Source organism: Babylonia areolata, chromosome 17 (assembly GCF_041734735.1).
Source record: "Babylonia areolata isolate BAREFJ2019XMU chromosome 17, ASM4173473v1, whole genome shotgun sequence".
NCBI lineage: Eukaryota > Metazoa > Mollusca > Gastropoda > Neogastropoda > Buccinidae > Babylonia > Babylonia areolata.
Window position 1 is genome coordinate 9,666,954 of NC_134892.1, and position 117,500 is coordinate 9,784,453.

The 117,500-nt window shown below is 40.9% G+C and overlaps 3 protein-coding genes, 2 long non-coding RNA genes and 1 pseudogene across 9 annotated transcripts in view; 3 read left to right on the plus strand and 3 right to left on the minus strand.

Annotated features, from left to right (window-relative positions):
• Positions 1–8,660, plus strand: part of LOC143291398 (uncharacterized) — an 18,919-nt gene extending 10,259 nt beyond the window's left edge. Inside the window, exons 5-10 of the mRNA XM_076601238.1 lie at positions 988–1,112; positions 6,121–6,261; positions 6,749–6,841; positions 7,641–7,733; positions 8,360–8,451; positions 8,640–8,660. Coding sequence (XP_076457353.1) covers positions 988–1,112; positions 6,121–6,261; positions 6,749–6,841; positions 7,641–7,733; positions 8,360–8,451; positions 8,640–8,660 — 565 coding nt within the window. The remainder of the gene's footprint in view (positions 1–987; positions 1,113–6,120; positions 6,262–6,748; positions 6,842–7,640; positions 7,734–8,359; positions 8,452–8,639) is intronic.
• An 829-nt stretch (positions 8,661–9,489) lies between these two features.
• On the plus strand, positions 9,490–10,242 carry LOC143291482 (uncharacterized). Its single transcript, XR_013056526.1, has 2 exons — positions 9,490–9,585; positions 9,931–10,242. It is a non-coding gene; the product is annotated as an uncharacterized LOC143291482 (long non-coding RNA).
• An 11,161-nt stretch (positions 10,243–21,403) lies between these two features.
• LOC143291641 (uncharacterized) lies at positions 21,404–64,910 on the minus strand. 5 transcript variants are annotated; one of them, XM_076601616.1, is made up of 13 exons: positions 64,656–64,910; positions 64,042–64,117; positions 63,580–63,726; positions 61,836–61,961; positions 56,164–56,307; positions 55,112–55,318; positions 49,696–49,839; positions 48,652–48,858; positions 44,547–44,573; positions 41,835–41,891; positions 37,786–37,839; positions 33,026–33,209; positions 21,404–28,829 (listed from the first exon to the last, which is right to left on the minus strand). In XM_076601616.1, exons 4-13 carry the CDS (start codon positions 61,915–61,917, stop codon positions 28,391–28,393), a joined length of 1,545 nt encoding a protein of 514 aa, XP_076457731.1. In that variant the 5' UTR covers positions 61,918–61,961; positions 63,580–63,726; positions 64,042–64,117; positions 64,656–64,910; the 3' UTR covers positions 21,404–28,390. The 5 variants fall into 5 exon arrangements, with proteins under 5 accessions (XP_076457731.1, XP_076457729.1, XP_076457734.1 ...); XM_076601614.1 differs by having other exon boundaries at positions 63,529–63,726; positions 64,656–64,909; XM_076601619.1 differs by having other exon boundaries at positions 21,404–28,826; positions 63,529–63,726; positions 64,656–64,905.
• Positions 64,911–68,878: 3,968 nt separating this feature from the next.
• On the plus strand, positions 68,879–79,687 carry LOC143291483 (uncharacterized). Its single transcript, XR_013056527.1, has 4 exons — positions 68,879–68,923; positions 74,739–74,912; positions 75,331–75,405; positions 79,551–79,687. It is a non-coding gene; the product is annotated as an uncharacterized LOC143291483 (long non-coding RNA).
• LOC143291793 (5S ribosomal RNA) lies at positions 74,428–74,546 on the minus strand (annotated as a pseudogene).
• A 26,673-nt stretch (positions 79,688–106,360) lies between the features above and the next one.
• The window catches only part of LOC143291642 (uncharacterized), a 363,649-nt gene continuing 352,509 nt past the window's right edge, over positions 106,361–117,500 (minus strand). Inside the window, 2 exon segments of the mRNA XM_076601620.1 lie at positions 106,361–108,122; positions 113,363–113,566. Of these exon segments, the coding sequence (XP_076457735.1) occupies positions 107,883–108,122; positions 113,363–113,566 (444 nt within the window). The 3' untranslated portion in view covers positions 106,361–107,882.

Consider the following 117,500-nt stretch of genomic DNA (forward strand, 5'->3'; position numbering starts at 1 on the left):
CTCTCTCTCACTCTCTCTCTCTCTCTCTCTCTCTCTTACTCTTTGTCTGTCTGTCTCTGTGTGTCTCTCTTTCTTTCTCTCTCTCTCTCTCTCTCTCTCTCGCTATCTCTCTCTCTGTCTGCCTGTCTCTCTCTCTCTCTCTTCTCTCTCTCTCTTTACCCCCCCCCTCTCTCTCTCTCTCTCTTACTCTGTGTGTGTGTGTGTGTCTCTTCTCTCTGTCTGTCTGTCTGTCTCTCTCTCTCTCTCTCTCTCTCTCTCTTCTCTCTTCTCTCTCTCTTACTCTCTCTTTACCTTTCTCTCTCTCTCTTCTCTCTCTTACTCTCTCTCTCTGTCTGTCTGTCTGTCTCTCTCTCACTCTGTGTGTGTGTGTCTCTGTCTTCTCTCTCTCTCTCTCTCTTTGTCTTTTCTCTCTCTCTCTCTCTCTCTCTCTCTTACTATCTCTCGCTCTCTCTGTCTCTATCTCTCTTCTTCTTATTCTCTCTCTCTCTCTTTCTCTCTCTGTTTGCGTGTGTGTCTCTCTCTTTCTTTTCTCTCTCTCTTACTCTCTCTCTTACTATCTTCTGTGTGTGTGTCTCTCTCTCTCTTTTCTCTCTCTCTCTCACTCTCTCTCACTTACTCTCTCTCTTTCCCTCTCTCTCTCTCTGTCTCTCCAACTACCTACCTACCAACTTGTCTTTTTTGTGAACCCATCCTGAGGTCGGTCCATCTGTCTGTCTGTCTGTACGACTGACTGTCTCTGTTTGTTTGTCTGTCTGTCTGCCGTCTATTTCTATGTCTGTCTACCTGTCTCTGTATGTCTGTTTCTGTTGCCTTGTCTGTGTCTGTCTCTGCCTGCCCGTCTCCGTCTCCTTCCGTCTGTCTGTCTGTCTGTCTGTCTGTCTGCCTGTCTATCTCTCTCTCTGTCTGTTTCTGTTTGAGATGTGCAGAATGCTGATGAACACACAGTTTGAATGCTTTAAGCATCGTCATTTGTATTTCTTTATGCAGACGATCTCCTCGGCAGCAACGACAGCAGCAACAGCAGCAACGACAGCAGCAACAGCAGCAGCAGCAACAGCAGCTGCAACTACAGCAACAGCAACAGCAGCTTTCGCATGATGACGACGATGATCGTGAGTGGTTTGAAGAAAGCTATATGTCTTTTTTTTTCTTTCTTTCTTTCTTTCTTTCTTTCTTTCTTTTCTGTTTTCTTTCTTTCTTTCTTTCTGTATGTCTTTCTTTCTTTCTTTCTTTCCTTCTTTCTTTCCTTCATTCATTCATTCTTTCCTTCGTTGTATTTTATACCTACTCGTCAGTTGTTCGTTTAGATTTGACTTTATTGCTTTTTTTGTTTGTTGATGTTTGGGTTATTTTTTTGCTGTTGTTTTTGTTATTGTTAAAGCTGTTTTTTTGTTTGGTTGGTTTTTTGTTGTTGTTGTTTTTTTTTTTTTTTTGGGGGGGGGGGGTTAATCTTGTGTTTTTTGTTGTTGTTGTTGTTGTTTTTTAATTAATCATCCTTTTTTTTTCTTCTTGTTGTTTTTGTTGTGACAACAAAAAGTAATGTACCACACTACACTAAACCACAGCAGAACAACACAGAACAGTACAGTACAGTACAACACAATACAACACAATATAATACAGTGCAGTACAACACAATATAGTACAGTACAGTACAACACAATATAGTACAGTACAGTACAACACAATATAATACAGTACAGTAGAACATAATATAGTACAGTACAGTACAACATAATATAATACAGCACAGTACAACATAATATAATACAGTACAGTACAACATAATATAGTATAATACAGTACAGTACAACACAATATAGTATAATACAGTACAGTACAACATAATATAGTATAATACAGTACAGTACAACACAATATAGTATAATACAGTACAGTACAACATAATATAGTATAATACAGTACAGTACAACACAATATAGTATTATACAGTACAGTACAACACAATATAGTACAGTACAGTACAACACAATATAATACAGTACAGTACAACACAATATAATACAGTACAGTACAACACAATATAGTACAGTACAGTACAACATAATACAGTACAGTACAACACAATATAGTACAGTACAACACAATATAGTACAGTACAACACAATATAGTATAATACAGTACAGTACAACACAATATAGTATAATACAGTACAGTACAACACAATATAGTATAATACAGTACAGTACAACACAATATAGTACAGTACAGTACAACACAATATAATACAGTACAGTACAACACAATATAGTACAGTACAGTACAACATAATACAGTACAGTACAACACAATATAGTACAGTACAACACAATATAGTACAGTACAGTACAACATAATACAGTACAGTACAACACAATATAGTATAATACAGTACAGTACAACACAATATAGTATAATACAGTACAGTACAACACAATATAATACAGTACAGTACAACACAATATAGTATAATACAGTACAGTACAACACAATATAGTACAGTACAGTACAACACAATATAATACAGTACAGTACAACACAATATAATACAGTACAGTACAACACAATATAGTACAGTACAGTACAACATAATGCAGTACAGTACAACACAATATAGTACAGTACAACACAATATAGTACAGTACAGTACAACATAATACAGTACAGTACAACACAATATAGTATAATACAGTACAGTACAACACAATATAGTATAATACAGTACAGTACAACATAATAAAGTACAGTACAACACAATATAGTACAGTACAGTGCAACATAATATAGTACAGTACAACACAATATAGTACAGTACAACACAATATAGTACAGTACAACACAATATAGTACAGTACAGTACAACACAATATAGTACAGTACAACACAATATAGTACAGTACAGTACAGTACAACACAATATAATACAGTACAGTACAACTCAATATAATACAGTACAGTACAACACAATATAATACAGTACAGTACAACTCAATATAATACAGTACAGTACAACTCAATACAATACAGTACAGTACAACACAATATAGTACAGTACAGTACAACATAATATAGTACAGTAAAACACAATATAGTACAGTACAACACAATATAGTACAGTAAAACACAATATAGTGCAGTACAACACAATATAGTACAGCACAGTACAACACAATATAGTACAGTACAACACAATATAGTACAGTACAACACAATATAGTACAGTACAGCACAGTACAACACAATATAGTACAGCACAGTACAACACAATATAGTATAGTACAGCACAGTACAACACAATATAGTACAGTACAGTACAACATAATATAATACAGTACAGTACAACATAATATAGTACAGTACAACACAATATAGTACAGTACAGTACAACACAATATAGTACAGTACAGTACAACATAATATAGTACAGTACAGTACAACATAATATAGTACAGTACAGTACAACATAATATAATACAGTACAGTACAACACAATATAGTACAGTACAGTACAACATAATATAATACAGTACAGTACAACATAATATAGTACAGTACAGTACAACACAATATAATACAGTACAGTACAACATAATATAGTACAGTACAGTACAACACAATATAGTACAGTACAGTACAACACAATATAATACAGTACAGTACAACATAATATAATACAGTACAGTACAACATAATATAGTACAGTAGAACACAATATAGTACAGTACAGTACAACACAATATAATACAGTACAGTACAACATAATATAGTACAGTACAACACAATATAGTATAGTACAGTACAGTACAAAACAATGTAATACAATACAACACAATACAGTACAGTACAACACAATATAGTACAGTACAGTACAGTACAACACAATATAGTACAGTACAGTACAGTACAACACAATATAATACAGTACAGTACAGTACAACACAATATAGTACAGTACAGTACAGTACAACACAATATAGTACAGTACAGTACAGTACAACACAATATAGTACAGTACAGTACAACACAATATAGTACAGTACAGTACAGTACAACACAATTCAGCACAGGTTAACGCAGCGCAAGACTACACAGCACAGCACAGCACAACACAACACAGCACAACACAACACAACACAGCACAACACAGCACAACACAACACAACACAACACAACACAACACAGCACAACACAGCACAACACAGCACAACACAACACAACACAACACAACACAACACAGCACAACACAGCACAACACAACACAACACAACACAGCACAACACAACACAGCACAACACAGCACAACACAACACAACACAGCACAACACAACACAACACAGCACAACACAGCACAACACAGCACAACACAACACAACACAACACAGCACAACACAGCACAACACAGCACAACACAACACAACACAACACAACACAGCACAACACAACACAGCACAACACAACACAACACAACACAGCACAACACAACACAGCACAACACAGCACTGCACAACACAACACAGCACAACACAACACAACACAGCACAACACAGCACAACACAGCACAACACAACACAACACAACACAGCACAACACAGCACAACACAGCACAACACAACACAACACAACACAGCACAGCACAACACAACACAGCACAACACAACACAACACAACACAGCACAACACAACACAACACAACACAACACAACACAACACAACACAGCACAACACAGCACAACACAACACAACACAACACAACACAACACAGCACAACACAGCACAACACAACACAACACAACACAGCACAGCACAGCACAACACAACACAACACAGCACAACACAACACAACACAACACAACACAACACAGCACAACACAGCACAACACAACACAACACAACACAACACAACACAACACAACACAGCACAGCACAACACAACACAACACAGCACAACACAACACAACACAACACAACACATCAACGGAGAAATGAAAAACTGAAATACATGTTTTGTTCGTTGGGTTTCTCTCTCTCTCCCCACCCCCCCTCTCTCTGTCTCTCTCTGTCTCTCTCCCCCATCCCTCTCTCTCTCTCTCTGGATGGTCGAGTCAGTCCCCATTCATTTTGTTATTATTATTATTATATTATTATTATTATTATTATTATTATTATTATTATTATTATATTTTTGTTTTTCCTTCGTTCCATTTCGTTGAGTTTTTGTCAGGATGAGACTTAAGTGTTTGCAATGACTGCATATTTTCTTGGTTTCAATTGACTGAATGGTTGTGAAAACAAAGAGAGTTTTTGTTATTTTGAAGCAAAAATATGTGAATTTATGTTGTTGCCCCCTTGTCAAAATACTTTTCTTGGCAATGACAATAAATAATTCCTCTCTCTCTCTCTCTCTCTCTCTCTCTCTCTCTCTCTCTCTCTCTCTCTCTCTCTCTCTCTCTCTCTCCGAGCTCTCTCTCTCTCTCCGAGCTCTCTCTCTCTCTCAATGAAGATATGATACTTTCACTTGCAAGATATGTATTCGAGGCAATAAATATACGGAAAACATCCATCTTCGGTCCAAATACTCATTAATCAATCAAAAAATTAGTATGGGTTCTATGAGGAAAAAAGCATATATAAAAAAAAAAGAATGATTACATTTGGATGGTCAGTCTCGACAATGTGATTATATGATGTGTTCGTATTGATATGAGGGGTTTTGACGTGCGAGCATAAATAATTATTTCATGATTTATATGTACTTAGTATGTGTTTGTAGTGATAAGATGTGTGTCGATGTTACATGCGTAAATTTTTATTATATGATTTATATGTACTTTGTTTTCTGTGTACTGTCCAAACCTTGGAGACGAACGACTGGAAAAAAAAAGACACATGTACTTTAAGCTAATTTCAAAGTGCCAAAGTGTCGCTAAATCTCTTATCAGTTTATTTTGTTTCAATTCTGTTTTTTCCCTTTCTGTACCATTTTATCTGTTTTGAAACCATTTTGTTCTGATTAGTAGCTGCAATGTCACGAGAGCTATACAGCTAATGACATTAAACATTTCACTGATTAGTCTCTCTCTATCTCTCTCTGTCTCCCCCCCTCTCTCTCTCTCTCTCAGACAACTGTCAGATGATCACCAACACATTGTACGAAGGCGCGGAGATCATGGGCGTGGCCGGGACTGGCGGCAGCGCCCTCTATGAAAACATGGATCAAGCAAGGGAAAGGAACTCTACTCCCGGTCCTTCTCGTTCTGCTGGTGTGTGTGGTGTGTATATGTGTGTGTGGGTGGGAGGGGATGCGGGGGATGGAAGAGGGGGGTGAATGGGGAGGTAGGGGGGGGGGGGCGAAAGAAACTCCATGGGGAACGTGCTTTCTCTTTCACTAGACCTGTTATCTGGAACAAACTCCCTAAATTCTGTCCGACACGCTCAGTCTTTGTCCCAATTCAAATCAGTTCTCAACACTCACCTTTTCCACAGTTGTTATGATTAGTTTTCCCAGTCTGTCTGCGATTGTTGATGGTTGAAGAGAGGAATGAAATTGTATCGGTATGAATGCCTGGTGTGTGGGTGGGTGTGTGTGTGTGTATGTGTGTGTGTGTGTGTGTGTGTGTCCTGCTTCTTTTTCTTGTTCTTCTTCTTTTTCCTCGTTCTTGTTTTCTTCTTCTTATTCTTGTTCTTGTTCTTCTTCATTTGTTACTACTAATACTTCTGCTGCTCGTTGCTTTCTTTGTTCTCTTCCAGAAGGGGGAGCCATGTATGTGGATGTGGAGGAGATCAAAAGGAACAAAGCCCGTGACAAAGGAAAGGCAGAGAAGGATGAGGACAAAGAAGCAGGTGTGTGTGTGTGTGTGTGTGTGGCTCTGTGTGTGTGTGTGTGTGTGTGTGGCTCTGTGTGTGTGTGTGTTGGCAATATTTACAAAAGCGAGGAGGAGGAGAAGACGACGACGACGACGACAAAAATGAACGATGATGAAGAAGAAGCAGAAAAAGAAGAGGAAGAAGAAGACAAAGAACTGTGTACTTTCAGTCTTGCTGCTGCTGCTACTACTACTGCTGCTGCTGCTGCTACTACTACTACTACTACTACTACTACTACTGCTGCTGCTGCTGCTGCTGCTGCTGCTGCTGCTACTGCTGCTGCTGCTGCTACTACTACTACTACTACTACTGCTGCTGCTGCTGCTGCTGCTGCTACTACTACTACTACTACTGTTGCTGCTACTGCTGCTGCTACTACTACTACTACTACTACTACTACTACTGCTGCTGCTGCTGCTGCTGTTACTACTACTACTACTACTACTACTACTGCTGCTGCTGCTGCTGCTGCTGCTGCTACTACTAAAACTGCTGCTGCTGCTGCTATTGCTACTACTACTATTGGTGCTGCTGCTAATGATGATGATGATGATGATGATGTTGAAAATGATGAGGAAGATAGCGACAATGATGTCAATGTTGATGATGATCATGGTGATAATGATGCTTTCTTCTTCTCCGTCTTCTTCTTCTGCTGCTGCTACTACTACTACTACTACTACTACTACTGCTGCTGCTGCTCCTCCTCCTCCTCCTACTACTACTACTACTACTACTACTACTACTACTCGTTGCTCTCTTTGTTCTCTTCCAGAAGGGGGAGCCATGTATGTGGATGTGGAGGAGATCAAAAGGAACAAAGCCCGTGACAAAGGAAAGGCAGAGAAGGATGAGGACAAAGAAGCAGGTGTGTGTGTGTGTGTGTGTGTGTGTGTGTGTGTGTGTGTGTGTGTGTTTCTGTGTTTCTGTGTGTGTGTGTGTGTGTGTGTGTGTTTCTCTGTGTGTGTGTGTGTGTGTGTGTGTGTGTGTGTGTGTGTGTGTGTTGGTAATTATTACGAAAGTGACGAGGATGAGGAGGAGAAGAAGGAGGAGGAGGAAGAGAAGGAGGAGGAGGAGGATGACGATGACGACGACAAAAACGAACGATCATGAAGAAGTAGTAGAAAGGGGTGATGAACATATTAGAGAGAGAACCGTGTCCTTTCAGTCATGCTGTTGTTTCTGCTGCTGCTGTTGATGATGATGATGATGACGACGATAATGATAATGATGTCAATGGTGATGAGGATGATAGTGACAATGATGCTTTCTTCTTCTCAGTCTTCTTCTTCTTCTACTACTACTGCTACTGCTACTACTGCTGCTCACCACTACTGCTGCTGCTACTGCTCACTACTACTGCTGCTGCTGCTGCTGCTGCTGCTCCTCCTCATCCTCCTCCTCCTCCTACTACTACTACTACTACTACTACTACTACTACTACTACTACTACTACTACTACTACTACTCGTTGCTTTCTTTGTTGTCTTCCAGAAGGGGGAGCCATGTATGTGGATGTGGAGGAGATCAAAAGGAACAAAGCCCGTGACAAAGGAAAGGCAAAGAAGGACGAGGACCAAGAAGCAGTGTGTGTGTGTGTGTGTGTGTGTGTGTGTGTGTGTGTTTCTGTGTGTGTGTGTGTGTTGGTAATTATTACAAAAGCGACGAGGAGGAGGAGGAGGAAGAGAAGGAGGAGGAGGAGGAGGATGGCGATAACGACGACAAAAACGAACGATCATGAAGAAGTAGTAGAAAGGGGAGATGAACATAGCAGACAGAGAACCGTGTCCTTTAAGTCATGCTGTTGTTTCTGCTGCTGCTGCTGCTGCTGATGATGATGATGATGATGATGGTGATGATGATGAAAATGATGACGATGACAACAACAATGATGATGATAGTGATAATGATGCTTTCTTCTTCTACGTCTTCTTATACTGCTACTACTACTACTACTGCTGCTGCTGCTTCTGCTACTACTACTGCTGCTACTGCTTCTACTACTACTACTGCTGCTGCTGCTACTACTACTACTACTGCTACTGCTGCTACTGCTACTACTGCTGCTGCTGCTGCTACTACTACTACTACTGCTACTACTAAAACTGCTGCTGCTGCAACTACTACTACTGCTGCTACTGCTACTACTACTGCTGCTGCTGCTGCTGCTACTACTACTGCTGCTGCTACTACTAAAACTGCTGCTACTACTACTACTGCTGCTGCTGCTGCTACTACTACTACTACTGCTACTACTAAAACTGCTGCCGCTGCAACAACTACTGCTGCTGCTACTACTACTACTGCTGCTACTGCTGCTACTACTAAAACTGCTGCTGCTGCTACTGCTACTACTACTGCTGCTGCTACTACTGCTGCTGCTGCTGCTGCTACTACTAAAACTGCTGCTGCTGCTACTGCTACTACTGCTGCTGCTGCTGCTGCTACTAAAACTGCTGCTACTACTACTACTACTACTGCTGCTGCTGCTGCTGCTGCTGCTGCTACTACTACTGCTACTACTAAAACTGCTGCTGCTGCAACTACTACTGCTGCTGCTACTGCTACTACTACTGCTGCTGCTACTACTTCTTCTTCTCCTCACTGCTTTCTTTGTTCTCCTCCAGAAGGGGGAGCCATGTATGTGGATGTGGAGGAGATCAAAAGGAACAAAGCCCGTGACAAAGGAAAGGCAGAGAAGGATGAGGACAAAGAAGCAGGTTTGTGTGTGTGTGTGTGTGTGTGTGTGTGTGTGTGTGTCGGTGCGTCTGTGTATGTGTGTGCTTGTATGTATGTTTATGCGTTTGTGAATGTGTGTGCGTGTGAATGTATGTCTGTGCGCCCGTTTATGTGCACCAGATACAAACGTGCACTTGTGAAAGTCCAAAGACTTTTTTTCTTTATCACACACACACACACACACACACACACACACACACACACACACACACACACACACACACACACACACACACACACACACACACACACACACACACACACACACACACACACACACACACTGGAACTGAACTGATATAATGAAGTTTCTGTGTGTCTTTCAGACGGGATGGATTGAACGATGCTGCTCACCTCTTCAGCATTGGACCTGACTGACTGACAGACAGACAGACAGATAGACGTGTGAACAGAAAGACAGAAAGACTTATGAACAAACACTGAGACAGACGAATGGACAGACAGACAGACATGCAGACAGACGTATGAACAGACAGACAGAGACGAATGGACAGACAGACGTATGAACAGACAGACAGCGAGACGATTGGACAGACAGACAGACAGACGTATGAACAGACAGACTCATGAACAGACAGTTAGACATACGTATGGACAGACAGACAGACATACAGACAGACGTATGAACAGACAGACAGCGAGACGATTGGACAGACAGACAGACAGACGTATGAACAGACAGACTTATGAACAAACAGTTAGACAGACGAATGGACAGACAGACAGACATACAGACAGACGTATGAACAGACAGACAGCGAGACGATTGGACAGACAGACAGACAGACGTATGAACAGACAGACTCATGAACAGACAGTTAGACATACGTATGGACAGACAGAATGACATACTGGCAGACAGACCTACGGAAGAAGAGACGAACGGATACACAAACGGATGGACGGACGGAGGGAAGAGACAGACAGACAGACAGACTGACTGACTGACTGACTGACTGACACAGAAACCGAATGGGATGGACAGAATGACACACTGGCAGACAGACAGAAGGACGGATAGACGGACAGACAGACAGGAAAACAGGCGCACAGACGGACGGACAAACAGAAGGACGGATAGACAGACAGACAGACAGACAGACAGAGGAACAGATGGTGGCTGCAGTGAAAAACGTCCCTCCTGAATGTGCGTCCCTCATCCCCCCCCTCTCCCTCCCTCCCCCTTCTTTCCCCACAACCCCTCCGCCACCACCACCCCCCACCCACCCACCCACCCCGCCCCCCATTCCCCGCTCCTTCCTTCACTGGCTGTCTCTTCACGGTGGTCACGATCCTCCATCACCATCACCATCACCACCACCACCATCACTACCACCACCACCACTATCATCACCCACACCACCATCACCACCACCACCACTATTATCATCACCACCACCACCATCACCACCACTATCATCACCCACACCACCATCACCACCACTATCATCACCTCCACCACCACCACCACCATCACTACCACTATCATCGCTTCCATCACTACCACCACCACCACCATCACCACCACCACCATCATCACCACCACCACCATCATCACCACCCACACCATCACCACCACCACCACCACCATCATCACCACCCACACCATCACCACCACCACCACCACCATCACCACCACCATCATCACCACTATCATCACCCACACCACCACCACCACCACCACCACCACTATCATCACCTCCACCACCACCACCACCATCATCACCACTATCATCACCCACACCACCACCACCACCACCACTATCATCACCTCCACCATCACCACCACCATCATCACCACTATCATCACCCACACCACCACCACCACCACCACTACCATCACCTCCACCACCACCACCACCATCACCACCACTATCATCACCTCCACCACCACCACCACCACCACCATCACCACCACTATCATCACCACCATCACCATCACCATCACTATCATTACCCACACCACCACCATCACCATCACCACCACTATCATCACCACCACCACCATCACCACCACTACCATCACCTCCACCACCACCACCACCATCACCACCACTATCATCACCTCCACCACCACCACCACCACCACCACCACCATCACCACCACCACCACCACCACCACTATCATCACCACCACCACCATCACCACCACTACCATCACCTCCACCATCACCACCACCATCACCAACACTATCATCACCCACACCACCATCACCACCACTACCTACCACCACCGCCACTACCACCACCACCACTACCACCACCGCCACCTCCACCACCATCACCACCACCATCACCACCACTATCACCATCACCACCACCATCACCACCACTATCATCACCCACACCACCATCACCACCACTACCACCACCGCCACTACCACCACCACCACTACCACCACCGCCACCTCCACCACCATCACCACCACCACCACCACTACCACCACCACCATCACTACCACCACCGCCACCAGCACTATCACTACCACCACCACCACTACCACCACCGCCACCAGCACCATCACTACCACCACCACCACCACCACTACCACCACCACCACTACCACCACCGCCACCACCACCATCACTACCACCACCATCACCACCACCTTGATGTGTAAGATCGTCATAAGGCATGGGTTACCTTCCCTTCTTTTTTATGAATCATATTCTTTTTCCCCACAAGTGATGCTTCTGTTACGCATTTTTCCTTTTGATTGCTGTTGTATGTGGAGATGTTTGGTACAGAGTTCATGAAATGATTTTGGTTGAACAAAGTTGATTAAGGATGTATATTTATAATGATAAGAGTGGGTTGAACCAAAGAAAGCAGTCTTTAGTTACAATATTTATCAATGTCATTCATGTTTGATAACTCTTAACTCTCTCCATACGAACGGCGAAAGAGACGACGTTAACAGCGTTTCACCCCAGTTACCATCATCAAAATATTGCAAGCGGAAGGCTCTTATACTGAAGAGGTGAATGTTGACAAAAAATGCCACAATTCTGACGACGGAAGCCAAAGATTGGGTCATTCAGACACCCACTGGACATCCGAAGGGTCTGTGTAGAGGAGAAGAGAGGACTGGCCGTACTGAGTGAGTTAAAGAAAATAATAATGAAAGAAATGACTTTTTTTTTTCATTGTAGATTGGCATTGACAGCTTTGGACTTGTTGTATGCTGGTTTCTCTGCATCCTGTTGGTCCTCTAGATCTCCTCCTGATCCACATAGCCCGCTGCTTGCGATCCTACACACACACACACACACACACACACAACACACAACACACAACACACACACAACACACCACACACACACACACACACACATATGGGGAGGGACAGAGAAAGAAAACAAGAGCTGTGTAACATTGATTGTGTTCAAGCCCTAATCACACAAAAAAAATTGTATTGTACTCAAATTATCGTAAGACATGGATTGCTTTCCCTTCTGTAAATGAAGAATGTTTTACCCATATGACAGTTCCTGTTTCATAACATTTTGTTGTTGTATTTCGAGATGTTTTGCACGGTAAAAAGTCCAGCTTACATCACAGATTGACATAAGCTTACAGCTAGGCCAACAGCAAAGTGAGAGCTGTATGGTCAATGGTTTCTCCATTGCAATGAGAAGTCATTTTCAGCTTAGTCATTTGTGAAGGACTACGACTCTCAAACTAGGAGGCAAGATTGCACTGCCTCTTACTGCCACAGCCTTGGGGGTTAGATGGCCTTTGGGGAACCATCCCTAACGCCGACTGTCCTAAAACCCTCTTGGTTGAGAGAGGGGGGGGGTGTAACTTGGGCAAGACACTCTCCACTATAATCAAATTCTAGCCCAGAGATTTGGTTCAGCAGTTGCCTCGTCTGCTGTTCTGATGGTCATAGTCGGACCCGACCGACTGCCATACATGTACAAAGGTAATTACATGATTTTGTTTGAAAAAAGTTCACGATTTGTTATACAGATATTGTTGAACTAAAGTAGGTAATCCCTTAATAGTATAGTTTATTTGTATTGCGCCTTTCATTAAAATACAGTAATGCTCAAGGCACATTATACGAGTGTAATCCATGGTTACCATGTTTTTGTTATGAAAGAAATGGCGCTCGTTTTTCCCTTTGTTGTAAATGGACATTGTAGTACAACAGTTTTGCTTGTGGTAAATTTCTTTTCTTTTTCTTTTTTTTCTTTTTTTTTATGCAATCGCTATCAAATCAAACATGCTTAAAAATATGTCGGTTTCATTTTTACTGACAGATGTGAATGGTGGCTAATGATGTTTTGTATAAAGTGTTACTGAAAACACAGTGTTTCGTTGAACAGCTTAGTTCACTAAACTATGTAATTATCTGATGGAGCGACAAGTGTGTTCTTGATTACTGTATGACAATTAATTTTCTTCTGTGCATGTGTTCTAGTGACTTTCTGCACATATCTATTTCATATATATATATATATATATATATATATATATATATATATATATATATATAATGTTCTGGAGTTTCATGGATCACTGGAAGTTAAATCTACTTTTACTTAACCCTTTGACCGCTGCTGACAAGTATGTTCGTCAGTGAAGGGCTGTCCCTGTCACTTCACTGAGATCGAATCGAGCTGACAGGTCAGAATGTCAGTAACCACTCTTCATTTAGTTTTCTTTCTCTGGGGATTATATCATCTTTGTTCAGTAAAGCCAGTTACATCACTGAACGGTGTACAGAATACCGGAAAGTTAAAAAAACAAAACAAAAAAAAACACACAATCATATTCAAAGCAAGGTTGGAACTGCAGATCAACCGAGTGTCTCACTGACCAGATGTCATTAAGATTCAGCCAGCTGTCAAGGGGTTAATCCAGATGGCCTGAATAATGCTAAGACTGGGGAAGTAGGGTTAAGGTATGTGTGACTTTCTTTCCCTCGTTGTGCAAGAAGAAACCACTGTGTGGATAAGGGAAACTAAAATGAAACACACACACACACACACACACACACACACACACATCATTTGAAAAATGAAAAGATTTGCATTTTTGTCGGAAATAATCCCACAACCAACTAAAGGTCTATATAAAGAAATGCTTTCTAAGTAAGAAGAAAAGGAAGTATTTCTTAATCCACGATTAATCAATCAAGATCCTAACTTCAACACTGGCCAGCGATTGAACTGATCAGATCATCCTTCGGGGAATGGTGTCATCACAAGGGCCAACAGTTGCTTAAGTTACACATGGCTCTCTTTGATACCGATGTGTGTTATGGATTCACAAATCCCTGTAAGTTTGGGGGAATAAAAAGGCTGAATCTGAGCACAGGTGAAAATTTCATGATCATGTGCATGTGCCATGTTGTTGTTGTTTTTTTTGTTTTTGTTTGCAGAAAACTTTGAAAATGAATTGACTCCTCTTTTGCTTTCTGATTGTCTCCCTTGCTATGTTGCTGGTTGTTCTCATTCAGTGAACGGCTTTATTTCATTATTCCCATTGTGGAAATCACTCTTTGGTGGGGTTTTTTGATAACTGATTATATCCATTATTATCATTATTATTATCATCGTTGTTGTTGTTGTTATTATTATTAATCTATATTATTATTATTGTTGTTGTTGTTAATCTATACTTATTATTATTATTATTATTATTACCATCATCATCATCGTTGTTGTTGTTGTTATTATTATTGTTAATCTATACGTTTTATTATTATTATTGTTGTTGTTGTTGTTGTTGTTAATCTATATTTATTTTTATTATTATTATTATTATGATTGTTGTTGTTATTGTTGTTGTTTTCCTCAGTGTGTGTGTGTGTGTTTGTGTGTGTGTGCCAATACAGTGAGTGAGAATTGATGAAAGACTAAATCCAACTGTATACAGATATCACCGTAGAGATAACCAGTGAGATTTTGTTTTGCGCTTTTCAAGTTTATAAGATTGGTTTGGGATTGTTCTTCCTTTTCCTCCAAAATCATGTTTTCACAATAGCAAATACATAGATATATGTTCATGTTTGAAAAGTACAAACACTCGCCTTTATACAAAAAAATAACTTATAAAACACTCGCATGTGCACACATTATATGCATGTATACCATACATACATGCGTGCCCGCAAACATACGTGCAAGCCCGCAAGCATACAGACCCCAACCATACAATCATGCATACATGCAGATATACGTATATTGAAACAGACGGGTAAACAGACGTACAGAAGGACAGAGAACACACAGACAATCAAACGAACAGTGATCCTCAAAGCTTGTGAACTAATTCAGACTTGGCAGTCTCAGAGTTTCAAGGTTAAAAAAAAAAAACAAAAAAAAAACAGTCAATAATGTAGGATAATTTGAAGATCACAGTGGAAAATTTGTTTAAAAAAAAAATCAACCCAACAAAGTAACGAACAAACAAACAAAATGAACACTTGAATTATTCTTTCACATCATGTGGCTGGAATTTCAGATTAGTATTCCAGATTCGTTCCATACTTTATCATTTGTGAGAGGTAGGAAAACCTGTTGGAATTTTTAATATGCGACCAAAAAAAATTTTTTTTAAAGTTCATCATTATTACATTGCAGTAGAACACAATCTTGATACTTGATAGAACGGATGATTTATCCCAAACTCCCATCCCCAACCGCTGCAGTACTGCTGGCCTTTCACATCATTTTGATGTTTTGCGTTTCTCTGATACCGGTGTATGGGAACTCATTTCCTTTGGATTTTTTTTTTTTTAATTAGATATTTCTTGTATCATCTAATATACCGCTTCAATTGCATTCCAGTTGTCATTATGTCCAATTCTTTTGCTACGATGGTGCTTCATTGAGTGCATGCAGTGTGTGTGAGACATGAAAGACGAACTTTTTGTAATGCTGATTTTGTACAGTCTTCAATTGCATTCCAGTTGTCATGTGTAAAATGCTTTTGCTACGATAGTGTTTCACTGAGTGCTCTGTGTGTGTGTCTGACGTGTAAAACGAACTTCTTGTTATACTGATTATGTATAGTCTTTTAAGAGAATTTATTCATATTTTCATTGCAAGGGAAACGTTTACTCAGAACGCTGTTTTTTTATTGTTTTCTTGTTTTTGTTTTTTGGGGTGTTTTTTGGGGGTGGTTTTTTTTTTCTTTCTTTCTTTCTTTCTTTCTTTCTTTCTTTCTTTTCCTTTCTTACAGCTTGATTTGCAAATAAACTGCATGATGAAAAAGGAAATGATGGATTTTCCTGTGATGACAGGCCTCTGGGTGTGTGCATGAACATGCGTGTGTGTGCGTGAAGGTGCGTGCGTGTGGTGTGTGCGTACGTGCGTGCGTGTATGTATGTATGTATGTGTGTGTGTGTGCGTGAAGGTGCGTGCGTGTGGTGTGTGCGTACGTGCGTGCGTGAATGTATGTATGTATGTGTGTGCGTGAAGGTGCGTGCGTGTGTGTGGGGGGGTCGGGGGGTGGGGGTTGGGGGGGGGTGTAGCTCCAGTATCCGTTTTCAATGTTTGCAAGTTTACGAAACGATAATAAAAATGTTCAGTTGAAATTCGGTAACTGTATCAAATAGGGAAAAGTTCATCGATTCTTCTTCTTCTTTGACGGGCGCAATAGCCGAGTGGTTAAAGCGTTGTACTTTCAATCTGAGGGTCCCGGGTTCGAATCTCGGTAACGGCGCCTGATGGGTAAAGGGTGGAGATTTTTTCGATCTCCCGGGTCAACATATTTGCAGAAGGTCAAGGTTCACTGGGACAACTTGGGTGGGGTCAGGGTTCACTGGGACAGCTTGGGTGGGGTCAGGGTTCACTGGGACAACTTGGGTGGGGTCAGGGTTCACTGGGACAGCTTGGGTGGGGTCAGGGTTCACTGGGACAACTTGGGTGGGGTCAGGGTTCACTGGGACAACTTGAGTGGGGTCAGGGTCAGGGTCGACGTTCACTGGGACAACTTGGGTGGGGTCAGGGTTCACTGAGACAACTTGGGTGGGGTCAGGGTTCACTGGGACAACTTGGGTGGGGTCAGGGTTCACTGGGACAACTTGGGTGGGGTCAGGGTCAGGGTCGAGGTTCACTGGGACATTTTGGTCAGGGACAGGGTTCACTGGGACAACTTGGGTGGGGTCAGGGTTCACTGGGACAACTTGGGTGGGGTCAGGGTCGAGGTTCACTGGGACAACTTGGTTGGGGTCAGGGTGCAGGGACAACTTGGGTGGGGTCAGGGCCAGGGTTCACTGGGACAACTTGGGTGGGGTCAGGGTCAGGGTTCACTGGGACAACTTGGGTGGGGTCAGGGTCTGGGTCAGGGTCCACTGGGACAACTTGGCTGGGGTCTGGGTCAGGGTCCACTGGGACAACTTGGGTGAGGGTGCACTGGGACAACTTGGTTGGGGTCAAGGTCCGCTGGGACAACTTGGGTGGGGCCCGACCCGTTTCCCTATGACCTCATTACCTTGGTCGTCTTCCCGACGGTCCAGAGCCCCCCTTCGCGATACGTGTCCAATGACGTATTGCTGCGGTCCAACCCGGGAGACACCGTGGGGTTCGGGACTGAAGTGTGTCAGGCTGCTGAGGAAGCGCAAACCCGGCCTCATGGTTGTGACCACTGCAGGGTGGAGTGCCAGGCACAGTGAGCCACACAAGTTTAGCCAAGAGCGCTGGCCCCAAGAGAAAGGAAAGAGAGATTGACACGAAGTAAGAAACAAAGAAAGTAGCGATTCCAAGAGGAGCAGAATCGAATCGAAAGTCAGAGACGACAAGAGAGGGTTAGAAAGACCCAACAAGCCGCAGGTAAGGAGCAGGCCAAATGAGCACGCTTAAAAGCCAAAAAAGACTCTATCTCTCTCTCTGTATACACACACACACACACACACACACACACACACACACACACACTTTGTTTTTTTAAGCGTCAAATGAAGCAGTGCAGAAAACCGGATGAGATAAGAGTCGAGAGCCTGGCCAGAAGGCACGAGTCATTGTGCTTGTAGCTGTGAACAGTGTTTGATTGGCTGGAGCAGGGTGGACTTGGCTGGGTGTCTTATAACTGAGTTAGCCGCGAAATTTGGACAAACAGAACAAACCAACAAGCCTAGTTTGCATCAGTTTGACATGGCACAGACCAAACAATGTTTTCAAATTCTGTGGGATTGAATCTTCTGGAAATATTCCTCTGAATGTACCTTGGAACACTTCTTGAATAAATCTGTCCGAAAGATCTGAGCAGCTTTTGACAGATGGAGCAAATCAGAATGATTATTGCAAGCAACCTTTACAGCCTCCCCAATGCCTCTTCAAACAAAGGAATCGCTTCTTTGTCATGATCTGTTGAGACAAGGCCAGGCACAGCAGCCAAGATTTTCTTACGCAGTCATGATGTGTGCACTGAAACACCTGCTAATCCAAGATCATTCAGGTAGGAGGGGGGTAGAGGAGGTGCAGGGTAATGTGTGTGGTGTGTGTGTGTGTGTGTTGGAGCTCATGTACGTTTATATGCATTTGACTGTGCTTTCATATCTGTGAAACTGCATGTTCGGTGCATATCTGTTATGCATGTGTGGGTGTATATGTGAATGTGTGTCTTCATGTTTTACATCTATTTGCTTATTTATCATCATTGTTATCTTTTTTTTTACATTATAGTTATTATTTATTTATTTATTTGTGTAAGCTTATCTATTATTTATTCACCTTTTTTTTTCCTCAAGGCCTGACTAAGCGCGTTGGGCCATGGGTTACGCTGCTGGTCAGGCATCTGCTTGGCAGATGTGGTGTAGCGTATATGGATTTGTCCGAACGCAGTGACGCCTCCTTGAGCTACTGAAACTGAAACTGAAACTCAGGTAGGAAGAATACAGCTGAGAAAGATAAGGCATGCTGAATACAGGATAAGCAAAATCAGTTTTATCTCTGAAATCCTCTCTGAACCCAATCGGGTCAGCAAAGGCAATGGCAAGAACTTTTTTTCATCTTCATCCTCTTTATCAAGTGCAATCTTGGGCTGGAGCCTAAAGAATGCTGAAAGACACTTTGTGTGATACCTTGCTTCTGTTGCGAGCGTATCACCATGCTGAAAGACACTGTGTGATACTTTGTTTCTGTTGCGAGCGTATCACCATGCTGAAAGACACTGTGTGATACTTTGTTTCTGTTGCGAGCGTGTCACCATGCTGAAAGACACTGTGTGATACTTTGTTTCTGTTGCGAGCATATCACCATGCTGAAAGACACTGTGTGTGATACTTTGCTTCTGTTGCGAGCGTATCACCATGCTGAAAGACACTGTGTGATACTTTGTTTCTGTTGCGAGCGTATCACCATGCTGAAAGACACTGTGTGTGATACTTTGTTTCTGTTGCGACCGTATCACCATGCTGAAAGACACTGTGTGATACTTTGTTTCTGTTGCGAAGGTGGCAGAATGGTTAAGACGCTCAGCTGCCAATACAGAGAGTCCGTGAGGGTGTGGGTTCGAATCCCGCTCTCGCCCTTTCTCCTAAGTTTGACTGGAAAATCAAACTGAGCGTCTAGTCTTTCGGATGAGACGATAAACCGAGGTCCCGTGTGCAGCACGCACTTGGCGCACTGAAAAAGAACCCATGGCAACGGGAGTGTTGTCCTCTGGCGAAATTACGTAAAATGAAATCCACTTTCATAGGTACACAAATATGTAAGCATGCACTCAAGGCCTGACTAAGCGCGTTGGGTTATGCTGCTGGTCAGGCATCTGCTCAACAGATGTGGTGTAGCGTGTATGGATTTGTCCGAACGCAGTGACGCCTCCTTGAGAAAGTGAAACTGAAACTGAAACTGTTGCGAGCGTGTCACCATGCTGAAAGACACTGTGTGATACTTTGCTTCTGTTGCGAGCGTATCACCATGCTGAAAGACACTGTGTGATACTTTGTTTCTGTTGCGAGCGTATCACCATGCTGAAAGACACTGTGTGATACTTTGCTTCTGTTGCGAGCGTATCACCATGCTGAAAGACACTGTGTGATACTTTGTTTCTGTTGCGAGCGTATCACCATGCTGAAAGACACTGTGTGATACTTTGCTTCTGTTGCGAGCGTATCACCATGCTGAAAGACACTGTGTGATACTTTGTTTCTGTTGCGAGCGTATCACCATGCTGAAAGACACTGTGTGATACTTTGCTTCTGTTGCGAGCGTATCACCATGCTGAAAGACACTTTGTGTGATACTTTGCTTCTGTTGCGACCGTATCACCCGATGAAGGTTTCCTAAGCAGATCCTGGGATTGAAGCTGTTCTGCATGTCCCTGAGCAGAATGGAGACATTGTGTTATCCCACTGTCTGCTGGTCCATCACAGAAAAAACAACAAAAAACAAACAGTAAAAAACGAAACGTGTCTTGGTACAAGTTGTTTGTACTTGCACTGCATACTATCTATGCCACCAAAACTGAACAGCTGCCTTGCATTTTCTGTTGTGGATATGGGTTTCCTGATCATTATTGATTTGTTAATAAGCAACATGTTTTAGCATCCGATACCAATCTTGGAAGATAACAGAAATAATTATGTGGTACACATTTCATTTCTAATTTCTCTCCTTCGTGTGTGAATGTGTGTGTGTGTGTGTGTGTGTGTGTGTGCACAAGTGTGTGTGCGTGTGTGTGTTGTTGTTGTTTTTAAAAGAAAAAGAAAAAAGGGAGCAAAAAAAGACTACAAAATGCTTCACACTCGCACACGCGCGCGCGCGCACACACACACACACACACTGGCCAAAAAGTCCTGAATCAACACCTGTGAACTGTAGTGTTTTATTTGCAAGGATATACAGGGAGGTACAGAGAGGGGAGACAGAGGGAGGGAAACAGAGTGGGGGAGGGATACAAAGGGAGGGAGATACAGAGAGGGAGACAGAGGGAGGGAGGGAGGGAGACAGAGGAAGGGAGATAAAGAGGGAGGGAAACAGAGGGAGGGAGGGATACAAGGAACAACTTCTTACATTGGTCTTTCACATATTTATCACCTGTCTTTAAATCGCTTTTCACGTCTGTTGTCATAACATCCACCAATGAGTTTGTAGATGGATCTGTGCAGAGTATTGTATTAATACAAAATAAATGTGTCATATATTGGGTTAAAAAATGGGCTCCTTACAGAAAGATGCATGAACTTACGCATCATTACAAAAATGAACACGATAAATATATACACTACCATACCATCCCTAATGGCACATCTGGAGTGATAGCCTAGAGGTAACACATCCACCTTGGAAGCGAGAGAATCTGAGCGAGCTGGTTTGAATCATGGCTCAGCCACCGATATTTTCTCCCCCTCCACTAGACCTTGGGTGGTGGACTGGACGCTAGTCATTCACGTGAGACGATAAACCAAGGTCTCGTGTGCAGCATGCACTTAGCGCACGTAAAAGAACCTACAGCAACAAGAGGGTTGTTCCTGGCAAAATTATGTAGAAAAAACCACTCTGATAGGGAAAACAAATAAAACTGCGCACAGGAAAAAATACAAAAAAAAAATGGGAGGCAACGTACTTTCCCTTGGGAGAGCAGCCCGAATTTCACACAGAGAAATCTGTTGTGATAAAAGAAATACAAATACAAATAATACAGGAAAGAAAATAACAACAACAAAGCATGTATAATAAATACAATGCCTTAAATATTTACATGCTGGTAATTATACAACAGTACCTGATCATGTCTGTGGCTGTCTGTGTCTGTGGGTGCAGGCTGCCACACCAGAAAGAGCCACTCATTTCTTACCAGATGCACTGTAAAGCAGAATGGATCATCATACCATTTTGTTTCAGATTTCTCTCATGTACTTGTACACAAGTAGAACAGCAACCTAAGAAACGGGTCTTGTTATCTCTGGCCACACCACACAAAAGCATGAAGTGGTCTTCACCTCTATACATTTATCTTATCTGATGACAAGAAACAATAATTGTCAGTGGTATGAAATCTGAAGTCAGTTAATAAGCACACAATCTGTTTCCTGGTAAATGGTTGATCCCTGCCCCCCTCCCCTTGCATCCCTGATCAAAATCATTGAAGAAAAATACTTTCTGATCTGTATCATTCAGGTTAAATACCTCCCCATCAGTATTACTTTAGAGAAATGCTTCATGTCTCATTGATTTTTTTCTGATTTTCCACTCACTATTATTATTATTACAGTTGCTGCTTCTAGTCCAGCCGATTGCACATGGCCATATCAGGACTGCCCAACTACACAAATATCCAACAACGTTAAACATAAAACTGTCAAATCCACAAAAAGAACATTAAGATAACCTACAAAACACAGTTTATGGCACATTATCCTAACCATTTAGATCACACACAAAAAATAAATAAATAAATTTTTACAAAGGTCAGAAATACATATACAGGGAAAAAAGGTTTCATCAATTCAAATCATAATCCTCAAAATTTGCACAAGAAACTAACTGCCTGCAACTAAAAAAAACATCATGACAGTTTCTTTTTTCTCAAATTATGAAGACAATGAGCCACCTAACAGCAAACCATTAGGAATTGGCTACATACAGCGGAAGAATCAAAATCCTCTGTTCGACTCTGTATTGTTACAGCTTCTGCCAAAGCAAGACACAAAGGCCATGATCAGAACCACGCCCAACACAGAACATTCAAGTCTTCCACAATGACACTGAAACAGTGCTCACAGTTGCTTGGACGTTTCTGTGAATCAAGTTTGTTGGCTACAAATGCGCTGAGCCAAAATCTCCTATCATCTAGTCAGTCCAGTAAAACAACACTAAAATAAGTCAGAGAGTAGCATAAATCAAGTCACTAATTTCCATCCACTGTATTCCTGTTTATGCAATTTTCAATGGGTAAATGGAACACTGCACAACTTCACACACATCAAACAAAATGGTTTTTCAATTCATACACACGGAAAATACAACAAAAAACAAATATACATGCATATGTATCCAGGTTGACTACAATCTTCATTGGGCCAGCTTAGCAGATGACTTTTGTGACTCAACGAAGGTTACTGAGGAAGTTGGTAAATCGGGCTTAAGTTATCTCCCTTCACAGAGAGCCGTATGATTTTTCATCAATTTGACAAATTATAAACACTTCCTAATAGATGAGATTATAGTTTTTAGGTTATTGGACTTTAGAAAGATCATAACTCTTAGTTGTAATGATATCATCAGGCCAGAAAGCCTATAACTCTTTCAAATTAATATTTATATGAATGAATTTTGGTGCGATCTTTGAAATCCACTGAGTTAAAACATACAAATACCTTGGTTTTCTATGAATCAACATTGTTACTTGGAATTTAGATTGTGCATTAAAATGTAAATGATTAATCTTGCTTCTCATGTATCGCTTTCCATGTGCGCCTAAGATATAGGCATGCGATGGTACAAAATGTCTGACAGTATTTCGGCCCCACAAAACTCAAATCTCTTCTTCAAGCCACTGGAATTTGTCAGTGCCGATTTGAGCAAAATATGTTTTCACAATACCTAGACATTTTTACAGCGTGTTTTGCAGATGTTTGCATTTCTGTTAATCAATCTGATTCATATCATACATGTATAATTGGAATGTAGCTGGTTTGAACTAAGTATTTCATTGCCGATCACTAGTGCCAAAAGCACCGCCAAGCGGTGCTGACATGGGAGCTGTCCGTTGAGTTATCTCTTAAATTTTGACATAAAAAATCTTTACTCTAGAAGCAGATTCTATAGATAAATTTTATATAGTTGGAAATTCACGATTTTCAGTTACTTAACAATTATATTACATATCACGATGTACCGATAGTTGTAATGTACAGACATGATAAATGAACTCATTAAAATCTGGTTCATTCAGTGATTCTTTTTGTTCAGTTTTTAATTATATTATTTGTGTAGAAAATGGTTTAGCTTAAGAAAAAGCTCATCTCTTGCAGTCTTGTGTGATCTGTAACATGTCTATGTTAGTTCCTCGAGCCAAAAGTTGGACGCCGCTAAATTTGGTCAATCACACACAAGCTTGGCGCCACAAGACTCGCGAAGGGCCGGTTTCGTGAGTTGCTTCACGGCGCTGGCTTTGCGGTTCGGCGGAACTGAGTATAATGAGTGAGTGAGTGACAGGGCAGAACTCTCCTAGTCTCCTTCTATCTGTGTTTACCTTCACAAATCAAATCAAATCAAATCAAAAACACTTTATTAATCCACATGGAAATTAAGTTGTGCAATCACAGGCTCATTGTAAACACTGGCATAAAATCATGCGCAACATAAGAAGAGATTAAAACTAGTCAAATAAGAATTCCCAATAGCTGACGATATACTAACCCCCCCACTCCCCACACACACATACTCATGTTAAGACAATAGGGTATTGCACAACAATATTAACAAATGAAAACATCCAACAAAAAAAAAGGGTATAAGATTACTAAAAATGACATGCGCGCACGCACGCACACACACCCACACACACATACACACACATGCACACACGTTAAGACCATAAGGTATTGTACAACAATACATAAATAAAAACATCAAGGGAATAAATCGTATATATAAGTAAAATGCACACACACACACACACGCACACACACACACACACTCACACACACACAAACAACGTATGCATGCACATAACATATGTCACGCCAATAAGATTAGAACATTAACATTAAGATACATGAAATCCAAGTAAAATAAGAAAATATTTAAAAATCACTTCCGATCACACACACACACAAATGCTTGCTTGCCCGTGCTCACCCGCTCAGTCCCACATGCACGCATAATGTCTGCTCCCATACACTCGTCTGCTGGTGAAGTTCAGGTGTTGCTGTGGCGAGGGGGCTTGGGGGGTGGGAGGGTTCACTTAGTGTATTGGATGTTTTGATTGTGTGCGCGAATGGCTGTAGGAATAAATGAATTAATGTATCGAGATGTTCTTGCGCGTGGAGCTCTAAACCTACCACTTATGTCTGACCTTCTGCTATTAATGTCATCATGTAGTGGGTGTCTTACGTCGGTCAAAATTGTTATTAGTCTGTCAGTCAGTTTTCTATTGTGCATGTCGCTAAAGGTGTCTTGTCTTATACCCACCACCCCACCCGCTTTCCTAATGACTTTTTCCAACCTGTCTTTGTCATGTTTGGTCAGGTTTCCCCCCCAGCACACGGCTCCGTATGTTAAAACACTACAGACAACAGATGTGTAAAACATTTGGAGCATCTGCTTGCATACATTAAAAGATTTCATTTTTCTAAGACAGTATACCACCCCATCACACATATACATACACACACACACACACACACACACATATATATATATATATATATATATATATATATATATATACAGAGAGAGAGAGAGAGATTTGTCCATATATTGCACAGACATTACTGACTGCTGTCAACAAGGTATAAATATGGAGGGTAAGCATGGTGCTGTGCTTCAGAAAGAAATGAAACCTGTGACAGAAAAAAAAAGTTACTTTACAGAACACAGTGTCTTTCTAAATCTTGATAAACAGGGTAGTGCACACACATAAAGTTCGGTCTATTGAGCACACTGGTATATAAGCCACACCCACTAAATTTTGGACAAAAATTGAACTTCATACATACATAAGCTGCACTGGCTTATAAGCCGCACTTATTTATGGTACTGGAACACATACTGATACTTCAGAAAAGCTGTCAATTCTGTAGGTTATGAAATAAACACAAGCGGGAACAACACGAAGAAAAGCAAGCGAAAATACTGCTAGTGCCACAAAAAAATAAATAAATAAATACAACAAAAATAAGATCCATAACGTCATCCTGCTCACTGAATCCACTGAAATCTTTGTCTTCAGTGTCCGAGTTGAAGAGAACCAGCACAGCTTCCTCCGCCATCTTGTCACTGACTTCAGCCTCGCTTTCACTTCATGAACATGAATGTAAAGTGGAGGTCGCTGCTGGTTCGCTGCTTGCACTGTCGTCTGCTAGGTCGATCGCCTTCAATTTGAAGGCTGTATCATAGGCATTGCATTGCGTTTTCAGCATGATGAGGGTGTATGCTTGAGCAGAGTAGAACTCAATGCTGATCTGAAGGCTTTAATGTGTGGGGATTTGATTTATAAAACGTGAACAGTTAGCACACTATCCTGAAGCTCATCCAAAAATTCATGGACAGAAATCATGATTTTGGTGAGTTGAAGGGCAGCTAAGAATAGATGAGAACGTGACACTCTTGGGATCGTTAAAATCCTCAAATAAGCCGCATCACTGTATAAGCCGCAGCTTCAGCTGGGGTAAAAAGTCGTGGCTTATAGACCGAACTTTATGGTACCTCATATATACAATCGTTAAACACAGCGAGAGAACAGAAAATTACCTATCTATATCTCTCTTTGCAAGGTGCCACTGTAGTATCACACACGTCATCATCATTCTGGTGAGGAAGAACATTTATTAAAAATAAATAAATAAAAGAAAGCAGAAAAGAAAAGAAACTGATAGGTTTTATTAAAACAAGTGAAAGAAACGAAACAAAACAAAACAAAACATGATCAGATTCTATTCAAACAGAAGAAGCAAAAATTTCGAAAACCAGGAAATCAAAATCAAATTATGGGTGCTTTGAGCCTCGCCGACCACTAAGGCCATCTCTCAAACCAAGAACAGAGACCCTCTCTGTATCAACCTGTTCTCACACACACAAACTGCCTGTTCACACCTGTTGCCCCTGTCTCTCTCACAGATTTCCACACGACATACAGAGCCAGGCAGACAACATGATGCCCCATCTCTTCCACTGTCACCCCTCCACCATCTCCATCTTCAGCAAAACATAAAGAAAGGAATATCAAAAAAAGCAACAGCAAAAACATCTGTTCAGATAGTTCACCAGTTAAAACTTTAGCACCACCTGAAACTGTCCCTTGAATAACAACAGTTTACACAGGCATACAAATATACATACTACATAAACCAAATGGATCCAATTTTCTACACCTTCTTGCTCAACAAATCATAGTATTTATAATAAATCTTCACACGCTCTTGTCAATCAACTGAACCTTCAAGCAGTAACTCAAACAAGAAGCAGGGATAAACACAATTAAAAAAAATAAATTAAAAAAAAAAATTTTTTAATTCTGCTGAACACTTTCTTTCCTTTAGCTCAAAGCCAATCACAATGTATCATCAATACAAAGGACAAAGGTCATTTTCCATGGAGTGAAGTAGGTCATCCATACTTCTTCATTGTGCAGACCAAGTTCAATAAACAGCACCAAGACATCATTATGTAACTACATGCAACTACAATGTACTTTCAAAAACACACTGTACCTTTTTATCATTTTTTTTCTTTTCTTTTGTTGTTATCTTTTTCATTTTTTGATGGTCTTTTTCTTAATAATTTTCCTCTTTTTTTGGTCTTTTTCTATCTCTTTTATTTTATTCTATTTATTTATTTTTATTTTTTTGCTTCAATGTTCACCCCCATGTCTGGCCTCAAGCCCATACCATACTCATCTCTGGGTAGGAGCCAACTGTGAGCCGAAAAACTCCACCTCCACTGGGATTCGAACCCGCGTACTCCCAGCTGTCGGTCTGCAATGCTCACCACTTTGCCACGGTGGCTGGTATTATTGTTCATTTGTTATCATCTTTGTTATCTGTAGTATGTATGTACCCCCACGTCATTAGGGCTGTAGAGCTAGTAACATCAAAGCGTTCAGAGTTCTCTCCCATAAGGGGGCTCCAAGGTTCCCCTTTTCTAACAATCCTGAACTGTTGTCAGGTGCAGATCCACATCCTTGTCCTCTCTACTGTCTCCCTTGTCCTGTGGCTCAATGCTGATGGCAGTGTACATGGGCTGCTCTGTGCCTGAAGCCAATGGCTGCACACTTTCATCCTTGTCTTTGTCCTCGTCTGTGTCCACACGGCTTTGACCCAATGAACCTTCAGCGTGTGTCAGCTGCTCTGTGCCTGAGGCCAATGGCTGCAGACTTTCATCCTTGCCTTTGTCCTCGTCTGTGTCCACACGGCTTTGACCCAATGAACCTTCAGCGTGTGTCAGCTGCTCTGTGCCTGAGGCCAATGGCTGCAGACTTTCATCCTTGTCTTCGTCCTCGTCTGTGTCCACACCACTCTTACCCGACAAACTTTCAGTGGTCACTCCTGTTCCATGACTTTCATCAATGCCAACTTGCCTGCACAAAAATGAACATGGAAGTGAGACAGACTGACAGAAAGTATGAGAGAGAAAAGCTAGAGAGAGAGAGAATGAGTGAGAGAGAGAGATAGAGAGCGAATGTGAAAGGTCCAAAAAGACCAGAAACCTATCAATCCAAATCATACTTTTGTTCACCATCTGAAATGAGTGTCTGTCAGACCAAAAGGTGTGTGCTGGAAACCAAACCATTTCATCTAGCTGAAGCAGCCCACACTGATCAGCATTTCTTTGTTTTAAAATCATAACACAGATCTATTAACCCTTTAACTTCTTTAACTATTTGTGATTTTTACAAAAAAAATCACCAACTTCTAAAAAATGTTTTTTTCAAATCACAAAAAATAAAATTGTGCACAAAAGTACGTAAAAGTATATGTTTTCTTGACGGAAAATGAATGGAGAATATAATTATCACAACTTCAATGTTGACATGAGATAACTCCCAATCAGGGGAAGATAACTTAGATTTTTAGGAAAAAAACAAAAAACCACAGAATATTTGGAAAAAATAAAGAAGAAAATTCAAGTTCCTTTATTTTACAGGTGGAAATAGTGCTAAAATATTAGCAAATGTATTATACACAACAACCAGCTGCAACTATGTTGTTTCCTGCATGTTGTTTTAAACATAAGCACAGTACATAACCACTCTTATACACCCACACCAACGCCCATAAACATTATCACACAATATTACAACGCAAAAACTCACTGTAAACAATATTTCGGCTTGAAGCTTTCATCTGAAGGGTTTCATAGTGGATGGAAACACCAAAATGAAGGTTTCAAGCTAAAATATTAATGGGTTTTTTCTATACCCACTTCTAACAAGACCCCACCCCCTTCCTGTTACTGTACCTTCTAGCAAGTAATCATCATCAGGATAGCCAGAAGCACTTCAGTTGATCAAAAACAACATTACTTTCATTTTCTATCAAGTTTCTGTAGTTGCTATTGTCAACGTTGTGCAGAAAATCAAACAAAATTCTAGCCACATCTTCTGCACTAAACATTTTGGTGGCCATCTTGACACGTTCAATAGTTTTTTGCTTTAAAAAACGCATCAAAATCAAGTCATAACTTGCCGAGAAATTGCTTCCAACATTGATCAAGGAAGTCGCCATTTGCAAAGGAGGTAAGCGTATGCAAATGAGTGGCTGGACACCTGATTATGCAGTTACCCCTAAACCACGGCTGTATATACAGTTGGAAGTGAAAGGCTTAAGTGGTCCCCCTCCACAGGTAATGCAGAGAGGACTTCTGCAGATGCCCCCCTGCAATGTTTGAAGCAGACACCACAGACCTCCTCTTCCCTGCAATGGTCATGCACACGCCCTGATTTTTGGCATTTGAAGCACTGAAATGTTGACGGCACACCCAGTGACACGATGACCTGCAGACAGCCTACTTTCATGTTATCTGGCAGCGATGTCAGGCAGAACGACAAATACCCATGGGCACATGGTCTTAGCCCTTGTGCTCAAGTACACAGCACAACTTGGTCACCCCTGGGAGGCCAGTTCTGTTCCGATTTCCATCTCCAATACCTCAAGTTCCATGCATCTTATCACCCCTTTCGAAGAGTTCAGTACCTTGTTAGCTGACACCCTGATCAGCCGGCCAACTGGCGACATCAATTTTAACAGCATCTCAGAATGTGTCTTTGTTGCACACTCTACCAGCACAGACACGTTTCCCAGTTTTTCAATGCTCTGGTGATCTCTGAAGACCCCTTTAAATACCTCTGGCAGTTGCAAAAGGATTCAATCCTGACAAAATCCGCATCAGTATCCTCGATGATCAACCAACTGGGCCAGCTACCACTGATTTATCTGTGTCCATGTCCCTGTTTGTTCTTTTCCTTTTCGATGGGAATGTTTTATGTTTATTCATTGTGTGTGTGTGTAAATGTATGTGAATGCGTGTGTGTGTGTGTGTGTATGAATATGAATGTGTGTGTGTGTGTGTGTGTATCATATGTGCGTGGTGTGGTGTGGTGTGGTTGAACAGAATAGAATATTTTATTGTCATAAAACTTAAAGGTTTATAAGACTCAATAAAACATAGACATGAGCATATTAAGAAAAGAAGCATTCATAATAATAATAGTGAGATTTACATAGTGCTGAATCTTGTGCAGAGACAAATCAAAGCGCTTTCACACCAGTCATTCACAAGCATGCATAACTCTAAAACTGAAGAAACTGAAGACAAGGAAGAGGCAGGGAACGGAGGCTATCTTGTGAAGAGGTGGGTTTTAAGGCCAGACTTGAAAGAGCTGAGTGCAGAGACCTGACGAAGCGGAAGAGGAAGATCATTCCAATCATAAACAAATATCGCCAGCTGTGGCTGTAATTCTTTTAGTTGGATTAATTTACTATGCTTGGCATCTGGACGACATGTATCCATTAGGAATCTGTTTCTATAAATATTGTATTTTACACAAGTGCCTAAAAGGTGTATCTTCTTCTAAACTATTATAGGTATCACACAGTCTTCGCTCTCTTGGTGTATTTCTATACCTTCCCTGTTCAATTTGTAAGTCATGGGCGCTGATTCGTAACATAGTGCTTTTCTGTGTTGTATATTTGCTGTAGTTTTTGAATATGGTTCAGTTTTATAATTTGTCACAGCATTCTAATTCTAATTTAGATGAAATGTTTTGTTTCTGTTTCCAAAATTTTGCATATATTCATTTTCCAGATTTTTCGATATAGCATACTTTAATCTTTAACACTAAAAGAGAACTGATTTTTCCAAACATGATCTAATTCAGTGCTAGTTATTATATTTCTTATGAAAAGTAGCCACTGAACATTTTTGTTTGTTTGACAATACATGCATTTATATTTGTTTGACGATACATGCATTTATATGTTGTGTATAAAAGTGAATGTTGAGGAAGCTCGAATATATGTATTCAGTAGCCAATAACATATTTTTAGACTAATAGGGAATCTTCCTAATTCTCCTAAAACTGGGAGAACCATTGCTTTTTTATGCACCCCAAGTAGTTGTTTACAGAACTTGACATAAAGTCTTTCATGTGGAAATTTGTTGAAAAGACAATTACTGAATAATTTGAATAAATTAAATGATACTCTCCTGTTACATCATATGGAAACCAAACTTCTGCTCCATATGTTGATACAGGTGTTATTTAAGTATCATATAACTGACTGTATGCAGACTGTGGTACGTGCGTGTGTGTCTGGTGTGGTGTGGTGTGGTGTGGTGTGATGTGGTGTGTGTGTGTGTTTTAAAACATACATGTTTTAAAGTGTTATGTGTTCATACACATGTATGCACCTCCCTGCACTCCTGTCAGAGAATGCAGACTGTGAGGAGTGCAGGTGCAGACATGCCTGTACAAGCACACTGCTCTGCATCATTCCCTGGCTCCAGAACCAACACCCTCCCACAGGGGGAGGTGACCCTGGCTCCAGAACCAACACCCTCCCACAGGGGGGAGGTGACCCTGGCTCCAGAACCAACACCACAGGGGGAGGTGACCTTGGCTCCAGAACCAACACCCTCCCACAGGGGGAGGTGACCCTAGCTCCAGAACCAACACCCTCCCACAGGGGGAGGTGACCCTAGCTCCAGAACCAACACCCTCCCACAGGGGGGAGGTGACCCTGGCTCCAGAACCAACACCCCACAGGGGGCAGGTGACCCTGGCTCCAGAACCAACACCCCACAGGGGGGGGTGACCCTGGCTCCAGAACCAACACCCCACAGGGGGAGGTGACCCTAGCTCCAGAACCAACACCCCACAGAGGGAGGTGACCCTGGCTCCAGAACCAACACCCTCCCACAGGGGGAGGTGACCTTGGCACCAGAACCAACACCCCACAGGGGGCAGGTGACCCTGGCTCCAGAACCAACACCCTCCCACAGGGGGAGGTGACCCTGGCACCAGAACCAACACCCCACAGGGGGGGGGGAGGTGACCCTGGCTCCAGAACCAACACCCCACAGGGGGAGGTGACCCTGGCTCCAGAACCAACACCCTCCCACAGGGGGAGGTGACCCTGGCTCCAGAACCAACACCCTCCCACAGGGGGAGGTGACCCTGGCTCCAGAACCAACACCCTCCCACAGGGGGAGGTGACCCTGACACCAGCAAGACGAACGATTCAAACCAAACACATATCATCTGCAACAACTACTTACTTTTTTTCAGGCCTCTTCATCCTCTTCCCAACCCTCTGAAGCCTCCTGCTGTTCCTGTACAAGTGGAACACCACCATGGTGATGGCCATAATCACACTGACAGCTGCCATCATCCCCAAAGCTACGTGCATTACAGTCTCCCCAGCGTCCTTGCTCCAGTCTTCCTGCTCAGGACCTGAAGGACCTACAGGAGAAACAAAACAAATACAAAAAAAAAAAAAAAAAAAAAAAAAAAAAAGAAGATGAAAGTTAGAACATGTGAACTTTTTTTTTCAACTTCATACTATCAGAGTTAACCCATTAGTCGCCCCAGCATCCGTCCTCCCGTCTTCCTGCTCAGAGTCTGATGCTGTCCCACAACTGGCATCCTTACACATGCCTGCAAATCAACATGCCACAGTACGGACTGACTCAATGAACCTCCTACAATGGTACAACCTGGGATGTTTATAAAGCCAAGAAAGCTGTTAGGAAATGGGAATATATATATATATATATCTCAACAGGACCCCAGAAAACAACAAATGCTCTTAGGCGCATTTTCCACATGAGGTGCTTACTGCGCACACACACACACACACACACACACACACACACACACACACAATCATGAAAAAGTTATGCGAAATGCTAGATTTTAGTTTGTTGTAGTTCATGAAAACTATATTCCTTCGTTGTACACACACTTTCATGATCCTAACCCTCTTGCATTCAGATTCTCCTGAGTGAACCTCATCCTACTTTTCCTATTCTTTATGCAGTTTTAGATATGCATGATTCTTAAAGAACCACAGACATAATCATATGAACCTCTAGGTTAATGAAATCTGCTGTTCATACAATGTATTGCAACCAGAACTATATTTTGTCTGTTTAAGTGTAAAAGGTCATGCGACTGTCACCTATCACCAAACGTGTCACATTTCATGGTGACATTCACACTACAACATGCAAACATGTAGTTACACCATGCACATGTACACTGTCAGTGTAAGATGGAAGCGGAAGCCTACCCATGACCCTTCCTTTACATGACTGTACAGATCCAGCAGGGTGTGCCCACAAACATTCACAGCTATTGTCAGTTGTCAAACAACTAAACTAAAAGTAGCTTCAAAACAGTTCCAACTGATGTTTTCAGATGATGACCAACCTCACACCTTGTACCTCCAGATGATGTCCAACCTCACACACCTGTACCTCCAGATGACCAACCTCACACACCTGTACCTCCAGATGACCAACCTCACACCCCTGTACCTCCAGATGATGTCCAACCTCACACACCTGTACCTCCAGATGACCAACCTCACACACCTCTGTACCTCCAGATGACCAACCTCACACCCTGTACCTCCAGATGATGACCAACCTCACACCCCTGTACCTCCAGATGACCAATCTCACACACCTCTGTACCTCCAGATGATGACCAACCTCACACCCCTGTACCTCCAGATGATGACCAACCTCACACCCCTGTACCTCCAGATGATGACCATCTCACACCCCCTCTGTACCTCCAGATGATGACCATCTCACACCCCCTCTGTACCTCCAGATGATGACCAACCTCACACCCCCTCTGTACCTCCAGATGATGACCAACCTCACACCCCCTCTGTACCTCCAGATGATGACCATCTCACACCCCCTCTGTACCTCCAGATGATGACCATCTCACACCCCCTCTGTACCTCCAGATGATGACCATCTCACACCCCCTCTGTACCTCCAGATGACGACCATCTCACACCCCATGTGTACCTCCAGATGATGACCACCTCACACCCCCTCTGTACCTCCAGATGATGACCATCTCACACCCTGTACCTCCAGATGATGACCATCTCACACCCCCTCTGTACCTCCAGATGATGACCAACCTCACACCCTGTACCTCCAGATGATGACCACCTCACACCCCTGTACCTCCAGATGACGACCATCTCACACCCCCTCTGTACCTCCAGATGATGACCATCTCACACACCCCTGTACCTCCAGATGATGACCAACCTCACACACCCCTCTACCTCCAGATGATGACCAACCTCACACCCCCTCTGTACCTCCAGATGATGACCATCTCACACACCCCTGTACCTCCAGATGATGACCACCTCACACCCCCTCTGTACCTCCAGATGATGACCACCTCACACCCCCTCTGTACCTCCAGATGATGACCACCTCACACCCCCTCTGTACCTCCAGATGATGACCACCTCACACCCCCTCTGTACCTCCAGATGATGACCATCTCACACACCCCTGTACCTCCAGATGATGACCACCTCACATCCCCTCTGTACCTCCAGATGATGACCAACCTCACACACCCCTCTAACTCCAGATGATGACTAACCTCACACACCCCTGTACCTCCAGATGATGACCATCTCACACCCTGTACCTCCAGATGATGACCAACCTCACACACCCCTGTACCTCCAGATGATGACCACCTCACATCCCCTCTGTACCTCCAGATGATGACCAACCTCACACACCCCTGTACCTCCAGATGATGACCAACCTCACACACCCTCTGTACCTCCAGATGATGACCAACCTCACACACCCCTGTACCTCCAGATGATGACCAACCTCACACACCCTCTGTACCTCCAGATGATGACCAACCTCACACACCCTCTGTACCTCCAGATGATGACCAACATCACACACCCTCTGTACCTCCAGATGATGACCAACCTCACCCCCTGTACCTCCAGATGATGACCACCTCACATCCCCTCTGTACCTCCAGATGATGACCATCTCACACCCCCTCTGTACCTCCAGATGATGACCATCTCACACCCCCTCTGTACCTCCAGATGATGACCAACCTCACACCCCCTCTGTACCTCCAGATGATGACCACCTCACACCCCCTCTGTACCTCCAGATGATGACCAACCTCACACACCCCTGTACCTCCAGATGATGACCAACCTCACACACCCCTGTACCTCCAGATGATGACCATGTCACACCCCCTCTGTACCTCCAGATGATGACCACCTCACACCCCCTCTGTACCTCCAGATGATGACCACCTCACACCCCCTCTGTACCTCCAGATGATGACCACCTCACACACCCCTGTACCTCCAGATGATGACCATGTCACACCCCCTCTGTACCTCCAGATGATGACCACCTCACACCCCCTCTGTACCTCCAGATGATGACCACCTCACACACCCCTGTACCTCCAGATGATGACCATGTCACACCCCCCCTGTACCTCCAGATGATGACCAACATCACACCCCCCTGTACCTCCAGATGATGACCATGTCACACCCCCTCTGTACCTCCAGATGATCAGAATGACACCCTCCCTGTCTCCACACTGAACTGTCAGTGCACTGACCAGTTCATACAAGTAGTTATCAGTGGGTGACACAGGAATGTAACATTTCGGGCGTTAAGTCACAGATGTGCATGATCATCATCATGACCCAATGGTACACGTCTGCAACTGAAGTATTTAGAACTGAAAGCGGGCAGCAGAGACCAGTGCGTGTGGCAACATGCAGAGGAATCCTGGGTTTCAATGTACCAGATTTTGAGAACGCTGCCCAAACCGTGATACGCTCTCGATTATGGAATTGTGTTCAGGTTTCAAAAAAATGTGTGCGTGTGGGAGGGGGAAGTGGGGGGAGGGGCAGGGGAAGGGGGGGGTTGTGGTTGTGGGTCAGGGGAGGGGGCGTTATGGGTGGGTGTGTCTCCACTGTCTTAAATTGTCTCCAGTGTCTCACATTGGGTCTCCACTGTCTTAAACTGTGTGTCAAAGTGCTGTTTTCAGTTCATGCAGTGCACAGAGTTCTGTTGAAGAAGGTAAGAGCTTTTTCCTCTTTTTCCTTTTGGTTTTCTGTTGTTGTTTTAAATACGGTGAGAGGTTTGATTATAGTGTCTTTTCAAAACTACTGGTATTCTATTTCACACCAAGATTGCCAAAACATTTTTTTTTTCAGACCACACCAACTCTTTTTGTGTCTTTTGGTTTCTGCATGCTGCTGTTAACAGAAAAATCTTAACTGGTGTAAATACAAATTAAAAGACAGGATAGTTATGACTAGCTTATTGTACATTTTATTTACATTTTAGATATTCATGCTAAGACATCCTTTCATCATGTATGCTATTAAACATGTAAAAGGTTAAATGAACATAAAAAAAATAACACCCACAAAAAGTTTGATGTAATTCTATCTCTATTTCTAAAAGGATCTGACAGACTACTTTATTTCTGTAAGCAAAAATACATAAAAACATGGTTTCACTGTGAGTGAAATTGGGTGAACAACATTTGGTTTCCATGTGATGTGATTAACATCATCCACATCCACTCTGATCCCAATGACCTCCAGCAATTATGCAATGCCTCCATTAAAAAAAAAAAATATATATATATATATATACACACACGCACACACACACATCTATGTATATATACATACAGAGAGAGAGAGAGAGAGAGAGAGAGAGAGAGAGGATTTTTTTTAAATAATTTTTTATATGAGCATGATCATGTGGGAAAGACCCATGCAAAAAATGTATACTTTCTTTGCATCTGTTTTAATTCTGTACTCTGTATGTCACACTCAGGTACCCAGTTTTGGAGAATGACCCATATACAGTCACACAGACACTGCACATGTGAACCAATAACAAGGGATGTCCCAACAATGCAAAGCGCCTACTGCCCCTAAAGTATACACCAAATGTCAGCAAAGTCTGCTTACCACCACATCCGGGATCGTCTTGTTCCTGTGCTGCAGCTTCTGAAGACAGTGCTTCTGTGAGAAATAATCAATCAAATGCTGTAAGAGACTACACATAACTGTTGACACTAATAATGTCAATGCAGGACCTACACAAATCTACGGGACTATTGGCAGCATCATGATCATGTAAAACAAACTGTACACAACACAAGCACACACACACACATTCGAAAGTTAGACGGAGCAGGAGTTCTGCCTTGAAGTTCAATAATTGCTCCGGTTTTATTCAATATACAAATCACAGATCTCCTGAAAGGATCATCAAAAGATACGGTTTTAATTCAGAGCACTAATGATATTTGCTTATGAATCAAGGTAACAAACAGAAAACCCAGGGGCTTGAATTATACAAAGAAAATATACCAACATGAGCTAGACAACATTAGCACATAATCTATGACTGAAATAGGTCTCATTTTCTCTCATGAAAAAACATGCATAATGCTCTTCAATTCAGGACGTGATCCTGAAAAACTGCCTGTATTTTACACAGTTGGTACCACCATAATATACACACAACTTACAAAGTTTTTAAGTGTTTTACACTCTTGGACTACCACACAGACCACAAACTCAATAAAGCGATGAAGAGTCTACATTTCTTAAAGACTGTTTGCAAACAATGTAGGGTGAAAGATACTAAGTACAAATATGTTTGTCAAACTGTGTGTGTTCTCAGCTGAGATGTGGTCAGGAGGTATTTTTCAGTGCTCTACAACATGTACTAAGAAAATTGCAAAGTGCAGATTGCAAAGCACATAAACCCTCGCTCAGAGTTCCATTCCATGCATTAACTTTCGGAACTTACAGTATGTGTATATGGGCACTGATATTGTGCATATAAGATGGCCAGTAAAGCAGAAACCAAGTACAGTGAAGACAGCAGAAACCAAGTACAGCGAAGACAGCAGAAACCAAGTACAGCGAAGACAGCAAAAACCAAGTACAGCGAAGACAGCAGAAACCAAGTACAGCAGGAAAACAGAAACCAAGTACAGTGAAGACAGCAGACCAAGTACAGTGAAGACAGCAGAAACCAAGTACAGCGAAGACAGCAGAAACCAAGTACAGCGAAGACAGCAGAAACCAAGTACAGCAGGAAAGCAGAAACCAAGTACAGCAGGAAAACAGAAACCAAGTACAGCGAAGACAGCAGAAACCAAGTACAGTGAAGACAGCAGAAACCAAGTACAGCGAAGACAGCAGAAACCAAGTACAGCGAAGACAGCAGAAACCAAGTACAGCAGTTAAGCAGAAACCAAGTACAGCAGGAAAACAGAAACCAAGCAGGAAAGCAGAAACCAAGTACAGCAGGAAAACAGAAACCAAGTACAGTGAAGACAGCAGAAACCAAGTACAGCGAAGACAGCAGTAACAAGTACAGTGAAGACAGCAGAAACCAAGTACAGTGAAGACAGCAGTAACAAGTACAGTGAAGACAGCAGAAACCAAGTACAGTGAAGACAGCAGAAACCAAGTACAGCAGAAACCAAGTACAGTGAAGACAGCAGAAACCAAGTACAGCAGAAACCAAGTACAGTGAAGACAGCAGTACAGTGAAGACAGCAGAAACTAAGTACAGCAGAAACCAAGTACAGCGAAGACAGCAGAAACCAAGTACAGTGAAGACAGCAGAAACCAAGTACAGCGAAGAAAGCAGAAACCAAGTACAGTGAAGACAGCAGAAACCAAGTACAGTGAAGACAGCAGAAACCAAGTACAGTGAAGATAGCAAAAACCAAGTACAGCAGGAAAGCAGAAACCAAGTACAGCGAAGACAGCAGAAACCAAAGTACAGCGAAGACAGCAGAAACAAAGTACAGTGAAGACAGCAGAAACCAAGTACAGTGAAGACAGCAGTAACAAGTACAGTGAAGACAGCAGTAACAAGTACAGTGAAGACAGCAGAAACCAAGTACAGTGAAGACAGCAGTAACAAGTACAGTGAAGACAGCAGAAACCAAGTACAGTGAAGACAGCAGAAACCAAGTACAGTGAAGACAGCAGAAACCAAGTACAGCAGGAAAGCAGAAACCAAGTACAGTGAAGACAGCAGAAACCAAGTACAGTGAAGACAGCAGAAACCAAGTACAGTGAAGACAGCAGAAACCAAGTACAGTGAAGACAGCAGTACAGTGAAGACAGCAGAAACCAAGTACAGCAGAAACCAAGTACAGTGAAGACAGCAGAAACCAAGTACAGCGAAGACAGCAGAAACCAAGTACAGCAGGAAAGCAGAAACCAAGTACAGTGAAGACAGCAGAAACCAAGTACAGTGAAGACAGCAGAAACCAAGTACAGTGAAGATAGCAGAAACCAAGTACAGCAGGAAAGCAGAAACCAAGTACAGCGAAGACAGCAGAAACCAAGTACAGCGAAGACAGCAGAAACCAAGTACAGCAGAAAAGCAGAAACCAAGTACAGTGAAGACAGCAAAAACCAAAGCCGGGACATAATTCCAATGAAGGATGGTGGTGCAAACAGCCGATAAATCTACATGGTGGTTGCAGGAAAATGGGGCTTTCCTCCTCACCTTTACCCAACCATTCACCAAAACTGGGCTTTGACCCCCTTCACCCTCACCCTATCACCTCTACCTCCATCCCTTCTGCCATTTCTGTTCTGTCCCAGTCAATGGAGGGGAGGAGTGAGAAGGAACAAGTATGGTAGTGACAATGGCACATGGAAAGGAAAGAGGAAGGAGGCGAGAAAGAGAGAACTAGATGGGGTGAAGGGATGGACAATGAAGGAGTGGCGGGGACTATTGTGGTCGTTCGGTTTGTTGTGATCTGAGTCATAGACGACTGTTTAAAATGGATCTGGGAACTTACCGTAAACTTTGGTCTATTGAGCGCACTGGTATATAAGCCGCACCCACTAAATTTTGAAAAAAATTGAACTTTATACATACATAAGCCGCACCGGTTTATAAGCCGCACTTATTTCCGGTACCGGAACACATACTGATACCAAGAAAAGCTGTCGATACTGTAGGTTATGAAATAATCACAACCGGGAACAACACAAAGAAAAGCAAGCGAAAATACTGCTAGTGCCACAATCCGCAAATAAGCCACATCACTGTATAAGCCGCAGAGGTTGAAGCTGGGGTAAAAAGTCGAGGATTATAGACCGAACTTTACGGCAACTGATGATGCCTGTACATTTCGATTTCATTAATGCACTGGGATTTCCAACTGAGACAACAAAGTGAAGACATAGAGGTGGGGGGAGAGAAAGAGAGAGGGTAAAACCTGGTTGTGTTCAAGTGAAATGGTAAGATATGCACATCTGTGACATTTTCATGCTTTGTGAGTGTGTGTGATTTCATAATTATTGTATCATCACATACCCCTCCACCCCCCACCCCCATGCCCCCTTCCATTCTTTCAAATCATGACTACACAACTGAGCCTCCCCAAGTGACAATACGTGGTCAGCGCACGATGGAAAGTACCAATGGCAGTAACATGCTCCCGGTTTGAAAACTAATGGCGCACAAAACAGCTCCCGCTATGAATGCAAGACGGTTAAAATACACATCTATTCTATATAACAAGAATGATATCACCACAGCTCTCTTTGGATCATGAAGAGTTTTCGCATCAAGAATTGCCCATATCCTGTTCTTCCAAATTTTGTCTCTTGGAACAAGTTTAAAAGGTTCACTTTTTTTTTTACATGTATTCTGCCACCGTTTACATGTCAGACTCTCCTGGATGAAGAAGACAATATGCTGGGAATGACTGGAAAAATACAAACACTGACCAGTTAATATTAAAAACACTGTTGTTCTGTAACCACACCAAGGCATTTTTCAGCTCCATCTTACACACATACACACACATATACATAAATACAATTACACACAGACAACCTAAATGCAGGTTATAACAACAGACTCACTTTGTTTACACGAAAGTAAGTAACCAGGGATGTCCCTAGAATTCAAAGCGTTCGCTGCCCCAAATATATACACCACATAGAATTCTGCAGAGTCTGCTTACCAGCTTTGGGACCGTCAACTTGTGCTGGTGGTGTTGATCCTACTGAACTTTGTCTGCCTGTGACCAAGAAGAGATGCCAAAACACCTGCTTAATCCAGTAATTATAGGAAATCAACTCCAAGAACAAAATACACACACACACACACACACACACACACACACACACACACACATACACATACTCAGGCCATAGTAACCCTGCAAAACGCACCCCAGCAGGACACTATTATTAATTTACACAAATTAATAAAATAGCATCAGAGACTAAATATGAATGTTGGCAGTCACAGTGTTAGGAAAGAATCGACGCAAGTGTATGGAAGTGTTACCAACATTAAGATGAAAAACAAACTGTACACAACACACACAAACACACATATACACTTTCAAAAGCTATGCTTTTTGCATTCAATCTAATAAGAGGAGTTTGAATTATACTCACTGTTTGGTGAGATATACTTAACATGTCAAACTGATGCAAACTAGGCCTACTGGTCTGCTCTGCTTGGACAAATTTTGCATGGCTGACAGTGAAAAGACGCCCAGCCATGTCCAAATCAAATGCCTCTACAGGCTATAAGCACTAACTCATTCCGTGCCCATCAAGAAAATGCCCCATGTGAACCAAGGCAGAGACGCAGGGACGGGCAGGTGGGCATTTGAGTTCGACATGATAAGTATATATCAACAAACTGGGAGTATACTTTTTGGTGCCATATACTGATGCAGAATTCAAAGCAAATGGAGGAGGGCAACGTGTGATGAGACCTATCCCAAAAATATCTGAAGCACCTGACTGGAAAGAGATGCCTATCTTCATCGTCTTGGGCTAAGATACCAGATAAGGGCAAGGGTGTGATCCTCAAAGAGTAAGAGGGAACCTCAGGGTCCAGAAGGAAGTGGAGTGTGATGGAACCATCTCAATGGAAGGCCAAGTCCTGTGGCATTCCACTGAGACCATGTATCTCTCTTCTATGCCAGCCCGTGGCCAGCAACAGAAGAAAAGTGGTCTTGACGGTGAGTAAGCTGAAAGGAATAATGGCCAAGGGCTTGAACATGTGGGGCGGCCGAGGCGCGAGTTCCCAACAGAGAGGCACTACTGACCGAGGAGGTCAGCCTGACCAACAAATAGATACAACTCGGGGCAGCCTGTGCCACACTGTGGGATGTGCTGGGCTAGATCCAGGGTGGAGAGGATGTGGGGTTGCGCCCCGGTCCTCCTGGCAACCAAGCACGCAACCAAGGTGCGCCCCAATATGGGAAGAATGGGGGAATCCACCCTGGGCGCCAGCTATCCTGTGACCCCATCCTCAAAGTAGAGGTCCCCCCTCTAATTCCCCCACCGTAGCCACGACTTTCTCCCCCATTGAGGTAGGTGGGGGAGGGGGCTCTGTGTTGGAGGGAGGAAGGGAAATAGCAACAGAACCCCTAAGGGCATTCTCAGCACTGAGACCTGGGTAAATGCCGGGCTCAGCCTCCACTTGAGAGTGAGTGCCCCACCCTGTGTCCCTGCATCGAAGAGAGGAGTTGCCACTCCCAAACAATCCCCCCTCCCACTGGGATGCTTTTGGAGGTGACAGTAGTACCGGTTTCCCCTCGGTCCCCTTCTGGCTTCACCACCGCTAAGAGGAACAAGTGTTCCCTCCATGATTGGTGCCCAAAGATGCGTCACTGCAGTCCCTATTGGGGAAAATCCATGGGCTCCGGGCCTGGAAAAGGCTCTTGACGAGGCTCGATCCCAGCCTCATGGTTCTTGCCATTGCAGGATGACTGACGAGGTATGGTGACAGCACTATGCACCCAGCAAAATATCCAAGGCCGGAGAGAGAAGGGACAGACAAGAGCGACTGACAAAAAGAAAAAAAGAGGCGATTCAAGAGAGCAGTCGAATCCAGTACAGAGAAGGTACAACGATAACAGCAAGCTGCATACAACAAAAAAGGCCCAATGAACTCAATGAAATGGCGTAAGACAAGGCAGAGTTGAAAAACCTGACAAGGTGGTGTTGACAGAAGGAATGAGTCATTGTTTGTAGCCTTTAGAGATGTTTGACTGGCTAAGATCTGACCGGGCAGGACTGGGCATCTTTTCACTGTCAGCCACGCAAAATTTCGCCAAGCAGAGCAAACTGATAGGCCTAGTTTGCATCAGTTTGACATGGTACAGTATATGACACCAAACAGATTTTTCTGAAAGAATCGTCAAGACACAGCTGTTGTTCAGTATGCTAATATTTACTTATGGAAAAAGGTAATAATGGAATTTTAACTTCAGTCAGGACTTTTATCATATAAAGAAAATACACCAACATATCCAGATAAAATTAGCTCATAATTCATGACTGCAAATGGTCCCACCTTCTCTCATGAAAAAACAAAAATTAAGCTTTTCAATTCAGTATGTGATCCTGAAACACTTCCTGTTAATTTTACACAGATGATACTGTCCTAAACTACGCAAAACGTTCTGGAACTACCACATAGACCACATACTAAAAAGAAGCAAGAAAGAGACTTCTTTTTATAAAAAATAGTTTGCAAACCATACAGGGGCCTGGTCACAAAAGAAACAGTGACACAGACACTAACAACTGAAACAGGGGTTATGCTTATAATTTGTTTACACATGTGAGCCAGTAACCCAGGATGTCCCTACAATTTACAGTACCTGTTCCCCAAAAATAGACACCAAATTTATGAAAAGTCTGCTTACCGGGACATTTGGCTGGTGACGGTGGTCCTGTGACAAATAAGTCATGCCATAACTGCTTAATCCATTTACTATAGGAAACCAAGTCTAGGAAAACACACAGACACACACCAGGGACACACACACACACACACACACACACACACACACACATACACACACATATATATATATATATATATATATATATATATATATATATATATATATTATAATCATCATTTTTTTGAATTTACGCCTAATCTTGAAAATAAGCCCAAGGCATTTACAAACAGAAAAAAAGCAAAAAAACAAAAAAAAACACCATGCAAGTATCAAAAAGGAACAATTGGACACAAGACAAAACATTATATTATTCATCCCCCTACCCCCACAGACACAAACCTAAACATACACACAAACACACACAAGCACATGTGCACGCACACACACACACGCACATCATAGAACACAATCATAAATGGAACACAATCAAAAACGTAACCTATGAATTCTGAAACTCTCAAACTCACTCACCCACTGATAAGTCTTTTTAGTTCATACTGGAAAGGGATAAGCTGTTGAGAATTAATCAGGAGGGGAAAAGGTGGGTCTTCAGACTGGATTTGAAAGACTGCAGTGAAGATGAGTGACGGAGAGGCTGAGGAAGTTGATTCCAAAGGATGGGGGCTTGGTATGAAAAACTACATTGGCCACACATTTTGATTCAAACAGGGGGGATCCTAAGCAGGCGGGAGTCAGAAGAAGAGCGGAGTTTGTATTAGGGTATGAAAGGATGAAAGAGATCGGAAAAATACTGTGGACCAATAACCACAATAGACTTCAAAGAGAGACGACTTTGTAAATAATTCTTTCTTGTACTGGGAGCCAGTGTAAAGCATGAAGGAGAGGAGAGACGTGATCAAATTTAGAAGATCAAAAGACAAGACGAGCAGCATGGTTCTGGACTTTCTGAAGTCCAGCAATGAGGTAACTGGGTGAACCGACAGGAAGGGAATTACAATAATTCAGGCACAAAGACACAGACGAGAGTTTTGGTTGCATCTTCAGTCAAGAGATGACAAATGGATGCAATTCTGCCAATTTCAAAGTAACACAATTTGCATACATTTGCAACATGCTGCTGATAGGAAAGAGACTGGTTGACACCAAGATTACAGACAGAAGAGGAAAGAGGAATGTCGGTGCCACTTAGGAAAACTGAGGAAGGAAGAGAGACTGAGTGACAAAGTCTTTGTAGGGTGATAATCATGATTTCAGTTTTATCATTCAATTTTTGCTTGTCTTTAGTCATCCATGCCTTCAGATTAGAGATGCAGGCCTGAGTAGTCACTGAGAGAGGGAAGGACAGACGAAGGTCCTGACAAGATACAGCTGGCTGCCATCAGTAAAGCTTTGGTGGGACAACGAATGATGGCTGACAATGGTGGCAATCAGTTGTGTATAGAGAACAAACAGAATAGGCCCAAGCCCAAGTATACACACACATATATATATATATATATATATATTATATATATATACATATGCTTTCATGGCATCATTTACACACAGTCAATGTGAACAGTTTGTGTTGCCCAACCTTATTCCTTTATTTCCCATGTGTGATGTTATTTTCATCTGTTCTATTATCATGTGTGGCTGTGTGGGGTTTTTTTGTTTTTTTTTTTTGTTTTTTTTCAAGCTGTACAAATAACATAAAACGAATCAATAAAATAAAAATAAAAACTTGAAAAGAAAAAAGGTGCAAGTCCCAAGACAGAGTTGTCGCTTGCCTTGCTACAACCTGACCTACCTTTCGGAGAAACAACTGGATGACATTGTATTCACTAAGAACTATTTACATTCACCAGTGTGGTTGGGTTATTTGGTTATTTTGTTTGTTTTTGATGGGTTTTTTTGTTTGTTTTGGAACAGACAGTCAGGCCATAATGTCTTTTGCAGGGTTCTCTCATTCTGACAATGACCACAACTGCAGTTTCAAACTCCTGAAAAATCTTTATCATTGCTCTTCTTCTTCTGTAGTTCCAAACTGCAGTAGCTTTGCCACACTTACATGAACACTTAATGGCTGCATTACATTTAAGCACATACGAAAATCTTGGACTCTGGTACCATCTGAATCAGTGAAAAATAAGCTTTATATCACCATGAGGTAGCAATGTATTTTATACTTCTGCGTCAGGGGGCGCAGGGGGGGGGGGAGTGGGGCGAATGTCTTCAAATGTGTCCCAAAAACAGATCTATATGCTGGCTGTTCGACATGAAACAAAATAAAAAAATAACTGATGGTGGACCTTGTTCAGGTTTTGACCTTGCAGACTGACCTCATTTGAATACTGGGAATGGAAAATTCCACATCCCATAAAAAGATCAAAACAACCACCCACCCTCAAACTACTTCTTGAATGTCTGCCACGCCGGAAGCACAACACAGGATAAGTTTCACTGATTATGGTAGGCAGTTCTCGGAAAGAATACATCCTCACACAATGAAAGAAACAAACAATGGGGAATTATCCACATTTCTTCCCCTGTACTTGTCTATAAGATGGGAAAAGTTGTCAATTCGTCAATAACATTCATCTCTGGCTAATAACACTGTAATATATCCTCAACATTTCTTCCTCTCCACTCTCTGACTGGCATTCTTTATGTCTCTTTGACAGAGGAAGAAATGTGGAGTATATATTACAATGTTATTTATACAATTTCATAATTTTTCCATCTTTGGAACAAAACCGAATGGTAAGAACACAGGGGAATTGCCAACACTGGATTGAAACATTAATGACTTACCTTATTTTTCATTATGCTTTTAACAGATTACTTAGCAATTTCACATAGAAAACCCCAAGTGAAAAATGACATTTTGTCCAGCTGCCAGCTTTCCTGCAGCCAGTGTTAGTGGGTGCCAGTACCTGACAATACACACAATTAACACTCTAGCCAAGTCCATTTCTTTCAAAAAAACATTATGAACAGAGGATCAGATGCATTCCTACTTTTATGGACATGTATATATATAGAAAGTGGTAAGATTAACACTGAAGAATCACAGTCAGTATCATAAAGTCAGCCTCTTTACATAGCTGATTGTTCCTGAACATGATGCACCAGGTGGTGAGGCCTTTGCACAAAGCATGCTGCCAATAAATTCAGTGACCTACTTTCAATATGTTCTTTGACACTCTCCATGCCATCAACATCATTTCCTTTCCAAGAAACTGCACTACCAGAGTTGGTTTAGGCATTGATGATTACAAGTTACTGGTTGGCATCATCATAACAATTTACCTTGACACGTCTTGCTATTTGCTGTGGGTGATAGAAGATAAATAAGTTGGATGTTTGTGTTTTGTTGAGTTGTAATTAAAATTTCATTTATCATACAGCATTTGGGCAAAAGAAATGCACAAACGAATAAGAAACTTCCACCATATTTAAACCTACAAAACAAACTCTCAGGCTGATGTAAATAGTTCTAAGTCCATCATAATGAATGCAATATATTCTTGCAGCCATTTTATGCACTGAGTCATATTTTTTTTGATTATCTTTCGGATGAGCAAGATCAATTTTCAAGAAATCATTTCCCCTAGTATATTCAGATTCATGTCCCATTACACGGCAGAATTTTGCTGCTCCAGACAGACTTATGCATCAATGTGACTTAAATACCAAGCAGAAGAAGAAACTATTTCAACTAAAAATAAGAAAAAGACTGCTAACAATCAATGCTGAAATATGCAAATTCAAGTGCTAAACATTTGTGAGAAAGAAAGACAATGAAACCTTAACAAGATCATAAAAACACATATTGCTTCGTCCCAATCTATTGACTCCTCCTACAAAAGCTGTTATCATGACTGGAATGTTTGGATTTTTTTTCTTTCCTTTCTATCTTTAAACCATATTTGGTGTTGACTGGCAAAGCTTTTCCAGAAAAAAATTAGGTAAAGTTTACTATGAGGACAACATTATGTACACACCCATAACCCATATTCACACAAACTGAATCAGGATTATCCAATAAACTCACTCTCTTTACACATATGAGCCTAAAAGATAGATAATTTCCCAAAGAGAGGGAAGAAGTAACACTCACTCTTCAGAGCAAAGTTGCATGTCTTTAACACCGGCCAGTCAGGATCAGCAACTTGGCAGATGTAGTCCCCTTCATCCTCCTGGCTGGCCGAGGACAGACCGACCGTCAGGTACCGAGTGATGTTGGAGAAGTCCAACCGTGTCAGGCCTGACAGCGGCTTACACTTGTAATCAGGGTATCCATTCCGAATGCAATATGCAATATATTCTGTGCAAAACAATTTGAAATTCAAGTTTTCTTTTTGTTTTTGTTTTTTAATACATCTTTACATTATATACACAAACATCTCTACTAAAGCAGGCATACAAAGACATTATGTGTGTGTGTGCGCGCGCGCATGCACACATATATATCTAGTTATATACATACATACATATATATATATAATATATATATACACACACATATATATATACCCACTAGCATACAAAAACATATAATAATGCATACATACATGTAGAAAGACAGACACACACACACACACACACACACACACACACACGGTACTTCCTAAACCATGGCAAATGGCAATGGAAAATTGGCAATGTCAGGGTTTCACATGTCAAGAACCATAGGCAACAAAGAATTGTTTTTGTTGTTGCTTTTATAACAGACTTTTTTTCTGTGTGAAATTTGGGCTGCTCTCCCTGTGGACAGTGTGTAACTGCAGTGAGGCACCACCTATATTGTTGTTGTTTTTCCTCCTACTGCATGTCTGCGCATGTTTTTGCTTTCTAACAATGTGGATCTTTCAAAACAATTTTGCCAGTGACTACCCTTTTGTGGTCATGGGTTCTTTTATGTGCTCTTAGTGCATACATCACACAGGACCTCGGTTTAATGTCTTTAACGATGGACTTGTGTGTCCAGACCACCACTCAAGGTCTGGTGGAGGAGAAGAAAATTCTGGAGAGTGTGGGATCCAATCCTCTGCTCTCAGATTCCCTCCTTTACAAGGCAGATGTGTTTCCACTATGTCACACTGAATATCAACCAGTGTCAAACCTTTGTCTTCTCAAGCACTAACCACCACCCTCAACACACCTGTCTCTCCACTGGAAGTCCGACGCTCGATGTAAATTTCCTGCCGCTGACCCTCATCCTGCATGTTGACCCCAAAGTCACAGGTCAACTCTGCTTTCTGACCTTTCACCACTGAGGGCATATTGCACGTCACTACCTGTGGATCTGAAATGCAGAAGTGTATGCACATACACACACACACACACACACACGTATGGTCGGTTTCCAGACATCGTTGTAAATGGAAGTCTCTCAGTCTGATTCAACACAAGCATGTGTTTACAATGATTATTCAAATGTTTTGCATTTTACCAGGATTGCAACTGAATAAAGAGTTATCTGCAACAGTTTTGTATACATGTTTTGTTTTTTGTGTCTTAAATGTGATGAAAGTCACAAAAAATGTAGAAAAAAATTGACGTCATTTTGTGACAAGGCAACGTGTTTGAAAACAAAGTGGCCTGAAACAAAAAAGAACAAACACTATCAAAGCGCAGTCCCTATAGATCTGATCAATGTTTGTTTCTTGTTCTAATAAAACATCTATCATCAATAAGGATGGCATAATAAGTTTGAAAAATTAAGCAAAAGACTGCTTGACATGTCCCGTTTCACTCCTTAAAATGCAAGCACACGAATATACTCCTACACATTCTTCACTTGCAACAAGTGGTCATCACATCTCATCTCTGATGGCACATGCACTCACTTCCCAACAAAACTGTCTGTGCAATGATAAGAACGCAATAGAAGTCACATATTAATTTTGAGGTCCTCTTTCCTGTGTTACATTTGCAATTGTAAACTTCCCAATAAAAATATACAAGTAAACAAAATCAAAACTATTTTCATGCCAACTGTGCAGATGCATTGTGGGGAAAGCTTAAATCGATTTGAAAAACATCCTTCAATGCTGTGTGTTTGAACATAGCGTCAGAGGTGGTGGTGTGTCCAACAGCCTGTGAAATGCATGTCTCAGTCTTTTACACTGAAATCTCTGATGAGTTGACTCGCACCCAATGGTTGATACATTGTTTGAAAATAAACTTGTGTACCTTATTTTGTTGTTGTAATGTTTTATTTATCCATGTTTCTCTCACACAAGTAAATTAGGACACAATCACGGTTTCTGACACACCACAAAAAGCGATGATATTCCTATTCAGATACCAGCGTAAGATTCTGAAACGAGTCAATTCATGTTGCACGATAAGATTGCACTGAGTTGAAGACCCGTTGCATCAAAAGTTCAAGTGACGATGTTTAACTCACTCGATACTAACAACGGCTATTTCCGTCGTCCGTTTCCAACTGGTTTTATACGAACAAGTATTGCCGTTCCGACCTTAAAAAATTTCCACAAGTGACGTCGTGACCCAGTGTCACAGACACAGCCATCTATGTTACAGCCTAATTAGCATAGGTCAACCTTTGACCCCTGGAGTGGCTGGCAAGTGGCTTGTTGCTGTGCTGCTGAGCTATTTTTATCGTCACCCAGGCCTTTGTGTTCAGACAAACAACAATGGCATCACAACCCAGCATGAGTGGTTCACAGAGCAGACAAGGAAGGCGTGTTTACACCCTACGAGAAGCCGTGGAACTGGTCCAAACTTAAGGATCAGATGTAGAGTATGGTGAAGAAGACGAGGAGAGTGATTTTTTACCATCCAAGGAGAGTGAACATGAAAGTTTGTCGGACATCAAACCTGATGTGGAAGAGGAAAGAGGCGTGGCAAGTGATGCGGGCAGTGACAGTGAAAGAGAGGCAGGCGCACACGGCCTACTGGCTGACCAGAGCATGGACACTTTTCTCAAGTTATGAGCAAAGACTGGCATGAAGATTTCAGTTTTTTCCCTGCCATACCACCATACACGGACCAAGAACTGCACGGATTGCAATTACAAGGGATGACTGGCCACGCCCCCATAGACTTTTATGACGCGATATTTGACAACGCGATCATGGCGCATATCGTTGAAGAAACGAACCAGTATGCCGCTCAGTCTCCTCAACAAAAAGGTGATCGGCCACCCCACAGTCTCTTTCGGAAGTGGAAGAACACTACAGTGAACGAAATGACTGGTTTCTTGGCAATTCTCATACACATGGGTCTCGCCCACAAACCACAAGTTGCTGACCACTGGTCAACCAACCCTATCCTGGTGTCACCTTTTGCTGCCAACATCATGTCCAGGGATAGATTCACTTTACTTCTGGCCATGCTTCATGTCTCAAACAACGAAAATTATATTCCCTGGGAAGAAGAAAACCACAATCCTCTCCACAAAATCCAGCCTGTCTACACCCATCTGCGAGACAGATTCAAGGCCCTCTACATCCCAGAGGAAAACATCTGCCTTGATGAGGCAATGTGCCCATGGAGGGGGAAGCTGAGCTTCAGGGTGTATATGAAGGACAAGCCTGTGAAGTGGGGGATCAAACTATATGAGCTGTGTGAGTCATCATCAGCTTATGTGTTTGACTTTGAAATTTTTGGAAACGTCCCCAACATCAGCAACAAACCGGTCGATGTGGTGATGAGAATTCCAGAGCCCCTCCTGAAGAAAGGCCCGACAGTCTACGTAGACAATTACTACTGCTGCCCTGAGCTGGCAGAGAAGCTGGTGATGCAAGACACTCACTGTGTTGGGACTGTGCGGCCGAACAGGAAGGGTATGCCCAGACATCTGGTTTCTGCAGCCCCACCATGCGGCCATGTATACGCTTTACGCCAAGGTATGTTGTCATTTTATTTATCATGAGTTTGTTTCCCTATGATAATATGTTCACACAATAATTTATAAATCATACATCCTCCAGGATATACTGTTTTCCACATATGGTTGTGTTACAACTGATATTATGAATATGATCTGTTCATTTGTACTTCATCTACATCACAAATATACAAATACTGTATACACATCTGTGGTGTGTGTAAAGGTACACAGGCATTGTTGAGTTTGTGGATGTAGATGTGGATATGTGTGTGTGTGTGTGTGTGTAAGTGTGCATTAGTTAGTGGTTGTGGTGGTGATAGTGGTGTGTGTGTGTTTTCTTTTCCACTGCAACTGTTTCCCTAATTCTCTGTGTACATGTGTTATAGGTGCAGTAGGTGTCCTGAAGTGGATGGACAAGAAGGCAGTGCACCTCATCACCACCAAGATGGACCCAGCTGAGATGGAGGAGGTCACCACAAGGACAGGCAGGAAACTGAAGTTAAAGCTGTCCAAAACTACATTGTCAACATGGCTGGAGTTGACTGCAGTGACCAGTTCATGGCCTACATGCCACTCAACCGGAAGATGATCAAGTGGTGGAAAAAAATATTTTTTTCACCTCTTCACTCTCTCACTTATCCAGGCATCCATCCTCCATGACAAGTACCAGAGGAGTCAAGGAGGATCTAGGATGTCCCTGAAAAAGTTCATTGTTATAATTTGCAATGAACTCAATGCCAGGTATCAAGCTGGTGTTGCTGCTGGCCAAGCCGCTGCCCAGACTGTTGCCCAGGCCGTTGCCCAGCCCATCACCCAGCCCATTGCCCAGCCCCATCCTCCAGGACTTGTGCCCACACCACAGACTTGCCTTCAAGGTGGACATTTTTCCACCGTTTTTCCTCCACGACCCAGTGGAAAGAAGAACTTCAGGAAATGCCATGTTTGTACTGCATGGCGCAAACGCTATCCCGAGGTGAAATTTCGGGAAAGCCCAAACTGGTGCGCAAAATGTGGTGTAACTTTGTGTGATAAGCTGTGCCAGGGAAGAGACATCACTTGTTTTCAAGTGTATCACACCATTGCAGATTATGCAAATTGTTAGAAGAGAGTGATGTGCTTTTTCTTTTTTTCTTTTTTTGCTTTTTTTTTCCATGTGTAGACTGCGGCTGTTTTGGATATCAAATAGTGAGTTAGTTTTTGGCCCTATGATTAATGTTAGTGTATTCTTACAGTGCAGAAACTTTCAAATGATTACCAGTGTGATGTGTGTGAAAAACAGCTTTTTCTTCAAGAACAGTGTGGATTAGCTAAACAAAAAAGATCATCGTAAAGGATACCCCAACTCCATCCAACTACAGACAGAGTACCATAGACTGAAGAGCTGCTTACTGTGCTTATTCACTACATCAATAATCATGTCTCCAAATTTCAAGACTGTGGGACATTTCTTTTTTTCAAACCATACTTATACCCACTGTACTGAAAAATGCCACATGACAAATTAGCAACTTGTGCCAGGGTGCCAGTACCTGACAATACACACAATTAACACTCTAGCCAAGTCCATTTCTTTCAAAAAACATTATGAACAGAGGATCAGATGCATTCCTACTTTTATGGACATGTATATATATATATATATAGCAAGTGGTAAGATTAACACTGAAGAATCACAGTCAGTATCATAAAGTCAGCCTGTTTACATAGCTGATTGTTCCTGAACATGATGCACCAGGTGGTGAGGCCTTTGCACAAAGCATGCTGCCAATAAATTCAGTGACCTTTCAATATGTTCTTTGACACTCTCCATGCCATCAACATCATTTCCTTTCCAAGAAACTGCACTACCAGAGTTGGTTTAGGCATTGATGATTACAAGTTACTGGTTGGCATCATCATAACAATTTACCTTGACACGTCTTGCTATTTGTTGTGGGTTTATAGAAGATAAATAAGTTGGATGTTTGTGTTTTGTTGAGTTGTAATTAAAATTTCATTTATCATACAGCATTTGGGCAAAAGAAATGCACAAACGAATAAGAAACTTCCACCATATTTAAACCTACAAAACAAACTCTCAGGCTGATGTAAATAGTTCTAAGTCCATCATAATGAATGCAATATATTCTTGCAGCCATTTTATGCACTGAATCATTTTTTTTTTTGATTATCTTTCGGATGAGCAAGATCAATTTTCAAGAAATTATTTCCCCTAGTATATTCAGATTCATGTCCCATTACATGGCAGAATTTTGCTGCTCCAGACAGACTTATGCATCAATGTGACTTAAATACCAAGCAGAAGAAGAAACTATTTCAACTAAAAAGAAGAAAAAGACTGCTAACAATCAATGCTGAAATATGCAAATTCAAGTGCTAAACATTTGTGAGAAAGAAAGACAACGAAACCTTAACAAGATCATAAAAACACATATTGCTTCGTCCCAATCTATTGACTCCTCCTACAAAAGCTGTTATCATGACTGGAATGTTTGGATTTTTTTTCTTTCCTTTCTATCTTTAAACCATATTTGGTGTTGACTGGCAAAGCTTTTCCAGAAAAAAAATTAGGCAAAGTTTACTATGAGGACAACATTATGTACATACCCATATTCACACAAACTGAATCAGGGTTATCCAATAAACTCACTCTCTTTACACACATGAGCCTAAAAGATAGATAATTTCCCAAAGAGAGGGAAGAAGAGACACTCACTCTTCAGAGCAAAGTCGCATGTCTTTGGCGCCGGCCAGTCAGGATCAGCAACTTGGCAGATGTAGTCCCCTTCATCCTCCTGGCTGACCGAGGACAGACCGACCGTCAGGTACCGAGTGATGTTGGAGAAGTCCAACCGTGTCAGGCCTGATAGCGGCTTACACTTGTAATCAGGGTATCCATTCCGAATGCAATATGCAATATATTCTGTGCAAAACAATTTGAAATTCAAGTTTTCTTTTTGTTTTTGTTTTTTTAATACATCTTTACATTATATACACAAACATCTCTACTAAAGCAGGCATACAAAGACATTGTGTGTGTGTGTGTGCGCGCGCGCGTGCACACATATATATCTAGTTATATACATACATACATATATATATAATATATATATATATACACACACACATATATATATACCCACTAGCATACAAAAAACATATAATAATGCATAAATACATGTAGAAACACACACACACACACACACACACACACACACACACACACACGGTACTTCCTAAACCATGGCAAATGGCAATGGAAAATTGGCAATGTCAGGGTTTCACATGTCAAGAACCATAGGCAATAAAGAACTGTTGTTGTTGCTTTTATAACAGACTTTTTTTCTGTGTGAAATTTGGGCTGCTCTCCCTGTGGACAGTGTGTAACTGCAGTGAGGCACCACCTATATTGTTGTTGTTTTTCCTCCTACTGCATGTCTGCGAGTGTTTTTGCTTTTCAACAATGTGAATCTTTCAAAACAATTTTGCCAGTGACTACCCTTTTGTGGTCATGGGTTCTTTTATGTGCTCTTAGTGCATGCAGCACACAGGACCTCGGTTTAATGTCTCAAACGATGGACTTGTGTGTCCAGACCACCACTCAAGGTCTGGTGGAGGAGAACAAAATTCTGGTGAGTGTGGGATCCAATCCATCTGCTCTCAGATTCCCTCCTTTACAAGGCAGATGTGTTTCCACTATGTCACACTGAATACCAACCAGTGTCAAACCTTTATCTTCTCAAGCACTAACCACCACTCTCTACGCACCTGCAGATCTATTGGAAGTCTGACGCTCGATGTAAATTTCCTGCCGCTGACCCTCATCCTGCATGTTGACCCCAAAGTCACAGGTCAACTCTCCCTTGTGGCCTTTCACCACTGAGAGCATATTGCAGGTCACTAACTGTGGATCTGAAATACAGAAATGTACACATATGTAATATCTATTGATCATTCTATCTTTCTATGCACACACATATATGTGCACATCTACAGTACTGGAAATGACCAGTAAAATAATGAGATCCTCAGTTGCAGCTTTAGTAGTATCTTTTACATGTGATTTTTTTAATAATATTTTTTAGTTCAGCGAGTTTAACCATATACTTTTTCATCTAAACAATGCACTGCTCATCACCAGTTGTATCTACCTGATTTTCAAACATTTTATTGTCTGCAGTTGTAACAAAAATGGCACCAAAAAGTGGGACATGGCTTGGCTAGAAACCTGTACAATTTAACAATCAAAAAAGCAATACAATAATGAACAAGAGTATTCTGCAAGTGAATAAAATATAAATCCCACTCACAGCAAGGCACTGCAAAACTTTATGCAACAGGATGATTCTGACACATCCAAAAATACAGTTGTCATGCATTTCAATCGTTTCCACTGATTAAATGTAACATGTTATCACCCACATTGCGTTCTTCCCTTACAACATGTGACTGCTTCAACTAAATTAAAAATACTCCAAAATGCATCTTTGGGGATTAATCTTCCTGCACGCGATTCACTTTGTGGAAACTAGGAGCTGAAAACAAGTTCTGTTTTTGTTAACACAGTACGTTCCACACACAACATCTTCCCAGCCCAGCAATAAAGCCACCAGTTCTGTGTTCTGCACTCTGAACCGACAGTGTGAGGAAACACCGATAATGTGCACATGACAAAAAACTGAAAAAGCACATGGCCCTTGCAGGCTAAAATACAAGCTACAAATTGGCTTGATTGTTTCCATCCAGTGCAATGAACTGCACACCTAATCTGCTCAAGGTTTCCACATGTGTCTGCCTCTGGTGTTTGGTGAAAACATACATGTTGTAGGCAAACGAAGGGAATGATTTAATTCTTGTTTTTACTGTTTATCAGAATAGCGACTATTTTCTGAACAAAAACCCAATTCTCTCAAAATGTGATTCCTTCCAAAGTAACACACAAATGGTTCTACACAAAATCTACAGTGCACAAAGTTATGGAAAACTTTCACATTGCTAAAATGTATGTGTCAGTTCTGTAAGTCTGTTATTTGCAAAACCTGACATACATTCACTATTTTTTGTGTAAAGCGAACCATATTTGTGCAATTACGCAAAAACAAAGACAAAAAATTTCTTGTTTTAAATGAAGCGCACAGAATGAAGACACATGATAATGAACTTTTCTGTTGCAACTTTTTACTTCTGCAAGTTTCATTCCATAGGTCATTAGGTGTCGGATATCAAAAATATTCTCAACATTACTGTTTATGTCTCTGGAAGGAATGTTGCCAGTGAAAACAGAAAAATCGCCTTACATTATCACAGAACACCACATAATGATGTGTGTGTGTGTGTGTGTGTGTGTGTGTGTGTGGTGTGTGTGTGGTGTGTGTGTGTGTGTGTGTGTGTGTGTGTGTGAGTGAGTGTGTGTGAGTGTGTGTGTGTGTAGCAACAGTTTTATGTTGGAGGAGGAAAAGAAAACGATTCATTTTTCAATCACATGGTCCAACTGAAGATATGTGACTGTTAAGCCTCCAAAGAGTTCTTAATATTCAGCTAGTTGTAAGCGTCAGTTACTGAAGAGAAGAACTATTATTTTGATGTAGTGCGTGTTATGATCCTAACATATGGCATTTCTTTGTTGGTGGGCAACATGACTGTATTCATTTCTTGAAGATGAATATGTGCCAAATGTTAATTTATGAGAAAAAAGACAGATCTACCTATTTCACCAAGAGAAGAGTTTGTTGGCTACAATGGAAGCAAATCAGATCTATTCCAATGACAATTATCACTTCCCCATATTGCAGATTTCTGGTGGCGTTACTCTGAAACTGGCTCAGCACATACTTCAAACTTCCCAAGTTTTTTGCTTTTCACTTCTTCTGGAAGAAAACCCTCACATTTAACTCTCCTCTCACGTGCAATGTTTGCAAGGATGCATCTAGTTAATGTCATGCCATCAACATCCATCAGAAGTGGAGACTGTTTACTAAATTCTATGTCAACACTGATCTGAAATTGGAGACTATCCAGAAATTTGCAGCATCACACAGGAAGTGTGGACTCACATTTCTCAACAAGTATGACCTCTCACATTTAACACTTTGCCCAAACGCTGATAGCAATTAGTCAAGAGGTGTGTGTGCGTCTGTGTGTATTTTGCAGATTCGCAGTCAGAAGCTTGTGTGATGCTGGTTACGTTTTCGCAAAAACATGGGTGGATACTTTTACATTCCACTAATACCAGACTGATGACACCAGCCATTGTTTAAAAGCACAAGGGGTGAAAATGCTGCCATGGATGGAACCCACCAATCTCGACAGCTGTTTGTGATAAAATGTTAATCCACAATGTTGCGTGCATCACAGTCTCCACCAGTACATAAGCTTATGTATTCAAAACATAAGGTTTTCTTCTCAGGTCTAATATAGGACACCTCACACTTAATGTCTATTGATGGCAACCTCCTCTGCATGAGGCCAAGTTATTCTAAGTTAAAAACAGTGCCAGGTGGAAACCATGTAAGACATGACATGCTAGCCAACTACCTTGGTCTACATTTTGCTGATTTTTAGCGATGCCTGTTTAAATATGTTTATCTTGTGCATTTCTTATTGGAGGTATGTCAAAACTCTTCAAAAATGTTGCTTTGCTTGTTTTTTCTATACATTTGATTTTTCACCTTCATGTCCCCGGTCTTAGTATTCTTTCTCAAGTGTTGTGGACATGCACATACATACATACATTTATTCATTTATTTATCTGTTGAAATATTCATTTGTATGCTGAGAACTGACTGACAACAGAGAGAAGGATTATACATGTATTCATTTATTTATCTGTTGAAATATTCATTTGTATGCTGAGAACTGACTGACAACAGAGAGAAGGATTATACATGTATTCATTTATTTATCTGTTGAAATATTCATTTGTATGCTGAGAACTGACTGACAACAGAGAGAAGGATTACTGAAACCAAGGAAATTGAATGCCAAATTTTTCGATTAAACTCAAACATACAAACTACAAAGAGAGGGGGGGAATCATGCTGCTTACATGCTAACTGACTACAAAGAGGCCATTTCAGGACTGAAGGAAGAGAGGCAAAGCCTTCTCTTGAGTCGTGTGGTTCCTACTAAAATTACCAAACAAAATACTGCTTTGATTTCGTTCTGTTTTTATTTTGCATTCCCATATGCATTAAAGTGAATGTGAAATTACTGAAAACAAAACCGATGTGATCTTTATTTTATCACTTACTTTGCCTTGAAGTTAAGCTTCTTTTTCTTCTTCTTCTTTTTTTTTTTTTTTTTTTTGTCCTGGACTTTCTTGGGCTGACCACCATTTTATTTTGTATATAAAATCATTTTAACAATTCAGAATAGATGGAAAATAAATAAATAAATCTTTTTTTTTTAAATCTGAATACAGTGAACATTAACAATAACAGATTAAGTCATCATACTTATGTATATAGTCCATTACACAATCAACTCAAAATGAGACAATTATCAAGACCAATACCTGGCACTCCATAACTATGTCACTGTAATCCACAGCAATTATGGAATAAACCACCAGACAAAGTGAAATCATAAATGTCTTTCTTTTTTTTTTGGAGGGGAGGGGGGGGGGGGGGCTGGAAGGGGGGGGGGGCACGGGGGGAGTAGATTTGCTATTCATTGCACACACATATAGGACTTATACAGAAAGGATACTTTACATAATGAGTTCTCAATAAGTTTCTGTTGAAAATACATCTCCAGTGAACACATTTCTTAAGAGATCACTCACAAGCAGACATTGATAGTATTTTCCAATGACAAAAATAATATTTGCTTCTTTTTTTTTTCTTTCTTTTTTTTTCTTTTTTTTTTCTCATCTCATCGGTTTTTGCTTTTGTTGTTGTTGTTGTTGTTGCTTAGTTGTTTTTTCCCCCCCTTCAGTATTCTACACAGGATTTGTTGCTCAAAAATTAAGTAAATAGATGTCTTAACTTTTGTTTTCTTCTGTATACTAACACACATTTTCCCAATCAGGATAATATAGCTGATTATATTTTTCATGTGACTGTCTCTCCTGATCTATTCTCTTCATTCCGAAAAGAATGTCACAAAGATTTAAGTTGAACCAGGAACCAGTCTGACCATGTATAAACCATTACCCTGAAGTTTAGTTTACATCTATTTATCTATCTATCTATGTTTGCTGTGAAACCGCTTATCTGTCAACCCATGAAAGTAACTGCTGAGAAAAGGATTATGTAGCTAACAATTCATAATAATATTTTGCGCTAAACATACAACAAAATTAGTATGAGTTGTAAATTTAGCCATCACCAAGTCCCAGCAACAACTAAACACCCTGTACCAATCTTTTCTTTGCAGAAAAGCACACCAAATTCTTAATGATTCCACTCACCACTTGACTCTTGATCTTCCAGAAACTTACTTCTAGCAGACAATGTAAAATTCCACTTGCAAAGAAGAATGTGTACAAAAACATAATTTGACCCCTCTAGTATAGTTGTAATAAATAATATGCTCTAATAATGTTTTTATTCAAACTCTCATGATTTGCTTATTGCTGTGATGACAGGTGGGTTTTTTTGTTTATTGCTGTTTTTTTGTTTTTTTTAATGTATTCATTTAAATACCTGAGTAAAGAATGAAGTGAGGGGTGGGGGGTCAAAGCAGAGGGCAAGACAGATACTTCTGTGTATATGTGTGTATGCACACCTGTAAGTTATGCATCAAATGATCAATGCTTAGTTTTGTTTTGCTACAGATGTTGTGGAAGGTGATTATTGCATGCTTGTAACCTTAGTGGCAGTATTAGACCTTTCAACTGTGATATCATATTCTAAAGAACTACGTCTGTCTATATTCTTTTGTATGATGATCGGTAATATAGTCAAAATGGAAAGGGCCGGGTGTACGGGTTATTGTATTTCTGTCTTAAAATGTTATGATTATCTTTCTGAGTATTTTCCTTGTATCTGATCAACGGAATGTAATAATAATCAAGGAAGCGTGTACATGTTTTTCATTCATTCCACTTGTATCTTTATATAAAAAAGTAATCTTTTCTTACCTGAATCTTTCTTTTTACATGACATCTGGGTGTTTGTATTGATCATGGAAGGGTGTGCCAGTTAATGAGTTATGCATTTGTTTTTCATTTCGCTATGAATTGATATTTGCTGGCAAGCATTGAAATGAGCCAAAAGAAAATTTTCTGTTTTAATTCCTAGAACTTTGAAGCAGACAAAGTTTTAATTGAAAATATTACTGTGTATAAGCACCATCCTCCCTTCACCCCACAAAAAACACATAACACAAAAAAATGAAATCTTCAAATATACAAAAGCACAACTGATTCAAATTTTCATAATCAACATGAAGAAAATTCACTGACCAGAAAATAGCAAATCACATAAAATTTCACTGACCAGAACAGTGTACACACTCTGCAAAGATCACCATGATGCTAGGAATCAGTAGCAGACGTCGTGAAACTTTAGTCAGTGTCATTCTGTCAGCATTCACTCTTCAAGGGTTGGTGTATCTCAAACTGGCTGTCAACATCAACATATGCAGTGAGGAGCATGCTATAATACATGAAATATATATATATATATATATATATATATATATATATATATATATATATATATATATATATATATCAGGGTTCGTCACTAACGGGAGCGCTGAGCGGAACGCTCTGAAAAAACAAATTGCGCTCTGGAAAATTCCTTGACTCAGAGCGCTTGCGCTCTTGATTTTGAAAAGACATAAGCATACACTACTGTATCTAAATTGTTATTCCATTGTCCATCACAAACAAGAGTCAAAAGCGCGATCGTTTTGCATTTACCGAAGTTTGAAAGCCGTCTGTTTACGTTTTGTTAGTTCAACCGGAAGTAGGCCTAGTGAATCAGGGGAGGCTATGCAAAAGAGCGCTCTTCAGACTTGAAGAGTAGAAAAGTGGAGCACACGATCGATTTCGCGGCCGTGCAAAATGAAAATGCTGAAATATTTGATCCCAAAAAGGAAGGCTAACGGTTTTTAGTGTGCGCTCTTAGTTTTCAGTTTGCGCTCATCAAAATTCTGAAACTAGAGCGCAGGCGCTCATGTGAAAAAATGTTAATGACGAACCCTGTATATATATATATATATATATATATATATATATATATATATATATATATATATATATATATATATATATATCAGAAAACAAATGCTTTTCGAACACATACCACAGCAGAAATGACAATCTGATACACAGTTATTATCTATGAGTATGTCTCCATCATTCATTGTGGATTTTTTTTCATGTCACAGAAAAAGATATTAATCTGTTATAAAAATATTGATACAGGAAAGTAAAGAAGTTTCAGTGACATAGTGTATCAACTATATATAATGCTGTAACAGCCAAATAAATTTGCATTATCTTTAGAAGATGTAATGAGTTAAAAAACAAATTTTAAAAACACACACAAAAAAACCGGCAAACAATCTTTGAACCTTCAAGTTCAACGAATGATACTGAGGCATCAAATATGTTTGAACTGAATTTTGCCTCTGACCAGTCTTAACATTTGGCGTTTAGCTTTCAATGTTTAGAGCATGGGTTTCACATGGGAAAACTGAAAATGAAAGGAGTTTGTATTATACTCCATGTTTGGTGACACATATACTTACCATGTCAAACTGATGCAAACTAGGCCTATCGGTTTGCTCTGCTTGGCCAAATTTCGCGCGGCTAACAGTGAAAAGACCCGTCTTGCCCAGATGCGACATTAAAAAATACAATAAGTTTAGTCTCGCCCATGGAAATAACAACTACACGTCCAAAAGCACATTAATGGACATTATTACGAGGGCAAAAGGCTTCTAGCCTATAGCCGAATATTTCTGTGATTCTGTGAAGGAAATACCCCACCCATCTATTTTTAGATTTTTTCAGGAAACAAAACATCCCTTCATTTCTCAGAAAAGCTGGCGCGGTTGAGTCAGATGAATTATCACCAAATACACGAACGTAAAATATTTCTGACCAGTTATAATGGTTTAAACAGAAGGACTGGGTTATCATGGTTGACTATTAAAATGCAAATATAGCTGAAAACTTACCGCTTCTGCTGTCTGTAAACAAACAATAACAAACGATGGTCGACAACTTACAGCCTCTCACTCCATACTTCCGCAAGTCAGTGATCACGGGGTTCCGCGGGACGTGACGTAATGCGCGGTTGCGTTCTGGGATTGCAATCTCCTCATTGTCTTTCAGTTCCTTGCTCTTTGAATGTTGTTGTTTTGTTGTTTTCTTCTCTTTAAAAAAAAACAAAAAACTTTTAATATAGATATTAACATTAATTATTTTTCTTTATGTCATTTCAGTTATATTATTTTTGGTTTACTTATTATCATAGAGTATTTGACGCAGTACGCGAAAACCAGAGAAAGACATATATATATATATATATATATATATATATATATATATATATATATATATATATATATTCCCCCCCCCCCCCCAACGGTTTTACAAGAAAAAAAAATCATAGATCATCATACTAAAGATAGGTTGATCTGTATATCATAGTTGTTAATCCTTGCAACGCTTTTTCAAAGTTGGTTTACCCGAAAGGAACAGATGGAGAAATCGGCCAGTGCCGGAAAAACAGATCAGAGTTGCCTGCTCCGCAGTTGTACTGGACTTAAAGCCTGAACCGGACTATAAATGGCGGGCGATTTGAATCAAGCCAGTTTCTCACCAGAGTCTGACACTGTGACGTCGGTGAAGGTTTATTCAAAATAAAAGCCTAATAAAGCTACGGTTTGGCTTCATTTATGGCAGAGAGCGAGATTTGCCTAGCAGCTTCCAATCTAGACCTGAATTGACTTTGGAAAGTACAAAATGTGTCAGCTACACGTAATACAAAATTTGAATGCAGAGAAAAGGGGCGGAGCTAGAGCCGTTTGTGTTTGCGCTAGACGTGTCTGTCAGATAAAAATAGCACCAGCACGTGGTACTGTCCAGTGAGAATTGGAAAACATGCAGACAGCCCCTCGACGTTGGCAACCGTAAACGACCACATTGTTTGTAAAACATGCAAACGGAGAGAAATATGACGATCTACTAACCTACCGGACACGTGCTCGCGCTTTTTATAGATAAACTCCGCCCCTTTCCCTTTTATGGATAGGCTCTAGTGCGCATGCGCAACCGAAACCTTGCTCTCGGGAGTTAAGACTTTAAGAACAAGAATCATCCTGAGCACTGGAAAATTACTATTTTCTCTCTGTACTGACTCAAACGAAGTCAAAAATGGTGAGTGGAGGAGTAAGTAGTCATGCCAGGATTGAGAGAAGAGTCAACAGCAACAGTACACGTGATCATTCAAAATACAAGACTGAGACAAAGGCCGCCGCGTTATCCGACTGAGTTCTGTGTTTGAACAACTTGAAACTGAAAATATTTCGATAGTCATGTCCGTCAGTACAGTAATACTGATGAATCCGGCTTTCGGCAGTTGAACTTCGGCTTTAGATCCCAGATCAAAATAACGTTTACTACAAGCAGTCATGAAGTGTACTGCCACATCATTGGCTGACATAAGCCGTTTCCGAAAAAAGCCAGCATGAGTCCAATGTCACGTACACTTAACCCTTTCACCACCAGTCAATTTAGAGTTAAAAAAAATCTGTTGTTGTATAAACACAGAAAAGACAGTGGCGACTTCTTGCTGGCTTTCTTAATCCGCATCTCGTGCTCAGTTCTTTGTACTGTACAGACAGTCTTGCTTGCTTTCGCTAACTTGATCATTAGCAATGTGTGACTGTTGAGCCTTTTGACTCAATGTTGATCTCAGGTGACCGTGCTGAAGTGTTGATTTTGTTTTGGGTCTACAGTGATTGTCGGGTTTCACTGTTTGCCTGGTATTTGATTTCTGCAACGATTTTTTTTCATATTGTTTTTCTCGATTTTAGTATCGTAAATTTTGGGGCTTGTCAAATATAATAATTATTTTCTTGATGTTAGAAATGACATTTAGCGTGAAATCCACTCGTCCAATCAAGAGTCAGGTTTGAAAAGGACGCCAAATGCCCCACATCATGAACACGAACCGAGACTTTACTCAGGCAAGCTGCCATGTGATTTTTCCACCTGTGGCTTTGCATGGCTGGAGAAACAGAGAGAGCGGCTCTCTGACTGGCACAGACTGAATGAACACGTCATTGCAGACAGTATTGTGACCTGGAATGATGGCCGAACATCCGTGTAGTGACTGAATCTATAGCAAAGTTAAGTACACTTACCATTATAACAACAGTCGAAAAGGACAGAAAATGGGAACCGACATCAGGATAATGGTAACATCGCTTCAGCTATGCACGAATAAAATAGGTCCCAGAATTTAGTTTACCAAAATTGGAAATTACTTTCTTTTTCTCTCTCTCTCTCTCTCTCTCTCTCTCTCTCTCTCTCTCTTTTCTTTCTCAGCCACCACTGTGAAGGAAGGATCGACGGCTTCAAACAATGTAGATTCGAACACCAGCACTCAGACTGCATCAAGTGAGTGTTATCGTTTAGATTGACCTAATCTCCTGTGCACAGTGATAATGAAGAAGAACGCTGTTGTCTTTATTTTACTGCTGGAGCCGGCTATCTTGATTAAGGCACTTTTCTTTTTTCTTTTCTTTTCTTTTCTAAAGAAATTAACCATATATATATATATATTCCATGGGACATTACTGATTTGCATTTAAAAAAATGAACAAACAGAGCCTGGAAACAAAAACAACACATTTTAGTGTATTCCGCTTCTCTCTCTCTCTCTCTCTCTCTCTCTCTCTCTCTCTCTCTCTCTCTCTCTCTCTCTCCTTCTTCTTTTTCTTCATACACTTCAAGGCATGTCTTTCTGTCAGTCAGTCTGTCCGTCTGTCTCAGTGTCTGTGTCCCTGTTTGTGTCTGTGTCTGTGTCTGTTTCTGTCTCTCTCTCTCTCTTTGTCAGTGTCTCTGTCTCAGTTTCTCTCTGTCTCTCTCTTTCCCCCTCTCTCGATCTCTATCTCTCCTCTCCCCCCCCCACCCCCCGCCCCCTCCCACTCTTTCCCGGCTGACTCTTTTCACCCCCTCTCCCACTCCAGTCTTCTCCCTCCCTCCCTGTCTCCTGTCCCTCCGGCTTTTATCATCTTGTTCCTCACGAGTCAGTCTCTTTCTCTGTGTCTCTGTATCTGTGTCTCTCTCTCCCTCTCTCTCTGTGTCTCTCTCCGTCCCTGTCTCTCTCACCCCCACCCTCTCTCTCTACTGCCCCCCACCCCCACCCCCACCCCAACTATTTGTGTCTTCAAGTTTCTTCCCCTCCCTCCAGCCTTTCCCATTCTTCTCTATCCCTTCCCCTCAGTCTCCTGTCCCTCTTTTATCCTGTCCCCCCCCCCCCCCTCTCTCTCTCTGTGGCCCTTCTCCCCCCTAGTCTCTCTCGCTCTTCCCCCACCCCCTTTCCCATTGTTCTGTCTCCCTTCCCCTTCAGTCTCCTGTCCCTCTTTTATCCTACCCCCCTACCCCCTCTCTCCCTGTGGCCCTTCTCCCTCCTAGTCTCTCTCGCTCTTCCCCCACCCCCTTTCCCATTCTTCTGTATCACTTCCCCCTCAGTCTCCTGTCCCTCTTTTATCCTGTCCCGCTCCCCCCCCCCCTCTCTCTCTCTGGCCCTTCTCCCCCCCTAGCCTCTCTCGCTCTTCCCCCACCCCCTTTCCCATTGTTCTATCTCCCTTCCCCTTCAGTCTCCTGTCCCTCTTTTATCCTACCCCCCTACCCCCTCTCTCTCTCTGTGACCCTTCTCCCTCCTAGTCTCTCTCTCTTCCCCCACCCCCTTTCCCATTCTTCTGTCTCCCTTCCCCCTCAGTTTCCTGTCCCTCTTTTATCCTACCCCCTCCTCTCTCCCTCTCTTTTCCCCCACCCCCTTTCCCACTCTTCTGTCTCCCTTTCAGTTTGAATTATGTCGCGAAGTTGCATATTTTTTGTGTTGTGGGCATTTAAAGTACATGGGAATATGCCCCCGAGTCAGCCAAAATGGAAGCTGTTAAGAAAACAAACATCAGTTTTTGTTTTGGTATCATGTCCGAACGCAGTGACGCCACCTTTAGGAACTGGGCTGAACTGAACTGAACTAAACAACAAGAGCAACAAAGCTGGTCTATAGCATAAAAGATTATTCATGTCAAGAAAGATTAAAGTACTTACAAATACCATCACTTAAAGCAAGAATAGTAAGAGGGGACTTGATACAGATGTACAAAATATTGAATGGGTTTGATGATGTAAACAAAGCATGCTTTTTTTGTACTCCAAAGGTAGACACTACAAGAAACAGTACAGATAAAATATCTAAACAGTATTCCAGAACAAATCTCAGAAAGTTTACATTTAGTAACAGAGTAACAAATTACTGGAACAAATTAACAAACAATATCAAACGTGCACCTAGTATAAATACTTTTTTTAAGAACCTCATAGATAAACACGAGTTATTGACAAAAACGAAATATGACTGTGGTGGATAAAATGACTGAGCTAGTCAACGACCTGACCAACAATATAAAGGAGTAAATCTGAAGGGGTATAAAAAGCCAAAAATGGCTAAGTTGTATACAACAATGCCCCAAATCCTGATCCTGATCCTGATCAAGTAAAAAGATTACCCCTCCCGCCATGTTTGGACTGAGAACGATAATTCTGATTCATTGCAAATAGTTACGTCCATGTGCGGTTGACTTGAGAAAGTTGTTTTGACTGTTTTCTTTCCTGTGTCGACAAGGGAGAAACGTTCAACTCATCAGCATGCCTTGTGTCAAGAAAATGAGAGGTAAAAGGCCTAAGAAGCGGAGATTCTGTGGAAATAAGTTCACCAAAAAGTCGAAGATAGACTTGGATGTGAACTCAGCTGCTGTGAAGAAGAAGCCAGTGATGAAAGTGAAACTGTGCAAGGCTGTGCGGTTCCTTCAACAAGTTCACATCTCGCAAGTGCCACGCCCACAGGTTCTCGGGTAAAAATTCAGAACTTGTCCTACATCATGAAAGATTCAAGTAGTTAAAGTCATTCAAGTTCTGATTATTTCAGACATTACACACCAGGATCCAGTTGGAAAAAGTGACCATGATGTATAGTCATTTGAACTATATGTATTAACAAACCACAATATAAAAACAAAGGCAAGATAGATGTGGTAGTGTGGACTGAAGTTCCGATTACCTCCCGTTTTGTTGTGTTGTAGATTATTGAGGTAAAAAGATTTGGAAGTTAATTTTTTATTATTAATGCTTTTCTTTTTAATTTATGAACCAAGAATATTTGTAATATTGAAGGGTATTTTGATTTTATTTTTTGGATTATTTTTGTTATATGAATAATTTTATGAATTATACTTTAAATTTGATGTGAATAGTCCGAGTTTAGTTTTTACAAAGACGCCAAGAAGCCGCCATGTTCTGCACCCTGTAGTAGTTTAGCCTGTTGTGTTAAAGGTAAATTTTCTATATAAAATGATTAAAAATGCATAAATGATAGTTGCTAGAAATAGATGAAAGATACTATTTTGTTTGTCTGTAGAATTATAAAAGGATGACGCCAAATTGAGTAGATTTTGTTAAGATTTTCTCTAGATCTCTAGTTTTTATAAAAAAAAAAAAAAATGCGGGAGTGGAACGTGGATTTGAGAAAGAAAAGAATTGATCTGAGTTCAGATATCGCAGGAGCCACTGTTGGCTATTGGTGCGACAAACAATATTGCTAGTGTTAGTGCTGGGGTGTTACTGTGGTTGACACTGACGTTTGATTTGCCATTTTGGGCATTCACGTTTGGATCTTATTTTTGAAATGTGCCAAGAGATCTCTGGGACTGGTTATTGCAGTCTTATATTTTTAGTTTTATAAATTATAAGATGTTACCAAAGAAAAGAATAAGGGTTTGTTTTTTTTTGTGTGTGTGTGTTCCACAGTGTTTTGAAGGGTGTGTTTTGTCATTACCTTAAAGATAGTTTATGCTGTAAATGGCATGATTTAATTGTCGCTACCTAGGAGTGACAGCTGATTGTCTCTTTTATATAATGAGTATTGAGATAAGCTGCTGTGGCTCTAATGTAGTGTTAGATTGTTGTGTTGAAAATTGCCGTTTGCTGATATGTAAAGGTCTGTTTAGTGTGCAGAGGCGCGGCAGCAGCAGGGTTTTTTTTTTTTTTTTTTTAAGTATTATTTTTTAGAGGGATTTTGATTAGGAGTAGGAACAGCTAAATTTGGGTTTAGTAGGGGTTAAGATTAGGATTTGCCAAATTTTGGGACCGAGTTTTGTTAATAGGACAGAAAAATTTGTAGGTTTATTTTTGGTTGTAGTTATTGTTTGTGAAATAATTGTGGGAGAAGTTAGAGGTGCATGGTTGTGTGTTCTTGTTTTGTTTTTTTTTTGTGTTGTTGTTTTTTTGACCCATTGTCCACCCCATAAGCCCCTCCTAAAAAAACTCCTTTATTAATAAATGGTTGTTTGAATTGATAAAGCAGTCTCTGTTATAATTTGTGTATTGTTAGTGAGGCTGTATATTTGTTTTGTAAATTTTTGTATGGTGTCCTGATTAGACTGTATGACTGGGTGTTGATATTGTTGTTTGTTGTATCTGTGTGTTGTTCTGTATTACTTGCAGTCAAATGAGTGAGTTGTGGGTGCGGTGGGATCCTGCAAATTATAAATTTAATGTGAGCAGATAAGCCTTCATTTATTTTCTAAGGGAAATAACCCCTGGATTTTTTTTATTTATAGTTGAAATACTTATTTTATTTTCTTCTTATTTTTTTAATTCGCAATTTAATTTTTTTAAATTTTTGATATTTACTGACTTATTTTATTTCATTTTATTTATTTATTTATTTTTATTGTTTTTTGTTTTTGGCTTTCACTGCCACATATATTTTCAATCTAAACAAAAGAAATTATAACCAACAGAGAAGTATTATAAGTTACCATGATTGGACAGCTATGGACCAAATGAATGTAGATACATTGAAATAAGGAATTTGAGCAACAGACTAATTCAGACAAGCAATAAGAATTATGAAAGGGAAATAGATAAAGAAAGAAGAAAAAACCCCAAAAGTTCTGGAAATATGTCAAAGAAAAGATGAAAATAAACACCGGTATAGACACATTAAAAATGATGTCATTAAATGGGCAGAATTGTAAAAAGGCCTTTACTGCGCCTAATTCTTCACCCATTAAAGATTCAATCAATCAGTCAATCAATCTTCTTCTTCTTCTGCTGCTGCTGCTCCTCCTCCTCCTCCTTCCTTCTCCTCCTCCTTTCTTTCTCTCCACAGAACTACCTATCAACAGATATGTGAATACAGTCTAAGGTCTCTCCACCTGTCTGTCTGACTGTTTGTCTCTCTGTCTGTCTGTCTCTTTGTCTCATTATTTGTCTCTCTGTCTCTGTCTGTCTTGTTCTATGTCTGTATCTGTGTCTCTGAGTTGTGGCGATTGCTGTTTTCTTCCCAGCATGGTTCGAATGCATTGTAAATCATCTCTTTTTTTAATATATATATTTTTTTATGCAGACTATCTCCTAGTCAGCAGCAGCAGCAACAGCAGGGGTCGTCATGATGATGATGATAGTCGTAAGTGCTTTGAATGAAATTATATTTCTTTCCATTTCTTTTTTTTTCTTTTAGGTTTTTTATTTATTTATTTTTTTTATAATTTTTTTAAAAATCTCTTTCTGAACGTCAGTTTTTTTTGTGCTTTCTTTCTTTGTATTTTGTTCGTTCATATTTGTGTTCTTGTTTTTCTTTTTGATTTTGATTTGTTGTTGTTGTTTTATTGTTCTTTTTAAAAAAAAAGAGAAGTTATTATTGTTGTTTTTGTTGTTGATGCTCATATTGTTGTTGGATTTGTTTTTGTTGTTGTTCTTATTGTTTGCTGTATATTCTCTTCTTAAAATAAAAAACAAAAGTAGCATGTATTTTACCTGATTTGGTGGCAGTATTTTTAATTTTTAATTTTTTAGCTCGGATATGTTCACAATGTGAGTCTGTGTGATAACCCTGAGTGAGTGAGTGTGTGTGTGTGTGTGTGTGTGTGTGTGTGTGTGTGTGTTCATCATAATTAGGACGTCCGTGCCTGAATTGTAAAGTACTGTTAGTTTCAATTGTTAAGGCGTCTACAATGTTTGTTTCAGAAAGGAAGTACATTACTTATTAAGGTCCGTGTTCTCTATTACAACCGCGTGGTTTTGTTCCTGACAATGTGAGTGGGCAGTGGAGATATGAACGACTCTGTCTCATACTGTCTCTTTCTGTCTCTGCCTCATACTGTCTCTTTCTATCTCTGTCTGTCTGTCTGTCTTTCTCTCTCTGTGAAATGTGTGTGGGTGTGTGTGTTTGAGTAAAGTGTGTGTCTGTTCATGTGAACTGTGTGTGTGTGTGTTTGTGTATATTATAGATAGATATATATGCATATATATATATGTGTGTGTGTGTGTACGTGTATACATGTGTGTGTGTGAGAGAGAGAGAGAGATGATGATGAATAAGCAGTTGTGTACTTTAATCAACCAGGTCCCACCATGTATAAGGTCTATAGTAGTTGATACATAATAATACAACTTACAAGACAAAACTTGAAGCATGCAAATTTATGGAAAACACCCTCCACCCTCCCATATTCACCAAAGGTATGGAATTCATGAAACATATCAGACTTAATGATGGATAATGAGGTATGACAGCACCATTTTGCCTGAAAACCTGACAAATTTAGAACGAGCACCTGCCAACAAGAGTCACATAGTCAATAACCATTTACATTTCTGTGGAATTAAATTTGGTTTTGTTGGCAGTTGTTTTTTGTTTTTTTTTCTTTTTTCCATGCGATTCAGTTTTGTGTTTATTATTCATTCATGAAAGGCATTTGCTTATTCACTGGTGATATCACTGGGCTGGAAAGGAAGGGTGAGGTGGGGATTTTTTCATGCCATTTCAGTGGGGTTTTTAACATTTTTTTTCCCAATATGGACCTGTAACTGTCAGTTCAGGAAATCAGTCATTTACAGACATTACCAGATGTGACTGATTCATGCAGTTGTGGGTTTTTTTTTTTAATTTTATTTTTTTAATAAAAAAAAAAATATACCAGAGCACATCCAGTCATTTCCCTGCAATGACTGCACATTAGTAACATGTAGTTTACTTCCCATTGTACTTGATTTTCAGTCAGTGTGGGAAATGTTGGAATGGGCAAAAGATTGAGGGAACATTATACATGTATACATGTATGTCACTTTCAGGCCAGTGTGATCTGCATAACTCTGAACAACTCACAGCTGTTTTGTCATGTTGGGGGAGCAATTATCAGTGGGCAGAGTTTCTTCTAGAAAGGTGCGTGGGTGGCGAGAAAAAAAAAGAAGAAAAGATATCCTGTATTTATTTATAACTGTTATTTTTAAAGCGAACTGTGAAATGCGTATTTTCAAAGAAGGGGTTTTACTAATATCATGAGCAAACTGAAGGAAGTGCAACCTGGAACGGGGGGAAAAAACAACAATTGTCAACTCCATGTATCAGTTTCTCTCTCTCTCTCTCTCTCTCTGTCTCTCTCTGTGTCTCTCTCTGTCTGTCTGTCTCTCTCTCTGTCTCCCTCTCTCCACTTATCTGTCTCTCTCTCTCAGTAGTGTGTGTGTACTGTGTGTGCATATAATATATATATCTGCTACTACTACTCAAATGATCAGGAACGAACTGATACAGTTTGAAAACAAAAACTGGTCCACACCGACTATGTGACTGGTTTGGGGATTTTCTAAAACAGGGGATTATGCAGTCTGAAACTTGAGGGCGGAAGTCTGGAATGGACATGATAAGCTGTGTGTTTGGTCACAGGGGCGGGTGGTATAAGAGTGTTGCTTGTGTTTCCCCTTATGGTAACAGCAACTGTCATAGATATATCCCCTTCACTTGACTGACTGGAGATGGCATTGTGTATACATCAGCTTCCTCCTCCTCCACCCTCCCCTCTCCTGCACCCCCCCCCCCCCCACTCTCCGCTCCCTGTCTGTCTCTCTCTTCCCCTCCACCTCACTCCCATCCCCACCACCACACATACACACACTCATTCTGTATCTGTCTGTCTGTCTCTCTCTCTCTGTCTGTTACCCCCCGCCCGCCCGCTCCTGTCTCTCTCTCCTTCTCTCTCAAGGGATATATATATATATGTTAAGTCCACTGTGTAAACAAAAAAACAAACAAAACAACAACAACAACAACAACAACCCCCCCCCCCCCCCCCCGCCGCCCAAAAAAACAAACAAACAGGGGATTACGCAGTCTGAAAACGCAGTAAAAACAGGCCCAAAAATGAAGCTTGTTTGTTTTGTATTTCAGTGTCCTGTCTGACTTACATCATAGACAAGTTCATTCCCATGAAACTTTAGCAAACATAAAAGTCTGTATTCAGACTGGTTTTACTCTTGGCTTCATCCCAGAAGGATGTTTTTAGGCAGTTTGTATTATATTTCAATGTGGCCTTCTTTAATATCCTCACACTATTTGCTATGACTTTATTATACACACACACACACACACACACACACACACACACACACACACATTTCTGATCATTATACCCTTTCAGAAATGGTTTGTCTTTTCTAGAATAAATTTTCCGTATCCATATATCTCTGTTTGTCTGCTTGTCTGTCTCTTACTCTTGTCTCTCTCTGTCTCTGTCTCTCTATCACACAGAGAGAGACGGAGACAGAGAGAAAGAAAAAGAACAAGAACAAAAAGAAGAGAGAGAAGAAAGGAGAAGTCTGTTCTGGCAAAACGTCGCACAACACGAATGCAATGCTTTGCAATGCAGTTTCAGTTTCAGTAGCTCAAGGAGGCGTCACTGTGTTCGGACAAATCCATATACGCTACACCCCATCTGCCAAGCAGATGCCTGACCAGCAGCGCAACCCAACGTGCTTAGTCAGGCCTTGGAAAAGGTTGCCAACAGTGCCTGGTGTTCCCAGGTGGTCCCCCATCCAAGCTCTAACCAGGCCCGACGTTGCTTAACTTTGGTGATTGGACGAGAACCGGCGTTTTCAAGGTGGTATGGCCGTTGGCAAATGCAGTGCAATACAAATTACAATACAATACAAAAAATAGTACAGGACAGCACAGGGTGACGCAACACGACACATGGACTGAAAAACTGAAACATATTTTCTTGTGGGCTTTTTGTTTGTTTGTTTGTTTGTTTCTTTTCTTTCCTTTCTTTCCTTTCCTTCCTTCACTTTCTTTCTTTCTCTCTTTCAGAAATGATCATCAACGACCTGTACGAGACATCAGACAACTGTCAGATGATCACCAACACATTATATGAAGGCGCGGGGAGCATGGGGGTGGCTGGCACTGGCGGCAGCTCCCGCCATGAAGACGTGGATCAAGCAAGGGGAAGGAACTTGCCTCCCCGCCCCTATCGTTCTCCTGGTGTGTGTGTGCCGGTGTGTGTTTGAATGTGCGTGTGTGTCTGTGTGTGTTGAATTTGTGTGTGTGTGTGTGTTTGCCTGCTGTGTGTGTATTTTTGTTTGTGTGTAGGGGGGTGGTGTATATATGTGGATGGATATAAGTCTGCCAAAAAAAAATGTATGTATGTTTGCCTGTCTGTCTGTCTTTGTGTATGTATATATATATATATAAATATAAATGTATCTCTCCCTTTATCTCTGACTGTCAACATTTGTGTGTGTGCATGCATGCGTGAGTGTGTGTGTCTGTGTGTGTGTGTGTTTGTGAGTGTATAATGTGTGTGTGAGAGAGGGTTTTTTGTTTGTGTGTGTGTGTGTGTGTGCGAGAGTGTATGTATGTGTGTGTGCATGTGTGTGTGTGTGTGTGTGTGTGTGTGCAGGGATGGATGTTGGGGACTATGTGGATCAGGAGGAGATCCGGAGGACTGAGAGAAAGCAGAGAAACCAGCAGCCAGGTAGGCAGCAAGATGCAGAATGAATGAATGAGAGGAATAACTATAAGCGTACATAAATAAATAAATGAATAGATAATTTAATTAAAAAAAAAAAAAACGAACAAAAAAACCCAACAACAACAAAAAAAACAACCCCCAGACATGTTGTATTGCGAACATAGTCATGGTGACAGTCGTTACCAGTCTTTATTTTACAGTGTGTAAAACCGATCTTGAAGGGAAATATGCGTTGGTATCGAAAAGGATTTGCTGTTACCCCATTGTCAAAAGACCGTTTCAGGCAGAGACAATCATTTTTGAAAAATTCAGTCAGCTGATCTTGCAAATTACTCGATAGGTCAGGAAGCAACGCATAACAAATCGCGTCATTGAGAGCTGAAGCACTCATTTCCGGAGAGCTTCTGTAGAAAGAGGAAACTCCTCACATCCAAAATTTGGCAACTCCCATGGACCGGAATATGAATATTATATGCTTACATACAAAAGCTGTGTGAGGAGATAACGTGTGTGTATCGCAGTGCTTGGAGAGGGCGCAGAGGTGCAGGCCATAGTTTATCCTGGCCCCTTGCCAGAATCACAGGAAAGAGAATGGCAAACAGCTGTGATGTCAGCAGGCAAACACACACACACTCACACACACGCACGCATGCACGCACGCTCTCTGTGTGCCTCACTTGGGCCCTGTCTTTTTCAGTCTCTTTTTCTTTCTCTCTCTCTCTCTCTCTCTCTCTCTCTCTCTCTCATATCACTCTCTTCCTCCCATTCATTCTGTATCAACGTTCTGCCTCTCTCTCACACTCTCTCTCATCACTCTCTTCCTCCCTCTCATTCTGTATCAGTGTTCTGCCTCTCTCTCTCTCTCTCTCATCACTCTCTTCTCCCTCTCATTCTGCTCTCTCTCATCACTCTCTTCTCCCTCTCATTCTGTATCAATGTTCTGCCTCTCTGTCTGCCTCACTTGGGCCCTGTCTTTTTCAATCCTTCTCTCTCTCTCTCTCTCTCTCTCATCACTCTCTTCCTCTCATTCTGTATCAACGTTCTCTCTCTCCCTCTCTCTCTCTGTTTCTCTTTTTGTTATTCTGTCAGTCTCTCTCTCTGTCTCTCTCTCTCTCTCTCTCTCAATCTCTCTCTCTTACCCCTCCTTCTCAGGAACATACTAATAATCTATTACTTGAATCTTTTTTTGACTCACTTCAGTACCATTGGTTGGGTGAATCAGTTTGGTTTCTTAATTACTAATGACTGTGTGTTTGGAGAGAGAGAGAGTCAGTCATTGTGTGTGTGATAGTTTGTATATGTATGATAGTGTGTGAGTGTGCATGTGTGCATGCATGTGTGTGATTGCGCATGTGTGCATGCGTGCATGTGTGTGTGTGTGAGCGTGTTGTATGAGTCTCTCTCTCTCTCTCTCTCATATCACTCTCTTCCTCTCATTCTGTATCAACGTTCTCTCTCTCCCTCTCTCTCTCTGTTTCTCTTTTTGTTATTCTGTCAGTCTCTCTCTCTGTCTCTCTCTCTCTCTCTCTCAATCTCTCTCTCTTACCCCTCCTTCTCAGAAACATACTAATAATCTATTACTTGAATCTTTTTTTGACTCACTTCAGTACCATTGGTTGGGTGAATCAGTTTGGTTTCTTAATTACTAATGACTGTGTGTTTGGAGAGAGAGAGAGTCAGTCATTGTGTGTGTGATAGTTTGTATATGTATGATAGTGTGTGAGTGTGCATGTGTGCATGCATGTGTGTGATTGCGCATGTGTGCATGCGTGCATGTGTGTGTGTGTGAGCGTGTTGTATGAGTCTCTCTCTCTCTCTCTCTCATATCACTCTCTTCCTCTCATTCTGTATCAACGTTCTCTCTCTCCCTCTCTCTCTCTGTCTGTTTCTCTTTTTGTTATTCTGTTAGTCTCTCTCTCTGTCTCTCTCTCTCTCTCTCTCTCTCAATCTCTCTCTCTTACCCCTCCTTCTCAGGAACATACTAATAATCTATTACTTGAATCTTTTTTTGACTCACTTCAGTACCATTGGTTGGGTGAATCAGTTTGGTTTCTTAATTACTAATGACTGTGTGTTTGGAGAGAGAGAGAGTCAGTCATTGTGTGTGTGATAGTTTGTATATGTATGATAGTGTGTGAGTGTGCATGTGTGCATGCATGTGTGTGATTGCGCATGTGTGCATGCGTGCATGTGTGTGTGTGTGAGCGTGTTGTATGAGTCTCTCTCTCTCTCTCTCTCTCTCTCTCTCTCTCTCTCTGTCTGTGTGACACTCACTCACTCACTGTCACACAGGCCACACACACACACACACACACACACACACACACACACACACACACAATGAGAGGGGGGAGAGAGAGAGACGGACGATGAGGATGCTGTAAATACAGTGCTGTAATGAAGTGGGGAAGTTTTCTCAGAAATTTGTGTTTCCGCCTCTCTGACTGTCTGTCTCTGCCTCACTTGGGCCATGTCTTTTTCAGTCTGTCTGTCTCTCTCTCTCCCTCTCCCTCTCATTCTGTATTAACCCTCTCTCTCTTCTCTGTGTGTGTGTGTGTGTATATATATATATATATATGTGTGTGTGTGTGTGTGTGTGTAACTCTTTTTCTCTCTCTTACCCCTCTTAAGTGTATCATGATTTGAGAAAGGAAAGTAAACTGTTTCAGATGTATGTTGTGAAGCAAAAAAACAGTAACAACTTTTCTATTGTGCTATTACCTGAAGACGAGCTAGTTATTAAATCTCTTGTGAAATTTGTTGCTGATGCCACTAAAGTCAGGAAACAAAAGTTGTATGATGGTAACTTCTTCGTTCGTGGGCTGCAACTCCCACGTTCACTTGTATGTATACGAGTGGACTTTAACGTGTAAGACCGTTTTTATCCCGCCATGTAGGCAACCATCCTCTGTTTTGGGGGGAGTGCATGCTGGGTATGTTCTTGTTTCCATAACCCACCGAACGCTGACATGGATTACAGGATCTTTAACGTGCGTATTTGATCTTCTGCTTGCGTGTACACATGAAGGGGGTTCAGGCACTAGCAGGTCTGCACATATGTTGACCTGGGAGATCGGAAAAATCTCCACCCTTTACCCACCAGGTGTCTTTACTGAGATTTGAACCCGGGACCCTCAGATTGAAAGTCCAACACTTTAACCACCCGACTATTGTGCCCGTCTTGATGGTTACTGAATGTCCCCAAGATAATATTTATGAGAGTCAATGTTGTCAACTTGGTTTAAACTGCTGGATGGATATTGTTATTTGATATAGTCTAAATCTATGATTTGAACTGTGTACATTTGAGCGCGTGTTAGATATTTGCCCAGGTGCGTGCGCCGACAGGATTAAGAATGTGTTGCGTGAGTGAATAGACAAAAAGGCCAGCGTGCAGTGTGAGGGCATCTATGTGCTAATGCTTTTGGCTGTGTAAAATGATCACTGAGACTGTTTATCCTGTGGCTTGCACGGTGCGCGAGATGGGATAAAGTCTGCGCAGAATTTCTTACTTTGGTGCGTATGCGCTTCACAGGCGGTGAAAACTCTCACACTAGATTGCGTGTGTGCCCATTTGTTGAATGTTTCAGGTCACTCTTCAAGCATTTATTTCTTTACTTTTGTGTTGTTATATCTCTGATTGGACAATTTGGTATGAAAAACATACACCCCCTTCACATGAGAACTTTACAGTTAATGTCAGTAAAATGTCAGTGTCAGAAGCTCTCTCTCTCTCTCTCTCTCTGGTTTATATCCGTCTCTCTCTCTTTCCACTGCCTTTAACTGTCTGTCTGTCTGTCTCTCTATCTTTGAAAACTCTCTCTGTCTCTTACTGTCTCTCTCTGTCCCTCTGTCTTTTTTTTACCCTTTCTCTCACTCTCTTTCTGTCTCTATCTCTGCCTGTCTCTCTCACTCCATGTATCTGTATCAGTGTCTGTCTCTGTCTCTCACTCTGTCTCGATCAGTCTGTCTTTGTTGTGTCTGCTTGACTCTCTCTCTCTTTCCTCTGTCTCTCACGCTCTCTCTCTCTTTCCATCTCTGTCTCTGCCTGTCTCTTTTTGTCTCTGTAAACACACACACACACACACACACACACACACACACACTGGAACTGAATTGATATAATGAAGTTTCTGTGTGTCTTTCAGACAGGGTGGACTGAAGGATGCTGGTCACTTTTCGGCTCTGGACCTGACTGACAGACAGGCAGACAGACAGACAAATGGACAGACAGACGGATGGACAGATAGACAGACGGACAGACAGACAAATGCACAGACAGGTTGACACACACAGACAGACGGACAGAGACAGAATGACGCACAGGCAGACGCACAGACATGCGAACGGATGGACATACGGATGGAAAGAAAGACAGACAGGCAGAGGAACAGATGGTTGCTGCAGGGCAGATCGTCCCTCCGGCTGAGCATCCCTCACTCCCCTCCCCCACCCCCCTTTCTTCACCGGCTGTCTCTTCAGGGTGGTCACCATCCACCACCACCACTACCATGATGACCATCACCACCACCACCAATGCCAACACCATCACCATGACGACGATCACCACCTATGCCAACACCACCACCATGACAACGATCACCACCACCACCAATGCCAACACTGCCATCACTATCACTACCACCATGACAACGATCACCACCACCACCAATGCCAACACCACCATCACCATGACAATGATCGCCACAACCACCAATGCCAAAACCACCACCACCATGACAATTACCACCACCACCAATGCCAACACCATCACCATGACAACGATCACCACCACCACCAATGCCAACACCGCCATCACTATCACCACCACCGTGACAACGATCACCACCAATGCCAACTCCACCATCACCATGACAACGATCGCCACCACCACCAATGCCAACACCATCAGCATGACAGCGATCACCACCAATGCCACTACCACTACCACCGTCACCATGACAACAATCACCACCAATGCCAGCACCACCACCACCAATGCCAACACCATCACCATGACAGCAGTCACCACCACCACCAGTGCCAACACCACCACCATGACAACAATCACCACCAGTGCCAACACCATCACCATGACAACGATCACTGCCACCACCAATGCTAACACCACCATCACTATCACCACCACCATCACCATGACAGCGATCACCACCACCACCAGTGCCAACACCACCATCACCATGATGACAACCACCACCACCGCCAATGCCAACTCCACCACCAACACCCCCACCACCACATGTCTCCTAGTTATCAAGGCCAGTCGAGCCAAAAATTTTGGACAACCTTGAACTTGTTTGTTGGACTCTTTATCAATTTTATTCTGTGTGTGTGTGTGTGTGTTCTGCGCATTGTAAAACACAGCAACAACCTGTAACTTGTTTGTTGGACTCTTTATCAGTTTTATTCTGTGTGTGTGTGTGTTCTGCGCATTGTAAAACACAGCAACAACCTGTAACTTGTTTGTTGGACTCTTTATCAATTTTATTCTGTGTGTGTGTGTGTTCTGCGCATTGTAAAACACAGCAACAACCTGTAACTTGTTTGTTGGACTCTTTATCAATTTTATTCTCTGTGTGTGTGTGTTCTGCGCATTGTAAAACACAGCAACAACCTGTAACTTGTTTGTTGGACTCTTTATCAATTTTATTCTGTGTGTGTGTGTGTTCTGCGAATTGTAAAACACAGCAACAACCTGTAACTTGTTTGTTGGACTCTTTATCAGTTCCTCTTTGTAGCTGTTTTGTGGGGGTGTGGGGTTGCACTGTTTAATTTTTTTAATTTAAATTTTTTTTATTTTTTATTGGACCCTGTTGACATTTCAGAGAGATAAAAAGGGTGATAAAGCAAACGGAAAGCTTTGTAATTTCGATTGTGTTCAAGCCCATTGTTCAGATGATTTAAAAAAAAAAAAAAAATTATTGGTATTGTAAAATCATGACAAGGCATGGGTTGCTTCCCCTTCCGTTTATGAATCATTTATTTTCCCCAAATTATCTTCCTGTTACATTGTTGTTGGGGTTTTTTCCCTTTCCATTTTGAGATGTTTTGTACAAAGTGAATTAAGTTATCCTGTGTGAACGAAGTTAAATGATTTGTAATAATATAGAGTTGGTTACAAATTTGGTAATCTCTTGTTAACATGTTTATAAATGTCATTCAGATTTAAGGCCTTTGAAACAATTTTTTATTTTTAAAGAAAGAAAGAAAAAAACCCATTTTATTTCTGTCTGTGTCTCTGTGTGTTACTGCAAAGTGGACTTTGTATTATGTAAGTTTTGGTTTTGTTGTTTTTCTTTTTATCTAGGTAATCGTTATTAGATCACACACACACACACACACACACACACAAGGGGTGGGAAGAGACAGGAAGAAAGGCTTTGTAATTTTGATTGTGTTCAGATCATCTTTTTTTATGTATAGTTTTTTTGTTTTTGTTTGTTTTGTCTTTGCATTTCGAGATGTTTTATACAAAGTGAGTTAAGTTATCTTGTTAGCACAAAGTTCAATAATTTGTAATATGGAGTTGTTGAAGAAAAGTAGGTCATCTCTAGTTAACACATATACAAATGTTATTCAGATTTAATGCCTTTGAAAGAAATATGAAAAAAATACACAGATTTGTGTGTGTGCTATTGTAAAAGGACACTGTTTTGATCAATTAAGTTTTGGTTTTGTTGATTTTTTCTTTTTATCCAATCTTCATTAAAACACACACACACACACACACACACACACACACAGGGGAGAGAAAGAAAGGCTTTGTAATTTTGATTGTGTGCATGCCTTATTCAGAGGATTTTTTTATTGGAATTGTAAAATCATGACAAGCCATGGGTTGCTTCCCCTTCTGTTTAGGAATTACACTCGGGCCCACTTACAAGGAGCGCTCGGGGACCAAATTTTTTACTCCTTATAACCGAGGTTCCTTATAACAGAGTTCTCGGATATAAGGAGTAACCCAAGCCCAACTACCTTATAAACGGGCTTCTGCATTTTTTCGGTGTCAGTATCAGCAATTCTTCTTCTTCTCTCTATCTCTGACTCTCTCTGTAGAAAATCATTAGATTCCCGTCAGTTAATCAGTTTTGTATTCTTATGGCAACTTCATCGCCTAACCTGATTAGCAGACTATGTTCTTTTTTAGACCCCCGCCTCTCCGAAGGGGAGGGGGGGGGGGTCTACTGGAATCGCTCTGTCTGTGTGTGTGTGTGAAGGCATTTTCTCGGAACTGACTGAACGAAATCACATAATTTTTGGTGTGTCAGTTCACAACCTTAAAAGCTAGGCACACGAACATTTTCAAGCCCGAAAGGTCAAGGTCACAGCAACTAGGGTCAAAAAAGGTCAAAACGCATAAATTGCAATTTCTCTAAAAGTAGTTGACCGATTTAAATGCAGTTGACAATAATTACCATAAATGGCCTGGTGTTAAAAGCCAAAAAAGACTCTGTACACACACACACACACACACACATATATATATATATATCTTTTTTTTTCTGTTTTTTTTTAAGTGTCAGATGAAGCAGTGCAGAAAACCGGATGAGAGAAGAGATGAGAGCCTGGCCAGAAGGCACGAGTCATTTTGCTTGTAGCTGTGAACAGTGTTTGATTGGCTGGAGCAGGGCGGACTTGGCTGGATTGTGTCTTTTGCTTGCCCCATCCATGAACTTCCTCGTCCTAGACGGCTGCCTTTTGGTTCTTTGACTGCGTCATTCAGTGGGTTTTGAGGGTTTTCTAATTCTTTGAAGTAGGTCTTGACCTGTTTTAACTTTCTGGCCTGCACTGAAGGAAGGTCAAGCAGGTATCGCATGGTTTCTGTGGGCATGTCTTTTGTTGTTCCAAGGTGTAACAAATTTTTTTTTTTACTTAAATTCGTAGACCTGTGTTATTTTCAACTGGCACTCCATCCGAACCAAAAAAGCAAAACACGAATGCGAATCAAGTTGTTTTTTTTTCAGTTTTAGAACACAAACTCACATTTTCTTTTACTTTTTAATCATCAGTAACTTAATGATATTAATAAATATATAACCAAAGAAAGAAAAATAAGTGTTCATTTCCCAACTCTCTCAAAAAAATTAATTCGTTTTTTCCCAGCGCACTGAGAAATTAATAAACAAAAAGTAACTGAAAGTAGTTTTTGGCATGGCCGCTCTCCCTCAGCAGGTAGTCTCTCCCCCGGGACGTTAGTGGAACAGCGTCTACCTCAAAACGAAATGGAAGTACTGTATCCCCATAAGTCTCCCGCCTCAACCAGCTATACCCAAATGTCTGCCCCCAATGAATACAGATCAACCATTACATTCACATAAAGAAGTGTTAACGCTTACAGTCGGGCCCGCTTATAAGGAGCTCGGTTATAAGGAACCTCTTTTATAAAGAGCAAATAAAAAATCCCTGATTTACATTGTTCTTTGTTATGACTTACAAAAACTCGCTTAGAAGGAGCTCGGTTATACAATACCTCGCTTATTAGGAGTGAAAAATTAGGCTCCAAATCGGCCCTGACTCCGGTTACAAGGAGTGCCGATAGCATCAGCTTCAAACCGAAAGTAGGCGAGTTATTTCATCAATCCTGTTCGGGGAAAATTACCTACCTTTGCTTCCGCAGAAACTTCCGTTCATTGCTACATGCGCTTGATCTGGATGCAGAAGTGAAAATGTCTAAACGCGAGAAAAAGAGAAAATCTCTTTCACTCAGTCAAAAGCTCGACATAATAAGAAAAATAGAAGCCAACCCTCAACAAAGAAAAGCAGTGATAGCTGAGGAGTTGGGCATTCCCTTTTCCACCCTCTGCAACATCTGGAGAGATCGACAGAAATACGTAAACAATGTTGCCAGAGGAACCGAGGATCTGTTGCGGAAACGGTCACGCACTGCTAAACTGGAAACTGTGGATGAAAATCTGCTTAAATGGTTTTCAGATTCAAGGTAAGGCTCGATTCTATAATTTTTTAGTATTTACTGTAATCATCATTTTGCTGTTGCCTCTTTTGAAGTGCATAGAAAATAAACATGGACAACTTTCAGACATTTACTACAGTCCCAAATATTTTCGTCTAATGTCTACATATGTATGGCTTGGAGCCAAAATTTACTATCTCTAGATAGTCGATTGGTCTTTAAATGATCTGACTGTAAAAACCAAGGGCTTGTCGTGAACAAGTTTGTAATGGATATGTAGTGGAGGTTATGCTCTTTGTAATTCTGTAATATGTTTTTTTCAGGTAGTGTTTTATAGTTTTTGTCATATAATCAACTAATAGTAAGTCAATTGCCTATGTAGAGATAGACCATTTTGGCTCCAAGCCATCGAATTATAATGGGCATTTATAAATAAAATGTTCTTCGCCTTCAGCAGTATTACAAATATCACAGAGAATATTTCCATTTTCAGCAAAAGACCGTCTAAACAAGGAACCATTAATGTAGGTAGAACACCAAGACGCAATTTTACCAAGCAGTCACGAAGGGAGGGAGGGAAAGAGAGAGAGAGGGGGGGGAGGTGGGGGGGGCTGAGAGTCAGAGATTGATTGATTGATTGGGGGCATGAACTAGCATGCCATTTATTGTATAAGGCCACTGGCCCCGTTACAAAGGAGACATGTCGCACCGACATCGGCTTCAAATCAAATAAGTATCAAACAGTTGTAAATCAAACATTCATGTATAAACTGTTGATTATAAGCTGCAATTACACAATTCAAATGCTTTACACAACAAGCATTGACCCCAGGGGGGTCATTAGACCCCCGCCCTGTAGGGTTTCGTCAAGAAAGCAGTTAAAACAAAGTGTTTAAATCGGTCAACTACGTTTAGAGAAATCGTAATTTATCCTTTTTGACCCTAATGGGTGTGACCTTGACCTTTCGTGCTTGAAAAGGTTCGTGTGTCTATCTCTTAAGGTTGTGATCTCATACACCAAAAATGAAGAGATTTCGTTCTGTCAGTTCTGAGAAAATGCCCGAACAGGTAAATTGCCATCATCGGGTTTGAACCACGAATTGCCCGTTCGCTGTTGGTCCTACGTGGAAATGGTTAGGATACTTCAGGTAGCGCTTTCGTCAAGGAACCCATTAAAACAAACTGCATTTAAATCGGTCAACTACTTTTAGAGAAATTTCAATTTATGCGTTTTGACCTTTTTTGACCCTGGTGGCTGTGACCTTGACCTTTCGTGCTTGAACATGTTCGTGTGCCTAGCTTCTAAGGTTGTGGACTCACAGACCGAAAATTATGTGATTTCATTCATTCAGTTCCGAGAAAATGCCTGGACAAACACACACACACATACAGACAGACACACACACACATACATACATACACACACAGACAGAGCGATTCCAGTAGACCCTCCTCCCCTTCGGAGAAGCAGAGGTCTAAATAAGAACATAGTCTGCTAATCAGGTTAGGCGATGAAGTTGCCATAAGAATACAAAACCGATTAACTGACGGGAATCTAATGATTTTCTACAGAGAGAGAGAAGAAGAAGAAGAATTGCTGATACTTGTGTTATGTGTGATACGGGAGTAAGAGAGCAAACATCACTTACAAGAACAGGACAAAGACGTTCAGGTGTCCATGATTTAATTCCGTAGCCCCGGATGTTACCAAGCTCTATATCAGGTTGTTTCCCTTGGTGTCTTATTGCAGAACAATAACATATATACAACAATACTGACACCGAAAAAATGCAGAAGCCCGTTTATAAGGTAGTTGGGCTTGGGTTACTCCTTATATCCGAGAACTCTGTTATAAGGAACCTCGGTTATAAGGAGTAAAAAATTTGGTCCCTGAGCGCTCCTTATAAGCGGGCCCGAGTGTACATCATACAAAGCAGCTCCCAAAATTATTCGACTTGGAGCATCCCAACATGAAAAATCAATATTCAACTCACATATTTTTTTTAAGTAAAATCTTTTTCCACATTAAACACAAACCAGTCTTAGCCGAATATTGGAAAAATTATCAAGAACAAAAATATTTAGTTTCTTCGGCAAAATAAAACAAATCAATAAATACCTAATATCCAGTATGCCTCGATGTTGTTCACAACGGGAATGCTTCTGGCCCATAAGTCAAACAGCAATGACTGGCATCAGCAAAAATAAACCAGTTCTGGGAAACGGAACTGGCCTAATGTTAACAATTAACAGTTTAAAAAAAAAACCGGCAATCACGTGCTTCACAATATATCGCACAACAGAACATCCGATGGGAACCGGCTTATGTTCCTGCGTGAAAAAGTGTCCACATTTTCAAGTAGACATAAAAATCAACACACCCACAAAACTTTGTTGTATAAACACAGAAAAGACAGTGGTAAGAATGGCTGGGGATTCCCCCTGCGATGTATAGAAAATATGGCCTATCAGTCCTACCACCGAACATTAAGAGCAGTAGGTTCATGGATAACAGACCAATGAATGGTCACCTTTCAGTGATATGGGTCGTCTACCACGCCTGTGCATAAATGTTAGCTTGGCGGTGAAAGCGTTAACGTTGTAAGTGACGAATGAGTGTAGCAGGACCAACAGCCCAGGGCGCGTATGCACGTCGGTCCGTTTAGTGGACTAACCGCGTTTATCCCCTATACGGGCGGATAGGCGGGAAAAATCGGTATGCACGTCAATCTGGTTAGCCTATCCTATACGGATTTTCGCGTTTAAAGTTATCGCACCTCTGGGGGTCCGATAGCGGGGCTAAACGCGTGTAAATATGGCGGCACTTTTGTTTTTCCAAGCACGACAGCGGCGTCTTCTACGAAGAAACCGGATTTTCCGGGACCGTACTAATCCCTTCGACACGTACGACGACAGAGAAGTGTTTCGTAAGTTCCGATTTCGTCGGCAGCACATCCTGGAACTGACACGTGAGGTGTCAGCTGACATCACTCTCGCGAATCGCGGATTCACCCTCACTCCCCTGCAGCAAGTGCTCGTCACTTTGCGCTACTTGGCCACGTCAACATTTCAAGACGTCTGTGGAGAATTGGTCGGCGTGGACCAGTCGACAGTGAGCCGTACTGTCAGCAGAGTGACTGACGCTATGTTCAGACAAGCCCGGCAACATATCTTCTTTCCTGATCAATCCAGTGCGAACAGAACCAAACGAGCGCTTTACCAGTCTTACGGATTCCCCAACGCGGTGGGGTGCATCGATGGAACACAGGTGCGCATCCAGCGGCCACACGAGCAGGAACATGAATTCGTCAACAGAAAAGGCTACCATTCAATCAACGTTCAGGTAGGACTCTTTGCCCCCCCCCCCCCCCCCAAACACACTCTGTGTGCGTGTGTGTGTGCGTGTGTGTGTGTGTCCACCCGTGTGTGTGTGCGTGTGTGTGTGTCCACCCGTGTGTGTGCGTGTGTGTGTGTGTGCATGTGTGTGTGTATGTGTGTGTGTGTGTGAGAGAGAGAGAGAGAGAGATTTATACTGACCCGAATGCAGGGTGTCTGGTAACACTGACACATTGCTTGGTTCTCTGAAAATGTCGAAGCCGGCAGTGCTGTTGTCATCTTCCCCTGCAATTAGCCATTCAATAACATTCTCTGTAATAATGTGAACAAAAATGAAAGTCTGAATAAAACAAACCCAGGCTATTCCTTAAAAAGAAGAAACTATTACTTAAAAGGAAGAAACTATTCCTTAAAAAGAAGAAACCCGCGTTTTCGAAAACTATTCCTTGCCGGCTCTGGCTCCGGCTAGACTATAATGACAAGACAAGCGTTTGTGAAATGTGAAAGTTTACAGAATGGAGCAGTGAAATGCATATTTGCATCATTTACGTCAGTGTAATTCTATTGGCATGTGAAATGAGAATGATAAAAAAACAGTAACTCACCGGTCACTCCAGAGAACAAGTTTGACTTGTCCCCTATGATAGACAATATCACTTCTTCGTAGGGCACTGGCGCTGGTGCTGGCCCTCCTCCCGTTTTCGCCTCGTCTCTCTTTTTGTTTAGAACCGACGCTTTCAGTGCTCTCCATTTCTCCTTCAAATCCGTTAGAGTTCGCACTGCCACGCCGCAGGCGTTCACCTTGGATGTTATTCTCTGCCATATCTCCTTCTTCATCTCACTGGTTATGGTGGCGCTGTGGCTGCTGAAAAGGGTCACATGTTCTACTTGCAGCTCTTCAAGTAGTATTCTAACTTCCTCAGCACTGAAGTTAGCTTTTCTGGCCCTTTTTCCGACTTTCTCCGTCATGCTGCAAATTTCAGAAACTTCCACGTGTAGTTGGATTAAACCGAAAGCACACAGCGGAGCCGGTTTGCCCAGTAATCTATAAATATCTCACCTTGCACTTGGCGTTTAGCTATACGTTTCCGTTTAGCGCGTCGTGCATACCAAATCCGGTTAGGGTTTATACGCGGTTAGGGCCCGTATAGCTAACCGCGTTTAAGCTCTAAACGCGTTTAACCTTCACCGTACTTTGTGGGTCTGACAGACCCATTTTTGCCTTAAAAAATGCCTTTAAAATATATTTGGTGTCCGATTAATTTGAAATTTCATGACTTTTGTTGTCACAACATATGCATCATTTTAGTAAATTAATGTACACTTTAACTGATTAGTTAATCAGTTACGTAATTGTGAAAATTTTTACCTGCATTCCTACGTTGTGGGTCTTACAGACCCATACTCCCCAAAGAAGAGAAAACACTAAGTACCCTTATTCGTAATTCGTGGGTCTCTCAGACCCATACTCGCAAAAGAAGGGAACAAACCAATAATCCCTTTGTACTACGTGGAACGAAGTGATTGTGCGTACATGACTGATGACACATAGGCTACCTCACTGCTTCTGTAGTTGGCTGGCACATCGCATCCGGCTCTCACGGAGAACACAACAGTACAGCAGGCTACCGGTGTCATTGCCTCAGGCAAGTTATATTTTGATGATTATCAAGTTTATTAATTGCCATCAAGTTAGCTTGCCATCTGTTCGATACTTTAGGTCGATTCCAACATCGCCATCTCTGAAGGCATCAGTAAGCATTGCAGAGAACACGAGGCTTAACAGCGTTGGAGCCAGGACGCAGCCTTGCTTGACACCATTTGTGACAGCAAAAGGAGCAGATGTTTCGCCATTGTCCTGGACTTGAGCCTGCATGCCTTCATGGAATTGGCTGACCAAGGAAATAAATTTCCGAGGGCATCCGTACTTTTTTTTTTGTTTTTGTTTTTTTGTTTTGCTGCCCCATCATCTGCGCCGTTTCAGTGGCATTACTCCCACGCCGCTCATTTAGATTCCCCCATACACGGCCACACCCGGGTTCGGCCGTCGCAGTCCCAGCGTCGGCAGTCCACAGGGAACCATCGATGTTAGGTCGCCTGGAGGCCACACACCAGAGGAGACCCTGCACTGCTGCTGAGTCACTTCAGTGGTGTTCAGTGGTGCCTGTTCTGTTTTAACGTACTTAGGACACCACCTACTAAGCCCCCTACTAACGACAATAATGGCTTAGTCACGGAGCCATACTGAGCGAGCGTCTCTCCCAGAGTGGAGACCGCCACCACGTCCCTCAAACAACAGCCCCCCCATGAATCTGCCGACACTGACGACATTGACAGGACTCACCCAAAGCACGGAAGTGGAGGGGTATCGAAACTGAGGTCACCATGAGAGCAGGGCATGAAAGGTCACAGACTTTGAGACTATTTTGTTTATATTGATGACGATGAAGGGGGAGGAGGATGACGATGATGATGACGATGTTGCTATGGAGGTCCATTTTGGTTTGGGACTGCGTGACAAGGCCGTACTCTACGCTTCCTGTCATAATGATATCCCGGCGTTAACCAGGCCCGAGAGATACAGACACTTGCAGTGTTGGTCAGGTAATTAGAGCAACACACCCAAAGACGCATCCTTGAAGTGGATGACACTCGACTGTGTGGTCCCAGTCTCCCCATTTAAGCCCACAGCACACTCAACTCTGGGTAGGAGCCGGCCACGGGCCGAAAAACCCACCTCCGCTGGGATTCGAACCCGCGTCCTCCCAGCCGTCAGTCCGCGACGCTAACCACTTCGCCACGGCGGCTGGTAGGGCATCCGTACTTGGCCATGATCTTCCACAGTCCCTCTCTACTCACGGTGTCGAAGGCCTTGGTGAGGTTGACATAGGTGGAGAACAGAGCAGCATTTTGCTCCTGACATTTCTCTTGCAGCTGCCTTGCAGCAAACACCATGTCGGTGGTTCCGCGCTCTTTCCGGAATCCACATTGGCTCTCAGGCAAATGACCTTGGTCAAGGTGTGCTGTGAGGCGGTTTAGTAGGATCCTGGCAAGTATCTTGCCTGCGATGGAGAGCAAGGAAATGCCCCGATGGTTATCACAGGCTTGCCGGTTCCCCTTTCACTTGTACAAGTGAATGATAGATGCATCTTTGAAATCCTGGGGGATCATCTCTTCTTTCCACATGAGTGAGTACAGCTGATGGAGCTTCTCAGTCAGCACAGTGCCTCCATCGTTGTAGACCTCTGCTGGTATGGAGTCTGAGCCAGGTGCTTTGCCACTGGATAGCAGATGGATTGCTTTCTGGGTCTCAAGAGGTGTTGGCGGATCGTCCAGTGTTTCGTTGATGGGGACTTGTGGGAGACGGTCTATGGCTTCATCATTTATGAAGGAAGGGCGATTTAAGACACTGTTGAAGTGCTCAGCCCAGCGTTCGATAATTTTCTCCTTCTCGGTGATCAAGGTATTCCCATCTGCACTGAGGAGGGGGGATGATCCTGAGGATGTGGGGCCGTAGACTTCTTTTAAGGCATCATAGAACCTCTTCATATCGTGCCTGTCAGCATATCCCTGGATCTCATCAGCTTTGTCACTCAGCCACTTATCCTGCATCTGGCGTAACTTTTGCTGAACAGTCCTGCGGATGGCATCGTACGCATCCTTTTTTGATGTGGACTTTGGGTTGCTGAGGTAGGCTTGATGCAGACGGCGTTTCTCATCCAGAAGCTGCTTGATTTCATCACAGTTTTCATCAAACCAGTCTTTGTGCTTTCTGGTCATGGGTCCCAGGGTCTCTGAAGCTGTACTATAGATCAGCTCACGCAGGGTCCTCCAGTCAGACTCCACATTCTGGTTGTCCAGAGAGGCGGATTCCAGACGATCTTCCAGCAGCTCCACAAAGGACTGTTTGATGGTGATGTTTTTCAGCTTAGCGATGTTAAGCCGTTTTGGAGCCTTGGGGGCGTCTCTTGGGCTGGATTCGAATATTCAGCTTCGAGACTACAAGGCGATGGTCTGTCCAACACTCGGCGCCGCACATGGTCTTTGTTACACGTACATCTTGCCTATCCCTTTTCCTGACGATGACATATATATATATATGTGTGTGTGTGTGTGTGTGTGTGTGTGTGTGCGTGCGTGCGTGCGTGTGTGTGTGTGTGTGTGTGTGTGTGTACACCCGCACATTCCAATATTCCGTTGCTCCTACAGTACACATGCAAACACACACATACCTCATCCTCTACACACACACGAACACACACACACATGCGCGCGCGCACAGAGCTCTCCTGACGTGTATACTTACACGCTCGCGCACGCACACAAATACACACACACACACACACACACACACAAATATATATATATATATATATATATGTATATATATATATATACAGAGGCTGCCACACATACACACACACACACATACAGAGGCTGCCACACACAGACACACAGATACAGACACAGACATACAGAGGCTGCTATTGATTGGCCGGAAGAGGGGTGGGAAAAGATCTGATGACAGGAACGTGTTGCTCAGTCTATTGAAGTTGGAAAAGCCCACATTAATTTGTATGGGTCTGTCAGACCCACGATGTATGAATAGGGGGTAAGCTCTGGATTCCTTCTTTAGCGAGTGTGGGTCTGTGAGACCCACAAAATATGGATAAGTGGGAAAATAACCAAGTACGGTGAAGGTTAAGCTAACCGGTTCTGACGTGCATACGCGCCCAGGCCGGGTTTCAGTTGACACAGCGGGATGATGAGCAGCCGTGAAATTTTGATCAAGTTGTTGGTTCAGTTGGTAAGTGTTTTCCTTCTTCAATCTATTCTACCTTTCTTTTTCTTCTTGTTTCTTTTTTTTTTTCTACTACGTTTGTTTTTCATGATTAAAAAAAGAAAGAAAAAAAAAGAAGAGAAGAAATGACGGCATACGGTAAAAAGAAGCGTGTATTTTCCTTCTTCTTCTTCCTGTTAGGAGTCCACGGTCATCACATTCAGCAGTTGACCATTCTGACACCATAATGGGGAGGAGCGCAGCAGCATGACCCACCTTCCTAGGTGATGGAGTGGAGGGGGTAGAATGGTGGGCCCAGTGGTGGGTGGGTTGGTGGGGGGGGGGGGGGGGGGAGTCATCAACTGTTTCGGTCATCAGGACCAGGCCTTTCCGGCTACCGAAGCGGCCCCCGGGATCAAGCCCCGACCGGCAGAGCCGCCTAGTCCTAGACCTTCACTTGACTTACTTTGGATGATGGCGGGGCAGGGCTTTTATAAAGACATTCGGGACATTCTTGAGGCAAAAGACTCGAGGGAAGGGGCAGTGACAGTAGCTTCTGGTAGTGAGTTCCACTCTCTGATGGTACGTGGCAGGAATGAAAATTTCCGGTAGTCAGTGCGGGACGATGGTATTCTGTACGTATGGGTGTGGCCTCTCCCTCTTCTGTTCTTTGGTATGAGGTTGTTTGTTTCGACTTTGGCCAGGTTGTGACCGATTTTATAGAGCATGGCGAGTCTAGCTGATTTCCTTCGCTGTTGTAGTTTGGGCCACTTTAGTTGTTCCATCATATTTCCGACACTTGAGGTGTTTCTGTGTCGGTTTAGGACAAACCTCGCCGCTCTGTGTTGTACTGCTTCGAGCTTGTTGATATCGTCTTTATGGTGGGGGTCCCATACAGTAGAGGCGTACTCGAGGATAGGCCTGACGAGGGACTTGTAGGCTCTTTCTTTGATGGTGGTTGAGCCAATCTTCAGGTTCCTACGAAGGAAACCCAGTGTGTGGTTGGCCTTTGCAGCTACGGCATCGATGTGTGCATTCCAGCTGCTGTTGCTCTGTACTGTCACACCGAGGTACTTCGTGGAGCTGACTGTTTCCAGTGTATGGCCGTGCAGGGTGTAGGAGCTCTCCCTTACTGTTCTACATCGCGTCATGTTGAGGACGTTGCACTTCTTCGGGTGGAACGACATGTCCCACTGGCTCTCCCAGTCTTCCAGTCGGTGCAAGTCCTCCTGTAGGATGCCCTGATCCTCGGTTGATGCGATGTTTCTGTGGAGAAGAGTGTCATCTGCACACTCAATAAAACACTTAAGTCAGTTGTCTCTCTCTCTCTCTCTCTCTCTCTCTCACACACACACACACACACTTATCAACTGAGAGATAACGATGATGTACTTCCAGCATCCACAGCCACACACGTCGATACGGCCGGTTGTAGCTTGAAATCGGTTTTGTGTTGAACCTTCCGTAGTAAGGGAGTTAATTTTGAATGCGATTTTGTAATACCAATTGTTTTCTTTTCTATTTTTCTTTTCCCCACGAATATATGGATATGGATGACACTGATTTTGCATCATGATATTTAACTGAATCAAGACAACTAAAACTTTAAGAAACAAAAATGTAAATGCATCATTCTTGTCAAAAAAGCAAAAACAGGTTGAGATGGGTAACCGTTCTTGGTAGCATAATACATTTAGAAAATAACGAACAAAAACACGTATTGCATCATAAAAACTGCACTTTTTATAACAGCAAAATAATACGTAACACTTTCTACGAACATTTTGATTAACAGCAATTTTAAAATTAAAAACTGAATATTGTAAATTACACTAAATAGCATAATCAACAGAACACCTGAAGAAAAAGAAAAAAAGCAATATATATATTAAATACTGTCATACACCTCTCTCGAATTATGGAATAGAAATTTGAGAAAATGCATTTATTTGGCGCCTAATCTTGATAGTTGGGCAAATCAAAGTGTAATATCAGTTCGAAACTATGGGAGCATGTGGCAGATGTATTTTGAAATTAAATTGCAACATATATTGTTCAGCTTATTTAGTCTATTGCAGTGTGCACACACCTTTTCTTTTTCTGACAAAAAGTATAAACGGAATCAGCAACGAAGTATTAAGTTGTAGAACACCATATGTAATTGTGTTTCCGTGAGTGTATGTGCAATGCATTGTATGAATGTGCTATTGATTATGTTGAACTGAGTCATGTTTGATATGGTATCAAACTGTCTTCTATTGTGCTGATGTCATCTCTTTTTATGAGATGAACATTATACTGGGACCAACTATGTAGGAAGGTGATACCTCAAGTAGACATGGTCCGGCTCAGAAAATGATACATAGCTCAGATTTAACTTATCAAAACCATGTATGTGCTTGAGTGAGTAATGCAAGCTGTATCATGATCATTTTTTTTTTTTTTTCAAAAAATTTGGAAAGAGACAAGGACTGCTTGCTTGATCCCATGTCCTATTTCAGAACATTTCAAGAGGAAAATTAGTAATTGTTTCTAGCTTATTGCTTAAAAATAAATAAATAAATAAATAAATAAATAAAAAGCTGAGAGAGAAAGAAAAAAAAGGAACATTTATCTTTGATGACTTCCACTTTGTGTGTGTGTGTGTGTGTGTGTGTTTTCTTCAGTTTTTAACGTCTATTCACTATAAGTGTTTTTAGACAGAAAGGAGTAAAGTAGTGAATAAAGGAAAGGGAATGCATGTGAATATTCATGTAAAAAAAAAAGTGTTCATATTATGTATCAGAGGAAAAGTATATTATAAGAAATCAAAGTCTAAAGAAATTGTGGTGTGTATTGAATGAGGTGTCATGGGAAGGAGAATAATGTATATGCATATCAACAAGTATTAACTTACAACAATGTAAATATAAATGACATTAATTATAACACATCAAAGGAGGATACCAACTGGACTGGAGTTTAAAATTCCCGAAAACATTCTAAGCAATGAATAATCATTCAAAATCTTTTCAGTGGCTAATGAAATATTGGAAGAAAAGTCATCAGCTACATCTTTTGGAATTAACTGTCTTGTGCTTGGACAGTGAATGAGCAGATGGCTTACAGTTATTTGCTTACCACATATACATTTTATATTTTTAGAAACTTTTGTATGAAAGGCATTTAAATGCATTCAATACATTAGACTTCATGGTAAGTGTTTTCCTTCTTCAATCTATTCTACCTTTCTTTTTCTTCTTGTTTCTTTTTTTTTCTACTACGTTTGTTTTCCATGATTAAAAAAAAAAAAAAATAAAAAAAAGAAGAAGAAGAAAAAGAAGAAATCACGGCATACGGTAAAAAGAAGCGTGTATTTTGCTTTTCCTTTTCACACTCAATAAAACATTCAAGTTCTCTCTCTCTCTCTCTCTCTCTCTCTCTCTCTCTCTCTCTCTCTCTCTCACACACACACACACACACACACACACACACACACACACTTATCAACTGAGAGATAACACTGATGTACTTCCAGCATCCACAGCCACACACGTCGATACGGCCGGTTGTAGCTTGAAATCGGTTTTGTGTTGAACCTTCCGGAGTAAGGGAGTTAATTTTGAATGCGATTTTGTAACACCAATTGTTTTCTTTTCTTTTTTTCTTTTCCCCACGAATATATGGATATGGATGACACTGATTTTGCATCATGATATTTAATTGAATCAAGACAACTAAAACTTTAAGAAGCAAAAATGTAAATGCATCATTCTTGTCATAAAAGCAAAAACAGAGATTAAAATGGGTAACCGTTCTTGGTAGCATAATACATTTAGAAAATAACGAACAAAAACATATATTGTATCATAAAAACTGCACTTTTTATAACAGCAAAATAATACGTAACACTTTATACGAACATTTTGGTTAACAGCACTTTTAAAATTAAAACCTGAACATTGCATATTAGCTTAAATAGTATACTCAACAGAACACCTGAAGAAAAAGAAAGAAAGAAATATATATATTAAAAAACTGTCACACCACCTTCAATTATGAAATCGAAATTTGAGAAAATGCATTTATTTGGAGCCCAATCTTGATGATTGGGCAAATCAAAGAGTAATGTCAGTTCGAAACTGGGGGTATGTGGCAGATGTATTTCGTAATTTATCTGCCACATATGTTGTTCAGCTTATTTTGTTTATTGCAGTGTGCACACACTGGTTTTTTTTTTCTTCTCCCATAAACTATAAACGGTATCAGCAACGATGTATTTAAGTTGAAGAACACCATATATAATTATCAATTCTTGTAATTGTGTTTCAGTGTATGTGCAATGCATTGTATGAATGTGTTACTGATTATGTTGAACTGAGTCATGTTTGATATGGTATCAAACTGTCTTCTATTGTGCTGATGTCATCTCTTTTTATGAGATGAAAATTATACTGGGACCAACTATGTAGGAAGGTGATACCTCAAGTAGACATGGTCCGGCTCAGAAAATGATACATAGCTCAGATTTAACGTATTGAAACTATGTATGTGCTTGAGTGAGTAATGCAAGCTGTATCATGATCATTTTATTTTTTTTTTTCAAAAAAATTGGAAAGAGACAAGGACTGCTTGCATGATCCCATGTCCTATTTCAGAACATTTCAAGAGGAAAATTAGTAATTGTTTCTAGCTTATTGCTTTAAAAAATAAATAAATGAAAAGCTGAGAGAGAAAGAAAAAAAAAGAGGAACATTTATCTTTGATAACTTCCACTTTGTGTGTGTGTGTGTGTGTGTGTTTGTTTGTTTTCTTCAGTTTAACGTCTGTTCACTATAAGTGTTTTTAGACGGAAAGGAGTAAAGTAGTGAATAAAGGAAAGGGAATGCGTGTAAATATTAGTGTAAAAAAAAGTGTTCATGTTATGTATCAGAGGATAAGTATATTATAAGAAATCAAAGTCTAAAGAAATTGTGGTGTGTATTGAATGAGGTGTCATGGGAATGAGAATAATGTATATGCATATCAACAAGTATTAACTTACAACAATGTAAATATAAATGACATTAATTATAACACATCAAAGGAGGATACCAACCGGAGTGGAGTTTAAAATTTCTGAAAACATTCTAAACAATGAATCATCATTCAAAATCTTTTCAGTGGCTAATGAAATATTGGAAGAAAAGTCATCAGCTACATCTTTTGGAATTAACTGTCTTATGCTTGGACAATGAATGAGTAGATGGCTTACAGTTATTTGCTTACCGCATATACATTTTATATTTTTAGAAACTTTTGTATGAAAGGCATTTAAACGCATTCAATACATTAGACTTGTAATTTGTCTTGAATGTCCTGTTGGTCAAATTTAGAAAATGTGTGGGATTAGGTGCATTCTTTGTGTAATACTGATTATTTGAATCTATAAGTAATTTCTTAAATTGATTTCTATATACATTTTCTATACTACTAATGCATTCGTGTAGATCTAACTGGATGTCAGGTTGTATTGCCCCTTCAACATTACGTGCTGCTCTTCTAGCTGCTTGGTCTACCCACCCATTTGAAGATATTCCACAGTGCGAAGGTACCCAACAGAAAGTTATATCAATGCCCTGTTTTGTCAGCTGGTGAATAATATGTTTTATTTCCAGTGTAATCTCAATTCGCTTCTTTAGAGATTATATAGCTTGTAATACTGACTTGAGTCTACACATAATAAAATCTGACATACATTTTTCGGAATGTATGAAATATAATTTAAGGCCATAAGTATGGCAATAAGTTCAGCTGTGAAAATTGAATATTGTCTACCAATATAGTATAATTTTTCAATTGTAAATGAAGGAATTACAAAAGCCGCTCCTGAATTACCATTTTCTAGAACAGATCTGTCTGTGTATATTTTTAGATAATTTGAATATTGATTTTCTATATCGGAGAGCACTTCAGGTTTTAACAGAAATGGTGACTGGTTCTTGGATAAATCTGTATAATCTGTATGTTAAAGGTTGCTTTACACTGCTCCTATTCAGAGACTGGTGAAAAAGTAGGTATTTTTGCAATTTGCTTGTCTTTTGATTCCTGTAGCACAAATGATATCTGATGCAAATGTCTTAATGGATGTCATAAACTGTATCGTCTTAGCTCTTTTAGCAAAATCTTTTTGTGAACTCAAATCAGCTTCTTCTTTTGAAAAGGTTTCATATGTGAAAGATTTTATAACGAATTTCGTGGCTGAAGCTTTCCTTTGTTCATCAAGAGATAAAACACCTGCTTGTGTGTGTGTGTGTGTGTGTGTGTGTTCCTTAAAAAAGATCTCATGGAACACACATGGACAGGTCATACGCATGGTAGATAACAAGACAGACAGACACAATTAGAGACTGAGAAAGTGAGAGACAGAAAGAAAGCTGATAACAGAGAGAGAGAGAGAGAGAGAGAGAGAGAGTATAAACACGCCCATCCATGTCCATACAAGCATTTTTTTTTGGTTTTTTTTTTGCTTTCTTTATTTCAGTTCAGATGTACATACAATAGCCGTTCTCTTTAACACAATTTGTAGAAAAAAAAAGAAAAAAAAAAAAGAGAGAAGAAAATCAGCACATGTGACAATGAGCATGCAGCGCACCCTCCACTCAATCTTCCCTGACCACAATCTTTCTTTCTCTCCATACCGATACTTTTTATTAAAAAATCTATTAAAACAAAAAGAAAAAAAGAAGTCAATTATAGCTTCAACAGCAGACATCTGCAGTACACAGCATACACAAAGAGCAAGAACAAAAATAATTGAAATAAAAAACAAAAATGACCTCAGAATCTGAAGAATGAAATGTAAACAAAAAGGAAAAAAAAAACCTCCCTCTTTTTCTTATTGTTAAAAAATCAATTTAAACTTTTGGATAAAAATCTAATGATTGTTTGTTCAAGAGTTTCAAGATATTCCTGGTGATCCCAGTACACTTGGAAGGGAGAATCATTCTATCAATGATGCAGTTAAAACAATGAATAAAAAGATGCATTAGCAGCATGGCTACCTTGGCTGAGAAGTCTCAATCATTCAGTCAGATGAATGATCAGCCTTCCTTGCTCTTTTCTTATGAAGAAAAATAATAAACCTGCATCCCCTGGGAAAAAACAACAGCATAGTACTTTTCTACATCACACTTGTCACTGACACATTTTCCATCAAATTGTTGTTGTTTTTTTCCTTTTCGGAATTTGTTTTGTTTTAGTTATATTGTTTTAATAACTGCATCAGCATCATGGGTGTAAAGTAAAAGGATTCACTTCTCTATTTTATATGTATACAGGTAATGTATATTGGTATATATTCATACTAATTTTAACCCTTCCCAGCCCTCATATCAGCCATACATACATACATATACACTGACAATGCCAGCCACAATTAACACATCATTTACCACATACAATCTTCCTTCTTTCTCCATGTATCAAATGGCTTAGAAAAAAAAGGAGAAAAAAAAAAGAAGAGTAAATGGTAATAATCCGTTTCCTTCACAAAATGTACAGAATGCGATCAGTACTATATCACATCAGCTGCATAATTTATTTGCCTTGATTATAATATGTCACGTTTTTCCATCATGACTGTAGTGCACACAGACACAAATAAAATACCCAAAAGGAAATAATATATCATTTTATTGGCAGAAATCTTTACGTTTAGGTCCACACATCATTTATATATATATATATATATATATATATATATATATATATATTAAGAAAGAGACAGAGAGAGAGAACAATTTTTTTTTCAACCGAATGAACTTGCTGAAACTGGGATCTACTACAGCCATCAAGAGCGTATATAAAACCATAAATTGGACATGTCGCAGTATAGAATGGAATTGGAGCATGCATACTATTATTTCACTCTACATGAGCACGGATATACATTCTTTTTTTTCTCTTGGAGATAATGTAAACACAAATACAACTGAAAACCATTTCAAACACAAGTACACACCACAGATGAAAATTTCTTTAAAACAAAAAAAAAAAAGATATAAAATCTTTCATATAATTTTCCATTACAATAAACCATGCACAGGAATCAAACACAGTGATTACATATATCAAAAACAGAGGGGGGTGGAAAAGGTATAAAAACAAATCTTCCAATGCAGCTTAAGTGTGTGTGTGTGTGTGTGTGTGTGTTTAATCAATGTTTCTGAGACTATTACAAAAGTAGGTGTAATTACAACTGAACAATTTCACATACAAATGGAAAAAAAGAAGACAAAATGCATACATAAACATTTTTTTTTTTCATAAGAAAGAGACACAAAAATATGTTACATATGGGTATAATCATAAGATTATGTTACGTACCTGGGTATCTAGCAGTATCAGGATATATATGATGACCTATATGTATGTATGTATGTATGTATGTGTCTATCTATCTATATAATCTATTCATTGTTTGCAAAGTACCTATAACCACAAGGTTATGCATTCTAAAATGTCCTGATTACTAAGTAGTGTATTGCATTCTATTGCATTGCATACCATTGCATTGTGTTGCATTGGGTTGTATTGTATCGCATTGTATTGTACTTTAATACATTGTATTGTATTACATTTTGTCACATCAGACTCACTGTGTGAAATACTAACGAGTGTGTGTTCCGAACCTGTGCGCTCTGATTATCTTGCTTCCTACAGGCGGATGCATTTCTACCAGCCTACTGGGCCACCATTCCACTGTGACGACTGCACTTAAAAAGAAAAAAGAAAAAAAAGGGAGATCAGTAATCAGTAATGCATGCACCATGTGTGTACATGCTGGTGCATGCATGGGTGTGGTGAGTGATTCAATAAAAAGAATAAATGATACTTTACACTTGCCAACAGAAAGAGTACAGTTGCAAACAGAAATAATGACATTCACCTATTTGCAAATTTCTCTTAATCTACATGATCACATTTAAATGTAATATTTCCGGAATCACAACAGTAAATCAGCTTGTCGTAACTCCTTTTGTAATACTCATAAAAAAAAAGTGGAATGAATTTTTAAATGCAAATAACCATCTCTGAAAAAAAGAGAGAAGTGTTTAGCCATCCATTGAAAATTGTGTATAAATTTGTTTATATCAGTGTACATGGAGAAGAAATCCACATTCGTCCACAAACGTATGAGTCATGGTTTTCAGAAGATGCTATCAACAGATGTTTGGTATCATTTATTTATTTACTTACTATTATTTCAACAACAAAAAACAGAAACAAACAAAACCTGCGCTTAAAACCATGTCTGAATGCATGTATTAACTCTATGCATGTGTGTGTGTGTGTGTGTGTGTGTGTGTGTGCTGCAGCTAAAGCAGCAGTATAATGCATATTTTTAGATGAAATTTCAAGTTAAAAAACAAAATCAAATAATGCTGACATACAATACCAAAGTCAAATATAGGCACAGCCTTCAAGAGGAAAACCACCAAAAAACAAACCTATGTGTTTGTCTGAGTTTGTGTGCATTCCTATGTGTATATAAGTGTGTGTGTTTGAGTATGTGCATGTATGTATGTGCATGCATGTGTACATTTGTGTGGATTGCAGCAACAACAATAGTGGCAGTATTTGTTTGGCTTTTAAATAAATCATGTAAGCTGTGGAAAAACAATAACAACTTCAAAGACACAGACATAAATACCTTTGTGTGTGTGTGTGTGTGTGTGCGTGTGTGTGTGTGTGTGAAGCTAACAATACATATAATGGCACACACCCCTCACCTACCATTTTCAGCAGAGAAGAATTAGTTTTCACCAAAATAGAGACTTTCCCAATCCATGTCTCTCCACTCTTTCTGTGTTGAGTCTATTGATCATCATCATCATCCTCCTCCTCCTCCTCATCTCTCTCTCTCTCTCACTCTCTTCCTCTTTCAGCTGCGCTCTCTCTCTCTCTCCTGATCTGATTATCAATCTCAAACCTCACTCCCAAAGACAGATCAAAACTCAGACAGGACTAGATTAGTACTTTGTTTTGATACTTTCAGTGATTTTACTGACACTTGATTTTTACAATAACTTTCTTTTTCCTGTTTTATCTTTATTATTATTTTTTTTCCAATTCAGATTCTCTCTTTTTCAGCTGCACAATTACTATGCAGTTAAGTGAATAAGAACTAACTAGTAACTATGACACAGGACTCGCTATTCATACCAATTCTCAATACATGTACTACACACCGGAAAAAAACAACAACAAAGGCACGATCTACAATCCTGAAAAATAATTCTGAGAAGCAAGACACACCTTTGAAAGCAAAAAACTTGACACAAAACAAAAAACAACAAAAAAAACAACAAACAAATGCCCACATTTATTACTCATCAAGCAACAAGATGAACAATATACAGTTAGGCAACAAAAACCCCGAACAAACAAGAAAACAAAACAAAGAAAAAAGTAGCAGTATGAACACATTTCGTTTTATTTTTACAGTATGTGTGCATAAAACATAAAAAAACAAAGAAACACACAAACAAAAAAATAACAAAACAACCCCCCCCCAAAAAAAACCAGCCCAAAATAACCCCACTAAAACATAATCTAACCAAACTCAACATGGAAACTACTTCACAGCACAGGACCCCACAGCCAGGAGGAGGACTAGACATTGACTGAACCACACGGAAATAAAACCAGGGGCGAAGGGGGTGGGCGTGGAGAATGAGAGGGTGGGGAACATGACTGGACTGGGTGTGGGTGTGAGGGAGGGGGTGAGGGTTAGGATCAGGATCGAGGTGGTGGGGGAGGGGTGGGGGTGTGGATAAAAAAAAAAAAGAAAAAAAGCAAGCAATCTTTTCATCAACACTGAAGCTGCTAAAAGAAATATTTACATCAACCACCTCTTCCTCTCTCACCCCAACCCCTTCATTTTTTTTCTTTTTTTGGAGGGTGGGGGGGGTGGGGGTTAGAGGGGCAGGGGGGTTGGTGAGCATTATTTATCAACTTGGTCACTTCATTCATGTATTCATTTATTCACTGTGTGTGTGTGTGTGTGTGTACAATTAATGTTTGTGTAGCCATACAGCCAGGTATTTATTTCATCTAATTATTTCTGCCCTGATGTCACACCAATTACTTAAGTGATGGCTATCAAGTGATAAGTCCAGCTTTCTTAGTTACTGAAAAACCAAACCAGACAATAACAAAGAAAAACAAAACAAATACTGACAACACACACACACACATGCTGGGGGCAAAAAGAACATGGGATGTTGGTTGAACTCTTCATGACAAGTTCTCTTCAGAGTTATTTCCCTTACACCGCATTATTCATCTTCTCCTGTTGGTGTGGAAGTCAGCTTTTTTTTTCCCTTTACTTACACTCAACCCTCCTCCTACAAAACTCTCTCTTTCTCAAGGATTTAATTCCAATCCCCCCCTTGTTCCCCCCCCCCTTTTCTTTTTTTATCTGATAAATCATCTACCTTCAATTCTGGGGTGGGGTGGGAACCAAGATGTCCATGAATGATTTTTTTTCCAACAAAATGTCCTCTCACTGATGCGCAGAGAGGTCAAAACTTCAGTATGAGAGAAATGAAAAACAGCAGTGAAGGAATTCACCATGGTCTTTCTTCCCCGCCCCCTCCCCCCCCCCCCCACCCCCCACCCCCACAAACCTCTCGTCTATATGATTTTAACAAAGATAAAAAAATATTTTTAAAAAGTCCAAATGTTGAAACATCAAAGCACAGTGAGGTAAAGTTACTACAATATTCATGGAACACACTTTTATTATATTCATAAACACACTTTTTAAAATAATATTTTATTTCTAGTTGTTGATCATTTCATATGGGCTATGTAGTTGATTACAAACAACCCCACAAACACCAAACACACAGCAACACACAGGCACAAACTGATTTCACCAATGCTGATTCCATTGTCCTGTGTGTCAAGTCTACAAACTGATCCTTTTTTCGTTTTTGTTTCAGTGCCACTAACGATAATGCACTGGGATAGTTCTAATCTGGAGACCTAGGTTATAATTCATGTGTTTCTATCTCACACTTTGGTTTCCTGAATGAATGGATGCCCCGTCACTCTTTGTAAACCACCCCATCATAGTGCTGTGGAAATGTCAGACATGAAATAATCATACATCATTATCACGGAGATGAAAGAAACAGTTTTCCATCACCTCAATTTTAAAGCTATGTTTTAAAAAAATTGGTGGCTTATGTAAGAAACTGTTCAGAGAAAATTTGGTCATACTCTTTTGAGTTCATAAGTGACACCATTACAAGTCTCCAAAGTGAAATTTATTTATGAAAAGCATGAATAACATTAACAAGAGTGATATGATTTCTGACTGCTATTACTATACTGTAAAATCAGGACTGAAATCACTATTGAAAGCGTTTAAAATACTTTGAAAATGATGTGAGATCTGTCACTGCTGTGAAATCATGACAGACGGTGTTAAAAATATTACAATTGAGACATGATTCATCTCACGTCTAGGAAAACAGGACTGAAAGTGGTAAAAACATTGCAAGTGACATGATTACCGTCACTGCTGGGGAAATAAAAACTGAAAGCGTTGAGAGTGTCAAGAGTTCTGAACTTTCAATACTGTGAAGTCAGGGCAGATTGTGTCTAAAACATGACAGTAGTGACCGATTTTTGTCACTGCTGGGAAATCAAGACTGAAAGCGTTAAAAAAAATCTACAGGAGTGACACAATTACTGACTTCCTGCCGTTGCTTTGGTCCAAAACATTTATCATCCTTTATGCACATGCTTGCACAGCAGTCCAATTGGTTCTGTATTTCTTAAAAGAAATAATAAAATACAAGCCTAGGAATCTAATAATCATGGACAAGCGTAAGAACCTAATGATAGAAAAAAGGTGCAAAATATGCAGTGATGGAAACTTTGACAATATATTTGGTTCAACCAAGTTTTGATAAATGACAAAACATGCATTCTTTGAAAAAAACACACACAAAAAAACATCAAGAAACACAACACAACAAACCAACAACATATGCTGACTATTATTAAATATGAAAACTCATTTTACATCTTCAAAAAACCAGCGGACGATCAAAACCAATCAATGAGATTAAAAAAAATCACCAATGCAACACCTTTACAGCAGCTATGACACAGTAAAAACATCCACCCCAACCACCCACTCCATCCCCACCCTCCAACCACACCTGGCGTTGTTGTTTGTGCCAATAACCATCACCGTCAACGTCGCGTCAACTCTTGTCACCTTACAGTGTACCCGACACTTAATTAAAGGAGGCATGTGATTTTCATTCGTTGACACCCTTTTTACAGGGCTTACCCCTTTCACAGGGCTAGTTACCCTCCAACCTGTTCACACATCTTTGGGGTATGCAACTCGCAGGACTCCCACATACATATAAAACAAAAAACAACGACCCAGTTTCGTGTCCACTGATGCCGTGCTGGTCCATTCACTTCTGTCTTCACAGCGCACCACGCTGATCACCCAACCTGCGTTGCATCCTGACACTCTGGTACAGAACCACCACTGACTGTCTTTCCTGCACCCTTGTTTGTATGTCCTTGACAGCATCATGACCCACACCAGGTGTCACAGGTGTCATCATAATCTGAACGTCCTCATCTTCGTTTCAAGTGTCTGAAACACCAACACGTCATCTTGTTTTGTCTAAAAACTAATTCTACAAGAGATTTCTCACCCCCTCCCACTCCCCTCAAAAATCAACAACAACACCATGCTCTATTTTATAGGGTGTTGAGGAACTGCCAAAATCCTTGCACCAGGCTGTTAGAAACGGTTTTACGTAGCAGGTCATTATCTTTGTACCAAACTAGTAATAAAGAAGATCTGTCTAGCACGTCATGATCAGTTTTTTTTTCTCTGTGTGTTTTTTATTTTTTATTCTTAACAAATTAGCATAATGAAAGAACAAAGAGGCCAGGAGAGTAAATGATTAAACAACAATGAAAGAGTGGTGACTCTCTCCATTTACCTGGTGTGCAACTTCCAAGTCAATGCTGCTGCTTATGCTTGCAAATCAGCTAGAACATTGGCAAATGAAAGGTACATTGGAACAAACCAAGACACTTCCTCTCCTCTTGAAACTGTGTAACCTTGTAAATGGAGAAAACTACCATTGGTTTTTTTTTTTCTCCTTGATGAAAACAGTCAACTATTTACAAAGAAAAAAACGAACAACAAAAAAGACATTTTGAACTGCAGATGAACCTCACAGATCCTTATTTTCCACTAAAAAAAAAAGGAAAAGAAAAAGAAGAAGAAAGATATCAATTTAAAAAAAAAGAAAAAAGAAAACCCAAACTTTCCAGCCATATTATTTCAGCATTCCTTAACATTACTGCCATGAAACATATTTGCTCCCCGTTGAAAAGATGTCATGTTTCCGTCCAAAGTTATGTGTGCCTGTCCCCCAAGCAAAATGCAGCAGAATGGACAATAACATCCTTTTCCACAAAGAAACAGGACTGCAAGGCATCCTACCAAATCATGACTGTAACTTCTGCGGGACTGATTACACATAAATCTGATAAGTTCTGTCACTCCAAATCCCATCTTTTCCAGCGTACAGCCATGCACCTCTCTACGCAAGGTAGCAATGGACACGAACCCCAGCTTTTCCAGCATACAACCATGCAGTTCTTTGAGTGTGGTATGAACGGATACAAATCCCATCTTTTCCAACGTACAGCCATGCACCTCTCTATGCAAGGTAGCAATGGACACGAACCCCAGCTTTTCCAGCATACAACCATGCAGTTCTTTGAGTGTGGTATGAACGGATACAAATCCCATCTTTTCCAGCGTACAGCCATGCACCTCTCTATGCAAGGTAGCAATGGACACGAACCCCAGCTTTTCCAGCATACAACCATGCAGTTCTTTGAGTGTGGTATGAACGGATACAAATCCCATCTTTTCCAGCGTACAGCCATGCACTTCTTTCAGTGTGGTATGAATCGATGCAAACTGTGAGTACAGATCACTGGCAGTTCCACTCATAACCCCTTGCCCACAAAAAACATGGTCGCCTTATATCCCAAGCAAAAAAATATAAAACCCCCAAAAACATGGTCTTGGTAAGCATTGAAATAATTACATTTCCAGTGAGAGAAAAAAAAAAAAAATCAATAACCGTCCATTCAACAAAGACGGTCCCCTCCAACAAAGCTCCACTTCTTAAACCTTCAGCATCAATTAGAAAAAAAAAAAAAGAAAAAAAATGGACGTGTTATGTGATGCAGTACGATCAGCGTGTAAGTGTTGCAGGATTCCCAGCGATTCCTGGCGGGGGTTCATCGGAAAGGCCATCTGTACTGTACTGCACTGTACCATCCGTCCATGCAACGACAACGACGATGATGACGACGAAGAAGAGTCCCGTGAACTAGCAGTCGTCATGTGTAGTACTGCTGGTAGCCCTCTGCTCCAGTGAAGAGGACGTCTATCCAGATGGTCATGGTTTCCGGTGTGGGTGCCACGAGGAAGTAGGTGCGCTCGAAAGTCTTGAGGCAGAAGGTGAGCTTGGGGTTGGGGCTCTTGACTGTGCGCAGGTGGTCGACGTACACCTCCTCCATGGCCTGGAAGCACAGCATGCCCTTCAGCTTGCTCTCCGTCTTGTCCGTGAAGTACATCACCTGCAACGCAAAGAGTGGAGTGGAGTGAGTTGGAGTGTGTTGGGTTGGGTTGGGTTGGGTTGTGTTGTGCTGGGTTGGGTTGTGTTGCTTTGAGTTGTGCTGTCTTGTCTTGAGTTGTGTTGTCTTGTCTTGAGTTGAATTGTGTTGTGCTGCACTGTCCTGTATTGCATTTGTACTGTACTTGTACTGTACTATATTGCCCTTGATTGCACTGCACTGCATTGTACTGTACTGTATTGTATTGCATTGCATTGTATTGTACATCACCTGCAAGCAAACACAGTATAGTATAGTATGGTATAGCAGGGTATGGTATAGTATAGTATTGAATTACACTATAGTATAGTATTGCACTGCACTACATTGCATTGTATCATATTGGATTATAGCGTACTGCATTGCATTGTATCATATTGTATTGAAGCATATTGCATCATATTGTATTGCATATTATTGCATTGTATGGTATATTATTGCACTGTCTTGTAGTGTATTGCAAACTATTGTATTACTCTCTTGTCTCTGATACCTGACTGAATCCTTCTTCCTTCATAAGCCAGCCAAGAAACTGTTTTGCCAATTTACATACAGTCTAGCTTTGTACTGTATTATATATAGTATTGTATTCTATTGTCACAACCGATTTCTCTCTGGGAAATACAAGTCGCTCTCCCCAGAGCAGTGCCACAAAATATTTGTTGTTTTTTCCCCTGCCTGCAAGTTCATTTGTGTTCCTCCTATCAAAGTGTTGTTGTTCCCCCCCCCCCTCCCCAGCCACCCCCAGACTTTTGCCAGGGACAACCCTTTTGGTGCTTGTGGGTTCTTTTACATGTGCTAAGTTCATCCAAATGACTGGCGTCTTGACCGCCACTGAAGATCCAAGAAAATACTGTTGAGTGTGGCGAAAGGTTAAAGGTCCCATAGTCTTTTACGGTCACGAGGGCAGGAAGTTGATATGCACTATGTGAGTTGATATGCACTATGGGAGTTGATATGTACTATGGGAGTTGATATGCACTATGGGAGTTGATATGTACTATGTGAGTTGATATGCACTATGGGAGTTGATATGGACTATGGGAGTTGATATGCACTATGGGAGTTGATATGTACTATGGGAGTTGATATGCACTATGGGAGTTGATATGCACTATGGGAGTTGATATGTACTATGTGAGTTGATATGCACTATGTGAGTTGATATGCACTATGTGAGTTGATATGCACTATGGGAGTTGATATGCACTATGGGAGTTGATATGCACTATGGGAGTTGATATGCACTATGGGAGTTGATATGCACTATGGGAGTTGACATGCACTATGTCTAGGGCTTGGCACAGGAAGGCGGGGCAAAGTATTCTCCTTCTGCAGTCAGGTACCCGTTCACACCTGGTTGAAATGATGAAGATCAGAGTAAACTGGACACACAACACCATCATGAAAATTAATGAGGCCTCGAACCTTGATCCCTGGATCAGAAGTCTAATGCCCAACTGACAGACATGGGGTGCAACTTTAATCATCACTGTAATGTATTTTTTCTTTAGTATGTATACAATCATTCATATATATATATATATATATATATATATATCTATATGTGTGTGTGTGTGTGTGTGTGTGTGTGTGTGTGTGTGTGTGTGTGTGCGTGTGTGTGCGTGTGTGTGTGTGTGTGTTATCAACGTGATGTCTTCCCTTTTATCTTATTTTTTTCTCTTTCATTTTCTTTGCTCCATTTCTCAGTGCATCTTCTGTAATGCTGTTGTTTGCTCTGCTGTTTCGAGTTCATTGACTGGTTGTGTATGCACTCACACACACACACACACACGCACACACACACACACACACACTTAATTTTTCTGTTCCTGTTTCTGTAATTCAAAACTTTCTCCTTTTTTTTCTTCCAAAAATCATTGCAAGCTGATGCTAGCTATGTGTTCTACACTGCACGACCTTGGAATGATTGGGAAACTGAATGACACACCTGCAAATGAAAACTTAAAAAAAAAAAAAAAAAAAAAAAAATCTCACAGAAGCTTCTTAATTTGAAAACAGCGGCCGGAAGGAGGGAGGGAGGGAGGGAGGGAGAGAGAGAGAGAGAGCGGCAGAGGGATGGGATTGGGGTGCGTGATGTGAAAATGCACAGGGAATGTCAGTCATCTGTTCGGTTCAAAAAGGAAAGTCACATCAGTTGATGATGGAGGATGAAAAAAACAAACCCCAGTCCTCTTTCATCTCCCTGAACAGAGAGAGAGAGAGTGAGAGAGAGAGTGAGTGTGTGTGTGTGTGTGTGTGTGTGTGTGTGTGTGTGTGTGTGTGTGTGTGTGTGTGTGTGTGTGTGTGTGCGTGTGCCCCTGTGTGCGTGTGCATGTGCGTGTGTGTGTGTGCCTCTGTTCTGTGTGTGTGTGTGCGCGCGCGCGCACCTTTGTGTGTGTGTGCCTGTGTGTGTGTGTGTGTGTCCCTGTGTGTGTGCCTGTGTGTGTGTGTGTGTGTCCCTGTGTGTGTCCCTGTGTGTGTGTGCATGTGCGTGTGTGCGTCTACCCACAGTAAGTGATATTAGACATGGAAAAAAAGGAGGGGGTGGTGGGGGGGGGGGGGGGGGAGGGAAAGGGCAAGAACGAAAAAAAAAAAAAAAATCACATTTACAATCTAGCTAAAATAATAACTTCCCAACTCTAAAACATTTAGGCGTAAAAAAAAATTGAATAAAAAAAAAGAAGAAAAAAAAAAGAGATAGATGGTTTTAACAACAACCCAACTGGATTATCAAACAAACATTTGAAAAAGTCCAACATTAACAGTGACAAGTCCAAGATGTGTATATGAATCTTGGGGAAAAAAAAGGGGGGGGGGGGAAGGAAAAAGAAAAAAAGAAGAAGTTATAACACCAACCCAATGGACTATTTAACAATGATTTAAAGAAATTGAGCAATAAAAGTGAAGAGTCCAATATTTCTTGCATTGGAATAGATGCTGGTAGAGGTACATGACATTTTAACATGTCACAAGTAAATACATGATCACTTGATATAGGATTACCACACATACAGGAAACACTTTTTATGTATTTTGTCTTGAAACAGTTCAGTTTCCATCTGCAAATCAATGATGCAATCTGCCTTTTACTATAAATGCGTTGGTCATGTTTACCAACAATTCCATAAATATTACTTATTTCTTCCTCTAAGTTTGAACAGCCCACATTCCTTTCTTCTGACTGAAAGTATGATCGCTGGATCTGTTCTATTATACTATAACATTCCTGCAATGAAAATGGAAGAGATAAACATGATGACTCAGCTGATTCCTTTGCTCCTTTCTTCGCCAAGAGATTAACCTTCTCATTATAAAGAAGGCCACAACAAGAGATCAGGCTTCTCATCATAAAGAAGGCCACAGTGCGAAGGAATCCAGATAAATGTAGTACTAGTACCCCTCAATGAGAGTAAAGGAATTAGATGTTTAATGTCAATAATAATTTCAGATCTAACTTTCGAGTGTAAAGATTTGATAACATTAATGACTGACTTGGAGTCAACACAAAAAGCAATCTGGAATATATTTTTTTGTGGAAAATCCAGTAAAAAGTACAATGCCATAAGTACTGCAACTAACTCTGCAGTAAAGATTGACTTATTTTTCCCCACGTTATAAAACTTTTCTGCGTTTAGGTCAGGTATGATATATGCGGCACCTGCATTATTGTTTAATACAGAACACACACACACACCCGTACAGACTCTGCACTGGCAGGTGAGCGCTTAACAATTTTACCACCTTCGTCCTGAACAACAATGTCAACAGCCACAAACACCACCACCCACAACAGCAGCAACAACAGCCACAACAGCAACAACAGCCACCACCACAACATCAACAACAACCCCAACATCATCAACAACAACAGCGACAACAACGATAACAACATCACCAACAACAACAGCCACCACCACAACAACATCAACAACAACAACCCCAACATCATCAACAACAACAGCGACAACAACAATAACGACATCACCAACAACAACAGCCACCACCACAACAACATCAACAACAACAACCCCAACAACAACAGCGACAACAACAGTAACGACATCACCAACAACAACAGCCACCACCACAACAACCACAACATCAACAACAACAACCCCAACATCATCAACAACAACAGCGACAACAACAATAACAACATCACCAACAACAACAGCCACCACCACAACAACCACAACATCAACAACAACAACCCCAACATCATCAACAACAACAGCGACAACAACAATAACGACATCACCAACAACAACAGCCACCACCACAACAACATCAACAACAACAACCCCAACAACAACAGCGACAACAACAGTAACGACATCACCAACAACAACAGCCACCACCACAACAACCACAACATCAACAACAACAACCCCAACATCATCAACAACAACAGCGACAACAACAATAACAACATCACCAACAACAACAGCCACCACCACAACAACCACAACATCAACAACAACCACCACAACATCATCAACAACAACAACCACAACAACAATAACAACATCACCAACCACAACAGCCACAACAACAACAACAGCACACACACCCTTACGGACACTGCATTGGCAGATGAGTGCCTTGACCATTCCACCACCTTCCTCCTCCTCAACAACAACAACAGCCACAACCACCACCACCACCACCGCAACAACAACTATAACAGCCACCACCACCACCACCACCACCACATGTGGAGTGATGGCTTAGAGGTAATCAGAGAGAATCTGAGCGCGCTGGTTCGAATCACGGCTCAGCTGCCGATATTTTCTCCCCCTCCACTAAACCTTGAGTGGTGGTCTGGACGCTACTGATTCGGATGAGACGATAAACCGAGGTTCCGTGTGCAGCATGCACTTAGCGCACGTAAAAGAACCCACAACAACAAAAGGGTTGTTCCTGGCAGAATTCTGTAGAAAAATCCACTTCGGTAGGAAAAACAAATAAAACTGCACGCAGGAAAAAAGAAAAAAAAGGGTGGCATTGTAGTGTAGTGACGCGCTCTCCCTGGGGGAGAGCAGCCCGAATTTCACATAGAGAAATTTGTTGTGATAAAAAGAAAAAAACAAAAACAAACAAATACAACAACAGCCACCACCACCACCACCACAACAAAAGCAGCCACCACCATGTACCACCACCACCACAACAACAAACACCAACAACATCCTCCTCCCTACCTTGCGCTTGTTGCGGTCGAAAACGAACCAGCGCTTCTTCCACGTCTTGATGCGGCCCCCCATCTTGTGTAGGAAGCCCCGGCAGGAGTGGGTGGTGACGATGACGTGCGGGCACATGTCCAGGTGGTGCCCGCTGCGCTCGATGTGCTGCCGAAGGTCAAAGTCCTGGCTCGTGTTGGGCAGGAAGCGCGTCAGTGGGCGAGCCTATTTGTGTATGTGTGTGTGTGTGTGTGTGTGTGTGTGTGTGTGTGTGATGGGGTTTCAGGTTGCCAAACAGAACAGACAAGGAAGGACAACTGGAGTCAGTTCAGGTTTTACTCAATTTTTATAGGCAACTAACAAGTCAGTATATGTGTATTTCATTTCACCCAACAGAACAATGAAAACTGGAGTCAGTTCAGGTTTTACTCAATTTTTATAAGCAACTAACAAGTCAGTATAGGTGTATTTCATTTCACCCAACAGAACAACGAAAACTGGAGTCAGTACAGGTCTAATTCAGTCTTTGATAAAGGAAATTAACCGTCAGTATAGGTGTATTTCATTTCACCCAATAGAACAGACAAGGAAAACTGGATTCAGTACAGGTTTAATTCAACCTTTTTTTTACAAAAAAAAGAAAGAAAGAAAATAAATTAACCGTCAGTATTAGGTGTATGTCATTTCCAAAAAGGAAACTGGAATCAGTACACATTTTCAGTCAGAACAAAAGGTGTATTTCATTTCCGAAAAGGAAACTGAAATCAATACACATTTTAAGTCAGAACAAATTAATGCTAAGTCGGTATAATTAATGTAAGTCGGTACAGTTTAATTCAATGTCAAAAGGAAACTGGAGTCAGAACAAATCGAACCGAATCCAAAAAAGGAAACCTGAATCAGTACAAGTTTCAGTCAGAACAGAGCCAGAATCAGTACAAGTTTCAGTCAGAACAGAACCAGAATCAGTACACAAGTTTTCAGTCAGAACAGATTTAAGTCAGTATAGTCGCGAAAGGACGAGTCGGTACAGGTTTCGTTGTGTCTCAAAATAAAACTACCGCAATCTCTACTAACAAAGCAACCCCCAAACAAAACCGTAACATAAAAACAACAATAACAAAAGCCAAATCCAAAACCACACACACACACGCGCACACACACACACACACGTGAAAACCATCACCAAGAAAATAAACAAACATAAAAGAAAACACACACTCACAAAATCTGATCAGCTCCCCCACTCCCCCCACATCCCCAACAAACGAAAGAAACGAAAACGAAAAGAAAAGAAAAGAAAAGAAAAGAAAACATCAAGACTGGTTTCAAAGACAAGTCAGATTACCATGTAATAAATACAGGATATGCTTCTGGCATTTGCCATTTGGCTGCAAACATTTCTCACCAGAAAGGATAAGGATAAGAGAGAGAGAGAGAGAGAGAGAGAGAGAGAGAGAGAGAGAGAGAGAGAGAGAGAGGAAAAAAAAGTGAGAACAGAATTGTGCAACAGAAAGAGAGTGGTGTGTGTGTGTGGGTGGGTATGGTGTGGAAGGGGGGCAGGGGGGGCAGGGTGAGTGGGTTGGAAAAGCCAACTTTGGGAGGAAAAAAAAGTAATGAAGAAAAAGCTGGTCAATTTTATTAACCTTGTTTTGGGGGTGTGTGTGTGGGGGGCGTGGGGGGTGCAAGGTTCGGGGTGGGTGGGGGGGGAGCGCTTGATGTTGAAATCTGTATTTATCTGTCAGAAGGTAGGGGGTCAGAAAGTAGGGAGGGAGAGAGAGAGAGAGAGAGAGAGAGAGAGAACGAACGAACGAACGAAATTTTATTTTACGAGGGTAAAGGAGTAAGCACAAAGTACTTTTTTACATCCAGCCCTCTGGGCATAAATAATAATTGGAAAAAAAGCAACAACAACAACAACAAAAAAAAAAAGAAAAAAAAAAGAAAAGAAAAGCGAGAGTCAATTCACATCAACGTCAAAATTGCATAAGCATGTGCAAACATAACATAGAACGTATGTACAATACAATATCGCGATAGATGAATAACAACGAGGACAATAGGGTAGGGGCGTGGTGGAGAGCGGAAGGAAGAATGGACAAGAGGAAGAGTAAAGAAGGCAGGGGAGGCTGACAACAGACAGATATAGTGACAGTGACAGTGGAGAGACACAGAGACTGACAGGGGAGGAGAGAGGCGTATATATATTGACAATCTATACATGATTTTTTGTTTATAATTGATATGTGTCACATAATCACATGTTTTTCAATAAATGTGCACGATATATGTTTTTAAAGTTAGGGATGCTTTTTACAGTGTTTACATTGAGGCAGGATAATAATTCATTCCATAAACAGCCCCCTGAATAAGACAGACTAGATTTAAAAAGATCGATCCTTGGAAGTGGTACCATAACTTTATGAAGATGACGATGAGTGTTGATTACAAATTTATTCTTCAGCGAGGGGGGAGCAAATCCAGACATGATTTTGAACATAAATAGACCTTTGTTAAATAGAAGTTTTGTTTTCAGTGGGAGGATATCGAGAGCTTTATAATCAGATACAGTCAATGATGAAGATTTTAAAAGAATTAATTTTACAGCTCTTCTATGCAGACTCAATAGAGGTTTTATAATACTGTCACTCGCCGAATCCCACATTGTCGAAGCATAGTTAATGTGTGATTCTATATAAGTACTGACAAATAGTTTTCGGCAGTGAAGATCCAAAAAGTGTTTGATTCTAGACAGTTGATAGATATTTTTTGATACCTGTTTGCATAACAGAGAAATATGATGTGACCATGACAAATTATTATCGATAGTGATGCCAAGGATTTTATGGTGGTCAACTTCTTCAATCTTGTCACCTTTGATGAAAATAGGCGAACAGTTTATGGATATTTTTTGACGTTTTTGTCTTGTTGTGATTATTAGGAATTTTGTTTTTTTTTAGGATGGAGACACATGTGGTTTAGTTCGGACCATTCAATCAATTGGTCAATACTTTCCTGAAGAGAAAGAGATACGATACATAGGTTAGTATGACTAGTATGAATGGTGGTGTCATCAGCAAACATTTCACATGGTGTCTTGATAGATAAGGGTAGGTCGTTAATATATGCAGAAAATAAGATAGGTCCCAAAACAGAACCTTGAGGTACACCATAGTTAATTGGTAATAACATTGATTTTGAACCATTTGTGGACACAAGTTGTTTTCTTTCAGAGAGAAAAGATGAGATAAGTTCTAATGTATTCAAAGACAAACCATAAATCTTTAGTTTTTTCAGGAGGAGAGAATGATCAATCACATCAAAAGCCTTCATAAAGTCGACAACAAGGGCTCCAGTAATTTCGTTATTATTAATGTTAGTAAGCCATTGATCTACTAAATTTGTTAGCGCAGAATGACATGAGTGATTAGCTCTAAATCCAGACTGGTTGGATGGAACAAGTCAAAATTATTAAAATGCTTAAGAATATGGTTATTTATATGATTTTCCAGGGGTTTTGATAATATTGGCAAAATAGAAATTGGTCTGTAGTTTGATGGTTCAGATCGATCACCATTCTTATATATAGGAATAACTTTAGCAGTTTTGAGCGTTTTGGGAATCTTATTTTTTGTAATACTTAAATTATATATGTATGTGAGGGATTCTGCTATTATAGGAGCTGAGAGTTTTAATATTTTTCCGTCTATGCCATCAAGACCTCTTGTACTAGTTTGTTTTAAATGGGTCAGAGCATTATAAACTTCATGTACACATATCAAAGGAATATCTAATGTGGATGAAATATTTTTTGATTGACAGAATTTTAACAGAGCATCTAAAGAGTTAAGGTTTGATTTGTCTGATTTTATAATTGAAGTAGCTATGTTACAGAAATGTGAGTTAAATCTATCTGTGGATATGTCTGTGAGTGATGTAATTTGTGTGGCTCTATTCTTATTTTTCAACTGATTTATGGCTTTCCACAAAGACTTACTATCAGACTTAGAAGTGATCAACTTTTGAAAATATTTCTTTTTCGCTAAACGTTTCATGTTATTTACTGCATTTCTTTGCTTTTGAAAATCTTCTCGGGTTCCAGTTGATAAAAGAAAATCTCTGAAATCGATGGCGATGGAGAGAGAGAGGGAGAGGGAGA

Bases quoted from the DNA above. Each gene is read 5' to 3' on its own strand.
- LOC143291641 (XM_076601617.1), bottom strand. From the start codon at position 61,917: ATGACACTGACTAAAGTTTCACGACGTCTGCTACTGATTCCTAGCATC. The intron at 44,574-48,651 runs GTGAGTGTTACT...TATTTGTCACAG, and splicing joins ATGCAACTTTGCTCTGAAGA to GACCACCGTCACCAGCCAAA. The intron at 33,210-37,785 runs GTAAGCAGACTT...TTTCTCCTGTAG, and splicing joins AGACGATCCCGGATGTGGTG to GTCCTTCAGGTCCTGAGCAG.